At 37.2% G+C, this 126,402-nt stretch overlaps 8 protein-coding genes across 10 annotated transcripts; 4 read left to right on the forward strand and 4 right to left on the reverse strand.

Annotated features, from left to right (window-relative positions):
• Window positions 1-2,409: 2,409 nt before the first annotated feature.
• Window positions 2,410-8,870, forward strand: dennd10 (DENN domain containing 10). The gene is made up of 9 exons (XM_053501965.1): window positions 2,410-2,615; window positions 2,706-2,902; window positions 4,637-4,716; window positions 4,810-4,958; window positions 5,216-5,327; window positions 6,673-6,773; window positions 7,431-7,538; window positions 7,669-7,763; window positions 7,842-8,870. Exons 1-9 carry the CDS (start codon window positions 2,570-2,572, stop codon window positions 8,007-8,009), a joined length of 1,056 nt encoding a protein of 351 aa, XP_053357940.1. The 5' UTR covers window positions 2,410-2,569; the 3' UTR covers window positions 8,010-8,870.
• Window positions 8,871-9,095: 225 nt separating this feature from the next.
• sfxn4 (sideroflexin 4) lies at window positions 9,096-13,664 on the reverse strand. Its single transcript, XM_053501966.1, has 14 exons — window positions 13,517-13,664; window positions 13,358-13,423; window positions 12,228-12,290; window positions 12,107-12,133; window positions 11,474-11,528; window positions 11,301-11,326; window positions 11,145-11,198; window positions 10,995-11,057; window positions 10,757-10,825; window positions 10,562-10,652; window positions 10,310-10,425; window positions 10,137-10,222; window positions 9,507-9,624; window positions 9,096-9,266 (listed from the first exon to the last, which is right to left on the reverse strand). Exons 1-14 carry the CDS (start codon window positions 13,553-13,555, stop codon window positions 9,189-9,191), a joined length of 951 nt encoding a protein of 316 aa, XP_053357941.1. The 5' UTR covers window positions 13,556-13,664; the 3' UTR covers window positions 9,096-9,188.
• Window positions 13,665-13,683: 19 nt separating this feature from the next.
• prdx3 (peroxiredoxin 3) lies at window positions 13,684-19,060 on the forward strand. Its single transcript, XM_053501967.1, has 7 exons — window positions 13,684-13,808; window positions 16,068-16,155; window positions 16,240-16,381; window positions 17,919-18,054; window positions 18,222-18,325; window positions 18,583-18,748; window positions 18,824-19,060. The coding sequence occupies exons 1-7, from the start codon at window positions 13,773-13,775 to the stop codon at window positions 18,872-18,874; spliced, it is 723 nt and encodes a 240-aa protein (XP_053357942.1). The 5' UTR covers window positions 13,684-13,772; the 3' UTR covers window positions 18,875-19,060.
• An 880-nt stretch (window positions 19,061-19,940) lies between these two features.
• Window positions 19,941-44,712, reverse strand: tm9sf3 (transmembrane 9 superfamily member 3). The gene is made up of 15 exons (XM_053502643.1): window positions 44,496-44,712; window positions 34,235-34,430; window positions 31,392-31,514; window positions 31,095-31,255; window positions 30,924-31,001; window positions 30,663-30,794; window positions 26,636-26,802; window positions 26,429-26,523; window positions 26,158-26,288; window positions 23,532-23,671; window positions 23,342-23,410; window positions 23,101-23,247; window positions 21,975-22,058; window positions 21,807-21,883; window positions 19,941-21,706 (listed from the first exon to the last, which is right to left on the reverse strand). Exons 1-15 carry the CDS (start codon window positions 44,589-44,591, stop codon window positions 21,639-21,641), a joined length of 1,764 nt encoding a protein of 587 aa, XP_053358618.1. The 5' UTR covers window positions 44,592-44,712; the 3' UTR covers window positions 19,941-21,638.
• A 1,461-nt stretch (window positions 44,713-46,173) lies between these two features.
• On the reverse strand, window positions 46,174-66,153 carry si:ch211-117n7.7 (Monoacylglycerol lipase ABHD12-like). 3 transcript variants are annotated; one of them, XM_053502212.1, is made up of 14 exons: window positions 66,053-66,153; window positions 56,976-57,065; window positions 53,441-53,562; window positions 53,081-53,180; window positions 52,871-52,990; window positions 50,875-50,905; window positions 50,746-50,791; window positions 49,624-49,753; window positions 49,228-49,265; window positions 48,279-48,361; window positions 48,038-48,123; window positions 47,835-47,913; window positions 47,630-47,754; window positions 46,174-47,204 (listed from the first exon to the last, which is right to left on the reverse strand). In XM_053502212.1, exons 2-14 carry the CDS (start codon window positions 57,062-57,064, stop codon window positions 47,177-47,179), a joined length of 1,077 nt encoding a protein of 358 aa, XP_053358187.1. In that variant the 5' UTR covers window position 57,065; window positions 66,053-66,153; the 3' UTR covers window positions 46,174-47,176. The 3 variants fall into 3 exon arrangements, with proteins under 3 accessions (XP_053358187.1, XP_053358188.1, XP_053358186.1); XM_053502213.1 differs by lacking the exon at window positions 66,053-66,153 and adding an exon at window positions 59,248-59,348; XM_053502211.1 differs by lacking the exon at window positions 66,053-66,153 and having other exon boundaries at window positions 46,175-47,204; window positions 56,976-57,157.
• On the forward strand, window positions 58,950-70,952 carry polr1b (RNA polymerase I subunit B). Its single transcript, XM_053502210.1, has 15 exons — window positions 58,950-59,164; window positions 61,792-61,959; window positions 62,061-62,207; window positions 62,770-62,902; window positions 63,424-63,560; window positions 63,835-64,058; window positions 64,159-64,330; window positions 65,843-66,011; window positions 66,101-66,382; window positions 67,175-67,308; window positions 67,694-67,864; window positions 68,185-68,341; window positions 69,150-69,346; window positions 69,474-69,724; window positions 69,894-70,952. Exons 1-15 carry the CDS (start codon window positions 58,988-58,990, stop codon window positions 70,774-70,776), a joined length of 3,402 nt encoding a protein of 1,133 aa, XP_053358185.1. The 5' UTR covers window positions 58,950-58,987; the 3' UTR covers window positions 70,777-70,952.
• Window positions 70,953-72,086: 1,134 nt separating this feature from the next.
• On the reverse strand, window positions 72,087-75,228 carry nanp (N-acetylneuraminic acid phosphatase). Its single transcript, XM_053502214.1, has 2 exons — window positions 75,087-75,228; window positions 72,087-73,117 (listed from the first exon to the last, which is right to left on the reverse strand). The coding sequence occupies exons 1-2, from the start codon at window positions 75,174-75,176 to the stop codon at window positions 72,479-72,481; spliced, it is 729 nt and encodes a 242-aa protein (XP_053358189.1). The 5' UTR covers window positions 75,177-75,228; the 3' UTR covers window positions 72,087-72,478.
• A 40,018-nt stretch (window positions 75,229-115,246) lies between these two features.
• Window positions 115,247-120,865, forward strand: LOC128528458 (cytochrome P450 1B1). The gene is made up of 4 exons (XM_053501297.1): window positions 115,247-115,356; window positions 116,912-117,004; window positions 117,135-118,130; window positions 119,120-120,865. Exons 3-4 carry the CDS (start codon window positions 117,145-117,147, stop codon window positions 119,643-119,645), a joined length of 1,512 nt encoding a protein of 503 aa, XP_053357272.1. The 5' UTR covers window positions 115,247-115,356; window positions 116,912-117,004; window positions 117,135-117,144; the 3' UTR covers window positions 119,646-120,865.
• The last annotated feature ends 5,537 nt before the right edge of the window (window positions 120,866-126,402 follow it).

Raw genomic sequence — 126,402 nt, forward strand, 5'->3', positions numbered from 1 at the left:
AAATGAAGGTTTACGTTATTAAGGGAGAAAAAAAACCTCCAAATCTACATGGCCCTGTGTGAAAAAGTGATTGCCCCCCCTTGTTAAAAAATTACTTAACTGTGGTTTATCACACCTGAGTTCAATTTCTGTAGTCACCCCCAGGCCTGATTACTGCCACACCTGTTTCAATCAAGAAATCACTTAAATAGGAGCTACCTGACACAGAGAAGTAGACCAAAAGCACCTCAAAAGCTAGACGTCATGCCAAGATTCAAAGAAATTCAGGAACAAATGAGAACAAAAGTAATTGAGATTTATCAGTCTGGTAAAGGTTATAAAGCCATTTTTAAAGCTTCGGGACTCCAGCGAACCACAGTGAGAGCCATTATCCACAAATGGCAAAAACATGGAACAGTGGTGAACCTTCCCAGGAGTGGCCGGCCGACCAAAATTACCCCAAGTGCGCAGAGACAACTCATCCGAGAGGCCACAAAAGACCCCAGGACAACATCTGAAGAACTGCAGGCTTCACTTGCCTCAATTAAGGTCAGTGTTCACGACTCCACCATAAGAAAGAGACTGGGCAAAAACGGCCTCCATGGCAGATTTCCAAGGCGCAAACCACTTTTAAGCAAAAAGAACATTAAGGCTTGTCTCAATTTTGCTAAAAAACATCTCAATGATTGCCAAGACTTTTGGGAAAATACCTTGTGGACCGACGAGACAAAAGTTGAACTTTTTGGAAGGTGCGTGTCCCGTTACATCTGGCGTAAAAGTAACACAGCATTTCAGAAAAAGAACATCATACCAACAGTAAAATATGGTGGTGGTAATGTGATGGTCTGGGATTGTTTTGCTGCTTCAGGACCTGGAAGGCTTGCTGTGATAGATGGAACCATGAATTCTACTGTCTACCAAAAAATCCTGAAGGAGAATGTCCGGCCATCTGTTCGTCAACTCAAGCTGAAGCGATCTTGGGTGCTGCAGCAGGACAATGACCCAAAACACACCAGCAAATCCCCCTCTGAATGGCTGAAGAAAAACAAAATGACGACTTTGGAGTGGCCTAGTCAAAGTCCTGACCTGAATCCTATTGAGATGTTGTGGCATGACCTTAAAAAGGCGATTCATGCTTGAAAACACTCAAATAAAGCTGAATTACAACAATTCTGCAAAGATGAGTGGGCCAAAATTCCTCCAGAGCGCTGTAAAAGACTCGTTGCAAGTTATCGCAAACGCTTGATTGCAGTTATTGCTGCTAAGGGTGGCCCAACCAGTTATTAGGTTCAGGGGGCAATTACTTTTTCACACAGGGCATTTCACACATGAAGGTTTGGATTTTTTTTCTTCCTAAATAATAAAAACCATCATTTAAAAACTGCATTTTGTGTTTACTTGTGTTATCTTTGACTAATAGTTAAATGTGTTTGATGATCAGAAACATAAAACTGTGACAAACATGCAAAAGAATAAGAAATCAGGAAGGGGGCAAATAGTTTTTCACACCACTGTACGTCACACCACCACTGTTTCACATCACGTGCATAAAATGCCGGGTTCTGTGTAAATGCAGTCTTTCCACAAGCTTTAGAGATGCAGCAGTTTCAATTCAGGACCTCTTTACCCAGGGGTCACCTCCACTATTTCCTGGGAAGGTGTTTCTAATCATAATTCATACATTGCTTAGTACATTTACATTTATGGCATTTGGCAGTCACCTTTATCCAGGGCAACTAACATTTTACCTCATTATACATCTAAGCAGTTGAGGGTTAAGGGCCTTGTTCAAGGCGCAACAGTGGTGAGTTAGTGGTGCTGGTGTTTGAAACTGGGACCTTTTGATTAGCAGTCCAACACCTTAACCACTGAACCCTATGTATGTGAAATTAAATATATTGTCCTTATGAATTGAAAGCGTACATAACTTGACTGATTAGGTTGTTGTTGGTCTTTTGGAACAGGTTTTATGCTGGATGCCTTTTCAGACGCAACCCAGCCATTTTTTCCTGGCTTGGGGCCGGCTCCTCATCCTGTAGCTGGGGTTTGGATATTGGGTCGGAATTAAACACATTTCCACATGCATGGCAGGCGAGGAACCTATTACAGAGCCACCAAAGCCTAGCTTGACTGATTAAGTACTCAGGGTAAACGTTAGCAGAGGAGAGAAAGAGCTGGAATCTTGAAGATAATACCTGAGACAGAATGGATGGATTCGTTACACCACCACCACCACCACCGCCAAGCCACTAGGGGGAGCATCGGCGCAACACGAGCCGTTAGGATGATTAAACACAGAAGAAGTTGTTGGTCCGCTCTTCTGCTGGATACCTGTCAAAACTATGCAAGTGCACTAGATAGGGTGTGATAGAATTGCTTATACAGCCTACCTATCTAGTGCACTTTATCTAAAATAGGGATGTATTTGAGATTCCCCTTGTCGTTTCATTCCTCTATGTTGGTACCGACTGTGGGTTTTTATGTTGACTTGATATGCAGTGAATTTTGATTTGACCATGGGTGATTAGTGAGTTAATTAATTAAGTAGTTAATTAAAGTGTGCTTTTTTAATAACTTTTTTTTGGGAGACATGGCAGTGTGTGAGACTCAGCTGATGTTGAGCGTCGGGTTGATCGGTAAGAGCAGTCTATCAAAACACAAGCTTGTTTCAAATGTTTTCGTTACAGCTCTCTCTCTTTCTCTCTCTCTCTGTGTCTCTGTCTCAGAGAGGGACGTGAACGCGGATACGCTGTGGGTCTGGTGTTTCCCAGGGGTCAGCGCCGAGATGCGCGAGCTCCTAATGCGGAAGTGCTGTTTGTCGCGTGACCCCGTGGAGCTGCACGCGTTCGTGTTCGGTCAGTACCGCCGGAGTTGGTATTACGTCACCGCCACCGAGGTGCACGAGCCCACCGCCCTCAGCAAGGTGCACGCACGCACACACACACACACACACGTTAATATATTCGTTCCAAACAACTGCAGTAGAGTGATCAAAGTTTAGATGTAATCCATTTATTATTTTTTATACCTCTAAGATTGGCACGTGTGCATGCAATAAAAATTTGGGACTGTAATAAGTGGGTTTCCTCCGGGTTATCCAGTTTCTTCCCACAGTCCAAAGACGTGCAGATTAGGATTATTGGCGTTCCCAAATTGCCCGTAGTGTGTGTGTGTGTGTGTGTGTGTTTGTGTGTCATGCGATGGATTGGCACCCTGTCCAGGGTGTACCCCACCCCGTGCCCTTACACTAAACCCCCTGCGACACCGTATATAGGATAAAGCAGTATGGATGATGTGAATTGAATCCGTCCTGGAGGTTCTTTAGGCAGAATTTCGTATTGCATACGAAATGCATTTTCTCAAAGGAAATAATATACAGTAAATGAAAATATTCTGCTTCAGCCACCCAAAAATATTTTCAATATTACCAGTTTCCATCACTATAATTTTATTTTTGCATATAAAAAGAATTAAAACATTTAGGAAAGATGTGTGAATGCAGTAAAATATAAAAAAAATAGACATTAAACCTCACTTAACTGTGAGCTTCGATTTTCTCTTGCTGCCATGCTTGATAAATGGTGCTATGTCTTCACTAAATCTTGCACGAAATGTGAAAAGAAATGCCTTTCCACTGACGCAAACAAGTTTCACATGGTCACTGGACAACTTAGCTGGCTTTCGGCTTGATTCGGTTCTTATAGTTCTTATAGCTTGTTTGGCTTTATAGTTCGTAATGCAAAAATTTTTAATTTGAAACATTTAGACAAGAAAATTCTCTCTCTTTCTACATGCACAACCTGTCAAATGTTTGAACACTTTTTCTAATTTCATGGTCGTTTCTAATTTTTCATTCTTTCTACACTGTAAGTCAATGCTAAATTCATCCTAAATATGCAATAATCTAATTTGAACAGTTGATATTGAGGTGTCTGCTACTTGAACTCTGTGAAGGCTTTATAACGGCTCTAATCTGAGGTGCTGTTAATTAGTGAATTTTGAGGCTGTTAATTTTAAATGTACTTTACCTCTGTAGCAGAGGAAAGTTTTGGTCTTGCTTTCCTGGGATGGTCTTTATGCTTGACCAGGTTTTCCATATGAAATTGACAATACTGTTCTTGCAAGACTGACCTTCAACAGCTGATCCTGTATTCAGGGTTGCGGGGGCCTGGAGCCTATCCCAGGAGGCTTAGGGCACAAGGCGGAGGACACCCTGGACAGGGTGAAAATCCATTGCAGGGTAGACACACATAAACACACACTCTTATTCACACACTACATGTCTTTGGACTGCAGGAGGAAACCCACCAAGCACAGGGAGAACATGCACACAGAGACGGAAAGCCAGCGGTAGCTCAGTGGTTAAGTTGTTGGACTGCTGATTTAGACTTTATAATATTAGACATTATAAGTGACTGTGTAGTAACTAGGTTCTAGGGTTTGATTGAGGGGAAATCCAGTAATCAGTATCTCTGTTATTAATAAATAAAGTTTGGCAATGCATTTATGGGTGGATATTAGGGTTCAAAATGCTGCAGTTTGGTTAAAGATGTCAGAAAGAAGCTGTTACATTTTCATTGTGCTGTAAATTATATATACTGATGTACTGGATATTGCAACTTTTTTTTAAAAACGTGGTTTATTTTTTCTGTCATAGGTTACACATTTCTCTATAGTTATTACAGCAAAAGATTTCAACCCTGAAAAGTACGCTGCATTCAGTCGGGTTCTGTGTAGGTAAGGTGTACGTTTTGATTAGATTGTTTTCTAATCCTCTATCTCACATACTCCTTTATCATGAACATTTGTCGAAACATATACATTCATCAGGATGTATATGAAGCATGGAAGTCCAGTGAAGATGATGGAAGGCTACATTGCTGTCCTAACAAAGGGCATCTGTCAAAGCGACGAGAACGGATCCTTCCTCATCAGGGACTATGATGTTAGAAAAGCCTATCTGGCCGGATCCATTAAAGGTAAAATATGAGCACATCTCTCTCAGACCGGAATCTGGGATTTGTTGAATACATAATGTGTACTGTATAATGTTATTATTGTTATTAGCTGCATTGTGTATTCCGTGTCAGCCTTAATGTAGAACAATTATATTTGCAGACCTGTAGATAAATTTGTCACTACACAATGATTTATTTTTATGATCATTGTGATAATGTTAGATTAGTTTTTTTTAAGTCAGAGAAGTGATCTTTTTTTGTTATTTAATTTTATTTAGATGTGGTGTCTCAGTTTGGAATGGAGACCATCATCCTGTACACGGCATTGATGCTGAAGAAAAGGATAGTGGTCTACCATCCTCGAGTCGAGGCTCTGCTAGAGTTCACCAGGTGCTCACTGATGATGACGGTGCTACTTTAAAGACTCACAGTTTAATTGCTTCATCTCGCACATGCACCGTTTCTCACATAGCCCATACTCGAAGTGGATGATGTTTGTGGATATATACACTCAGCAAAAAAAGAAACTCTGACTTTCAACTCTTTTTACTTTCAGTAAACTTAATGTGTAAATATTTGTATGAACACTAAAAAAGTCAACACCATAAGACATAAACTAAAAATGTTTCACAATGTGTCCCTGAATGAAGGGAGGCTCAAAATCAAAAGTACCAGTCAGTATCTGGTGTGGCCACCAGCTGCTTGAAGTACTGCAGTGCATCTCCTCCTCATGGACTGCCTATTGCGTACAGTCTGAGCACTGATGGAGGGATTGTGTGTTCCTGGTGTGACTCGGGCAGTTGTTGTGGCCATCCTGTACCTGTCACGCAGGTGTAATATTCGGATGTACCGATCCAGGTGTTGTTACACGTGGTCTTCCACTGCGAGGATGATCAGCTGTCCTTCCTGTCTCCCTGTAGCGCTGTCTTAGGCGTCTCACAGTGCGGACATGGCAATTTATTGCCCTAGAAACATCAGCAGTCCTCATGCCTCCCTGCTGCATGCCTAATGCACGTTCACGCAGATGAGCAGGGACCCTGGGCATCTTTCTTTGGGTGTTTTTCACAGTCGGTAGACAAGTCTCTTTAGTGTCCTGCGTTTTTAGAACTGTGTTATTTGTAAAGTTATTTGTATTTTTACAACATTATTGTTGAAATACACAGTCCTGTTTTTTTTTGCTGAGTGTGTGTATGTAATATATATATATATATATATATATATATATATATATATATTATTTTTTTTGGAAAAAACTTACAGCAATATCCCATTCTTCATATTACTCGCTGATGTGCAGGTTAAATGGGTGTGTAATAGACAGTGACATGAAATTTGGGTTTTCCATATACAAGTTTAAAAAAAAAAAAGAAATGTCTCATTACAACAGATTCAGGATTCTTTAAAAGTCATGTACTTATTAGAGGATAACTAAAACTAAGTAACTAAAAATATAGCAATGGAGAGCTAACACACAAAGTTAGAGCTGATTAAATGAAATCAATGTGTGCAATTGTTTTTATTTATTTATTGGCCAGACAATATGTATAATGCGGAATACAGAAGATATTTATAGTCAAATCTCTGAGAATCAGTTGTTTTTAATAACATAGAAAATGCAGTATTAGACATGCAGCCTCCCATTATGTCATTTTTGTAATTGTAAAAGGGGGAAAAAAAACAGTGAGATTTCTTCCCTTACTGACGAACAGATTTATGTTTTTGCTTTTACCTCCAGGGTACTTCCAGCTCTGACGTGGCATAGGAAAGACTGGTCTGTTCTTCACCCTTATGTTCATCTGGAGGACAGAGAGTTGGACAACCTCAGATCATGTATAGGTAAGGATGAAGGGACATCATTCACAGAAATCAAAGCTGGTATACTCAAACAACTTGAGCTTGTCAATCATGTGCTCGTCATGTCTACTGTCTTGTCCTGTCCTCACTCAAACAAATCCTTAAATAAATAATAAATTGAATTAAATACAAAGTAGAACTAAATTAAATAAAGCTCCACTGGTCTATTAATGGAGCGGACACAAAAATGTTCAAGTGATGATGTTTTTTTTTTTTTTTGTGTGTGTGTGTGTGTATATTTTTTTTAATGGTGTATATTTGTCGCACTCAAATGATTGAGATCATTAAACAAATGTTAATATTAGAGGAAATACAAAATGAAGTTTTTAAATAATTATTTCATCTTTAAGGGGAATGACTCTACCCATGGTTTCCAGGAGTCTCAAAGCTTTAGAAATGGCTTAGTAAACCTTTTCAGACCGATACATGCTTTTTCACTTTTTGTGAAGCTTTGTAGAACCCATGCTTTATATGATATTGGGAAGCCTCTGATGAGGTTGCGTTCCAATTTTACTTTTCAGCCCAAAAGATGGGACTCTACAATAATACATGTTATAAATTAAGTATGTCAAAGGTGATTTGTATGTAATAGGCTTATTCATCTCTTTGCTTCATTTCCCTTCCTTTCTGCGTGCTCAGGGTACGTTGCAGGCTTTGTGGATCCCGAAGTTATCAACAGATCGGATCTCTTCGATGTTTTCGTGAATCTTCCAGACAACGAGATCACGATTGCTCAACACGCGAAAGGTAAAACGCCACTCATGACATCTACACGCTGTTTTGTTCATCCAGATGTGGAATAATGGGTGTAGATTAGAACATAATGTCCACTTTGCTTCAGCTTTGTTAGAAATTCTAAATAATTAGCTTTTTGCAGAGGCCATGGCTATGGGAAAACTGCACAAGGAGATCGGCCACTTGATCGTTCAGTCGGCGGAGGACACCGATCGCACAGATGCTCAAGTTATCAAGGTAAACTGATCTGGACGCCAAGGAATCTCCAAGGATCCTGCTGTTCAATATTAAAAGTCTTGTCTTTTCTTTAATTAGGATATCTCTGTAAAGACTAAGGAGATCCTTAGTAACTTGGTGTCCCTCGCTGAGGACGCGGACGACGCCAAGCTGACGCTTGACACACTGAAGCGACGTCACCTTCCTCCTGCAACCGAGAACTTCCTCTTCCATTTAGCCGCAGCTGAGCAGCTTCTAAAGATCTAATAAACCAAGTTCCTTTTAAACCCATGTGACCTAGAGTAGCTTTAAAAAAAGAAATCACTATGTGATCACATGATTTTGTACTGTAAATGCATTCATTTACTAAGATGAATTTACAAAAAGAGTTTATTAGAGATTTTATACCGTTCTAGAGACATTCAGTGACCAAGACTATGATAATGTATATTACTTATTAGCTAATCGTGCTTTTTCCAGGAAAGTCCTTTTTAGGAAGCATTTACAATTACAGTACTTATATGGATGGATAATGTACTTTTACATTCGTAAACATTTTTAAGGTGACACTTGGAACTCGTATTTCATGGTAGAACATCATTTAAATAGTTTTACAAAGTTATCTAATGATTCTTATGGCAGAATTAATATAATAATTATTAATATTGAACTACAGAACACTATCTTGCCTGTGATTTAGAGTGTTTTTACAGTGTTTGTCTGTGTTTTAAAAATGTACCAGAACCACATAGGAAAAACACAAATGAGTTTCGTACAGCGTACTCATCAGGGTCCATGCATTTCTTGCCATCTTGACTCGGTCAGTCGTCTTATAATTTGTTTTTGCCTATTTTTAGTTACTTATTCATCATCTGCCTAAAGAGGTGCTTGTGCCAAAAATGTTCCATATGCACTATATTTTTTACATGCACATTTTCTTATATAATGCTGTTGTCCTTTGTCACAATTATATATGCCTGTTTTCTAATGATATGAACAATTCTGCTTTGTGCAAAATTCTCTAACAGATTTCAATGTGAAATTAACAATGATTTAAAAGTAGCAATATGTTAGTGTTTAATCCACTCTGCCTTAAAATCAATTAAATAAAAACATGAATCTGTTCTATTCGCCAAATGCTATTTCCTTTTATTAAATGTATGTGTATACAGTAGGTATGATATTATTGTGAGTATGAGTATAGAAGAAACGTGTGGCTTTAGTAATTACAGTCCATCTGCAGTGCTGAGAAAAGTGCAGGCTTCAGTCCTAGACCATACTCAACCATCATGTTTCAGCTTAATAATTCCACCGTATCCTGTCTTAATCATAAAGTTCCTTACTTTTTAAAAAATTAATAACTAAATATGGAGTGGAGGTGCCTTTCATCTTTTTCAGACCAGTTTTCTAGTAAGAGCTCTTTAAGAAGCTAGGTGAAGGTAAAGGTTAAAGTCCTCTGTGGTAAAACAGCTCCTCATCTTGGGTTACGCTTCGTAGCTCCTTTTCTACATGCTCCTTTTTAATCTAAAAAAACAGAAACCAGGTGAAATTAGTGGCCTTAAGCAGAAAGCCAAACTATTTATTGCTATTATAAAATTCTAAAGTACAATGAAGATATGTATATTAGAATGCAAACGTAACGAGAAGGAAAAGGATTTAAAAGTCTACTTTTAGAGGTGTGCACACCTCTAGTACTGTAGAAGGCAGACTTTGGTATAAAACTATGACATAAATCTACTTTCATGACTGCATGATATGCATTACCGTGCCAAGTTGTGGAAACAGACTGAAGGACACAGGGATCATCAAGCCAAGGACAAGGGCAGTGCTGATGTGTCTAATAGGAGCAAGCAGCATTAGGTTTCTTTGGGCAAACTTTGCTCTGAGAACAAAAAACAAAACAAAACATGAATTCGTTCAGATTCATCCAAAACAGAGAGACATGGCCAAAGGTTTGTGGATACCTGACCAGTGTACTTTTGGAAAATTGGAAGCACACAATAGTCGAGAATGTATTTGCATGCTGTAGCCTAACAATTTCCCTTTAGTGGAACTAATGGACCCAAATATATTCCAGTGGAAAACCCGAGTGGAATGCACAGAGCCCTGATCTCAACCCTTGTACACTCATTAGGATGAATTGTAAACAGGAACTACAAGCCAGGCCTCCTCACCCGACACCAGCATCTGACCGCAGTAATGTGGCCAAAGCTGTAGTGCAAAGCCTTTCCAGGACAGTTCCAGTTATTATGACAGCAAAGGGGACTTAATCTTATACGGTATGGTTAAAAAAAAAGAAAAATACCCATGAGCATGATGGTTAGGTGTCCACAAACCTTTTGGTCCTGAAGTGTTTTTGGTGACATTAAAGCGTACTGATAATTACTTGATTACCTTCTGAGAAGGAGGACTAACAGATTCGGAACAACTGCAGTGGTACCGAAAAGAGCTGCTCGAGATATGGCCGTCTCTTTTACAGCCTGAGACGGAGAAAAGGGTTAAATAACAGCAAAGGATTTTCAGTGAGAAGCTAAAACACAGGTCGTTTTTGACTACGATATTCCTACCTTGAATCCGGCTTCCTTAGAGACGCCAACCGCGTTTCCGTTGGCGTCAAAGACTTTTATTCCATTTTCAGATTCCTCACTTCTCACGACGAAGACGCTAAAGGCAGCCAAGCAAGCTGGAAAGGAAAAAAAACTGATCATTTTACTATAATAACTACAGCAACGTTTAAGCTGAATGTCCACATATTACAACTGAATATTATGTCTTCAACATAACTCTAATTATAATAATAATTATAATGCTTCACCGACCTGACAGAGGAACAGGCAGAACTGACCTACAGAAGACCTGAGCTGAAATACTCCTGACCCCCGAACGCTGGATTATAATTTGAGGAAGGGCCTTAAAAAAAAAAAAAAAAAAAAAAAAAAGCAGGTTTAGAAATTTTAAACAGGTTATTTTGTAAAATGTCTACAAAAAAATGTACTAAATAAAGACAGTCTCACCCCTGCAAATGTTGCATATGCCACTGTTCCAGTAATTAGAAGAGCCTGTTTTAGTGAGAGCTTGTTCTCCTTAATAGAAAAAAAAAAAACTTATTACATTTTGCTCTATATGTTCGGACCGAATGAGACATTTCTATTAGAAAACCTGAAAAAATTTAAAGGATATCATTATTATTATTGATAACAGTTATGTTTAACTGCAGGTGGATGCAGAAAAAAAAAAAACATTCTTAATTACCGGTGTGGCTGATACATTTCTGTTGGCTTGATTGAAACCTGCACAGTAGCTCTGAAGCATGAACTGCAAACACAAGGTTTGAGGACGCTCTCGGTCATAAACAGAGTATTACGTTTCCAAATACAGTAATAAGTATTTAAACAGCTTTACCTGCCAAAACAGGGCCGGTGTCACTCCTTTATGTGGCACAAAACTTGCTATGACCTATTGGACAAAATAGAAACCATGATCTGATCCTTTAATATTATACTTCCATGATCTTGAACAAGTTTGTATTTGTTCCGAGTACCGAGTACCATTACTCACCAAAGGGGCTGATACAGGCAGAAAGGCTGAGAATCGAAGTATTCGAAACAATGAGTTCATCACAGCGATTCAGGGAAGTACAAGAAAGTGTTGAGAATAAAACAAATTGAAAATTCTTCACTTTTGGGCCTTTACAGAGCAAAGTATTGATATCAGCTGGGAGCGATTGTTACCTTGTGATCGAAACGCAGCAGAAATCGGCTCTCCCGTATCAGCATGCACAGACGACTAAACAGGACAACATACAGTTACTTTTTCAAATGCATGAATGGTAATTCTGTCATTATGGATGGCTATTACGTATTCCTTAGCCTACGAAGGACGTTCAAGTCTAACCGGGACTTATGATGAACTTGTGAATGATGGCATAAATTCGATTAAGATTAGCAGAAGACTTCAAGTGCAGTACAGATATGAGACTTGAATAGTGCAATAAGTTTTAAAGGAGGCCCTACATCCGTAAATCACAATCCCGGCCACTGCAGTCATTCCTATAAAAACTTATATAAACACACCCTTATATAGTCTTGACCTGGCCCTGTGGCATTTCCACATATTTGTGACGTCAATGGAATTCCTGGGAGGTAAGTGTTTTGGACGGTAAGCAGACAGTCCGATCATGGCTCCTGTGTACCGAGAAACCTTTCCACCTTTATGGTATCCAAGCACTCTGAAATGCTGGATCAAAAATCTCAGTTTGATTTGAACGCCCCCTCATACATGACTTTTATAACAGAATAACTCTGACAGGCTCAAATACATTATATTATGGATAGGAATAGAATAGGAAAAGGATAGCAGCTTACAAGAGAAAGTCTCCATGCTTTGGGGACCTAGAAAACAAACAAACAAAAAAAAATGGTGAAATAAACAAGAATACGAGTAGAACAATATTCTTTTATTCTCATACTAAAAAGCGATTCATACCTCTTCATTCTTCAGCTGATTCCCTTCCCTTCTGACCAGAGAACGAGCATTTTCAATTTCAACCTAAAAGCAAAAGAACGTTATAATTTTGCGTTCTGTAAACTATATTACACAAAAATGACTTATGTTTAATCAGCCTCTTACTGTACATATAGAAGGAAGTAATGCTTAATATAACATGATGATTTTCAATAATTGGGATATGTCTCATCTAAAACTGAATGCACCTGCATCTTACAAGACAATGACATCTTCTGGATGCAAGGATATATTTTTACATGCTTTTAATATGACAGTCATTTTATCAAGTTCATCTACATTACATTTAAACTGTTTACTTGTATTTTGTGCTATACACTCTTCAGTGTACTTACTCACTCTCCATCTATAACGCTTTGACCTGTATACTGGGTCTCAGGGGGGCGTGGTGCCTATCCCAGACACAAGGCGCATACACCCTGGACAGGCAGGGCAATTGGAATGGTAAATTTGGTGCTAATCAACATGTCTTTGACTGTGGGAGGAAACCGGACTACCCAGAGGAAAGCCACCAAGCACGGGTAGAACATGCAAGCCCCATGCATGCATACAGATCCGGAGGCGGGAATCGAACCCGGATCATCGAGGTGTAGGGCGACAGTCTTCACCAGTGGTAACTACTTACTGGAGTGTATTAATTTTAGCATGCTGTACTGCGTTGTATTGCAAATCATCTCATCCCTCGTGACATGTCTTGGGGAATTGTGTTAATCACTTTTTTGGAGGGTGAAGAATCTATCAGTGTATGTTACTGTGCAGATTATTCGCTTAAGATAATAGCAGCGTCTTAATTACCTACAGTTGCCCAGGGAATCACTTCCTTAATTATCTATAAAAGAGATTTAGAAATCTGCACGCACACTTTCTATACAATCATGAATATTCATCATTTTGTACTCTACCTGCAATTTTCATATTGTCATGCATGAAGGCTGGAATAAAAAAAAAAAATTCTATAGGCTACTTGTCTGATGTTATGTTTAAAAAAATAAATCTCTAAATGAATTCTACAGTTAGGCCTTTTAATTATTACTTAATAATGCAAGAAACAGACTGATAACTGATGACACAGAGAGGATCTGGGTACTCACATCAGAGGACAGGATAGAGCTGGGGTCAAGAACATTCAACCAGATGTGAAGTCTGCTTAGGAAAGACTGCAGAACATTTCATGAAGTATGATGTCATTGATATATTACAAAATAATCATATTAAAATGATAACAAATCCACATCGCACGGGTAAATCACCTGCCCGTTGGTATGCCAGTATTCCAAATTGGGATCCATTGAAGTGATTACAACGTGGTAAATGCATCCAGTATAAAAACCTGAATATTTTGAACCATAAAACAGTGACGGAGGTCACGCAGGCAACGCATGTCTACCTACGTTCGTTTAGAGCGCGCGGAAGACTTCCGGGTAGGTCACGTGACACGACGCAGGCCCGCAAAAACTGCGCAGTCACTGCGCGCGCTTGACGCTCAAAATTACAGCACGTTTGAAGATGGCGGCCACCATTGCAAGACTCCTTCGGACTTCTGTGAGTTTTGAGCGCATTAAAACAAAAACGCCTGTTTGGACAACGTACAATATCGGCACTCGAACCATTAGCAGTTTATATGTATTTCATTATTAAGTTAATATTACTGCAGGTTGAGGAAACCGTTAAGGAAAGCGCAGTTGTAGTTTAACCTTCCTTTCCCTGCAGCAGCAGCAGCGCGCGCGGTGTTTCAGTGGCGCACTCAGTTATTATTACTAACCCCAGGATCACCTGCTGTATTCATTAAGTCATTAGAGACAGGGCTTTGTTAAGCACCATAGTTTTGTTGCGTCATATCCTTACTTTTGGGAAATAATTCAACAAGGCATGCTGATCAAATTTCATTATAATGTTTTTTATTCAGAAGGGGTTGCTATGGAAACTTCTGAACTTATCTAATGTATACAGATTCAGCCTTACTTTAGGAACTGTCATGTCACCCTAGGAGAAAATCCTTTAAAAAACAGAGACTTTACCCTGTGTTAGGTTTTGGGGTAATTGTAACAAGTTTATTTTGTTTTCCCATTTTCTATGATAGCTTGTTATATTTTAAACAAAATGTTTATATCTTGCATGGTTTTCCAAAATCTCCCATAAATCACAATTAGTTTGAGTGAATATGGGCTAGTGATGGGAAGTTTGAATCATTTTAGTGACTCGGTTCTTTGAATCTCGTTCATCAAAATGAACGAAGCTTTTTTTTTTTTACTCATTTAGTTTATTTCGTTCTTTTGATCAGAAATTTTGATCTATTGAAAATGTTTCATTTTCCAGGTTATTGTAAATGTTGCATTTTCAATAGAAAGACCTCCAAAATGTCTACATATACAAATTGGCTATAGTTCCAGTAATGAAAATATTACAGTGCATATTATAATAAACAGAATAAGTAGCTCACCTCTTATATCTTCCAGTCTGAGTCGTTCGTTCTTTTGAATCTATTGCACTGCATAGCGTCTATGGGAGTCACGTGACAAAAGAACGAACGACTCAGAGTAGAAGAGTCATTGAGAAAGAATCACTCAATTCTGTTTCTTTTACATAACCTACGGAGGTTTTGCACATGCACGCCCAGTAGAAATTGAACGAATCACTTTCTGAGGCTACTCGTACTTCTAAGTCACGTTAAAGATATGTTCAAAAAGAACGAATCGTTCATGAACGACCCATCACTAATATGGGCACAGTGGCGTAGTGGTCAGCACTGTCGCCTTGCTCCTCCAGGGTCTGGGTTCGATTTCCGCCTCAGGTCTGTGTGCGTAAATTTTGCATGCTTGATTTTCCCCGTGCTTGGTGGGTTTTCTCTTACTGTCCAAAGACATGCAGATTATGCTAATTGGCATCGTGAACGCACATGTAAATATTGACCCAAGGTCCTACCATGGTTGTAAAAATAAAAACAAATACAATGTACAATGCCAGTCATCATGGGTGATGGATGGAAATATTACCATTATAGATTTATTTCTGTCTTTTAGTCTGATTAAAATTTTCTTCACTTTAAGCCTATAATGTTTTTTAATACATTTAAAAAACATCTCCTTAAAGCAATTAAAAATTTACATGCACAGAGAAATTCTTTAGAGCTAGAGTTGATGAGACCACATATGTCACACACATTATTTCTTAATAAATTGTAATCGAAAAATGTATTTTTTACAATGTGTCATCTGCTTTACTTTCACCTGTTCAAATACAAAGTGTGTTTCATAGGTATCGTATAGATTACCAAACCTGAGGTTTTTATAACTCAACTGTTACACATTGTTAGCCGCTCAACAGTTTTATTCACACACAAATATAATGCTAGAATTTCTTCAGGTACAGAAATAAAATCTTTTAATTCTATATGTTTTGTGCCTGTTCTATTCTTCCTATTTATAATTTGATTCAAAATAGTTAAACTAACTATATATTATTTAAATAACCTTTTTGAATACTTGCATGACAGGATATGAAATTATTCACACAAGATGACGCTGTGCAAAGTCATTGTACCAAACCCCACCCACTTTCTAAAACCAAAGTAACACCCTTGAATGCAAAGGCAGATAAAGCTGATATAATGTTGAGGGTCCTTAGATGACATGTCGAGGTTAAGAATTAACCTTAATCACCAGTCACTTAATACCTTTATGTAATGCATATATTTGAATTGGATTTGAAAAAAAAGGCCGATCTTGGTTTAGTGCCGTGTGACTTTGAACCCTCCAACATGTTTGTTTGGAAGCTCATCCAATCCCTGATCATTAACTACAGGCAACTAGAGCAGCAGTGAGTGCACTGAGGACTGGGACCTCAGGAACTGGGATCGGAGCTGGGGGATCGAGAGCCTGCTTCTCTATCAGTATGTTAATATTTTTGCACACACATTTTAGATGAATTTCAATAAAGTAAGTAAATTTGCTAAATGATGTACTCAAAACTCTAGGTACTGCTAAATGGGCTGCTGCGGTTACCCAGCCTGCTCCACACTTCAAGGGTACAGCTGTCCACAATGGAGAGTTCAAAGACATCAGCCTTGATAACTACAAGGGCAAATACCTGGTCCTGTTTTTCTACCCGCTCGATTTGTAAGTAAATTGATGATGCCAGTAGTCTTGTTGATTTGGTAAAATAGTTTGTTGTTTATTAAAATGTAAAAAAAAGCTGAGAAATATTTTTTCCACAATGATACCTTTTGTACATCGTTTTATTATCTTCTGGGAGACGCCTGTGTCATTTCTAATCAAGAGGAAACTTGCTGGTTGAATAAAAGTAACTTTAAGTCAGAATTTCCGAGGGGTATGAATATTTTTGGCCTTGACTGTGTATGTGTGTATATCCTCTTCTTTGTCTTTCGGGTATTCCCCTTCAGGGGTCGCCCCAGCGAATCATCGTCTCCATTTAACCCTAACCTCTGCATCCTCTTCTCTCACACCAACTAACTTCATGTCCTCTCTCCCTGCATCCATAAATCTCTTCTTTGGTCTTCCTTTAGACCTCCTGCCCGGCAGTTCCAACCTCAGCATCCTTCTACCAATATATAAACCACCCTAATCTGGCCTCTCTGACTTTATCTCCAAAGGATCTAACATGGGTTATCCCTCTGATAAACTTGTTGATCTTCAGCTCTGCTACCTCCAACTCCTCCTGTCTTTTATTCAGTGCCACTGTCTCTAAGCCACAGAGCATCGCTGGTTTCACCACTGTCTTGAACACCATCCTTTTCATTCTTGCTGATGCTCTTTTATTACACAACACACCTGGCACTTTTCTTCACCTCCTTATATATATATATATATATAATGTAGATATGTATGTATATCAGTAAGTGAATATTACGTAATATTCATAAGTTTTATTGGTTTATAGTTAGATTTAACAGTGAAGAATGTTCACGAAACAAGTTTGCAACTTCACCCACATTATAATTCACTCACTCAGTCACTCACTTCCTCACTCATCGTCTATAATGCTTTATCATGTATACAGTGTCGTGGAGGCGGGGTACACCTTGGACGGGGTGCCAATCCATCGCAGGGCACACAAACACTCGCACGCACAGTGACACACTACGGGCAATTTGGGAACGCCAATTAGACTAATCCAAATGTCTTTGCACTGTGGGAGGAAATCGGAGTACCCGGAGGAAACCCACCAAGCACAGGGAGAACATGCAAACTCCATGCAAACAGACACGAGGCGGGACTCGAACCTTGGAGGCACAAGACTAGAGTGCTAATCACCAGGCCATCATGCTGCCTTAATATATAACGTATTACTGTATATTATATTTTTATCATAGCTATAAACGGCCATTCCTTCACCAGTTTCACTTAATCCCATTTTTTTTAAGTTAATAAAAGGTCATTTTATTCAAGGCCCTTTTTTTTTTCAAAAAACATGACGTGAATGCTAAATACGCATCCCCTCGCAGATCAACAATTAGGTGCAGTTTTTATATTTTAAAAACACGGAAAGAGTGTCACACAAGTCCCATGTTTCAGTTATTACTATTAAACTAAAGATGCATTAGGAGGTGTGGTGTAATAAATAATTGCAAACTACACTGCAGAACCGTGCTGTTCTAGAGTCAATTTATTTGTGTTATTCGTTTTTTTTTTGCAGTACTTTTGTCTGCCCTACGGAAATCATCGCATTCAGTGACAAGGCTAATGAATTCCATGATATTAACTGTGAGGTGGTGGGTGTGTCCGTGGACTCCCACTTCACTCACCTGGCCTGGACCAACACATCTCGAAAGGTAGAAATATTCAGCCACTCCAACACTAAAACTTGAGAATAATACCCTTTTCATATAAATACTGTTTTTTTTTTTTTTTTTTGTCAAAGTCAGCTTCAAGAAGGAAATAGCTGAGCCATGTTATAATCCTCTGATTGAAACTTGACCTCTTTGTTGTTTGACTGCAGAATGGAGGGCTGGGAAACATCCACATCCCCTTGCTGGCTGATCTCAACAAGAAGGTCGCCAGGGACTACGGAGTCCTACTGGAGGAACCTGGAATAGCACTGAGGTATTTTATCGTCCTTGTTAAATAAATCCATTATTATTTAGAAAATTGTCATTATAAATTATGTTGGGGTGAGAATTATTTGGCCACTTTTCTTTGTGCTATTTAATATACAGTGCGTCTATACATAATGTCTTTTTACTTTGTACTTGTAAATATGGAAAAAAAAAACCCGTCTGAAGTCATAGGCAGAAATACAAATGTGTAAAAACAAAACTGTAAGAATTCTTTTCCAGTAACTGAATCTTGTCCCCATGTAGAGGGCTGTTTATCATCGACCCCAATGGCGTCATCAAACACATGAGCATTAACGACCTTCCGGTGGGCCGCTCCGTCGAAGAGACGCTGCGCCTCGTTAAGGCTTTCCAGTTTGTGGAGAGCCATGGAGAGGTTTGCCCGGCTAGCTGGACTCCAAAATCACCCACGGTAAATATCTGATCAAAAAAGATTTCAAATGCGAATGTGTTTGTGTTGTTTCTAAATGGTTTCTTTGTATTTTAGATAAAGCCAACTCCAGAGGGGTCCAAGGAATACTTTGAAAAAGTCAACTAAAAGAGTGTAACTAGATACTAGATAAGAGTGTACAGATACTCTTTAGCAGATACTATTTAGCTTGACTTTGAATTGCACTACCTGAATACATCAACAGAAACTGATTTCAGTGATCGGTATAAAACACAAGCTCATTTAGTGTTGTTGCTGTGATTACAAATAAAAAGTGACGCTGCCTGGTGTTGGTGAGTCAGTACAGTTCTTCAAAAAAATGTTTCTTGTGATATTTTATTATACTTTCTAGTAAGGAGACATTAAAGTAACCCATATAGGCCAAGTGATCTCATTCAGCTTCAGCTACCAGTTCTTAGCTTAATTATCCAAGATGCACCGTTCTGCTGTGGGCTAATCACCTCAAGGTTTTGGCATGTTCTGCTTTATAAGGGTTTTTTTAATGCTTCCCATAGCTTTATACAGTGGCATACAAACTTGCGTCTGAGAACTAAAATTATGCAAGAAATCTGCCCCAGCATGTGAATCATTTTCAATATACAGTACGAGCAACCGAGCCCAATGTGTGTATATCTAGTAGCTGATCGAAACTTTTCGCTAGTGGAAGGCCAAAGGAAGCGAGCTTTTGGGTAGCTGGAACAGATTATCTGCATTTATATTATTTCCCATCGGAAAATGCTTTCAAAATATGAAATTTCGCCTGAAGACCTCGCCTCCTAAACCGATGTACCACTGTAGTTTATTTATTTATTTAACTTCCTGTCAGGTTGACCTTACCTGGTCATTCACTTCTAACCTTTCTAACAACCAACTTTAAATAACAGACTGTTTATCTGAAAAGTGAAAATACTTAAACCAGCCAAGTTGGCACCAGTAACCATGCAACAGCCACAGAGATCACATCCATCTCCATTCTGATGTTTGAGTAAACATTAACTGAAAAATTTATTTGGACCGCTTCCAATTTAAATAATAATCAGGTGTTCCTAAAGGAGTAGCATATGTTTATCATGTAAAAGTGAAACACATTATATATAAATAGTTAGATCCCTTGTCTTAAAGAATAGAGGAAAAAGATACATTTATGTAGCCCAAATATAAATAAAGACATCAATTTCAGAATTCAAACCATGCCTATATAACCTCTGTACATAAACATTGTTTATTTTTTCCTTTTTACAACAAGTATAGCATGTTTAAAATGTCTTCTCAGACATCACAAGGTTCATGACATGAGGGGGCCAGAAATCATCTGGCGTTGGAGGGGATTAGAAAAAACGGCGTTGCCACATCTCAGACATCTTTAGTTACATACTGTATACAGCAGAACGAAAAACACGAGCTTTGTCGGAGCGCTCCTGCGGCACTCCTTGCAGTGAGGGGGAAAAAAAACAGCAAAGAAAGTACAATAACGTCACCCTTTACAGTATGCTCGCAGAAACTCTGCATGTGTCCAACATTCACAATGCTGCTTCTGGTAATGGATGGGGAAAGTTAGCATGAGGGAGGTGGCTGTTCAGCACACGGAGAGCCGTTTAAAGCTTTAAATCATAAATATTAAAAAGAAAAAATGTATACGATGGTATTTCCCCTACAAGCAGTAGAAAGGCAATGTAGCAATCCAGATGGGTTTTTTTCCTTCTTTTTTTAACGATCACACAAAGCTTAACTTGAGCTTGTGTCAGGATTCCCAGAGCAAAGAAAAAGCCGAAGATACAAAACAGAACTGGTTTATACAGCAAGATGAATATGTCATGCACTAACAGGCAAGATGTAACAGTGCCACCCACCCCAAAGGTTACAAAATGAAAAGAAAAATGATCAAAACTCAATGTTTAAAAAAAAAAAAAAAAAAAAAACACCCTGTAATAAATCTGTACAACCAAAATACATTTGGAGTCTACTTCTACAGTTACATTATTAAGGTTATATACAGGTTTCCCCCCGTCCGTTTATCATCTTCACACTCAGACTTCATTTAAATCCCAACATTAAAAGTAAGACTAAACACAAAGCCCACTCTAAAACAACCAATTTATTAAAGCATCCGCACTTGTTGCAGACGACTGGATCGTAGATTAAATCTAAGACCTGGATCAGGAACTGGATGATTTATGCCTTGTGTGTGTTTTTTTTTTTTAATATATATCCTGTATGATAATCTTAACTATGTAGTGTAAAGTGAAACGTGTGGTTGTGGTGGTTTGTTAGGTCTGGTGGCAGAAAAGCTAGTAACCCATTTTTTTTTTTTTAATCATTTGAATGCAAAGTTACACTATGCGCTTGGTGATTGGTAACAAAGTGTTTAAAACAATACAACAACATCGCTCAACTTCGACAATACATAACAGACAGTAGGAGTATGGACACAATCAAAACCCTCCAACATTCTCCTACAACAGACAAAAGCTCTCCCATACACTTCGGCCTCTTCACTGAAGAGAGCTAGACTACTCCATCGATAAAGGTCTACGTTCACTCATGCTGGGTGGGACAGAGTTATCAGAGGAGAACCAAAGTTTTTAAACTGCAAACAGAAAAAAATCTACGCATTTGCTCCAGAGGAAAGAAATGAAACAGTTAAATTAAAAAAAATAATAATAATAAAACTCATGTTTATTCAATCTTCCGTTATATGCCCTTGTATACACAATCTTGCAACCTTGAATTTGTTGAGAAAATGGAAAACTAGATTTATACAAGATAAGATCACAATCTCTTCTTGCAAGGGAAAAAAAAAAAAAAAGGAACAAAGACTCGCGTCCGCAACTGCTGGGAAACGTCAGCCGATTGCACAGATGCTGTAGAGTCGCTAGTCGATCTTCACGTTTGTGTAGATCTTTCTCACGAAGGCACTTGTTCCCATGTAACCGACGGCTCCTGAAAGACCGCGTGGAATTAATAATACACACAAGCATGCATAAAAAAAAGAGGCTGAATTAGGTAAGAAATAAAGAAATAAAAGGACAGTAATACACACCACACATTATACCCAGAGCAGTACTGAACACCGCCATGTAGCCGAAATAGAACGATGTCTGAAACAAACCGTACATCCTGCAGAGGAAAAGACGACATCAGCACCACTTGATAATAAGTCCAGTTACACTTGCAGGCACTGAGCCAAGATAAAAATCAAGCCACTCACTTTGTTTTGAAGAAATAGTAGTAAAAGGAATACATGTAAACATAGACTGCCGTGGAAGCAGCGGAAAGAAAACTTGTCCACTGCCTGCAAAAGAAAACTCAGTTAGTTTTCAATTCAATACTTAATTTCGATTTTTTCCTAATTATTTATTTCTTCAGGATGTCTCTGTTAATAAATTTATTTTTAAATTTAGTTTATTCATGCGTCTGTCATGCAAAGGTGCTGAAAAGTGCTTCCTGCTGCCTTTTTAATAGGGAGTGGATGATCCTTAGTTTAAATCCCAGTGGGAGTCCACAGAGCAGAACAGGTTTGTGTTAGGAGGGATGTACAGCAAGTCCCCAACTTACGAACAAGTACAGTAAGTCCCTGACTTACGAACAAGTTCTGTTCCAGGAGCACGTACAAAAGTCAAATTCGTTTGCAAGTCAGACAAAGTGAGTCTTATACACCTTTGACGCAAACGTACATAAAAAGCACAAACAATCCAAACAAACAGGTTGGGTTTTTTTGGTTCCACATTAAACTCCTGCGAGACTGCGCCTCTAAATCGCGAAAGGAATTCCAGTGACAGCGGGTTCAGCTGACCTCTTTTAAAAGATGGGGGAGGACAACCCTACACTATGTTTACTGCGTGCTTGAACAGACACCATTTTGTCTCAGAGCTGTATTCACTGTGACCTTGTTATGGATTTTCCAAAATTAGGACCATCAGGACAGCTTTATATCTTTATAGCTTTTCTTTAATCATGCTCCTGGACTAAATTATTGAAACAGTTGAGGCCATCTCATTTCTCTTGTACCCGCCACACGCACACATACAATATACCGGACTTTGGACATTTTACACATTTACTTTCACACTGACAATATTGTAGATAATTGTAAATATTGATATCTGGTTCAGTGCAGTGTCTATTTTTTTGTACAACACATGTGAGCTACTTCGGCGATTTGTTCATAGATCCGCGTCTGTTCGTATCTGCGGAAATTCGTAACTGGAATGTTCATAAGTCGGAGACTAATTGTAATCTCCCTCAAAGTGAAACTAGCTAATAGTGAGAATCTAGATCTAGAAGTGGAAAATTTATCTCTCAAATATATTAATAAATGTTGATCAATCTCTCACCATCTGTAGTCTTCAGCATTGAGGAGGAAGTAGGTACAGACGATGGTCACGCACACAGTCACAATGCACAAAATTACCAACACCAGCATCATGAATCCGTACACGTAGTAAATCTTATATGCCCAGAATGACGTAAAAATAAAGTACCTTAAAAAAAAGAGAAAGAAAGCAACTGCAATTACCGGAACTGTGCATACCAGCATGGAAAAAAAAGCATGCATGTAGGAGTTGAAATACTTACATCTCGATGAATATAGACCCAAATGGCAGGATGCCACCCAGACACACGATGACCGCAGGTTCCATGAACCTGATAATCAAACCGAAGATACAAAAAAATAAACAAACGAGCCGTGTAATCACAGACTGTAATTAGTTGTATTCTGCCCTCACACAAGTCTGAATTCCAAACGATAAAAAGAAGGGTATACCATTTCTTCTCTGGGATAGGCCTGGGCACGGCATTGACCCTGCAGGGGAAGTTGGGCTGTCCCGAGAGGTTCCGACCCAGGATCGTTCCCACCAGGTTTAGGGGCAGGATGACGAAGAAGCAGATGCAGCACACTGCAACCTGGGAAACACATAGAAACCATGTTTAAACTCTTCTACTTCCACCCCTTTAAACCCAGCAACTCAAAGGCAAAAAAAAAACAGAAAACAGACGACAATAATAAAGAATAAAATAATAAAAAAAGCTGTATAGACTGTAAATTCACTGCGTGATATCTCTATTACAAGTAATCGCTGCGTGAAGGGAAGAAAGCATCTGTCTGTAAAGTTACAACATTAACCTCAGAACTATCAAATGATGCCTGCAAATTAACACAATAAGTAAACTTTAAAACACTTTAATGTGGTGTTAAAGACGAATTATTAAAAAGAGAGAAATGCAACATGGCTTGAAGTGCAACTGTTTCTGTTAAATCTTGCCTACATAATTAACTAAAAAACAACAACAAAAAAAAAATAAAAAACACGATCCAAGCCCCAGATCAAAACTCGATAAAATCGATGTCACATAAAGAGGACATTCTATCCTGTCTCACCTGTGACTAATCTGACTTGGACACGCTGTACAGACGTAAAGATCACATTTTGGCCACTTACATTTACATTTACATTTAGGCATTTGGCAGACGCTCTTATCCAGAGCGACTTACAAAAAGTGCTTTAATGTTTACATAATTGGATACATACTTACACTGGGTTAACTAGGTTAATAACTAAGTGCCATTAGTCCAACACAACTAAGAAGAGGTTGTTTTTTTTTTTTCTTCCCGGGGGAAAAAGTTAGACCACTTTGACCGAATGTTTTATTTGAACCTCTGACTTTTGTATCGACTTATTATTCGTATACGTGAGTCAAAAAATGTCTTTACTCCGGGTTATATTAAAATTTTAAAACTGTTTCTTAGCGCTTTCAGTTCAAGGCTGCCGTCTCCCCAGTCGCTGCTGTGCAGACAGGTGTGAACGAGGTACATCATTTCTTTTGTAACTGCACTGTAAGCAAAAATGGACACCGCACTTGTGACTTGCATGAAAGAAGAGCAGTGTGCAAAAACCATGTGTGCAGTATGGAGAAAGTGTTTAGTCCGAAAGAAGTGTGTATGAACGGATAGAGAAATTTTCACAAAGGTTGCACAAGTGTTAGCCCGTCCACGGCTGCCCACAGTGTTAACGCTCTGCAACAACTTTTTTTTTTTTTTTTTTACATTGAGGTGTTAAAGCATCCTTTCTATAGTCCTGGGCCTGTATTCACAAAGCTTTTTAGGCCTAAAAGTTGCTTCTAGTGACGAAATTCTAAGAAAATTCTTAGAATTATGACATTTTCTTAGTATTTCCCCTTAAATTTAAAATTAAATCTTAGTAAGGATAAAAATGATTCACAAGACATCTTAGCCCTGAAACAGCTCCTAAAGTAAAAATTGTTGGCTACATACCATCCATAAGTGCAACTTAAACAGACGGTCCTGCAATCATGTAAATTGATAAAAACTAAGCCTTTTTGCTCTCATCAATCTAAAATCTATTACAAAAAAATAAAATCAGTTTGGTAAATAAATGTAGAACTTAAATATAGTAACTACTGTGTGGAAATTGGTAGCTTTAAAATTGCTTCATTTTCAACATTTGGCGGTTTTAATTAACTTTAAGATATTTATTTAGTCTATAACAAAAATTTTGCCTGTAGTCATGATTATACAATTTCTTTATATACAAATTTATATACAAACATTATGATTTCACTGTTTATTATCATATATTCTATTCTCACAAAGAGTCCATTTCAAGACCTTGACATTGAGATCAAAGGTTATTTTTTATCAACCAATCACAGTCCTTGAATTGCTGCATCATCCCTAGCAACAGGGTCAACCACACCCCCTCACTAAGATAAAGATTTTTGTACTTTTCTTACTCAGAGTTGTTCTAAGGGGTTTCCTAAATCACTTTTAATCCAAGACTCCCAGCTAGGACTTTTTAGGCTAATACGGGCCCTGATCAGTCCTAAGCCCTCTGAGGACAAAGATTATATTAATGAGGAAATAAGAAAGCTAGATGACAGACAGACAAAGTGTATTGAAAAACGAAGAGATTACGGCAAAAAATTATGCATTTGTCTCTTAGAAAATCACACGGTGCCAAATCAGGTTTTATTTTAACTAAACTATACAGTTAGAGTGTGGATATTTTGACTCACCCTCGTAATTCATAATTATTATTTTTTAAAAGAATTATAAAAAAAAAGAAAAGAAAACAAGCTTGGTAAACCCTCTCTCTTTTTCTTTGGTCCTTCAAGATCAAAAAGTATTCATAAACCCCAAACATTGGGAGACATCAGTTCCCAGTTTCCAGGCTGAAAGATGCACAGAAATGTGGAGTATTCAGAAATACCGCCAAGCCCTCGCATCTGCCTATATTCTAACTTAAAAAAAATATTGTGAACAACCGATTCCCGAAGGTTACACATCCATAAGGCGACTCAATAGGCAAAATATAAATATTGTTAAAGATATTACCATTAAAAACCATGCAGCAAACTGATTAAGGGCTCACCATGGTGCCAAATGGGATGGCTCTGGAGGCGTGGTAGTAGATAGCAATGAAGTTGATAAAGAAAGCTGTTCCGCAAACCATTGCTGGGATAAGGAAAGCGCCAATAAACATCTGCTTTATCCATCTCCTCCCTGCTCAAACACAAATGGAACAACTGCAAAGCTGAGCAAACACTTCCAGATAACGAAAAATGGAGAGTCCATGATGATCTACAGTAATATCTATAGTGATTTATATCCTTATATAACATATACAGTTAGGATGATCTTACCCCCTTGTTTTGCATACAGGCTTCCCCCAAAGTAACCATTTACTGGAGAAGTAGCTGCATACACAAATATGGCTGTGCTCAGCATCGAGCCTCGTCTATAAGTAAGAAAAAGAAAGTAAAAAAAAAAAAAAAAGAAAAACCTTATCAGCAATATCCTTTAACCTGGTTAATCATCTAGGAACAAATAAAACAACCCTCAAGACTTACTCAGTGTACAAATCCTCAAGCATGGCCACAATGATGACGATGAGGGATACTGAGAAGATCTGGCAACCAGAGCCAATGAGGGACGAGAAGATCAGAGGGTGACTGGAGGGTCTGAACACATCGCCATGGACTTGCTTCCAGCCATACTCGTCCCCGAGATCCCTGTCCTGCAAACAGGTAAAAAAAAAACAGCAAGACAGTGAGCTCTCCTTAATTACAACCTGTCCGCCTCATTTCTCATCATTCATTAGATTCCAGATACACAGAACCATTCCAGATCCTAAGTGAGGGTGATTAATCATCAGACTATCTGATCACTGCCTCATAATAGTACGAGTTATCATCAGTGAAGATGGCTCTTATAAATGAATAAATTTCAATTAAGACTTTTGTTTTAAATATAATTTCATTGTATTACATGTCCTAGATTGTTTTATTTGTGATTGAAACTTGGCTTATACATCTTCTACTTCAGGTTTTTTTTTGGGCTCATTAAAGGCAGTTAGAAGTAGAGGAGGAAAAATACTCAACTATGAATATTTATTTAATTTTTTTTTGTTAAAAGACAACAGCAACTACCCAACACTACTTCCTTTTCATTACTGGGAACAAGCGTCTGTAGCTTTGCCCCATAGACAAACGCACATGTGCGCTCGAGAGTTTCAGTACTGTATATTTTGGCACATACCGTATCTAAGATTTAAGGTTCAGTTATTTTAAATAGAACTGTACAGTTGTTTGCCTTGCGTACTTATTTACTGATTCCCCAAATAAAAATGAGGACTTTATATTGTACGAGAAATTTTCAAATTTTATTTGTCACATTATAATATATATTAATAATAGTCTTCAAATAAATAATATAAAATAAGAATGTAGAAATAAATAAAAAGAAAAATAGAGTATGAAAAAATATATATTTAAAAAATTTAACGATAAAAATTAAAAAATATAATTTTTTTAAAAAACTTTTAGCAATTTTCTTTTAATACGAGAGTTTTCTGTCCCTTATTTTTACCCAGTGTTCATCTTTTGCTGTTTTGTGGTGATTTCATTATTCATCTTTGCTGTTCATCCAAGTTACTCGGAGCAAAATTCTAACAAATAAAGGATTCATTTAACCTTTCCCTGCTTCAAACTCCAACCAAAACAGGGTCATACACTTGACTTTGTGATTTCTTTAAGTGTCCAGGTTTGTACTGTGGAAGTTCAGGACACCCGTTTCAGAACATAGATCAGTTGTGTTCAATTCTGCATTACAATCCTCACTGGAAATCACACTCCTTCAGCTATTATTCCTAGTGTATTAATTCCTCTAAGAGCTAGTAACATATTAACTCCTCTAAGAACTAGTTAACATATTTAATTTAATGTTATGCTTGACTCCATAACATTTGAATCGAAGCCAAAAGCTGAACCAAGCTTCGGTTAACGAATTAAACTTCACCATTTAGAAAGGAGTGCAGGAAGGCAGAGGGTAAAGAGAGGAAAGATACAGCAAGCTCTATGGTTCATATAAGGTATTAAAAGATCAAAAGACAAAAGGTCTGAGCATTTACTTATAAAACACCTTAAAGCTGTGGGAAATTTTTGAGATGAACCGAAAAATATCTAGCTCTTGCAGCTTTGATACTTTTAATGCAGCTTTAAACCTGCCAGAGACCCCATTCCTTGAAGAGACCCTTGATACCCGTGAGAAATTTCACAAGCTTTTTGTTTATAAAAGTAAGACCATGAGGTCTGCCCTTCCTCCCCCCCCTTAGTAGAGTCTCATTAGTAGAAATGTTTCATCCTGTCTCAGTTGAGGATAAAAATACATTTTAAAAAAAAATCCCTACATGGACCAGGCAATTACAGTCAGAGCTCAAAATTACACTTTCTATCAAAAGTTTTTAAAAACAATAGTTCCAGCTGTCTTCTCACTTACTACACTTTAATTAAGAACAGAGTCAGCTCTTATGAAACTGACTAATTTGTAATCCTGAAGGTAAGTTGTTGCGTTTCACTGTGTACTGAACTGCATATGGTTAAAATGACAATAAAAGCCTACTTGACGACGACTTGGTTTTTCCTGCTGAACCTCACTGTTGTGTTTAAATACGACAAGTACAGCATCCTTACAGGCCATCTCGACCTCTACTTTAAAATGTACTTTGTAGATTTGTTGATCAGATGGGAAAACATATTTCATCTTCAGCTCCAGTTGCCTCCTACTGATTTACTTAAAGGCTCCATTTTAGGTCCTTTATTGTTTTCTTAACATTTGCTTCCTTTGGGTAAAGTCTTCCAGAAACATGAGACTTTACAGTCTTGTTTTGCAGATGATTTGCAGTTGTAGCTTGTTCTGAAACCTGGGGATATCCATTCTTTAAATACCCTCCTTGATTGCATTAAAGAGATTAAGTCATAAAAAACTGCCTCCGGTTTAACAAGAGGAGTCATTTTTTTGGTTCTGCTGAGAGTACCCAAATTACTGCTGAAAACCCAAAGGCTTTCTTTTCTCTTACTTTCAGCTGCTGCTGTCAAGACGTTGCCACAGTGGACCATCCGATCCGCATGCAACATTGACACAGGATTTTACGTAGGATGCCCTTCCTGACGCAACCCTCCCATTTTAACCAGGCTTTAGACTGGCACTGTATGCAGTGGCTGGGTAGTATGGGGGTGTGGCAACCACCAATAGCGGGGCTCGAACCTGGATCCTCAGATCCCAAAACCAAAAACCAAGCGCATTAGCCGCCTGAGCCACCACTCCCCTCTCTCAAAAAAAAAGATTTTTTTTTTGTCTGTTTTTAAGCATTTAAATAAAAAAGTGTTCTCAATTGCTACCCCTACACTGTGGGATACGCCACCTTTTACAGTAAAATTAAGCCCTGGAGCTTGAACCATTGAGAAAATAGTAAAAAAAAAAAAAAAAAAAAAAAAACTATTCTCTTTTCTCCTTGCTATATACAGTAGTTGGTTCTAACTTATGTTTTTTTGTGCCATGGATTTAATCATTTTGCTTGGGGGACTTTGTATATTGGATAATCTGAATTTGTGTTTTGTGCTGTAATGATGCCGTGCCCTTTTAAACTCAATACTTCAGCACTTCGGTGATCAGTTTCAATGGTGTTGAAGGTTTTCCAAAAATAAATTAAATTAAATTGACCTGATCAGTCAGATAGTGTTGGTCAACTTTCTATCCGCTCCAGCAGTTCCAGCAATGAAGAAAATCACAGGTTCATATTAACGCACTCGTCCTAATGCATTTATTAGTGGTGCTTGTGAAGCATCACTTGTATTATCAGGCAATTTACCGCCCCAAAAAATCCCATAGTCTTAACATTGAGACCAATTTTGACGAATTTTAGAGCAGAGCAAGAACTTTGTAGAAATATAAATATTTACCACAATTGAAGAGGCGTACAATCTGTGTCAGAACATACCCCACAAGAAGGTATAAGCTGTACCCCTGGGGCACAAGAGGTGCCCATATTTGCCTTATTGACATTTTATGCCGAAGGTATTCCCCTTTGAAACAGGAAGTGCTCACAGTTGCATTTCCTGCTATAATAACTTTTATAGAAACTGTGGATCCCATTGTCAGAGAGATAGGGGTGGGCTCATTTTACTTAGACAACCAATCGGTCTCTTAGGGTCATTGTGAAGCTATCAAACTACGCCCTAGCAATCATTTTAGAGCACCTGAGAAAGCCCAAGTTTTGCCACGGCAAGACTCACATTTACTTTAGAGTTGTTCGGTGGTCCAATGTAAGAGAATAGAAAATTGGATCATGGACTTTCCAGAAAAGTGAAGAGAACTAAAAAAAAAACAACTGGATAATCAAATCTTTAGGATTCACACCATAACATCTTAAATTACTCTAGACAATGTCTAGTTTTACTCCCTACTTGTGACACGTTTGCTGTTTGTAATGTTTCCCAAATGCATCACACTAAAATCCATCGATGTGATCTCATCAATCACAACCTTATGCATTACATAGGCATTGTCTACACACATTTGCTATTAATTTGGACTGACCATATCATCCATTTCCTCTTCTTTGCTGTATCTGGCGTAGTCTTTCCTCAGCGTCCTCATCAAGATCATAGACACCAAGCCCACCAGGAAGATCACCATCATGAAGGAGTTAAATATGGAGAACCAGTGAATCTGTCAGAAGGAGCAAACATGAATGAACAAACAGAGGAAAAGACTTCTTCATTACGCACAACTGTATTAGTTATATGAATAACACCTTAAGTAAACGGTACTTATTTGCATAGCTTCGACAGTGCTTACTCTGTGTTGGAAGAAAGACGGATCAAGGTATTTGTCAAAACGGTCTTCAAATTTCACATCAGACTTTTTCCACTTAACCTATAGTCATGAAAAAGACAACAAAATCTTGTTTAATGCTTTAGTGTGTGTATATATATATATTTATATATATAGTTTTGTAAAAGTACTCACCGAATAGGACATGGCGATTCTTGTGTTTGGCACAAGCTTGACTTTGCCCTCGCTGGTTAAATTAACGTCCACGATTCTGTTCCCGTTGAAGCCGATTTCAAGCTTTTTGTAAGTCCAGAGGTAATGGTCCTCCCCGTTCTCGTCTGCCTCGCCAACAATACCTGGGAGCAATAAAGTGATGTTACAAATCAGGTAGAAATCGAGAGACTGAGAGACAAAACTAGGGATAACTAATAAACAGCTCAGAGAGCTTAGTGGTCCTGGCTTTGCCAAGTACAGAATTCCTGGACCACTCACCCCAGATTGGCAGGTCATCGATGTACATTTGGTACCAGTAGTGGTTCTTTATGGCGTAAACAAACGCATCTCTTTTAGCTTTGTCCAGCTCGATTTCACAGTATGTCGTCTGCATGACTTCATCTGTAAAGAGGAAATCCTAGTTAGTGCTTTACAGAAGATAAATAAATAAATAAATAGTAAATAGCAGCACTTCCACCATGAGCTGAATACACTTGGACCTTTTAACGTGTTTGACGCATGGGTGGCACCACAAACACGGACACAAGGCGAGGTCTTAGAAAAAAGGATTTGGGGAGAATAGAAAGAAAAGATAAGAAATGTACTGAAGGTGGTGTGTGCACATGCAGGTCTGGCGGCAGTGCCCAGCTGGCATGCGAGCACAGGTTGGCGAGCGATTGTGCCCGGCAGAGAGGGCCTGCGTGGGGAGGCCGCCTACCTAGTGAGCGAGGAGCGATAACAGATTGAGGCGCACAGACCTAAAAACAGTATTATTAGCATATAGACCTAAATAACCGTATTATCTTCTCATAATGGTAGGACAGTGATAACTGATAAGACTTTATCATAATGTACTAAAGTCATACAGACCTAGATTTGGGGATTAACAAAAAGGAAAAGAACAACTGAATTAAATCTAATAACGGAAGAAAAAAAAACATGTATTTTTGTAATGATTTTAACTGAATGAAGAAAGAGGCGTGGCAAGTTTTCCTAATGGTGGAAGAAATAATGCTTCAACATTTGAAATAGTCATATGACCATTATAGTCATATAAACATGTGGATAAATATCAAAAGTTTTTATTTTATTTAAACATTTGATGACTACTTTTATGAACGTTACATAAAAGTGCCATAGATTGCACAAGATATTGAAGCCGTTGCTTTGAGAGTTCAGTTCAGGTCGACTCGATTGCACTGTGCAACTCCTGCAGATTTTTCAGGTGCACTCAAATGCTACAAGAAAAGCATCGGTTATAGAAACACTTGAACCCACCCAAGTGACTGGCTTATTACAAAAGTACATCAATGAACAGGTGGACGGTCTTACTTAAGACAATACAGACTATTTATCAACTCAAATAAATCTGGTCATACTCTGATCTCTTTCATTACCAAGGTCTTTTAGTCTAAAGACCCTCGGCTCACAGGATGGTTTTTATTTTTGATGTTTTCTTTCTGTATGAACGCTAGACACTTGGGTTGTTTTTAAAAACCGATGAACAGACAACTCATCTGCCACCACCAGCTATGCCACATTTAAAGTTAAACTTTAGAACACAGTTTCTACCCATTCTTTGGCTTGATGTGAATGAAGATCTTTACTGGTATCTTCATAATTGTGCTGCTACATGATTGGTTGATTGGATAACTATGAATGTTAGAATGCTAGGTGTACAGGTGTAACTAGGAAATGAGCAAGCGAGTGAGTGAGTGAATGAGTAAGCGAGAGTAATTATACAACGATCAGCCATGACAATAAATCAACTGACAGAAATAACGTTCATTATCTTATTACTGTGGGTGGCGTCTGAATTATTTAGACAGTGACAATTTTTAGACAATGTCCATCCCAATCAAATGCAAACTAAACAATGGAATTGATTATCTTAATTTATCATTACATAAAAAACAGACCACAACTAGCCATCAAACTGTTTGTCATTTAAACCCAGTAAGTCTTGAGTTTTTCATTTTACATTTTCCAAAAAAATACCCAAAAGTGTCCTTGTCCAAATACTTATGGACCCTCCTGTATATTAGGCAGAACATGAATAGTCAGAGGCAGCACGGTGGTGTAGTGGTTAGCACTGTGGCCTTGCACCTCCAGGGTCCGGGGTCGTTTGCTAGCCAGGATCGATTCCCGTCTCTGTGTGCATGGAGTTTGCATGTTCTCCCTGTGCTTGGTGGGTTTCCTCCGAGTACTCCGGGTTCCTCCCACAGTCCAAAGACATGCAGGTTAGGCTAATTGGCGTTCCCAAATTGCCTGTAGTGTGTGAGTGTATGTATGTATGTATGTAAGCCTCCTGGGATAGGCTCCGGGGGCGGAATACAGGATAAAGCAGTATAGGCGATGAGTGAGAGTGAGTGTGTGTACAGTCAGTTGCTAAAGTTCAGGAAAAATATAAGTCATGGTACCCAAGCAACTCCGACCCCTTTGCCTTTTCTGAATCTCTTTTCATGCCTCACTTTCTACCAAGTTGGTGCAAAAATACTGCAGTTTCATCAGAATTAAGACATCTAAAGGAATCAGGAGCCCAAAGAGCCGAGTTATAATTAAACAGATGATTTACTGATGCAGGAAGACGAGCTGAATGTTCACTAGTCTAAACAAAAATTGGAAACATTGATATGGGCTTGCACGAGGACCGTATAGATGTTATAGATAATCCCCAAGGCTAAGCTAGGAGAACATGAGCAAGGACAGAACATCGTGACCCAACACCACATGCACACCAAGTGTAAGGAAATTTAATTGATCTTAAATTATTTAAATCATGCATCCATTACATATACTTGTAGAAAAATAAAAAAATAATCCAACAACAGCAATTAGGTAGTTCTCCTTCACCACCCAATAATCACCAAATAGGAACAGACTTGGAAGAAGGTGCCATCTGCTTTTCCACCACACAATGAAACACATGGTTATTGCTGCTCTTACAGACAAAGGAACACTATCCCTTCCATTCATAGCGAATGACCAGCTATGCTGTTAAACGCTCCTGGCCATGGGATTCAAACTCATGACCCCAAAACAATAAAGCATCTCAATCTTAGTTTACTGCTTATAATAAAAAATATATATACATTGAGTTGAAACTAAAAGACCTTATTTACCTTTAAACTTGATATCTAGACCACTGAACTCCAGTTCGACTCCCTGTAGAGCTTCTCCAAGCGTCTCATGGTAGTGGCTGATGGTCTTTTTGTTACCCACGCAGAAAGGCAAGGAGAAGTATTTATATGTCTCCTGCCTGTTGTGATACGGCCCGACTGTGTTCATCCATAGAACCACCTCCTCTTTGTCTTCGTACTGCAAAACAAAACAAGAAAGCAATTAGTTTCCCAAGTGGAGAATGTTTCCTATATTCACACTGACATGAGTTTAAGAGCCTTCAACAGATTACAACATTTAAAAGGGAAAACAACATTCTAGGGATCAATTCAGTGATGTATCGCGATTCTTTTATGTGTCGATTAATGCATCACCACACTGACTTGGGGGAAAAAAAATCATTTATACAGCAAGTCCTCGACTTATAAACATTGAGTTATAAATTTCCGCACATACGAACGAACCGAGGACCTATTAACATTTCTAAAAGAGAGTAAAATGCAAAACCAAAACATTAAATTGGTTATTTTATGCTTTACATTGTACAAGACTCACTTTGTTGGACTTACGAACGAATCAGACTTATGAACACACTCCAGGAACGTTCTGGAACTCGTTCGGGAGTAGGGGACATACTGTACATGTTTGCATTTGAGGTGGAAAAACGTTGCTGTTCCTGTATAATCCTGTAGAGGCGAGCGCTAAACTATTTGTAACTCCTAAATTTGTTTAAAAATGTCAGGATATTTGTAAAATCGTGACGCTAACTATTTATACATATCGAATCGTTAGGTAGGTATCGTGCTATCATATCGGGTGTTCCATGATGATTTTTTTTATTCCGACAATAATCACACTGTTAATAACAAATCAATATTTTTTTTATTCCCAATCATCAGTCAAAATCACACACAACTACATTTGCTTATGGTATTAAAGCTAAAACAAATGACAATTTCTACAAATTTAAGGAATTTAAGAAACATTAAGGATACATGACCCTTCTTTTAAACAGGCTTGAGCCAAGCAAGTACAGTCTCTCTCACACACATTGTGAAAAACCTCCTGAAGGTGCCATCTGAAGTACTTTGAAGTATTTTATTCTACACAAGTGAAAACCAGTAACACCCCTTTGACAAACAGCTCAGAAAAAATGTCAAACGTGTGCGTCAGGCTGACACACCTGCAAATGTTAAATGACTTGTCACAATGCGTAACTCTGTAACTTTAACTCTCTTTGCCCAGCCCGTACTCTGGAGTGGATTACTGTACATTCTCCTTGGTTTTTTAACACATTGCACACTATTTTACTGCAAAGAGCAGTGCACGCGGAACTAAGCTTGCGTGTAGACGTTTATATTTACAGCATCTGGCAGACACCTTCACCTGGGGCAACATACAGAAGTGCTTGGTGGTCTCCATCAAAACATCCTCATATTAGGACGGATAGGTCAAGGTATAAAGTATTATCTGAACATACATTATATACGAAAAAATAAATAAATAAATAAATAAATAAAAACCGGTGCTGATCATATATTTTGTGCAGGATATCATATCATATAATGTGAACTACATGACCACATGTACGTAGACACCTTAAACCAGGAGCGTTAATATGTGGCCCAAATCCTGGTAGGCATTCCTCAAGCAAGTGTAGAACATGTTCTCCTGATAGCAACCAAATCTAGATTAATGTACAAGACTGCCAGATAGTGAAGCATGATTAAACATGTTTGCATTGCTTTATACTCCAGTGCTGCTGTGCTTTCCACTTCTCCAGCTGTTACACACAACTGTTCACGCGGACTTTTGGTGTAGCCGCTTGGACCCTGATGCACTTACTTCCACAGATGGTTTGCAACAGTTTGCCGAGTGAAGCAAGAGAGGATAGGCGATTGTTAAGTGCTACGTATTTCCGTACTTTCTGACACTGCGATGTAATTTGCATGCCTCATGGCTTAGCTGTTCTTGCTTAATGTCTGGTCAGATAAGATATTTATCAGCTGCTGTGGTTTTTTCGACTGGTCAGTACGCAAACGGCAAAATTCTATTCAATTTTATTTTATTTCTATAGCACTTTTAATAAAGGTTAATGTCATAAAGCAGCTTTATAAAATTTAAAAATATATGGCAATAAAGTTTGAGGAAATGTTCATAAATTATATTAATACTGATGAGATTAATTTGAATTGAATGAGAAGGCCAAGGGGCGATGGGAGCAAGGAAAACCTCCCTGAGATGACAACAGAAGGAAAAAAAAAACTTGTTTGGAGGCGTCGATCGGAATCAGACGATAATCACTTTAATTTTTACTGATCGGTTGCCTCTCAACTGGCCGATCACATAAACCTATACAGCCACATCGACATGCCACCAACAGTCTGAGTATATTACCAAGTCTCTTTAAAAGAGGTCTAATTTGCAAAATGCAAAGTTAATGCCTGAAGCAAAACCATGGTTCTTCTAAGGGTACGATCGACTTCATCAGCTAAATCTAGTTAAATCAGTCGACCTTCACTCAACCACCTATAGCAGGATCCCTCAAAAAGCTCATGTCGTACTCTGCTGAGATAAAAAAAGACCCCATCACAAAAATAAAAATGAAAAAAGAAATAAAGAGCGGTTCCCAGCTCTGGCTCTGAGGCAGCTCGGGTCTACCGTACCGCTCCGTACACGAGGGCTGACAGTGAGTGACTATTCAGCACGGCTGCACACATGCACACTGGATGATTCAGGAATAGAATAAACTCTCGTAAAATGCTGAATTGTTTTTCTGATATTTATGAAGAAACGCCTGCTCTCGCTGCTTACTAATGAGTAGCCGTGATTGGCTTGCCAAATACGATGTGACTGATGTGTGTGTTCATTTAAAAACGTTCGGTGCAGAGTTTTGACTTGTTATTCACTGACGTAGACGTGTTCCATGTGCTGCATGTTATAAAGAGTGAGTACAGGAGGACAGTTGCATGCAGACAAAGACATGCATTTCAGGTGTGTTAGAGCCTCTCGATGCTAGCTAAGGAATGGCATATTTTTGCCCTTTACTGGGTTTAGTTCCTTTATAATCTACATGAAATAGTAAAAGAGTAGAATACGGTGTCTTCCAATAAATAATTAAGATCTCAGATCTAAAAGAAAACAGTAACACATCAAGGATGTTTCCTTAAAAACATTACACTTTAAATTGTTTGTTTGAATACATAAATTTACACTTTACAGGAACACATTAAATATGCGAGTACGGAAGCATACGAAAAGTTATAGTTCTGTCATCGACTGCCAACTGCTTTGCGCATGATTAAACTGGTCACCCACGATTTGCAATTCCATTAAGAACAAATTATTTTTGTTTTGAAGCACAAACTTTGCCCCAGACAGACAGAGCAAAGTGGAAGGAGAAACTTCATGTACATCCCTGAAGCACTTCTCTATGGTGGCTAGGAATATAATAAAACAAGACAATCGTGAAGGACAGGTTATGGCCTTACAGGCTTTGTGAAAAAAATTTAAACCCGTCACTCCGGTATGTGTGGAAAAGTGCCTTGTGCTTTCACAGTTTACCGGTTCGAAAAAAGGACTTTAGCACTAGAGTTATAAAAATCAATACTACTCATGCACACACACTTCTATTTATGTATAATAAATAATATAATAAAAAAAACTATCCATCTATTTAATTATCTATCTGTCCATCAGCCTGTCCATTCATTGATCGACTTGATCGTAAGAGATCTGAAAATCCGGTCCAATCGCACGAAAAAGCCAATGCAGCACAAAAATCCCCCCCCCCCCAAAAAAAAAAAAAAAAACCCAGCTGGTGAAGAGCTTAAGGCCGTGAACTCGACATCCACAGCACACCCCAGAGGTCTTCTTCTTCTTCTTTGTTGTTGTTTAAAGGCAGTAGGTTACATTACATTACTGCCTGTATAACTGTAGGTCTCATTATCCCGGCCGATTGTCCCGTCCAGCCTTCCTTAAAAACATCTAATGCTCTTTTCCAGTTCTTGTCTTGTTCTGTGCATTGAACTATATCTCTGCTTTATCCAGCACTTAAACACACTCCATCTTCTAGACAATTGGTTGTTTGCGTAACAAACTCAACAGCAACCTCATTTCCCCTCTCGTCTGCTCCAATCACCTTCTCGCGTCAACAGTATACTAATCACCGGCCTGATCATCTACTACAGAAAAGACATTTTACGTGACAAACTAACTTCATACACTCCAGCTCTATACAGAACCCCTACACACTACATGTATAAATAGTGTTCTTATACATAGTGTATAAATAATCGTCTTAAAATCTAGAACTTGCGCATGTATTATACATATGCCATATGATGAAATAATATATATGACATGAGGAGAGTATGACAGACAGGGCAGAAAACAAAAACAAGCATTTAGAAGGAAAAAAAAATTTTTTTAAAGAATGTTTGTTGACTTCATTTAGATTAGACCAACAAATCAAATTCAAATTTTATTTGTCACATACACAAACATACACAGTACGAAATGTAGTGAAATGTATAATACGACTGCTATTGACCCTAAAAGAGTATTAAAGTTTACAAATAAGAAATAAATATAAATAAAAGAATACGATAGAAATTAAATAAAAAAATTAAATTAAACTAGTAAAAAAAAGAACTAAAAATAAAAATAGAAATGTGCTAGAAAAAAATGGAACTAAAAATAAAAATAGAAAATTGGACAATTGGACAAAAGGCTTCTTCAGTGTTGCAGTTCTACATAAAATGAAATAAAGGCTACTGTTTAAAGAATAGCAGTCAAACCAGATCTACTCCAACACAACATGCCACGCTGCAAGATTAAAAAAAAAAAAAAAAAAAAAACTTGTTGCATCACACCTACAAACACTACTGAGAGCACACAACCAATACTGACCCAACTTGATCGTAGGGCTAGTCCTGGTTTACGGACAGAACTATGCAATAGTCGGGAAATCGACTGCCTTCACAAATTTACCAAATGAAAAGAGTCAACAAATGACCAGGTACGAGAATGTTGCAGTTTCTAATCTCATTAAATTTATGTGGAGAAAGCTACATCTTCCGTTTTAACACTCAGGCCTGTATTACAAATTCAGTCTGATACAAACTACTCAGGTGACGATGTGGACTGTCGGTTGTGTATTAAGCCATAAAACCTGTGAAGCTTTTTAGAAAGTAATTCTACATCAACATATTCAGCAGCTACACTGTAAGTAATGAAGGTCCACAAGGTTATGTTAGTGCATAAACTTTGCATGGTATTACAGCCAGTGCAGCTTCCTGGACATGGTTCAGTGATGCCTGTGCCTGAATCCTGTGCTTGTAGCTTTAATTTCAAAAGACTGCACTCATCAACTGTTTAACATTATTGTTTAGCTCTACTGCTCTATACATACTGATTAGACATAACATTAACACCATTAAAAGACCATCCGGTCTGATCCCACAGAAAAGCCACACCATTTGTAGAACAAATAAAAAAAAGGCAATCCTTGCTATGATAAAAAAGGCACCAGAACACCCAGTGCACCACAGCCCACTGCGCACAGGGCCCGGCAGGCAAAGAGCCCAAGGCGCCTGACCTACCCACCGAATTCCAGATATTCCCACAACCCACAGCACCCAAACTATTAGGTGCCAACGTCCCTGTGCCAGACACCACAGCACACCCCCAGAGATCTTGTGGAGCCATGTCCACAGTGCTGCCCCCAATAGCAAAAGAGAATCATATTGTATACCAGTTTTAAAAAAACATTCTTTTCTGTCATTCCAAAAAGTTGACATTAAAACTTATAATATATTAGCGTCAATAATCCCCAACCTTTTTTCGTACAATCTAACAGGAGCAATGCCCAGGACTTACGGCTTTTCCCCCTCAAGTGGCGTCCTTTCCAAGTTTCTGCCAAGAACTGATCTTGGCGTATACCCACGCTGCGCTAAACCATATCCTGTGGGCTTTCCTTCACAAATTAACTAGTATAATACTTTCTGCTATGAATAGCATTTTGCAGCAGTTTCTTTCATCTTTTTTTTTTTGAAAGAACATCAATTATTTTGTCACCTCTAATATCCTGTCTGCTTCACTGGGTAGATTTTGGTTCGCTTTGACATGCATTAGACTTCCATCACCATGTCAATTATAAGCAGGCTTTGAAAGCACTATTAAAAAATATTACAGTTACCACTACAAGACTGGTTGCATTTCCTCAACATCAAATCTTTGTGTTTATTGAAACGCAGCAAAAGATTTAAACTGCTGAGTCACATCATGGACAGTTTAAGCAACACAATGCAAATTAATTGTTATAGCAATTTTAACAACAGTCAATGGATGGAAAAAAAGCAGCTTTAGAGAATTATTAAAAATAAAAAAAAAAGAGATACGTTTTTATTTTATTATGATCAAGCCAGAGCCGATTTAAGAAGAAATCTTGAGAGGAGCTAAACCCAAAAGGGAATCAGTTCTTATCTGGGGGAAACCGGATAGGGTGATTAGAAATAATTCCCTTCTATAAGTTTGTGCTCCCTAATAAAAATCAATTTCTATAAAAACATTTGTTCACTTTGAATTCCCGGGTCACAAAACTTGACAAAAAAAAAATAGTCAAAAACTGTTTTTTCATAGTTACAATTACTATAAATAATCCTAAACAGAAAGCTGGTGTGAAAATCGCCATTTTATCCTAACGCTAAAGTTTCATTGAAGTTACCACCATCAAGAAAACTTCAATCAGCATGCACAGGTATTATAAACCTGGGTCACCAAAGATGTAGTACACAAGATGCAATCCTGCTGATAACGTATAGAGCTATAACAAATTGTTCTTTCCTTTATTACACATTAGATTTTTTTACATTTTTAAACATACATTGTACTTGCTAAGGCTTGTTTTTAACGCAGTGTAGGTCATTAAAAAGACATCATACGGACACGATTAATTAAAATAATTATTAAGTCTTGCAATTTGCGTGTTCCTTCAGGTTAAACATTTTTTTAAAGCCCTGGTCTGTCTAGCACAACGCTCATGCCATTAAAAAACATATTGAATTCTTTCACGCACTGGAATTTAGTTCATGCTTTGACAGAGTGTTCAAGTTTTTTAGCTTTTCACATCCCAGCCATGACAACAGAGGGCAACTAACACGCACACAAAGGCGTCAACACGTGAGCTAAGAGAGCGTGTGCCAGCAAAAGACAAAAAAATAAATAAATTAAAAAAATTATTAAAAATTCCTAAAAAAAGGAAACAGCTTGCAGGATATTTCTGATATCTTCACATCCAGCCAGGCCAATAAGTCAATATAAATGAACTCTAATCCTCTTTAAAAAAAAATATATGCAAGGTCAAAGTGACATTAAAACAGATGAGCTAAAAGGATAACTGAATGTGGCTGGTCGTCTATCCAAGACTTGCATCAATCCTGCATTGATCCCTGTTTTGGCAGAATCTTGGTCAAAAAAATAAATAAATAAATAAAAAAGAATAAAAATCTAGCCACTTTTTGCACATGTACAAACACTACTTGACACTACAGTCACACGTTTGCACAAAAGGTCTTATTATATAATGCATCCTGAAACAGGACTGGAGCTCTGGGGACTTTACATTCCTTTGTGTAGAGTTTCACATACTTTTTCCTGTTGTTCCTTCATACCTCCCAAAAAAATTCTGATAGATGAACCGCTGACATTAAAACTGCTCACAGGTATAAGGATGATAGGTGCCCGCTCACTGAACAAGGGTTATTAATAAATAAAAATACATGAAATGTAAGGAATTGAGGGTGGAAATAATGTTTAAAGAAGATTTAATAGAAAGATGTTTCTATTGTGGAAGTGCAAAAAAACAGGTGTATGTTGAACAGGGTAGACTAGAGTAAAGTGGTATCTTGAAGTGTCAAAACTTACTCGATTTTAATTTGTAGGTATAATTTGCAGCCATTTACTGTATGATTATGAACTAAAAGGTGATTGCTTTCACAATTTGGCCAGGTTGGTTTGTAAATTAAGGAATTTTATTCACTTTTATACTTTTGAGCGGATCATTCCTGTGCCAAAGTTGATTTGCATTCTGACACAAGCAACACAGCATATAAGCATGGTGTTTTTTACTCCAAGAACAAGTTAGTGTTTCAGCTGCTCCCATCGCAGGATCGCTACAGCAGACCATTCGATCCGCACACAACTTGGCACAGGTTTCACGACGGATACCCTTCCTGATGCAACCCTCCCATTTTATCTGGGCTTGGGACAGACACTGCATCCAGCGGCTGGGGTTTGGGAGATGGGTGAGGATTGAGCTCAATGCCCCTTTTACTCCAAGAGCAAACTGATGGATAATTATTAGACTATGAATCAAATCAGCGGAGACAGTTATGAGCGTGTAACAAAAGACTCTGTTGCATCAGCGTCGGGATACAACACACTTACTGTTCAGAGTACTGGGGAAATAGGACCATGAGATAGGGGATCCGTGTAAAGATGCTTAAACTGTTTACATCAAGCCAGAAATCAATGCACGAACCAACACTTCTAGTTTGGAAGCACCTTTTAATTACATAGACTTTCCTGGTTTTATTTTTCTACACTATATGCAGCAATCTCCTTTTAACTGTTGATATTAAGATGTGTCTTTGACTTATGATACTTGTTAGTAACCCAGTGTAAGAATCTATCCAATGACAGAATCTTCAAATCACTTTTCCAAGTCGCTCTGAATAAGAGCATCTGCCAAATGCCTAAATGTAATGTAAAGCGTCTGCTACGTATGTTCTGTAAAGCCTTTATAACAGCTCTAACTTTGGATTTCTGAGGCTGGTAACTCTAAATGAACAACTTCTCTGCAGCAGAGGTAAGTTTTGTTCTTGCTGGGATGCGGTTTCATCGTGGTGCTCGATGGGTTTTGCAAATGCACCTGATAATACCGTCCTTGCGAGAACTATTCCAGAACAACTGACCTTCATGTTTAAAATAAAAACTGACTGTTGGCATTGTTGTTAATTACCTTATGCTGTATGTGTTAGTTCGGAGTTTTAAAGGGAAAAAAACAATATTGTTATGGATGTAGAAAATAAATCACTAAACAAAAATAAAACTGAAATCAGGTGTGTCCACCTACTGTATTTATATTGGGGATTTTTGAGTATCTGCTCATGCACAGCTTTCTTAAGGTCATGTACAGCTCTCTTAAGGTTACAAGACAGCATGTAAAGTGGGTCGAGGTCTGGATTTTTGACTAGGCTTTCCAAAACTTTGGCTCTTTTCTTTTTCAGCCATTCTGATGTGGATTTACTGGTGTGCTACTTATCATTGTCCTGTTGCATGACCCAATTTCGTCCAAGCTTTAGCTGTTGAATAGATGGCCTTACATTTGCCTCAAGAATACTCTAGTACTGTACGCTTCATGTAAACCACCTTTAATTGCATCTTTCAGCACTGACTTGAGACTATCACTGTTGTACAGACAGTACCCAGGGTTGACTAGTCACCTCATAAAAACCTACAGGTGTATAACTCACACACACACACACACACACACACACACACACACAGAGCAGGTGTACATGTCATAAGGAAGCAGTAGTTGGCTTTAAGTTGATGTCCTGTATGTCAGGCCTGCATCAGCCGGATGTGTCTGTGTACACAGTCGTACACGTTAAGGTTAGCAGCGTGCTAACCTAAATACGATTTGTTCACCTTGGTGATTGCAGTAAGTAATCCCCACACATCCGCGCGCGCGCACGCACGCACACACACTATGAGTGTATTCATTTTACTTCAATTGACGTTGCGTGCGCGCGTTCACAGTTAAGATATATACGTATATATATATATAGAACTGTCTCACGTACGTTTACTAAACTGGACGTAATCCCAAATCTCTCCTTCCTGCCTGTACAAGTGGCCTTACATTAACATTAGTGCACGGCATGGCTGCTACACCCTATGTAGTGCCTAATTTCTTCACAAGGATCCATTGAAGACTCGGCCTCCAGACCACGTAGCTCCGGTTGCGCTAGCAACCCAGTTTAGCTTTAGCATTAGCATTGGTAAAAGAATGAACTACTAATAAGAAAAATCTATCTGAACCGTGTTGACGTGACACTCGCGGCTTTTTGTAGATTTATCCTCAAAAACACGGATTAATTAATCAGCGTGTCTGTATTAAATCTCGATCAGTCACCCTGTCGGTGTTAAAGGCACACCGCATAAGGCTTCTCGGCCCGAAAACATCTCGCGTCTTACCGTGTGTTCGTGCTCATCCGCCCGGGCCGGTAGCAGAATACTTATAACAGGCAGTAACACCAACGCTGCACACTTCCACCTGGACGACCTCATCATTTTGTTTAAAAAAGGAAAGTTCTCCGATGGTTTCGGGATATTAGCCTTTTTAAGCTATCCCACCTTCCTTCTTCCTGGTTCTATGACAGTGGTCGTCTCAGGATACTCTCTCTGTACGGCTGTGTCGTAAAGTGTTTTTTTTTTTAGGAGTCACCGCACTTGTTCCTAATTGGCTGAAAACTCTCACATGGATATTCTTGACCAATGGCATGCCGTGGCGCTTAGCCTGCGGTGAGCTATGAAACACGACGTAGCGGCGTTCCGCCACCTTCAGCCACGTCATCTGAGAGCACGCGCGCGCGCACACACGCGCACTAAAGGAAGAAGGAACTGCACATTTATACAAAAATAGTTCATGTTTTTAACAGATGTTTTATTTATTTTTTAACACTAAGGCTCTATTCCTCTTTAAAAAAACAACAAAAAAATCAAGATGGTGGCCATTATCTCGTCTTCCTCTTTTATACTGCTTATCTTGTACAGGGTTGGAATGTGGCCTGGAGCCTATCCCACCTAGACAGGGTGCCAATTAAAAACAGTGCGCGCACACACACACACACACACACCGGGCAATTTGGGAGCACTAATTAACCTAATCCGCATGTCTTTGGACTGTGGAAGGAAACCGGACCACCTGGAGGAAACCCACCAAGCTCAGGGAAAACATGCAAACTCCACACACACAGACCTGAGGTGGGAATTAAACCCTCCATCCTGGAGGTGTAGGGCAAAAACTTACCACTACCACTACGTGATGGACTTTAGCAAATCTAAAAGGCCTCATGCATCTTATCCCCCCCGCCTATGATTATTATTTTTGTTCCTAACCTTATGAGACTCACTGTCTTCATATCAGGACATGAAATTTTCTCTCAAATACCTTGTCTATATATATGTCATTGCACAAGCCTCATGTGGATGGTTAGGCATAATGCCTCAGTTAACAAGTGCATCACATCCCAGGTACTAGTTGCAGTGTCAGTCCCAAGCCTGGATAAAATGGGAGGGTTGCATCAAGAAGGTGTAAAACAGCGTAAAAACTGTGCAAAGTTGTTGGGTGGATTAGATGGTCTGATGTGGCGACCCCTCGACAGGAGCAGCCGAAACACTAACAGCAACTGAGAAGAAATTGCGATGTACACACCAGTAGTTGTGTGTCTATTACGATTCCATCCATCCTATTAGGAACCTCTGTAGTCCAACTAGGGACCATGGAGGCAAATGGTGACTATTGTATTTATTTCCATTTTCACAAATGTGGTAGGATCTCCTAATCAACAGTCACACGCTCATTCACACACTACCGGTGATTTGGAAACACTAGTGGTCTAATACTATTGTAAGACCAATTTATGCAGTAGGAATGTATTTTTATAGGGGTGTATCAAAAGTTCCAGCTCTGTACTATAATTATATGCATATAATTTATTTAATGAGCTTGTTAACATAGAATCTAATAAACATTGTCAAACTGGCAATAATTTGCTGAACACATAATGCAAGCCTAAAACATGAAAAAATCTGAGGCTCATATGAATATTTATCTTCAATACAAATATCTGTACAGTTCTGTCAACCACACTACTATTAACAAAGAACAGAAGACACAGTCATGCACTTTAATATTTATTCTTTGCGCACATCATCATTGTAATTTTTTAGTTAATCTTTAAGTTTATTAATAAATGTTTTTTAGCCTTTATAAACCCTTTGTGTCACACACACATCATCATTATAAAAATAAAGTTTTGATATTTAAGAGTATTCAAGTATACTCATTTAAACATAATTACATCTGATTGCTTTAATTTAAATGCACTGATTTCACAGATGTATTACAGTACTGCAGTCTCAGATGTATAACAGTTATATACTGTATAATATATGTATATACAGTATAGTATAGGTCAGTGGTTAAGGCATTGGACTACAGTTTGGAAGGTCCCAGGTTGAAATCCCTGACTACCAAGTCACCACTGTTGGGCCCTTGAGCAAGGCCCTTAACCCTCAACTGCTCAGATGTATAACGAGATAAAAAAAAAAAAGTAAGTCGCTCTGGATGAGGGTGTCTGCCAAATGCCTAAATGTAAAGAGAAAAGTTTATAAGATACCTAGAAGGATTGGCAGGGTCAGGGGTAGCTTAATGATTAAAACATTGGACTACAGGTCGGAAGGTCTTTTAAGGCCCTTAACCCTGAACTGCTCAGATGTATAATCACATAAAATGTAAGTCATTCTGGATAAGGGCATCTGCCAAATGCCTACATGTAAATACTGTATATGTACAGTATAATATGCATTATATATTTGCAGTGCATGGTATGCATAATGTATGTGGGTTATCTTCAGGATTCATAAATTATGCTTGTGAGTATAAGGGAGAGAAAGAGTGACTGAGAGCAAAAGAGAGCGACCAGAGAGAAAAAAAAAAACAGAGAGAGAATATCAAAATGACTTGTAAATTAAGTGAACTTCAAGCACTTACATTACACAGGGACAATGGGATTTTTAAAGTTAACACATGAAAGTAAAACATATACATGAAGACAAACTTCAAACAAAGTCCCAACTTTGAAGCCTTCAGATTACTCTGCAACTATCTCCACAAACTCCCTATAAACAAAATATATGCATTAATTATCATTGTACCACATCACTCCGGAATCAGATTGACCAAAAGAAATGGATTCATCTTACAGTATATAATAAAGCAAGTCACAGGTTTAAATGAATGCAGTGGATTAAATTACTGCATTAGATTAGTGAAAGAAGAAGAAAGTAAAGAGGCTGAAAAGAAAAAGAATTTTCTAACTGAACTTGTTTTAAGGACAGCAGTAAATAGAATTATGAAAAATATTAAGTGTAGTTTATTAATGATAATGATGGTGATAATAATAATTATAATAATAATAATACTGTTGGAAAACAGGTGTTTTGTGGAAAAAGTATAAAAGTAATTAACTTCCTAGTCTTAATTAATAATTTAATTAGTGCATTATAACAAAATAAATACACAAAATAAAAGTAAATGTGTTTACCTTAAAGATTTTGGCAAGGCAGGATCCCTGTAAAGTCCATTATGAAGATATCCCTTGGATCCATCAAATGCCACCAGTCTGACTTTTTCCTCTGACTTCTGCACACTTTTAGCTATACCGTAAAGCTAATCAAGGAAATATGGGACTTATTACTCTCTAGACTCATAGACCCATAATTAACATATTGTAGATATTTGTGTTGTACCTCCTCAGCCATCCGGAAGGGAGCCAGGTGATCATCTTTAGAATGAAGAATCATAAGAGGCATCCTCATTTTATTCACGCTAGAGCAAAAATAATATATCCTCTTTCAGCTTAGTAATGATTCTGGTATACAGTTTGAAGTCTGCTCCATTTTGGTTATCTTTTCTTTTTGTTTCATATGTTTAAATATGACTATACACTTACTTTTCAGCAGTGATTAATTCAAATTTATTTGCTTTAATGGAGTCTAAGTTAAAGTAGTACTGGATGTATGGAAATCTCCAGTAATACTGAGGAAGAAAAGAAGCAATGGACATGCTGTTTAATAAGATATATCCAGAAGCATAAACATTTCATAAAATGCATTTTTGAATTATTTCAGGACGCTTTATATTCCATACATTTTCAAATCACAGCGACATCAAAGACCCAGAACTTTACCTACCCAGATGAAAGGATGGGGGAAGTCTTCTGGCATATTCATTTTTGTAAAAGCACTTTCAAGTATCACAGCATCAGGTGGCTTTCCTGAAAAAAGCAATCATGTGATACATTTTAGACTATTGTATAATAAGAGAATAATGCCCAGAAGTAATATTATTAAACTATAACATTACTTTTAATATACCATGCCTTGCAAAAGTATTCATACCCCTTGAACTTTTCCACATTTTTGTCACGTTACAACCACAAATGTAAATGTATTTTATTGGGATTTTATGTGATAGACCAAAACAAAGTGCAACATCATTGTGAAGTGGAAGGAAAATGATTAATGGTTTTCAAAATGTTTTACAAATGAATATCTGAAAAGTGTGGCGTGCATTTGTCTTCAGCCCCCCTAAGTCAATGCTTTGTAGAATCACGTTTCACTGCAATTATAGCTGCAAGTCTTTGGGGGTATGTCTCTATCAGCTTTACACAGGTTTGAAATATTTGCCTGTTCTTCTGTGCAAAATAGCTCAAGCCCAGTCAGATTGGAATGAGATCGTCTGTGAACAGCAATTTTCAAGTCTTGCACAGATTCTCAATTGGATTTCAGTCTGGACTTTGACTGGGCCATTTTAACACGTAAATATGCATTGATCGAAACCATTTCATTGTAGCCCTGACTGTATTTCAGCAACGAGAGACATACAGTATAATTTGCAATATATAATTTAAAATATATGCATATATGTTTATCTTTTTTTTATATACAGTATGTATGTTTCTTTGTTTTTTATTAGCTTTAGTTAATTTCATTAGGTTACCTTGTGGCCATAAGTACTGCCTACCTTGGATTGGTAACTACATAAAAAACAAACTTTAAGGATAAACGCTGGAACTGAGATTGTTAGGAACTGATATTTTTTTACTCCTAGATTTGCCAAGATTAGTGTAACAATTCTTACCCAGCTCTTGTAGTTTCACTGCAGTGATGCCCGACACTCTGTAAATACAAACATGTGGCTCTAAATAAAATACATTATTTTGCTTTAACATAGAGTATTACTTTCCTCCAGACAGTTTGGTTTTCTTCAACAGTCCAATGACATGCAGGGATAATTAGTGAATAGTGAATGTGAGTGTGTCTATATAGTATGTCTTTAGCCTGGTTAAAGAAGGAGAGTTAAATGGAAGGGGGACAGATACCTCCCTTTGTAAAAAGCAAAAGATGAAGGAAGATAAAGAGCTATTAACACCAACAAGAATAATACCCATAGATAAGTAATATAATAATAATAAGTATATGAAAAAATGTGATTTTTAAAAAAAGCATGTGATTTGTCAAAGGTGGTATCACTCACAGTGTGCCAAGGGAGTGACCCCAAATGATGACCAGACTGTCCTTGCTGCGTGCCCGTACCCAGTTGTATAGATAGATTGCATCGGTGGTCAGGCCAGGCATGGTTGGCTCTCCAGTCGAATCCCCAAATCCTAGTGGAATTTTACAAATAAAAAAACAAAACCTAAACAACAAACACTGAAGACCAGAATTAAGATGTACATAGTTTTGATTTGCCTCAGTGTACATACAAACTGTATACACATCAGTGTAGGCACAGTGCATCCAAAAAGTATTCGCAGCGCTTTACTTTTTTTACATTTTGTTATATTATAGCCTTATTTCAAGATGGATTAAATTCATTATATTCCTCAGAATTCTACAAACTAAACCTCATAATAACAATGTAAAAGACGTTTGTTGGAAAGCTTAGTAAAAACTAAAAAAATGACAGTCCCACAGTTAACAGTGCATGTCAGAGCACAAACCAAGCCATTAAGTCCAATTAATTGTTTGTATACCTCCAAGACAGGATTGTATTGAGGCACAGATCTGGGGAAGGGTACAGAAACATTTCTGCAGCATAGAAGGTCCAGATAACCAGGACTCTTCCTAGAGCTGGCCAAACTGAACAATCAGGGTAAAATGGGGAAAAAGTGAAGTGCTGTGAATACTTTCTGGATGCACTGTATATTATACTTTGGAAAAAAGAGAATTGTATTTTAACTTAAGATTTAAATATTAAAACCATGCTGAAACATTTCAAGTCATTTTTGTAACAGGCCACAAAATGAAAAATGTAAATGTGAGCAGTAGGGGTAGCAGGGATATTTTTTGCAATTAAATTTCTTGCGCCAAAAGAACGGAAATATCCAGTTAAATAAGCTTAAAAAAGAAACGGTACTGCACCTGTCTAGATACAGATAGGTTTTATTTAAAATGTGCATAATGTGCAAATACAAAACTACCCTTTTCAGCTATATGAAATGGCCTAACAATGGCTTGTCTTCTTTTACTGTACATTCATGATTGTGTAAAAAAGGACTATGTTAAATATGCAATTTAAATTTTACATTGTGTTTCTTTTATACCATATTGATACATACAGTAAGATAGGAGCAATGAGATGCTAACTGTAACCCACCTCTGTAATCCATAACCACAGCATGATAGCCAAGAGCACTCAACACCTGCAACAATATGAGACATTACGTTGAGTCAGTCATTGTCCTCTGGGTTTAATTTTTAATGTGGAGATAAGGTAAATACCTACTTTGGCAACACCTATACGATGTGGAGCTGCTCTGTTTATATAAAAGTACAGACAAATTTGTGCAGTCAACAATACAAAACATGCAACATTAAAAAAACATTTAAAATTAACAGGTAACACTACACAAACTGGATGCATTAGAATACAAACATCATGTTGGTTTATTTTATATATATACAGTGGTGTGAAAAACTATTTGCTCCCTTCCTGATTTCTTATTCTTTTGCATGTTTGTCACACTTAAATGTTTCTGCTCATCAAAAACCATTAACTATTAGTCATGTAAACATAATTGAACACAAAATGCAGTTTTTAAATGAAGGTTTACATTATTAAGGGAGAAAAAAAACTCCAAATCTGCATGGCCCTGTGTAAAAAAGTGATTGCCCCCCTTGTTAAAAAATAACTTAACTGTGGTTTATTACACCTGAGTTCAATTTCTGTAGTCACCCCCAGGCCTGATTACTTCCACATCTGTTTCAATCAAGAAATCACCTAAATAGGAGCTACCTGACACAGGGAAGTAGACCAAAAGCACCTCAAAAGCTAGACATCATGCCAAGATCCAAAGAAATTCAGGAACAAATGAGAACAAAAGTAATTGAGTCTGGTAAAGGTTATAAAGCCATTTCTAAAGCTTTGGGACTCCAGCGAACCACAGTGAGAGCCATTATCCACAAATGGCAAAAACATGGAACAGTGGTGAACCTTCCCAGGAGTGGCCGGCCGACCAAAATTACCCCGAGAGCGCAGAGACAACTCATCCGAGAGGCCACAAAAGACCCCAGGACAACATCTAAAGAACTGCAGGCCTCACTTGCCTTAATTAAGGTCAGTGTTCACGACTCCATCATAAGAAAGAGACTGGGCAAAAACCACTTTTAAGCAAAAAGAACATTATGGCTCGTCTCAATTTTGCTAAAAAACATCTCAATGATTGCCAAGACTTTTGGGAAAATACCTTGTGGACCGACGAGACAAAAGTTGAACTTTTTGGAAGGTGCGTGTCCCGTTACATCTGGCGTAAAAAAGTATCACAGCATTTCAGAAAAAGAACATCATACCAACAGTAAAATATGGTGGTGGTAATGTGATGGTGTGGGGTTGTTTTGCTGCTTCAGGACCTGGAAGGCTTGCTGTGATAGATGGAACCATGAATTCTACTGTCTACCAAAAAATCCTGAAGGAGAATGTCCGGCCATCTGTTCAAGCTGAAGCGATCTTGGGTGCTGCAGCAGGACAATGCCCCAAAACACACCAGCAAATCCACCTCTGAATGGCTGAAGAAAAACAAAATGAAGACTTTGGAGTGGCCTAGTCAAAGTCCTGACCTGAATCCTATTGAGATGTTGTGGCATGACCTTAAAAAGGCGGTTCATGCTAGAAAACCCTCAAATAAAGCTGAATTACAACAATTCTGCAAAGATGAGTGGGCCAAAATTCCTCCAGAGCGCTGTAAAAGACTCGTTGCAAGTTATCGCAAACGCTTGATTGCAGTTATTGCTGCTAAGGGTGGACCAACCAGTTATTAGGTTCAGGGGGCAATTACTTTTTCACACAGGGTCATGTAGGTTTGGATTTTTTTTCTCCCTAAATAATAAAAACCATCATTTAAAAACTGCATTTTGTGTTTACTTGTGTTATCTTTGACTAATAGTTAAATGTGTTTGATGATCAGAAACATTTTGTGTGACAAACATGCAAAAGGAAGGGGGCAAATAGTTTTTCACACCACTGTATATATATATATATATATATATATATATATATATTTTTTTTTTTTTTTTTTTCATGTTTGTTTCTTGCCCCTAACTGCACTAAAACACTCACTGGTCAGTAGGCAAAAAAAGAAAAACACTTAATGTGCCTTTTATGATTTTTTTTTTTTTTTTGGAGTACAAGTAAAGTACTTGGAGTACAAGTAAAGTATGCATTTGTTAAGCTTTATGCGGATATTATTTCTTAGACAAATTTTCAAGTTCCCATATGTTCCCACCTGTTACCCGCATTGCCGTGGAGGTAGATGAAAACAGGGGAACCATCTCCCAAAGACTGCTCATACCATTCCAAACTTTTACCTTGAGCCTCCTTCCACTTTTGCGCAGGAACTGTGTGCCTAATGAGGTATCAGTGCCAGTGAGAACAAATAGCAGGTATGCAAAACTCTTTTGCATGTTCACAAAAATACTGTATATTTCATAAGTACCATACTCCCAGTGTCACTCCCGCTTCTGAGGTCAGGTACATATTAATGGTGTGATTGAGGCCCAGATCAGAAGGATGTCTCAGGTCAACAAAGTAAGTTACTGAAGATAGATAAACAATGGATTTAATAGACTGGACAACTGATTTAATAATAATAATAATAATAATAATAATATATTTATGGAGGCACAATCCAGAAAAAACATTATTTAATTAAGGGGCATAGATAAAGATAGATAAACAATGGATTTAATATACTGGACAACTGATTTAATAATAATAATAATAATAATAATAATAATATATTTATGGAGGCACAATCCAGAAAAAACTATATTTAATTAAGGGGCAACATACGTACCAGCATGTGTGTAAACCATGTACTGTAAAACACTGGGAAAGAGTCGCAGAACAAACGGTGAGGCCACATACAGAGTGCAGAGGAAAATCAGTCCCCTTTTCACCCACACCCAACATGATGACCTGTAAAGGACAAAAGAAATAAACAGAGAAGCACATGGGAATAACCCTAGGTTTAAATAAAACACTCTGGGTGATACATTAGTAGAGACAACTTTCATATACAGTACTCTGCAAAAGTCTTGAGCAACCCCTCCTTTCTTCATTATTATTATTATTCTTTCTCCTGAAGACAGGGTCGCGGGGGGCTTGAAGCATATCCCAGGAGACCTTAGGGCACGAGACAGGGCACACCCTGGACAGGATCCCAATCCATTGCAGGGCACACACATACACACACCTACACACTTATTCACACTCTATGGGCAATTTGGGAACGCCAATTAGCCTAATCAGCATGTCTTTGGACTGTGGGAGGAAACCGGATTACCCAGAGGAAACCCACCAAGCACGGGGAGAACATGCAAACTCCATGCACACATAAATGAGAATCGAACCCGGATCCCTGGAGGTGCAAGGCGACAGTGCTAACTACTAAGCCACTTTGCCACCCAAATAAAATAAAATTAAATTAAGTTTTGTCGATCAAATTAAAGAAATAGGAACATATGTTTTACTGTGACAATTTTAATGTTTTACTAAGTGCCTAAAGATACAAAGTTGGTTGCTTAACAATCTCAGCAGCAGCCTCATTTCTCCTCTTCTCTGTTCCAATCACTCAGCATTCAGCATCACCAGTACACTAATCACCGGCTAGATGTCAGTTAGTTAGTATGTCATAAGTCAGTATTTAAACGATTGTGTTTCAGGTCATCACATTTACATTTATGGCATTTGGCAGATGATTTACACAAGTGCTTTAAACTTTTCAGCAGTAAACACATCCTGATACTGGTTCAGCAGGTCAAAGTCTAAGAATGCCATCAGTCTAAAACCTTTTATTTTATAAAAAAAATTTTTTAAGTTAAGTATTTCAAGAAGGTGCTGTTTGAAGACTCAACTTAGTTCAACCAACTTAGTCTCAGGACAGAGAATGATTTTAATGCATGGCTTCTTTAAGAGATGGAAATACCAGTGCAAGAGGGTGTGCTGGTGAGTTTTTGAACTTGTAGGCATCATTAGTGTTTTTAATCTAAGTAGGAGTGGTGGCTCAGGTGGGTAAGGTTTTAGGGTGTTGATATGGGAATCTGAGGAGGCAGGTTCGAGCCCTGCTGTCAGTGGTTACCACATGCCATACTACCTAGCCACTAAAAAACAGTGCCGGCCCTAAGCCTGCTTAAAATGGGAAGAGAACAGAAAATGACAAAAGGTTGTATGTTCTTTTATCATTCTTGCTGTTAGTAAATTCCTATATTTTTAGTGTAGCATTACAACATTTGTACTGTATGATTGATGGAGAAAAACACTTCTGTAAATCACTTTGAATTAAGATTGCCATATACTGTGAACAGCATAATTACACAAAGGACTTATTTACAGTATGTCTAGCTAGAAGACCTATGCATCAGGCATTTTCTCCTGGAAGCCAAGGGAGGGCAGGATTCCCCAGTTTTTTTTTCTGACTCTATCATTCATTTTTAATAAAAATAAGAAACCTTGTTTAACAGGTTTTTACTGGTACACTCCAAAATATGCTGGGGTGTTTCTGTAAACACATTCTTGGCTTGTTTATGCTCCGTTAAAATTCTGGGTTATTTTGGATACTTTAAACACCCTGTTGTGTTGCTCATGCTGGGTCAAATGAGATGTAGTAAGTCATTCACAAATGAACACCTGGTTGGGTTATTTTGTCCCAACAACAGGTTTATTCTTTATCCAAATTGTTTCTCAAACAGTAGCCTGCATAATGTTCGAAAGATTACTGCTATTGTGTCAAAAAGTGTAGTTTTAAGAGTTGTTTAGGCGAGAAAGCATGTGTGTACAGCTTAAAACCTCCATCAATTATTAAGAATAGGGTCTATTCAAAAGAATTGTCCCAACGTTTTTGCAAAGATTGCTCCAGGCAATCCCCAGGCGTTAAGCTATACTATATTTCAAATTGTCACTTAGGATTATATGGTTCTTTGTGAGATTTTTACATTATGTGAAGTTGTGTACATTTTGGGGCTTTTTGAAAGCAAAATGGTTCTATCTACTAAATCAAATGGAATGTGTCAACCCACCAAGAGTGTCAATAATACCCATTGGTCGGGTCAAATACATTAACCCCGCATTTTAACATTTATCCCAGGTAGAGTGTAAATTTTACTCACTGTGTTAAATGGCAAAACCTGGCACTTTGGTCACACCAATCCAGCGCATGTTCTGTCCAATAGTGACCCAGCGGCTGGGTTAAGGTTGAGTTGTTTGTTAACCCAGAGTTAGTTTTAGAGTGTAATAAAGTTCTATTTACACTGAGTATTTCGCAGGGAGGCAACAGAGTGGCTTACATTACAGTATTTGGGAGACACCCTCATCCAGAGTAACTTAGAGTTTTATCTCTTTACATCTGAAGGTTAAGGACTTTGATCAAGGGCCCAACTTGACGGTGGTGGGGTTTGAACCTGGGACCTCCAGGGTGGGTGTGGGTTCGATTCCCACCTTTGGTCTGTGTGCATGAAGTTTGCATGTTTTCCCAATGCTTGGTGTCCAAAAACATGCAGATTATGGTGTTTATGGTGTTCAAAAGCGTGTGAGCCGGGGTATATGTGCCCTGCAATGGATTGGCTCCCTGTCGAGTGTGTACCTTGCACCCAAGTCTCCTGGGATATGCTTCGATATCAGACACTGTTCAATATCAACATTAGCAAACATTAGAATGTGCAGTTATGGAGGGTAGAGATTTGACATTTTTACTGAAAACAAATTGTAAAAAATAAAATAAAATAAACTACCAATAGAGTAGTTTACTATATTGGTTACACACAGAATATAAGAAATATGAAATTAATCTGCTTGTCAAGTTCATATAAGGGGGTTTATAAATCATGTTCATTCATCAAGCTTACCGAATATTTCGAAACGAATGTAAATGACATGGCTACTAATTAAGTTTGTAATACAATGCATATTTTGTTATTTATTATTGAACCCTTGCAAGGTTGCACATTAAGTGTCTGGATATGCATTTGGGAGAGGATTTAAATGAAATGTTGAGAATTGTGTGTTTGTGTATAATGCACTTGTGTGTAAAGCTCACACTGGGTGCAATAGAAGCTCATCTAGTTACTTTATATGCCATTGGCTGTTAAAGGGGCGACGTTTGATGTACAACACACACACACACGCACAATGATTTAAAAAAGACATAGAGGTCATCTCACTTGATTTCATCAAAAACTTTTGGCACCCCACACCATTGCTTGTGCATGTTATTATTATTTATCAATTATGATGCCACTGCACATAGATTAGTTATATTATATGGCTTTGAGTGTGTGTGTGTGTGTGTGTGTGTGTGTGTTATAGAGGGAAAGTCTTTGACATTTGTCACTGACCTGGCTTGCACCCGAACATTTTCCCTTTTCGTTGAATTCTCATTAGTCCGTTTGGATGATGGAGCAGTTTCATCAACTCTTCTTCTCATCCTGAAACAGTGAAGAAAACCTTCAGTAGGTCAAGAAAGTAACAGAGTAGTGTTTCCTCTACTGTTTCCTCTACTGGACAGCAAATCTACAAGATCTGTGGCTATAAATCCGCCCTTTTTGGGACTTTGTACAATTGGCTCCATCTGAAACCGCCCACTGCTGCAGATAACGTAAAGGCAATGTTGTCTCTGCACTTCTGAAACTTTGGTCCACTTATACACCCCTGTCTTTTGTAAAAATTTACATGTGCATATTTCCAGGTTCTTTTAACATGCATCTGCGAAGATTGTCCAGCAGCATTAACTCACTGACCTCGCAGATGAGTTAGGGGCCATCTGTAAATGATTACTGTACAGAAATACGATTCAGCTCATAGGACATGACATACATGATGTATATATAACCAGTAACCAGTAACAGTATGATCAGTAACAGTTTAAGCCATGATTCCACAGGAAAAAAATTAATTAGCACGAATTCACACACACATACTCACAAAATATACAGTATATATACCTCAGTATTGCCACAGGCTGATTGCCTCTATGCCATGCCACAACTAATGCAGAAATTTGTTCTAAAAGAACACCAATCAGGGATTGGGTGCATAAATTTACATAATTTTCCAGAATTTCTGTATTGTAAATCCTATTTTTGATTGAGCTTATGAAAATATTCTTATAGTTTTGTCATACTGGATTATGCGGTTTGACTACGCGAGGACAGATGCGCGGAAAGATGGAAACCTAATCACAGCGTCAAAACTCATGGGGAATCATGATAACCGTACTTACGATGCGAAATGGTGTGTAAAAAAATTATAAATGACAACTTGTTCCAAATCCTCAGTTCATCTCTCAAAAGTAAATAGTTGTCAGTGAACATGTCAGTGCCATTAGAACATGTCAGTGCCATCATTTTTACAAATGCTTAGCCATGTCATTAAAATGTCTGCGTATTTTCTGATCCTGTATTAGTATTTTCTGTATAGAACTGATTTCAACAGTACAAAGTTGCATATTACTGTATGTGGGAGATTAATTAGAACAGACTGGACAGGATTGCAATTAAAACATTTTATATTCAGATCAAGCCCCGATTTCGAACACACTTTTATTGTTACACTGTAGTATGTATTAGACAATTTGGCGTTTACTTATGCATTTACTCTGGTACATGTATTACTGCATTTTTCTCATAGCCTGTTCTCGATTGTATATGTGATGTTTGTGATTACTCTTTGCTTCATATACACCAATCAGCCACAGCACTAACACCACCTCAATGGAAATCATCAGGAATATTCCTGTGACTGAGGTGCATTGTTAGTGCATGTGTGTGTCTCATATCTAAATCATGTTTACCATCTAATACATGCTTATCATCAATAACAATACCAGTATAAATAATAAACTATTTGGAAGGCTATTCCATAACTTTAGGGCTTTGTAAGGAAAAAGCTCTGCCTCCTGCTGTAGTTTTCATAATACGAGGTACTGACAAGCAGCCTGCATCCTTTGATCGAAGTAGGCGTGGTGGCTCGTAAGACAGGTTTTACATCATCTCATAATTATGACATAATTATAATTAGTTATCATTCTGAGATAATAAGTCATCGTTCTGAGATAATACGTCATCATTATAAGCTAATACGTCATCGTTCTGAGATAAACAGATAATTTCCTCTTTTTTTGTGAATGCAGTGCGTTTCTGTACGCTATAACTACAATATCTCTGTAAAAGTATGATTTCTAGTACTTTTTGTTCGACGTATGTCGATTTATTTTATGTTTTTTTTTGCAAAAAAATAAATATGTATATTCGGACTTTTAATTTGGTTGCGAGCGGATGTTGTATTTGGGATTTCCGGGTTTCCGGGTTTCCGAAGTCCCCCCTAACACATGTGAGCAGGGCGTGCGAGAATGGATTACTCTTGGAAGTGGAGTGGTTTGCCCACCGCTCCGAGTCTAAAACACCTCACGGAGGCAGGGTTCGGGCTCCCTAAAGAGAAACAACACGGAGCCGTACAGGATCTGGTGAAAGCGCACATCGAGTCGTTCGATCAGGCGGTTACTGATGGACTGTGTCGAGTGGTTCAGGTCAGTGCTCTAACAGCGCCGCGGCTCACGTGGTCTTCGGCACTACTAGTAACAGTATACTGTTGTAAGATTGTACTGCCTACCTCCTGCATCAAATTTGAAATGCTGGCCTCCCAGGAACTCCTTTAATGCCCCAAACATGTAGAAAGGCCTCGGCATGTGGTAAAAACTCCTGTAAGATGACGGTGGTGTTTCTGTCACTATAAGGTCGTGCATAATCCTGTAAAAAAAAAAAAAACCCCCCCCCCCCCCCCCCCAAATATATAACACATGATATAACAGATATATTAAATAGTTTTACCATTCAGTAGCATTTCAGTTGATAAGATGGAAATCATATCACAATCATGTTGAGTTCTGGATGCTGATTGGTCAGAAAGTGTTGGGTAAAGCACCTCTAACTGTAGTGATCTCACTCTCTCGTAGTCAATACTGCATTATCCTGTATACAGGGTCACGGAGGCCTGGAACATATACCAGGAGACTTTGGTCACGAGGTGGGGTACACCCTGGATGGGGAGCCAGTCCATCGCAGAGACACACACACGCGCATGCATGCTTATTCACACACTATGGTAGCTCCAATCAGCCTAATCTGCATGTCTTTGGACTGTGGGAGGAAACCGGAGAACCCGGAGTAAACCCACCAAGCACGGGGAGAACATTCAAACTCCAGGCACACAGCACCGTGCCACAGTAGTGATCTAAATTAAATAATTAGTTCTAATAAGTGGTTATTTCTGTAGAAAGCTTTTGTACAGAGTATATATAGCGCAAGCTCCAAATAAGCACTTTTTAAAATGTTTGCAGTGGTGAAGAAATTATACATTTAACATACAGTGAAACCTCGATTTGCTAGTAACGCGTTTTGCGAGTGTTCCGCAAGAAGAGCAAAGATTTTTAATACATTTTGACTTGGAAAACAAACAAGTCTTGGTTTACGAGTACCGAGTATCACGTATCATGCATGCGCTTCTTGTTTTGATAAAACAGTGTTTCCATTGTGTGTGTGTAAAAAGAAAGTAGGAAGGGTAACTGTGTAAGACGAGAATGGGGAGAGGGGAAGGAGCTTCTTACTTTAGCCTCTGTCACACACGCACAGCGCCTGCGTGCACAAACGGAAACACTTATCTGATGGGATTTATTTTTCCTTTTTTTTTTTTTAAGGTAAAGTGCAGGTTAATTTGTTTTATATTGTGTTTATTATTTTTATGTATTTATTTATTTATTTTTTTAAATTCCCATTATTTCTAATGGGAAACTTCAATTTGGTTTATGAGTGTTTTGGAATACAAGGCTGCTTCTGGAACGAATCATGCTCGTAATCTAAGGTTCGACTATATGTATATTTACAACTATGGAAGGACTCTCCAGTGCCGGCACTTCTGTACCAAGGGAGGTAAAATTTCCACAAACATTACATTTTCCACTGTGGAAAATTCTTCAGGACTGCGCTTCTTGTTTTGATGCCGAGTGTCATGTGATCACAACTGAGCCAACGTTTTTTCTCTCTCTCGCGCTGTGGAATTGTGGGTAATCGTCTCCCCTGCTGGCTCTTAGTGCTCGGCTCTAATCAACATCCGTGCACGTGTGTACTGTTTACTATAACAATGTGACCACATGTGTGTGCATAAACATATTTTATTTGGTGTCGGTATGCGTGTGTGTACAGTGCGTGTGATAAATAAAGCAAAAGCAAGTCTCATTAGAGAGGTTAAAAATAAATTTTCTCTCTCTGCTCAAGGCTTAGCCTGCTCCTTGTGTCTTTGTGCACGCGTCATTAGACACCATGCCACAGACACTTTTTTTTCCTCTGCTCTACACATAAACATTGCTCTGTCGCAATTCTTTTCAAAGGTAAAGTGCAGGTTCATTTGTTTTATTTTTACTTTACAGCAGTGATTCCGTTAGTGTGTCGCTCAATCGAGTGTCAGAGAGATTTCTTGTTTGTTTTTCAGATAAAACAGTGTTTCCATTGTGTGTGTGTAAAAAGAAAGTAGGAAGGGTAACTGTGTAAGACGAGAATGGGGAGAGGGGGAGGAGCTTCTTACTTTAGCCTCTGTCACACACGCACAGCGCCTGCGTGCACAAACGGAAACACTTATCTGATGGGATTTATTTTTCCTTTTTTTTTTAAGGTAAAGTGCAGGTTAATTTGTTTTATATTGTGTTTATTATTTTTATGTATTTATTTATTTATTTTTTTAAATTCCCATTATTTCTAATGGGAAACTTCAATTTGGTTTATGAGTGTTTTGGAATACAAGGCTGCTTCTGGAACGACTTATGCTCGTAATCTAAGGTTCGACTATATGTATATTTACAACTATGGAAGGACTCTCCAGTGCCGGCACTTCTGTACCAAGGGAGGTAAAATTTCCACAAACATTACATTTTCCACTGTGGAAAATTCTTCAGGACTGAGGATTTCATGTGTTGTACTTTCTCTGTAACTTAAAGTAAGTGGGCAGAAAGTGTCTGTTTAGGGAATGTTTTATATAAAAGCTGCTATAATATTGGTATGTAATGCTATTATGCCACCTCATTGTTGCTTGTTTTCCTAAAATGCATGCCCTAATGTGTTCTGTTCATTTCATTCTTTGTATTATCCATTTGTCTATTCTCAGGCTGTTCCTCCTTTGGAGTTCATGTTCAAGGGGGACAAAATCAGCCTGTCATTTGTGGAAGCTGCTATCCACAATCCCACCGTGGCCAAAGGAGGAATCTGCAAGGATCTCCGTGTGTTTCCTGCTGAGTGTAGAGGAAGGAGGTGCACATATAGAGGAAAGCTAGTGGTAGGGTCAGCGTTTAACAATAAACCCAAATGTTTCAGAATGCTTATGTTGCATTGTGTCGCTCACCTGAGCTCTCCTTTATGTTTTGTGTTTGTGTGCAGGCGGATGTCAGTTGGTCTGTCAATGGGATCCCTAAAGGAATTATTAAGCAGTCATTGGGACAGGTGCCCATCATGGTGAAGTCCAAATTGTGTAATCTACATGGCCTCTCACCTAAAGAGCTAATCGAGCATCATGAAGAAGCAGAGGTAAAATTTTTATTTGGGAAATCTGCACACATTATAAGCACGGGTAGTCCCCGACTTACGAACAAACGAGTTATGAATGGACTGTGGTTCTACTGTAGGGAGGTGGGAGAAATAAGTCGGCCCCATCGTTTCAATGAACCAGTCCAGGAGCACGATGATAGAAAATGGCTGTCCTGTAAAGCTGACCTGATGGCGAATAATCGCCATATTTTCGGGAAAATCCTCAACGAAACAGAGTTTACAGTCCAATACAGTGGAAAATAGTTCTGAGCTTTTCATTGTGAGCTTCATTTCCTTAGGCTTAATTACGGTTTTTGGCCAAATGATAGCAGTGTTTGGAAAGGGGACAATTGGATTGGTATGCTTTACATTGTATATTAATTTCAAAGGCGTATAAGGCTCACTTTGTCAGACTTGAGTACAAATCGGACTAACGAACGTGCTCCGGAACAGAACACGTTCGTAAGTCGGGGACTATCTGTAGTGTAATTCTTAGAGAAAACTATATTTCTAATGTGCATGCATGATGCTTCATTTATCTTTCTCTACTTCTGATCTGTAGGAAATGGGAGGCTACTTCGTAGTGAACGGCATCGAGAAGGTGATCCGCATGCTTATCATGCCAAGGAGGAACTACCCCATCGCCTTGTCGAGACCAAAATTTAAAAGTAGAGGTCAAGGCTACACTCAGTATGGTAAGTATTAATCTTGTACCAGTGAAGATCAGGCTGCAAATTTACATACTAATTGCACAACTGTGATTTACACCATTTGGTGTGGTTTCACAGATGCTCCAGATTAATGGAGTCATTTAGAGTATATGAAATTGATGTAAAAAAACATTTTATTGAAATTATATATATATATATATATATATATATATATATATATATATATATTCTTTAATAACCAATTATTTGCCTTTCCATATAACTCTGACTGACCTCTTTCATATCTCTGAGCAGCTTTTTGGGTCTTCAAAGTTGTATTTGCCCTTCCAATGTCGCTATTAAAAATACAACTCTCTTCTGAAGCTGTTTTGAAATTTCATATTGATGTTGTATACAGTGACATTTTAACGTATATCATTAAAAAAAAAAATTAGTGTAAAACAGAAGTACTTTTTCCATGGGTGATGGAGACGTTTTAAGCGGCTGCACTGTACTGACCTCATAGATAGTGATGCCGTAAGTAATTCTTTGCTTTGTGTTTCCAGCTATTTCAATGCACTGTGTGAGAGACGAACATACCTCCATAAACATGAACCTTCACTACCTGGACAACGGAACGGTCATGCTCAACTTCATTTATAACAAAGAGCTGTTTTTCCTTCCTCTGGGTTTTGCCCTTAAGGTAATGCTGATATTTTTACTGCTTAAGTAACACAGGCTACATGTTCACACTACCAGGTTGTTACAACACAGATCTAAATTTTGGTAATTTGCAGTCATGTACAATATGTGCAAAACATAGAAATAAAGTGGGACTCTTTTTAAGACTTTTGCACAGTGCTTATATAAAATAAACCAATCCTATTATGAGAGTGTCTTAATGGTTCTGAGATTGGATTTCTCCCTTTATCTTTGCATACATTTGTGGTTCAGTACATTTTATTAATTGCTCACAGGCCCTAGTGGACTTCTCAGACTACCAGATCTATCAGGAGTTGATAAAGGGCAGAGAGGAGAACTCCTTCTTTAAGAGCTGTGTGTCAGAGATGCTGCGCTTGGTGATGGAGGAGGGCTGCACTACCAGAGCGAAGGTGCTCGACTATCTGGGAGAACGCTTTCGGGTCAAGCTCATGTTGCCAGAGTGGTACACGCATGAGCAGTGTGCTAAATTTCTCCTGGAGTAAGTCCTTATTAATACCCTTTAACCTAAATTGTTACAGGGTACTCATTGATTCCTGGCTATACCTTTAGAAATAATCTTTTTTTTTTTCATTCCACAGCGAGTGTCTGTGCATTCACCTTAAGTCTGACACTGAGAAGTTCTACATGCTTTGTCTGATGACACGAAAGCTGTTCGCCTTTGCTAAGCAGGAGTGTATGGAGGAGAATCCAGACAGTCTGATGTGTCAGGAGGTCCTCACTCCTGGACAGCTTTATCTCATGTTCCTGAAGGTGAGCTTGCTGCTCAGCTGGGGTGTTTAGCACGTGTTATGGTGTGATTCTTGTGTTATTACATTTATCATGTGAAATTAATACTCAAGTAGTTTATGAAAAACCTGCTAAGGTATTTAAACCTTTAAGCCATTTATTAATTAATAAGGAGATGCACAGATCTGGAACTAAGCTGTCTATAGCGATCAGCCATAACATCAACACAATCCACAGGTGAACTGAACAACAAGGTAATACAAAATGGTGATAGGATCGTGGGCACCCAAGGCTCACCTTTGTCCACTTTGACCAAAAACCAGACCAGCAGTCACCAGAAAACCCTGTGCACCACAACCCACTTCTCACGGGGCCCTGCAGGCACAAAGCCAAAAGGCGCCCATCTGGCCTCCAATCCCAATCTGATTGAACTTCCATGGAATGTGGCAGACAAATGAGTTTGATCAACGGAGGCCCCAACTTGCTACCCACAGCACCCAAATTATTTGTTGCCAATGTTCTGGCGCCAGACACCACAGCACACCCCCCAGAGCTAATGGGGAACTACACCCTGAGGGGCCAGAGCTGCCCTCCTGGCACAAGGGAAACCCAAAACCTAGGTGGTTTTAAAGCTATGGCTGATTAGAAATTTTACAAAGGCAAAAAAATCTTTTTTTTATTTGCAGATCTCAGTGTTTAGGTTTATTGTTCTCAATGTACAGCATATTGTCAACCAGATGTGCTCGCTACTTCGTTCATATGGAATTTAATTGCATACTCCTAGGCATGTATTAAAAGATCTACAGCACCATCTGTTGAATTTTGAGATAAATTATTTTTTTTATTAAAAAAAAAAATGATATAAGGGTGTTTTCCATTTAAAATTCAAGTAATTATATTTTCTCTTTCTGTGGGCCGATTGCAAATAATCAAAGCCTATATGTTACTTTAAACTCAACCAAATACAAATATGAAAACGTCATTAAAATTCGTTCAGGGGCAAAAAAAACCCATCTTGTTGTGTTCTATTACTCCTCTTATGTCATCCCAAATTATTTTGTCGCAAATGTCTTCAATGTAAAGATATGTAAAGCCTGTTTTAGTCCTTTCAAGTCCTTGAAGCAGCTTTACTTTATAAAGCATGACTACAGATGTTTATGCTTTTCAAAATGCCAGGACTTATTGTAGTTTATGTAGTAAATATAAATATGCATTTTTCTTCAGGCATTTTACTGCTACTGATGTTTTACTGCAGTGAACTGGATTCAGGACTCAGGCATGTCCTTAAGCTAGGCAGCTCATCCTGGTATATATATATTAGATGAACCTCTTGAGATCCAGATGTGATTTTCTGTGACATTTCTCCCTGCATTGTCTATTGTCTATATGTATCGTCGTACGATCCTTAACAGGACCCACCATCTTTTTTGTTCTTCCTTGATAGGATGTTGCTAAAGTTAGGATGTCTATCAATTATGTTCTAAGATTTCACCTATTATAACTAGTACACCCTTGTTGTAATGTATATTTTCGTAGGAGAAAATGGCTGGCTGGCTGGTGTCTGTGAAACTGTCCTTAGATAAGAGAAGCCACAGAGTAGGGGGATTGACCTCGGATAACCTGGCTAAAATTTTCAACAATGGCACTGACGTCACCAAAGCCTTCGAGTACATGCTGGCTACAGGAAACCTTGTCTCCAAATCAGGTATTGTTGTGTAATACTCATATATCAAAGCTTGTACTTACTTTTGTATTTGTTAAGATGCTGACTTGACACATCTTTTTGTCCCTCAGGTCTGGGTATGCTGCAGGCCAGTGGTCTGTGCGTGGTAGCTGACAAGCTCAACTTCATTCGCTATTTGTCCCACTTCCGGTGCGTGCACAGAGGAGCGGCTTTTGCCAAGATGAGGACCACAGCAGTGAGAAAGCTGTTACCCGAGTCCTGGGGCTTCTTGTGTCCTGTGCACACTCCCGATGGAGCGCCGTGCGGCCTGATGAATCACCTCACAGCCCACTGTGAGATTGTGGCTCCTGTTTACCCCACTACGACACTCCCTGCCCTGCTCTGCTCACTAGGTAATCCACAGTGAAGATATTTGCAAAAAAATAATTTGTGTGGACGTAAGATGAGTTATAGAACACATCACAATGGTTTTCGGAATTTTTGTCTGTTTGTTTGTGCACGAATCACGTAAAAACTACTGAGCGGATTTTAATGGGGTTTTCCCCAGGTGTATTTGGCCGAGCTTGAGGTAACATATGGGCTTTGTTTCATCGCAGTCTGCACACGGGAAGAGAAGATATGTTACTTTGAAATTTAAATGGATAACAACCTTATAAAAATAAAACATTTATATTTAAAAAATTATTAGTTCATCTCAAAATTCAACAGATGGCGCTGTACATTTTTTAATACACGCTTATGAGTGTGCAATTGAAATGTACATAAAAAACACAATCTCACACCTTCATTCAGCGCACTTCGCGGTAACACGTAAAATTTTTTTTGTTCATTCCAAAGTTCGACAGATGTACATCATTTTATCAACACTTAACATCTTTTAAAACACGCTTATAATTGTGCGATTAAATTCCACGCGAACGAAGTCGCAGGCACATCTAGGATTCAAATATTATTTAACTAAAGCGGTGGTGTAGTGGTTAGCACTTTCGCCTTGCACCTCCAGGGTCCGGGTTCGATTCCTGGTCAGGTTCGATTCCCGTCTCTGTGTGCATGGAGTTTGCATGTTCTCCCCATGCTTGGTGCGTTTCCTCCAGGTACTCTGTGTTCCTGACACAAGGCAAAAACATGTACAGTAGGTTAGGCTAATTGGTGTTCCAAAATTAAACTGCTTCTCTCTTTGGCAGGTGTTACTCCAGTGGATGGAACTCCCAGTCAGCCGTACTCCTCCTGCTACCCGGTCATACTGGACGGGAACATGGTTGGGTGGGTGGAGAAAGATCTAGCGCCCTCTCTGGTCGAATCTCTTCGCAAGTTCAAAGTTAGTAATGGTTTTAAAAATAAAAATAAAAGTTTATGGTTATATCTTTCAATCATTGCCATCATACAATCACCTTAACTAAATGATCATTATTATTATTATTATTATTATATAAATTGTTTTGTTGTTTGGACCTATTATTTATGGAAACTGGTTGAGATCATGTACAGTATACATATTTATAGGATTACCATTTATTAATTAATTTCTTGGTGCTTCTGTGGATGTTTGTTCTGACACATTAAGAAATTAAGCTGAAGGTCTAAGTCAGTCACTGTAATATTCAGTTCACTTTAATATTGTGGTTATTTTAAATGGAAATTTGTTCACGATTTTTTGCTGTGATTTTATTATCCAACGCAGCGTTTTCCGTCTCCTCTTACAGGTGCTGAAAGAGAAAAAGATTCCTCCCTGGACAGAAATCGTGCTAGTTCCTCAAACGGGTAAAGCAAGCTTGTACCCGAGCCTGTATCTGTTCACCACACCATGCCGCATGGTGCGACCCGTCCGCAACCTCGCCCTGGGCAAAGAGGAGCTCATCGGCACCTTTGAACAGGTCCGACACCATTCGGTCATATTGATATGATTTATAACTAATCATCAGTTTTATGTAGTGATAAGCTATACTGCTACTATATGGGGGAGAACATGCACACAGAGGAAGGAATTCGAACCCGGATCCTGGAGGTGCGAGACGAAGATGCCGCCCAGCAGAATTAGAGCTCTCACTTGTCAGAGCTTCTGTTATATATATATATCAATGCCATCTGATAAATCCGAACTGAGAATTTAATGGTGCTGTGGTATAACTAATATGAATTTTACAACATGGAATGGAAGCATGAGTCAAGTCAGGGTTCATACTTTGTGTTTCAGCTTTACCTTAACGTGGGGATATTTGAGGATGAGATCGAGCATGGTGTCACCACCCATCAGGAGCTCTTTCCCCACAGCATGCTCAGTGTCGTGGCCAGCTTTATCCCTTTCTCAGACCATAACCAGAGTCCTAGGAACATGTATCAGTGCCAGATGGGTAAGCTTTCACACCCAGAGATGAATTTCCTTTTTTTTTTTTTTTTTTATAAATATCTGTTTCTGTTATTATGACAAGGAAAAACACGTCTAAATAGAGAACTGTGCAAAAGTCTTGAGCCATCCCACATTTTATTATATTTTGCATCCAGAGAGCCAGACTTTCTTATGTTTTAATGTACGCTTGAGGAATATTTCTCCATGCTTCCTGAAGGACCCATTTGGTGTCTCTTTTTCAGTCCAGTCTCAGAATCTGAGCAGTTTCAAAGTAATGTTTATAAGCCACATAGTGACCTATGAATCATTTAAGCATAAACTTAACCTCCAACTTAAGGCATGAACCAGTTGCAGATGATGAGAGATGGTTATACTGGTGATGCTGAGTGGTTGGAACAGATGAGAGGGGAAATGAGGTTGCTGCTGAGGTTGTTACATAAATCTTGAGGCACTTTGAAACCTGTTAGAGTAAAAAGATGTGTTCCTATTACTATTACTATTATTAATCTACATCATTTAATTTAATTTATTTTAATATGGAGAAATGAGTGATCCCCCGTCCAGGGTGTACCCCACCTCGTGGCCTAGGTCTCCCGGGATAGGCTCCAGGTCCTTCGCAAACCCAGAATACAGGATAAAGCGGTATAGATGATCAGAGACGATGATGAAATGAGTGGTGGCTCAAGATTTTTTTTTTTTATAGTAGTGTTTATGGTGTACTGTAGCGTTCCAACCAAAATGTTTATATTGGTTAATATTTGGTGTCTAAAAATCTTATAATTTTAGACATTTTCCTCTCACCTTGCACACAGGTAAACAGACCATGGGTTTCCCTCTGCACTCTTATCAGGATCGCTCAGATAACAAGCTTTACCGCCTACAGACCCCTCAGAGCCCTCTGGTCCGTCCACTCATGTACGACCACTACAACATAGACAATTACCCCATTGGCACAAACGCTATCGTGGCCGTGATCTCCTATACAGGCTACGACATGGAAGATGCAATGGTCAGTATTGATGATAATTTCCCAGCGTTTTTTGTAGTCGGAGGCATATGAACTAGGTTAACATTTTAAACGTTATATATGTCACCGTTATGTGAAATGCTTCATTCCATTCTCTTCTCTTGTGCAGATTGTGAACAAGTCATCATGGGAGCGTGGTTTTGCCCATGGCTCTGTCTATAAGACTGAGATAGTGGACCTCTCGGAGAAGGTCAAAGGTGAAGACGGTGTGGTGTTTGGAATTAAACCGGGTGACCCTAAAGCAGCTGGCAGGCTGGATGCAGACGGATTCCCCCCCATAGGAACCAGGCTGAATTATGGCGACCCTTTTTACAGCTACATCAACCTCAATACAGGCCAGAGCCATGTTATCTTTTACAAGTATGTCATCACAAATTTAAATCGTTTTACATCGTCAGTCATCATGCAATCATTCTGTCTCATTGAAAAGTTTTGAGAAATTTAAGACGCAAGAACAGTTGCACTAAAATGTACAGTTCATAAAAAAAAGATGTAACCCCTGCTGTTATTTATGCCTTTTTTCTTTTAGGAGTCAGGAGAGTTGTGTGGTGGACAACATCAAAGCATGCAGCAACGATGTGGGTACGGGCCGCTTCAAGCGCGTGTGCATTACTATGCGGGTCCCACGCAACCCTACCATCGGAGACAAGTTCGCCAGCAGGCATGGTCAAAAGGGTATCCTGAGTCGCCTTTGGCCGGCTGAGGACATGCCTTTCAGTGAGAGTGGCATGACCCCTGACATCCTGTTCAACCCACACGGCTTTCCGTCGCGTATGACCATCGGCATGCTGATCGAGAGCATGGCGGGGAAATCGGCAGCGATGCACGGCCTATGCCACGACGCAACGCCGTTCACCTTCTCCGAGCACAACTCGGCCCTCGATCACTTCGGTACTTTGCTGAAGGCGGCAGGTTACAACTATTACGGCACAGAGCGCCTTTACTCGGGCCTGAGCGGACAGGAGCTGGAGGCTGACATCTTCGTAGGTGTGGTTTATTACCAGCGCCTGCGCCACATGGTCTCTGACAAGTTCCAGGTAAGGACGACTGGAGCGAGGGACAAAGTGACCAATCAGCCAATTGGAGGTAGGAACGTGCAAGGTGGTATCCGCTTCGGAGAGATGGAGCGTGACGCCCTGCTGGCTCATGGATCATCCTTTCTGCTGCATGATCGGCTGTTTAACTGCTCTGATCGGTCCGTGGCTCAGGTGTGTATGCGGTGTGGCAGTTTGCTGTCTCCACTGCTGGAGAAGCCGCCCCCACACTGGTCGGCCACACGTCATCGGAACACTGTCTGCTCGCTGTGCAAGAAGAGTGACGCCATCGACACGGTGGCCGTCCCCTACGTGTTCCGGTACTTCGTGGCTGAACTGGCAGCAATGAACATTAAAATTAAACTAGACGTGAAGTAGATTAACTGTCTGTATTTAAACATGCGGAAAGAGAATTTATGCTCACTGAACATATTTTCAGACTGTTGCTCATGTAAAGACAATGTATTTGTCAATGTTGGTATAAATACTATTTTTATGAGACAATGTTAATGTTTTTTTTCTTTTGCTATTTGAAATGAAGATTCAGAACTCTATATTTCTAGAGTGTCTATAAGATGATTAATTTTTCTTTTTGTACAAAAAAACATGCAAATATAAAATAGGATTTTCTACCATCAGGCTATTAGTTGTATCTGGCAGCGGAGTTACGGGAAGATTGGTTTCTTCAGATTACTAATAAAAAAAAAAAAACCTGCAACACTTTGCTGGTTACTTTAAAACCTGTTAAATAAGAGGTCAAAAAATATAAATTTGTGATACTTAAATTATCACAAATTGCAATAAACGCAATAAACAATATGCAACAATGTAATTTACCTAAGGGAAAAACATCGGCTGTCACATCTACTCACAGTAACTACCTTATTCAAAAATGACTTAAGCAGAAAAAATTATTAAGGAGAAAGTAAGTTGTGGAGATGGGAAGAATTTCGATTTTCTTATGTATTTTTTCTGTATTCTTTGGGAATCACTGACTCCAAAATGTTTTTTTTTTTTTTTTTAAAGAAATTTTTAATGTAGACATGTTTGAGTTCGAGGTGGTAAAATGTTGCAGTTCCTTTAAATGTTTTGCACTTTAAATGAGCCATTTATTGGCAGGCAGCACAGCATCAGTAATGCAGCAAATTACTTACTAAATTTGTTTAGGATTGTAAAAAAAAAAAAGTCTTTACAATTATTGGATCAGGATATTTACAAAATACTAAAAGAATCACTATGCAAATTAAATCAGCACCCAGGTATCGTGATATGGTATCGGGTGCTTCCTGGTGATTCCCATCCCTAATACGTTGTAACATCTAATCACCTGCTGATTTAGTACTTATGAGTAAAATACCCCTGGTAGTTTTGAGCATCTCCATAAGGCCTTAAAAATGTATTGGACTTATGATACAATATCTATGATATCGATTCCCCCTAATCTCGATTTCATTATTACAATAATAGTATTATCTAAAAAACAACAACAATCATGCACCAAGCATCTCATTTGAAATCAGTAAGTTATAGAATCGACAAGAATGTGCACAAAATTATGTAAATTTTAAAAAATGTTCATACCGCAGAAGGCTGTGATTAGGCTGAGGTAATATAAACAGTCAAATGTGTAGTTTGTCAATTTAATGTTTATTTTTTAATTAATTTTAATTGGTAAATATTGGCAAACATCCAATGATTTGCTGTTAGCCTAGATAAATACATTTAAATGAAAATATGGTACATTTAATAGTTACACGTCACAGTTTAAATTGCAAATGCAATATGATATATATATGTATATTTTTTATCAACTTGTATAACCCTACAATGTCCATGGACATAAACGATTGTATGTGATGGTCATGTACTGAAGTCCTAGCAAGGATGTAATCCTGCCTCGTGCCCAGTGTTGCTGGGATAGATTGTGAATTCCCTGCACCTCTACAACATTGGAATAGTGTTTATTTTAAATCAGTACACATTATAAAATTATGATTTGCACAAAAATTTGTAAAAAATCTGTTAATTTTTCTAAATATTAAGCCGGAAACATCGCTACTGCTTAGCCAGCTTAGAAATATCATTTCAGCTGAGCTAAAACATTTGGCAAGTCTAGCACAGAGGGAATGGTGTAATCAGGAGTCACACCATTGTCCGGGAGAGTGCCTCTGCTCTTATTAATCCACACTGTAGCTCGAACCCCTGCATTAATTCCACCCTGGATATCTGTGTCCAGCGAATCTCCTACCATGATGCAGTCCTGTGGTTTTACTCCCAACAGCCCGAAGCAGTGCGAGAAAATAGAGACTGCAGGCTTCTGCTCAGCATATTCTCCTCCTACAACCACAGCGCTGAAGAGTCCCTCACACCTCAACGCCTCCAGCTTCTCCCGCTGCGTCTGGGCATCACCGTTAGTCAGCAGCAGCAGTTTGTACGAATGCTTAAGCTTTTGCAGCAAGGCTAAAACTTCAGGAGATAATGCTAGAGCCTGGAGACGTGTGGTTTTCCAAGTGTAGTAACAGTCTGAGGCCAGAGCGCGGCCAGGATCCACACTTTTATTCACTTCCTGCAGGGCTTCGAGCCAGTGGTTTATCCGAACGTCATCTATCGTTATGCCTGCAGATGGGTCGAACTTTTCCTCGTAAAGTTTACGGGCAAACCGCTTACAAATATCACTGGGGTCTGTGTCCTTCAGTTTACTTCTCAACAGCTCACAGACCTGTCAGGTTTACAAGACATGTTTCAATAAGTTATATTATTCCTAAATACTGGACTTTTTTTTATTTTTATTAATGCTTACTACTACTATATAACAGTATAGTATGATGCTACATACTGGGTAACAGATCAAGATATAGCCATGAAGAATTCTATGGTTCCTAGTCTAAGAATAGTGGACAGCAAAACTCCAAAAATAAAATAATTCAGTTGTTTCGATTTTCTCCAGCTGAAATATTTAGCATTTAATGCTTTTGATGGCTTAGGAGGAACTTTCATTGGGAAAGAAAAAACTTTTTTTTTTTTAATAAATTACGATAATTTGAGCAGGTTGGCACAGTGATTAAATGTTAATTTCAGTCACATGCTCACACCTCTCATCCATGTACGCTTTTAAACTGTCTCCCACCCATCTGTTTTTAGGATCTGCTTCAACCTAGTTAGGGTTGCAGACCTGGTGCTTATCCCAGGAACACTTTGGACAAAGTAGGAGCATTCACCACCCGATCCAGTACAATGCAACATGCACACCCATACACTTATTAACATCCATGAGCAATTTAGCCTATCCATTCCACCTACCTGCATGGATTTCTATAATAGAGGTAATTATAATAATATTACTTATAATAATAATGCGCACAAGTGGACTGCTGACTATACACTGCCCCTAGACATGAATACATATGTGCATTGTGCCTGGTAATGTACTGGTGTTCGTGTAATGTTTTATAATACAATGCAAACCTTTCCATTCAGGCAAATATGCATATACATACAAACAGCTTGTGTCTGTTGGAACCCTTTTGTTTAACTGAAATATGCAAGTGTATTACAGTTCATATTGTCTGGCTGTCTCTGAGTCTCTCTAGGTCATAGAGAGACTCATATAATAGGTTATTTTGATGTATGGGACTGGTTCTTTTATGTAACACAGGGCACCTGGCCAAAAATGTAAATATACTCTCTCTGCTGATAATAATCAGATCTTTATTTGTAGAAGATGTTTGTTTGTACGTCTCTCCCAGATAGGGCTCAGCTGGTAAATGTAATGAGGTGCGGCGGACACAACAAGCAGTAATTCTTCTTTTTAAAATTCATCTTAAAAATGACAAATGTTCCATCCAGGCTGTAATCCTGCCTAATGTGTTAATGTGTCCTGCCAGAACAGACTATGGATTCCCTACAACCCTGCGACCAGAATAAATCAAGGTTTTTTTTAACAGAAAAAAAAATGTTATTAAGGAGAAGGTAAGATTGTAGAGATAAGGAAAAATTCGATATGGTTCTGTATCATGATTCTTTGGAAATCACTGATACCATAAATACATTTTTAGTTTAGATGTTTGCATTTAAGGTGGTAAAATGTTTCAGTTCCTCAATAATACTTAAAACCGCCTTATGATCCACTTTAAACTAGAGACGCATTGGCAGGCTGCACAGTATCCTGTGTGGTAGGAGCAAATTACTTGCTAAATTTGTTTAGAATTGTAAAAATAAAAAACTTTACAATTAATTAATCAAGATATTAACAAAATCATGAATTATTATTATTATTATTATTATTATTATAAATAACATGCATGTAATACAGCTGTAAAAACACTACAGCAGGGGAATTCAACTAAAATAAATGTTAAAGCACAAAATAAGAATTCCCAGAAAACCATACAAGAGTAAATTGTACATTTTTAAAACAAAAACTGTCAATTTTTAAAAAGGAAAAGTGTCAGTTAGCTGTTACAGAACTACAACTTCCATAATCCTTTTCTTCCCTAACCTGAAAACACACTGTCATTCATGTTTAATATATATATATATATATATATGCTAAGTTAATTGAAAAGAATATAAACTTAGCAGTGGGTTAAAGCGCAGCACATAAAACAGGTTTTTCTTCTTTCTATTTACTTTGTGTCACTGTGTGTAATGTTCTCTCAGTCACTCATTTCAGCCTCTTTAAGTCCCACCTTGTCCGTGGCGAGCTGTCCTGCTCCTGCTGTGTCCACCAGCGTGTTGTCCAGGTCAAACAGTATCGCTGAGACTCCGTCTTTATCCATATCGAGGTTTGAATCACCAAAGCCGGACCCGGATTAAAGCGTTTAAACAACCAGGAAGTGGAACTACAACCGCTCGTGCGAAATACAGGAAGTGGATTTAGCTAAGCATCATGGGAGTTGAAGTTTTACTGCATACCACGCTACCCGCTTTAAAGTCCTTAAAGCTCAGGGCATTTAAGGTTCTATTTAATTTATAATTTTTAAATAAACATCTTTAGGGATCAGGATTGTGCAGTATAGAGTGACATATAAATCCAACATGATGAACTGAATTTTAGGTCATTTTAACAAACATGACTAAGCTGCTTTGTGACAATGTCACTTGTTAAAAGCACTATACAAATAAAATTGAATTGAGTTGAATTAAATTGAGAAATAGGTCACATTGCACTTTATGCTGTCTCAGCTAGTCAGATAATTAGGTCTCTAAGTTAGCTAGTTAGTTTTTTGTTAATTTATGTTGTACATTTATGTTGCATGTACCACCTTGGTCCTGGAGAAACATTGATTCGTTTCACTGTGTACTAACTATATGGTTGAAGTGACAATATAGCAAGCATGACTCGACTTGTAGTTGTAAGATTAATATTTTAATATATAAGCACATACATTTTTTAAAATCGTAATTGACATATGCTGTGTTGCTAGCAAAGATCTGTGCCACTTGGGTTTTAAGGGTTTTAAATGAGTCAATAATACCTGTAAAGTAAAGTGAACAAACCTACATCCTGCTTTTATTTGTTCAACCCCTTCTTATTCTGTGTACTGAGTTTATTGTCCTGTGTAACACTGCAACTCGCCAAATGTCTTCCGTTTTTGTTATTTGCACTAACACATTGTATATACAGTACAGTACTCTGATCACCTATAACATTATGTCCACCCACCTAATATTGAGTTGGTCCTCCCGTTTCGTCACAGTAATGACCTGTGTGTTCTGATGCCTTTCTAGTAGAACCTACAGGGGTACATTTCACCACCTCAAACTTATCTCAAACATATTGGGTGACAATAGTAATGGAAATTAATGGGTGACCCTTTCATAATCCAGCATCAGCATACACTTTGTGACAGAGATTTTCCTTTAATGGGGGCATTCTTTCCCAATTTTCCTAAAAACCAAAGTACACCCACATTCAGGAGTGGTCGAGTTACCAGTATAACTGTATAAACAGGTCACCTTCAAATTAAAATTTTATTTGTCACATACACAGTCATACAAATTACGATATGCAGTGAAATGTCTAGACGACTGCCGGTGACCTTAAAATAAAAGACTATTAATAGAAAATTAATATATTAAAGAAAACGGGTCTGTTTTCTTACAAAATATCAAAAACCTGTTTTCTTACAAAATATAAAATTTTCTCAATTTCCTAAATGCTCTTGTACAGTACAGTATATTTCAATTTGTACAGTATATTTCTATTTTTTATGTACAGCATATTTCTATTTTTATTTTTAGTTCAATTTTTCCTAGTTTAATTTATTTTTTTCAATTTAATTTTTCTATCTTGTTTCTTTTATTCATATTTATTTTTTTTATTTCTTAATTAAAATTTCTTAATTAAAAAATTATTTTATTTATTAATTCTCTTTTAGGGTCACTGGCAGTCGTATAAGCATTTCACTACATTTCGTACTGTGTATGACTTCTGTATGTGACAAATAAAATTTGAATTTGAATTTGAAAAATAGAAAGTAAATTTAACTAAGAAGGTATAAAAAAAAATCTGTGCAATACAAAATATACAATATAAGAAAAATATAAGAAAAATATAAGAAAAATAAGAAAAACCCAGCTGTACAATATATAAAATATAAAATATATGGAATTGTGCGGGAATGAAGTTGAATATTAATTTAAATATCCGGGGTGGTGGGGTGTTTAAAGTGACTTATGTGCATCAGGGAAACAGAATAAAATAGAGTAAGTAGCTAATGTCCATGAATGTGCTTGTGTGCAGTGAACACTAGTGTCAATGAATGTCCGAAATGTCCAGAGTGAGTGCAAGAAACATATGTGTGGATGGTGGGAAGAAGCTCCTTCTCAGTCTCTCTGTGTTGGTCTTCAGGGAGCGGAAACGCTTTCCTGACCTCAACAGAGAGAGCAGTCCATTGCTGAGGTGGCCGAGGTCCTTCATACATGGTGCTGTTTCCGAACATACATCTGAAATTTTTGCATTATAAGCAAGACATTCTGTGTTTCTGATACACAGCAGTTGTAGGTGCTCACACAGGTGCTCAGAAAAAAATGGTTAAGTGGTTAAATCATTGTAAGCACTGTGGCCTCACACCTTCAGAGTCAAGGGTGCAATTCCCAGTTCGAATCTGTGTGTAGTTTGAATGAATGAATGAAAATCACCTGTCATTTGCACAATCAATCTCTTGAAATGCACAGGAAATCATCTGCTTATCGGCTATAATCCATAGTCATCCCATTAAAGAGGTGACAAGAAAACACTCACTTACCTTCTATACCGCTTTATCCTGTATTCAGGTACGCCAAAAATTTTTAGACACCCGACCACAAAACCCACATTGGGCTTGTTGAACATCCTATTTCAAAAGCATTGCATTAATATGCATTTGGGCCTCTCTGCTTCCAGAATAGCCTCTAGTCTTCTTGGAAGGCTTTTCACTAGATTTTGTAGCATAGCTGTGGGGATTTGCCCTTTCAGCCACAAGAGCGTTAGTGAGGTCAGTGGAGTCTTCCTGTCATGCATAGCATTTCAATTTTTTTTCCAAAGGTGTTTAGTGGTGTTAAGGTCAGGACATGTACAGGCCACTCAAGTGTTTCTAGTTCTAAGTGCTTTGTGTTCAGGAAAACACTCGAACAAGCTTGGAATTAACACCTGAGTTTCAGTAAAGAGAAATCATAATGCATACAAAGCAAACATCCTGTTTCAGGGCAACTTCATGACAAAGGTTTCTCTTTTGTAATGGCCAGTGTGAATTAAATGGTCTATTAAAATTATATTCATGGTCAGGTGTTCAGATACTTCTGGCCATATATAGTGTTAATTTTTAAAAATGTTTCTTGCTGTATTCCGCCCTTATAGATCAAAATCTGCCTTTCTGATTTATATTTCTAAATTTTATTTCTCTTTTGTAATGGCCAATGTGAATTAAATGGTCTATTGCAATTATATTCACTTAAGAAATGTAGTGGCAGTTAGAGTTGCATTACAACTTTCTGATCACTAAGGGGCGTCAAGTGATAAAATATAGAGCTATAAAACAGTGGGAAGATAAACTCAATATTTCAGTGTTTAAACATATTATTACCAGTGATGTTATGTTAATGAATACCCAGCTTGCTTTCAGTCTCTATATGGTAAGCAGTATTTGGTTGCCATCTTTGGAATAAGTGCACTTTATGGTTAGTGCTTAAAATCCTGGCTTTCAATAGAAGCATTTATAAGTAGAGCTGAAATCTAAGTCATTAAGTGTGCTGTGAGTAAGTGTGCTGCTGATTCTAAGTTTAGACAAAAAGTTTGCATGTAATATTTTGTACATTTAGTCTATTTTTTTCTAAAAGCAACATTTCCACTAATGCAATACATTATAACATTAATATTGAGCCACCAAAACAGTAATGTGTCACAGTAAACCTGTGTGTTCTGACACCTTTCTATTCACAACCAGCATTAACCTTTTTAGCAAGTAGAGCTACAGCAGCTCTTATATTGGATCAGGCTACACAGGCCAGCACCCCCCCCAGCCCCCCACCGCACCCAAGTGCATCAGTAAGCCTTGGCCACCCATGATCCTGTCGCCAGTTTATCCTTACTTGGATCACTTTTGGTATGTCCTGACTACTACAGTCTGGAACATCCCACAAAACCTGCAGTTTTGGAGTTGCTCTGACTCAGTTCTCTAGCCATCACAATTGCGCTTTTGTCAAAGTCACTCAAATCCTTATGATTGCCCTTTTTTTTTGTTTTTTTTTGCTTTCAACACATCTTCAGAAAAAAAAGGTTCACTTGCTGCCTAATACGATGCACCATTGGAATGAGATATTGAAAATGTAGTTACTGTGAGAAGAGCCAAATTGTGACGGCTGGACAACTGGGTTAGAGCAATTTCAAAATTGCAGGTCTTTTACAAAAAAATATTTTTCTGTATGCTCTGCAGGAAGATGCTACTTATTCTTCTTTTCATCTTGGTGGGTGGCCAGAGCTGCAGGCATACATGTTATCTCATCATGTTTCTCACAGATATCACAACTAACAACTGGCACGTGATGTCCTAATGCACCAGACACATAAGAAACCCTAAACATTGGAGGAAACCCAAATAACACAACTGAACATCACATGCTGGGATTGTGCAACTTCAACTAGTAAAACTAAAATTTCATGTTATATATATATATATATATATATATATATATATATATATATATATAAAACATGAAATTTTAGTATATATATTCAGCGAGAAAAAAGAAACGTCCCTTTTTCAGGACTGTGTATTTCAACAATAATGTTGTAAAAATCCAAATAACTTTACAGATCTTCATTGTAAAGGGTTTAAACAATGTTTTCCATGCATGTTCAATTAACCATAATCAATTAATTAACATGCACCTGTGGAATGGTCGTTAAGACCTCAACAGCTTACAGAAAGTAGGCATTTAAGGTCACAGTTCTAAAAACGCAGGACACTAAAGAGACTTGTCTACCGACTGTGAAAAACACCCAAAGAAAGATGCCCAGGGCCCCTGCTCATCTGCGTGAACGTGCATTAGGCATGCTGCAGGGAGGCATGAGGACTGCTGATGTGGCTAGGGCAATAAATCGCCATGTCCGCACTGTGAGACGCCTAAGACAGCGCTACAGGGAGACAGGAAGGACAGCTGATCATCCTCGCAGTGGAAGACCACGTGTAACAACACCTGCACAGGATCGGTACATCCGAATATCACACCTGCGTGACAGGTACAGGATGGCCACAACAACTGCCCGAGTCACACCAGGAACACACAATCCCTCCATCAGTGCTCAGACTGTCCGCAATAGGCAGTCCATGAGGAGGAGATGCACTGCAGTACTTCAAGCAGCTGGTGGCCACACCAGATACTGACTGGTACTTTTGATTTTGAGCCTCCCTTCATTCAGGGACACATTATGAAACATTTTTAGTTTATGTCTTATCGTGTTGACTCTTTTAGTGGTCATACAAATATTTACACATTAAGTTTACTGAAAGTAAAAAGAGTTGAAAGTCAGAGGACGTTTCTTTTTTTGCTGAGTGTATATATACGTATATACAGTATACTGTATATATGCCTCTAATCTGAGGTGCTGTTAATAGGTAATTTTTTTAGGCTGATAACTCTAAATGAACTTCTCGTCTGCGGCAGAGGTAGGTTTTGGTCTCGCCCTCCTGGGATGGCCTTCATGAGAGCCAGTTTCATTATGGTGCTTGACGGATTTTGCAAATGCACTTGACAATACTGTTCTTGCAAGAACTATTACAGAAAGGCTGACCTCTGTGTCTTAAAATAACAACTTACTATTTTAGTTGTTGTTATGTAATTACCTAATTCCATATGTGTTTTTTTTTATAGTTTTTTGAAATCCCTAGTATTGTTGTAGAATGTAAAAAATAAATTACTAAAGGAAAACAAAGAATTTTGCAAGTGACCCCAAACTTTGAACGGTAGTATATATATATATATATATATATATATATATATATATATATATATGTAAAACATGAAGTTTTAGGGAATGCATAAATTGTCGACATATAAACTCTATTACAAATCAAATCAAATCAATTTTATTTGTATAGCGCTTTCAACAATTGCCATTGTCTTAAAGCAGCTTTACACAATCAAAAGAATTATTTAAGTTTGTATGGAATTTGAATGTGTATGATGGTCAGATTGTCCCTGGTGAGCAAGCCGCGGGCGACAGTGGCAAGGAAAAACTCCCTTAGATGGTAATAGAAAGAAACCTTAAGAGGAACCGGACTCAACAGGGAACCCATCGTCATTTGGGTGAAACAGAGAGCAGTAAATTATCTTCATTTATACAGTGTGTAGGGTGGGAGGCAGTTCAGCTATAATAGCTGATGTTAATTGATGTTAATATGGAGTCCAGGTAGTTATTGAAGACCCAGGTAGACTTGTAAGAAGTTCCAGTCATGAACTATCGAACTGTCAAGTCCCCAGAGAAACAGTTGCCAACACCAGTCAAGGCCAGAACCATTTTCTAGGTAGAGAGAATCATCCCCAGACACCAGACGCATCCCAGAGAGACACACGGGGCATCCAGGTGACGAGATCTCCAACCAGAAGCGTGGCACCAGAATGGGTCAGACAGGTCCGGAGGGCAGAGGGAGTCTGGATCACTGGCAGCTCAGGAACGACATGTGTAGCTCGACAGAGAGAGAGAGAAAGAGTAAAAGGGGGAGACAGGAAGAGAAGGGGGGGGTTGAGACGAAGAGGAGAGATGGCAGTTAGGTATGGTCACAGTCACACAATGTATAATGTGAATGTATATTAACTGTAGAGTGCAAGCAGAGACTCCGGCAGGACTAACTATGACAGCATAACTAAAAGAGAGAGCCAGAAGGAAACACAGACATGAGGGCTCCCTGAAATGTAAAGCAAACAATCACCTCACCGTTAACAACCCTGAGTAATCAATGAGAGTGAGGAAGACAGCATCCAAACATACCAGTTCACCATAATACTCTACGTCCATGAGTCCCCCAGATCTGCTTCTTTACCTATGGCAAATCTATTTATAAAAATGCTTGGCTAAATAAATAGGTTTTTAGCCTGGACTTAAACACTGAGACTGTGTCTGAGTCCCGAACACTATTTGGAAGACTTTTCCATAATTTTGGGGCTTTGTAAGAAAAAGCTCTGCCCCCAGCTGTATTTTTCATAATACGCGGTACTGACAAGCAGCCTGCATCCTTTGATCGAAGTTGGCGTGGCGGATCGTAAGACACTAGCAGTTCGCTCAGGTACTGCGACGCGAGACCATTTAATGCTTTATATGTCAAGAGTAGTATTTTAAAATCAATGGGAAATTTCACAGGGAGCCAATGAAGTGAAGATAAGATAGGGGTGATGTGCTCATATCTTCTGGTTCTAGTGAGGACTCTCGCTGCTGCATTCTGGACTAGCTGAAGCTTATTTATGCATCTAGCTGAACAACCAGACAGTAGGGCATTACAATAGTCCAACCTAGAGGTGATAAAAGCATGAACTAGTTTTTCTGCATCATTTAGCGACAATATATTTTTTATCTTGGCAATATTTCTGAGGTGACTCTAACCCTTAGAGTCCACTAGACTAGACTGAGGTCCAAGTCTAACCCTTATTATTACGGCGACCTGTGTGTACATACAAACCATTCTATGATTACCCTAAGACGCACTGCATATTAATTATTATATGATTTAGTAGTAACACCTATATTTTGTAAAAATGGCTTGTGCTTTTGTAAAAGGAGGTTAATCACATAGAGAAATCAGTCTATTAGAAGCATGCAGAGCTGGCTGCGTCGTTTATGTTCCATTTCCAGCTGACTACTGTCTGTCTGATTTGTTGTTCTATGCATGTTGGGGCCTGTGGTTGATACATTGCATAACTTGAGCATGAATGATAAGACATGATTTTCAATGAGTGCCAATAGCAGGCTTTGAAAGTCATTTGAGGTGAAGAATGGAATGATATTTGGTCACAGTTGTTTTCCATTATTGTTAATGTCTGCGCTCAGCTCAGTGACTTGTTTGTCAGATGCTTCAGGCGATAACCGAGTGTTTTAAACTTGAGATCCTCGATGAAGTATGAATTGGTCTTGTGGTCATAACCTCCATCAACAGGAAGAGAATATCATGTGAATAAATCTAATGAACAAGAAGCGCTCCTCATTCGTAACGTCTGCTATAGTCAGTGATATTAGTGGAGGTTATTTAAAATGTAAGCGGTCTATAAGCAGTCGTGTTCTCTTTAAAACCAGGCATCCAAACACATTTGAGCATGCATGAATGTTTGGGGTACAAAGCCTGAATGCCATCCAAAGTGACTTTTAAGCTCTTATGAACAGCAGCCCAAAGACTTATTCACAGACCTAACACTGCTTTCTATAAGCATAGGGCAGCTTTTCATTTATTCTACTCACTCATCATCTATACTAGTATATTTTGTATACAGGGCGATGAGAAGTGTATTCCAGGAGACTTAGGGCACAAGGTGGGGTACACACTATTCAGACACACTACAGGCAATTTGGGAACGGCAGTTAGCCTAATCCTCATGTCTTCGGACTGTGGGAGAAAACCAGAGAACCCTGAGGAGAACATGCAAACTTCACACACACAGACCCGAGGAAGGAATCAAACCCGGACCCTGTAGGTCCAAAAAAATTTTAATGAAATGCTTGTAATGGAACTACAGAATTTGTCTTTTATATATTCTGGTAAAGTGCAGATGGACATAACTTATCCTTGTGAAGTGATTAAGAGTAACTGAGTATATAGTGGGAAAATAAGCATAAAATAGGTCTAGAAAATTTGGGTTGGAGGCATTAGAAGATTTTGTTCATGGTACTGTACCAATAACCTCACATTTCTCTTCTCTGTTAGTGCATTATTGCCATACCTCATAGCACTGGACCCAGTTTATAAAACATGACTATGTCAGTGATTTGTCATGGCAGTCCATGAGTTTGCTGCTCATGGACTGCCATGTTCAAGTTCAAGTAGCTGCTAATGACACTCACTCAATGGATTTTTGTGGTGACTGTAAAACAATATGCCAACAACATTCTAATTAAAGTTGCAGAGTTTTCTAGAATCCTACAAGAAAGACATTAACAAACGTCATCAGACGGCTTTAAGGAAATTCATATCAGGGAAGTGGTCAGTGAGCTCATGAGCATTACCAATAAACTCATGACCATCTAACTAACAACCACAATAGTGATGAATAGCAGGAGAAATTTCATCACTGATTCTGCGACGGTCTCCTTGCACCTCATGGATCCAAGTTTTTTTTTTATTTATATTCAAATTTTACAGAAAAAACACAACAAAACACAACAAAAGAGAACACAAAACCAAACCCCCCCCATCCCCCCCAACACCAGACAAACACAAGGATGCCATAACAATCAGATGTCCATAAAATTTTTTAAATTAAATAATAATAAGTAATCTTCACACACACTTCCTTTACGGTACAATATTATCTGCGTTCATGCCGTCAGCAAAGGTTAAGGAAGGCTGCCAAATACTATAAAATGTGCCAGTAGACCCTCTAACTGTATATCTAATTTTCTCCAGTTTAAGACAGTACATCACTTCCCTTATCCAGTGGTTAAATGTTGGTGGATCAGTGTCTTTCCATTTAGTCAAGATTAATCTCCTAGCCAAAAGGGAACAGAAGGCCAATATTTAAATTTTCCTTTGGTTAAAACTGGTATTTTCTGAAGACGCACCAAACAATGCAATAAGTGGAGTTGGCTCTACTATCTCTCCAAATATTCCAGAAAAAGTCTCAAAAATATTGGTCCAGAACATGTAGAGTCTTGGACAAGTCCAGAACATATGCAGCAGAGTTGCAGGAGCCTGTCTGCATCTGTCATATGTGGTGTTCATATCAGCTTTAACCTTAGAACGTCTGACGTTTGACCAATGTAGACAATGCACAATCTTAAATTGTATTACAGCATGTCTAAGGCAAATGGATGATAAGAAAATTCCCTGTATTATTTTGTGCCAGATTTCCTCTGAAATTGGTTCATCTAAATCTGTCTCCCATTTATTTCTGACTAAGTCTAAGGGTGTTGAATCATACATATTGAGTATTTTATAAATAGTGCGTATAGTTTGTTTTTGAACTGATTTACATTCAAATATTGAATCTAATAAAGAAAGTGGAGGGCATGATGGGAAATTATTAGTACCTATAAAAATGTGATTTGGGAATGTCGTATTTCTGTAGCAACTGTTCGAAGGATGCAAAATTTCCATCAATATAGAGTTCAGACAATGAGACCCAACCCTTTCTAGCTTAAACTTTAAAGGCATCATCCATCATAGATGGAACAAACATGTAATTTTTAGCAACTGGGGCAGCCTGCGGTAACTCTCTAAGGGAAAACGATAGTCTGAATTGATTCCAGATTTTAAGTGAATGTATAACAACTGGATTAGAGGTCAAACTAGAGATTGGTTGAATTAAGGGGTTTTTAGAACACAATAATGATATTAGAAAAGTGGGCCTAACTAAGGCCTCCTCCAGAATTGTCCAAACAGGGGGATTAATGTCATTATTTAACCAGAACAAAAGCGCTCTTATATTGGCTGCCCAGTAATAATAGATGAAATTTGGAAGTTCCATTCCTCCTTTTGCACGAGGTCTCTGCAGTATACTTCTCTAATTCTTGGTGTTTTTTTTTGTTCCAAATAAAGGTTAAATCTGATTATTTAATTTGGATAAAAAAGATTTTGTTAAGAATAACGGAAGGCACTGAAAAATATACAAAAACTTGGGCAATACACTCATTTTTATTGTATTAATTCTTCCACCCAATGAAAGATGGAGGTGGTCCCAACGCTCAAGATCTTGTTTTAGATTGGATAAGAGAAGTGGATAATTGGCACCGAACAAGTCTTTATTATCATGCGTAACCCAAATCCCAAGGTATTCAAATTTTTTAGGGCTAATTTTAAAGGGAATTGAGCTTAAAGATGACAGACTGATTCCATCACGAACAGGCATTAGTTCACTTTTCTGGATATTAACTTTAAAACCAGATATTTTGCCAAACTCTGTAAGTAGAGTCACTAACTTAGGTAAGTTTGTCAGGGGTTGTGACAAGTATAATAACATGTCGTCTGCATAAAGCGAAACCTTATGTTCTAATAGACAATTAGTTTTTATTGAATTTTTGTGTTTTATATTTTCTTGTTAGGATACATTTATAAATGTATTAAATTTCTTGTCTGTTCAATGCCGCACAGTTATGACACTTCAAATACCTTACTGTCACTTTTTTAAAAATTTCATTTTATTTTCATTTCTTTCCTTTTGGGGCTGTTCATTAAATTTTACATTATGTTAATATGTATGTATGCTTGCTACAGTATATATGCTTTCTCACAAACAGATTTACCAACTTTACCACAATGGTAAACCCCCAAATTATTATTATTATTATTATTATTATTATATTTTTCTCATTTATTTAATTACTACATCTAATAGGATAAATACTGAAAATTATGGAATCTGTTTGGACAAATCAAAGATTTTGTAACTACAATGAGATCACTTCCAGAAATGAGAATGCAATGTTTTTTTTTTGTAAATACTGTATCACAGGCTGGATTAACCAAATTCAATTTCCCACAAATACAATGTGTTCACTTACCACAATATGGCATTACAGAAAACACTCAAGTTTACGGACATTTAGGTGATTTCCGCACACATTCAAACACATCCGCATACATGGAAGATTTTCGTGCCTCACAGTGACATCATTTTAAATGTCATGCTATTACAGTACTCATAGCTAGTCATCCACCAAAGAGTCACATAGCAGGTCATATTGTGGAAAGGAATTTTTCTGTGTCCACAGTGAGACAGAAAACCTTTCTCATGTTCTAATTTTTTACCATGACCTCAGGTTGCATGAGACTTTGAGAGAGATTATAATGTGCTGTGTTTTGTTACCAGGCTTCAGTTAGATTGTGGGTTTTGAAAGCATGCATTATTGTGGTGCTAGAAGACACGCTATCCAGTTCACACAAAATCTTATGTCATTAGCTGTCTACATGTCTAAGGGAACATATACAGTATGAAACTTCATGCTCAATACAAAATTTATGTAATATAGTTTTTCCTATAATATTTTGGACAAAAACAAAATGAATGTTGTTTAATAAAAAACAAGCCTACATTTATTGATATGGTAAAGTTTTCTGAGATATTTATGGAAGGAGGCTCCAGGGGCAGCTTTTTGTAAATTCAGTAATAAATAGTATTCAGACATTTTTTTTTCAATAACATGGCAAGCTGCATTTGTTTGCTTGTTGCATTTGTTTGAGAAAAAAAAAAAGAGAATTGTAAGGAAATTACTATCAATTATATGCTATAATGTAACTAATAGACAGGAACAAACTTGTTTGAAATACATTAAATATTTAAATACAATGGCTTAAAGTGTTGTCAATCATTAAGAAAAAAAAAATGCAATCACTCGGTAAACCTTTGTGATATAACAAGAGTCAGCGCTTATAATTTTTTTCTGCAATATATGTATAGTATAGTAAGAGCAAACATGAGTGTTCATGGAAAAAAAGAGGGAAAAAAGGGAAAATGAAGAGATTATTCATGGGATTCTGTGTTTCATAAAGAAACGATGACAGGAAGATCAAAGGGGAAAAAATCAAGAATTGGTGTTGATGCTATAAGCACTGGGATTCTTTTTCCCATCAGTTCATTCCAATAGCTACTGTGTCCCACATTCTCCTGGCCAAGAGAGCACAACAGTGATAACCTTTCTGATGACAAATGGCTTTTCAGAAATCTATCCATTTCTGAGTGATGACATACAACATGAAATACAGCCTCGTCATACTTAATCACAGAAGCTGAACAAAGAAGCCATTGATCTGGTGTGCATTATGGCCAGTTTTCATTCTAAGAAATAACAATTTGTTTTAGCTGAGAGAGGAAGTGACTCAAGAAGCTATTTGTGGTTTGTTTATTTTAAGGTTACTGTCAATTATTTGTTGGGTAATGTAACATTTTTACATCTGCAAATTTTTCCTACACTTTCCTAAGTAGTGATGCAAAACACAACTCTCTGACGCCCAATGATACATGGGAACTAGACGCTCAAAACCTCCTAAGACTAGTACATAGTAAAACCAGCATTTGCTGCAATACAAGCTTTAAGGCTTAAGAACGTATAGAAGATTAGAACACTTAGCTATTTGATTTTAACCAATTCTGCATAGCCTTGGTCTTGTGTTTAAAACCATTATTCTGTTGACAAGCAAAGTTTCTCCAAAGTTTTATTTTCTTAAGGAGTGTAATATTCCCATATTTTCAATTTTGTAAAGTAAACTTTTCCTTAACTGAAAAGTTCCCCACAGCATAATGGTGCCACTACCATATTTAATTGCAATATTGTTACTACATTATGTACTGATGTAAAGCCTGCATTAGGTTTTCACCCCACATAGAGCTGTGCCCAAATATGGCATCGCAATAGTGGTCCTGTTATTAAACTGTCAGATTCATTTAATCAGACTAATGATGATTTTTAAAAGAAATCAAAACAAGTCTTGTAAAATATAGCAACAGAAATGCAAAGAAGAAGAGATTGCATTGTATAAAATGTATTCAGCATGATGTACCATTTTGCTTTGTTCATAATGTGCAATGACATAATCATTTATATGTTCTGTAAAGGCTTGTGATTGTGTTGTTTATACAGTGAAAGTCAACCTAACTTATAATTATTCCACATGTTCTGGAAATGGAACTGGTATTTCAAGTACAAGATTACTTTTTTTCCAAGCACAATGCAGACCAGTATTACGCAAAAAAACCTTCAGGGCAAAATGGTACGCATCCAAAGAGCAATAGGAAAAAATGATGTCACGGAAGAGTAATGCTTCTTCACATTAGTTATAGTAGCACATTGTTGAAATTAACATGCTGAAGATTTTTTAGATTTCTCGATTTCTCATCTACAGTACATGACTCTGCTGCGATAAAACTCTAGTTTACAACAACCTAGTAGCAATAAGCATAAGCCAACTTAAAGGTTAAAAGCATAAGATGTGTCAAAGGGAAACAAAATGCATTTGCTTATAAATAAATATGTTAATTCAATGTAATTAGATTTATAATTAAACACAGAATAGATTTACACATGTTAAGGATGTCTCCAAGAGTTATTTCTAAACAACTACAGATTTCAGGATTAGTTCAAACTAAAAAAATTGTCAGATTTAGCTATTTTGCCAAATTCCGAAAGAAGACCTAAATGTTAACCTCACCTGAAAGAAAATAGATTTCAATGGTCAGGAACAACCCAGGAACCACCAAGCCACAGGCCTGCCATGAACTGGAAGCTACAGAATACCAGTGTCAAAATAAACAGCCAAATAGGGTTTATACTGCCATGGACTCAGAGGTTGATGTTCAAGAAAGAAGGTCCTGCTCCAAAACACCTTCAGGCTTGATTAAAGGCTGCAACTGTCCAAATGGACAAAGAAATCTGCTGGAGAAAAGTTTTAAGCAAAGATATGTTTAAAGGTGTAAGGGTAAGGCACCAACCTCAAGATATTGTACAACCTGTTAGGCATGGCAGTGGTAGCATCATGACTACGAGCTGTCTTGCACAAAGTGGATGAATTAATAACGAGAGGGGTTAGAGACAAACTTAAGTGTTCCAACACAACCATGACCCGAAACACCGTTAATCTTTTGGACCCTCGACCCTATTAAAAATTGGTGAACTGTGCTTAAATTTGGGTCCTTGCCATTAAACCAATGAATTAAATTGTAGACTACTGGTTTTGTTAAGAAGAGTGATACTTAAAAAAAAAGCCTAATACTTTATTAAAGACCTTACATATCCTTTCCCTTATATATAGTACATCTTTACTTTTACAACTGAAAAGAGGATGCATGCACTAATCCATTTGGCAAAATGCCAAAAACAAAACAAAAAAAGAATACAACCATAATACATAATTCCAAGTCATAATTCTTATAATAATATTATTATATAATAATAAATCTTTCTATGTGACAGTTCCTGCCCGATTTAATGACTCTCTTTAATCTAGACACAAAAGAGCTATACATGCTGTCATGGCTAGCTTTTGTGTAAATTAAAAAGTCTCAGTTGTAAACTATACTACATTCTATGAAAACAAAGGATCTCCCAAAAGGGCTCTCATTCACAAGACAAGAAAATCACCTATGTTCGATTGCAGTGTATGGACTACAGCATTGCCTTCACTACCTTCATACCAGCCAAACTCACCAGAACGTTCATGAAATTTAACCCATCATCTTTGCAGATAGAGTTTAAGTTTTCTGACAAGCAGACACCAAGTGGTGAAAATGATGTTTAAGGGATGCATTCTCAGCCCCTTCCAGTACTCCTTGTTCACTTATCACCATGTTGCCGAGCACAGCTCAATTATTGTTTTTAAGTTTGCTGACATCAGCATCCGTTATCCACATGCACCATACATAGCATTATCGCACACAGAGATTAGACAGCTTACAGAGATGATGTTAAAGCTTATGATGAAATGTCTCATCTTCAGCAAAACTAAGAAGATGATCATGAACAGCAAAAGGCTGAAGAAGGGTGCCCTTGAACCCTTACACATCAGCTGGACTGCTGTGATAAGAGCTTAAAGCTCCTCTGTGCACACTTGTTGCAAGGCTATTACCACATTGCTGATCTATGCAATCATATTTTAATAATACACCACATATACTGCTGCATCTAATTTAATTGTATTTCGATTTTGTTTTTTCTTTATTTTAGTTAAATACTACTTTGTACTCCTACTTCATCAGCATTTTATGCTAGCTGCTCATACATTCTATTTTGCGTGAAGCTACTATGTACTTTACTACCTTTTGCATGCATAAGCACATATTGTGACTGCGAAAACAGTTCAGGTTTGTGTTTACTTCTTTATTTCTACACATACAGTACATACGTACTAATATATTCTGCATATAGCACTTTCTTTGTATATAGCATATTTGCAAATAACCTCCTTCCTTTTTTCCTCCTTCTCTATATCTTCAGGTGTATGCTTTTTAAGAGTACCTGAACTTTACAACAGCCATTTCAATGTACAGTTGTGACTGACATTTTGTGCACATGACAAATAAACCTGACACAAGTCTATACTACATATTTCTCTCTACCTTTCTGTATACCAGCATTGTTTTTTCTCCAAATACCATGACATATTAAGAATAGGAAACATCTGACAACATAGCATACTTCCTAAGCAATAGAGCTCTCTTTGCATTTTATTCGATTCAATAACAGCGGAGCAACAAAGCAAAACAGAGCAAAGACAAATACATAATCACAGAGCCTCCTACAAACAGAGCAATGCAATCATCACCAGACGATGAGGGTAAAAGACTTCCCAAAACAAATAAAACGCGTCCAGAATACCATCAAGCTCTTTTGTGCCTCATTCTGATTATATAATATGGAGCCACTAAGGTCTCTGCCTGAACACTTACAAAGCAGTTTGTTTTGATTTTGTTGCACAATAGATTTTCTAAAGAACTGAGGTGATGAAATGTGAAATGTTGATGGGAGAGGTCAAAGGAGAATAGTCAAACTGGTTTGAACTATTGAGAAATAATATCCACTTTTTACAACCATCTTACCAAAAGCATCTCATAATTCATAGCAAGTTGGATCATAGGGGGATGGGCGACAACATTAGGTTCTACACCTCTTAGCCCAGAGCAGGAGTCTGAGTCTAAACAAACAAACAAACAAACAAACAAACTAACTAACTAACTAACTAACTAACTAACTAACTAACTAAAGTCTGTCTGGAAAACCACTGGCCATGTTGTTTTGCATCAATATGTGGAAAAAAATAAATCTAGAATCTAGAGATTGTTGAGCATCAAAATCCCAGATGACCAGCACATTAGAAAGTTATCCAACCAGCCTGTCTAAACCAACAACCATGCCATGGACAAAGTCATCAAGATCTTGTTTTCCCATTTCTAATGTTTGATATGAACATTATCTGAAGCTCTTGACCTGTATCTAAATGCTTTTGTATATTGTGCTGCTGCCACTTGCTGAATATATAGTTGCAATTATATTTTTGCAATATGTTTGGATTTAAATCTGATGTGGATATGGCGTAAATAATTTCTGAATTTTTACTTTCTTTTTTTAGTTAAATATGATCCTTAAAATGATGTCCCTGGAACAAGGGGAAAAAAAAACAGCATGAGGAATACTAACATCATAGAATTCCAGCTACATACATGCTACGGGATTTTTATTATTTTTTAATTCTGCTCATGGAGTTATGTTGTTTCTATCTACCTGTAATATTGTATTTTCTAACAAATTATTTATTTCCAAAAAAAAAAAAAAAAAAATTGTAGCCTTAATTTAACATAGATAGATGAATACTGAACATCCATTAGACAAAGCTACAAGGTTTTGCTAAGGAATCTATACCTTTATGTACATACATTATATGAGATTGCACTTGCACATTATGTATTTATAAAAAAAAAAAAAAGGGAGTCAGGGAAGACTCATGTAGGTTATGTAATGAAATAAATCAGAAAAAAAATAATTAAAATAATTACTTACACACTTTTATGTAATTTACTTTACTTTTGCAATCAGGAGACATGTGTAAATTTTAAGTGAACATGTGCACTGCATATATATTAAATAATAAAAACAAGTATGTCAAAACACTTATTAACCCTCCCTTTAGACTACCATATGACTGGTTTTACACTATGCAAAGTAAAGATTTAAACAAACTGTTCAAAATAAAGGAAAGTAAACATATAAGGGCTGAAATGTAAGATTTTTTTTTATTTCTTTAACAAACACACAAAGCCAGTCAACACTATCTTTTCAATTGACCTCTGATGCTGTGTTGTAGTGCAGGGGAACACACACGGAGGTAAAAACTATCTGCTATCTATTGCATGATCCCTCTGAGAGCTTGCCCAATTCCACTCACTTTAATTACACTTAATCGAATGATGTGTCATCAATGAAATAATTGCAGTAATTATTTATTAATTAGTTATTACATGTATAATCTACTGACGATAACATGAGTGCTTCTCTGTTGTGTTACTCATTTCTTAAGCTATTTACTAAGCTTAGTGTGGAAATGTGTTTAAATCAGGATTTTTTTAAAAGTAACAAAGATTAACAAATACTAAAAAATAAGTGAATATGGAATACTTATGGGATTCTGTACAGTTTTTCATTTTAAGATAAAACATATTTAATAGGTTGTTAATATGAATAAACTATGTTTTGGTGCACTGTTTTAGAATAATAATGGCTGACTGACTGCTTGAGGTGTCACTACCCTAAATATGTATTTTCACCATCAACTGCATGTACTGTAATAATAATAATAATAGTAATAATAATAATAATAATAATAATAATAATATTTACTGAATAGTAACCAAGGATTTTAAAAAGATAAAGCAACTGTTTTAAAAATGTCATGCCAGTATGTATGTATATGGCATGTATCGTTTAAACACTGAGCAACACAAAAGTTAAAAAACAACAGGTCCTTGAAGTTGATATGATACAGTTAAACCTTTTTTTCTAGCATTTGACAAATTAACAACTGTCTCTTCATTTTAAAGGATAAATGTCATTGTCATAATATGACAATGACATTTATCTTTTATGAATTTATCCTTAATTTTCATAATTTATGACATTATGAAAATTAATATATATATTAATTTTTTTTTAATTAAGCCCACAGAGTTGCTGTATTAACTCTCTACATAATTGGCAACTTCAGATTAATAATGATAGATTAATGTGTTCTTAATCATTAATTTAAACCAAATGTAACTTTAAACCAGACCACACAATGTTGGGCTTAATCACAGTATGTTTCTTTGCTATTCTATCTTACAAGTTGCACTTGGGTTAATATCACTATAAAGTGCTTTTGGTGTTCTCATCAGAATTACTGAGTTATGCAATAATGCATTTCTGAGGTTTTATTATGAATGACCAAACATTGAGATATATCAGTAGAATTATGTCTTATGGTAAGGGTTCGCCTTGTTTATACAGTTTTATTTGATTAGGTGTTTGTTATTTTATGTTCCACATTCTGCTCTGTGCATGAGAACATTTCGTAAGTGCCAAAAGTAAGAGTCACTTTGGTGTAACTTCCACTTTGAGAAACTGAAATCAGTGATGTAATCAGTGACATCACAACCATCATATTGATCATCATGATGGTTTCTACAACCATCTCACAATTGTTCATACTGTACCTACCTACCTGAACTGCACTTCACAATATTTGCACAATATTTATTTGAGTTGCTATTTCCCTAAATAATATTTCCCTTAAATCATTGCTGCTACTTTAGAAATGTCAACGTTTACTGTTTCTCTTCCCACTACCTCAACTCATACCTCATCACTAAAAAAAAAAAAAAGTACTGTAACGTGTAACACTGTCACGTTACATTGTTCTGTAGCGCTTTGTTTGCACATTTGCACGTGGACTTTGTTGTATGTTGTCTATTGTTGTCTCTTTTTTGTATAGAAATAGATCGTTTTAACTTAAAAATGTAAATCTGTCATATCTTTATGTTGTGTTGTTAATTTATGTTGTTGCATGTATGTAACACCTTGGTCCTGGAGGAACATTGTTTCGTTTCACTGTGTACTGAATGACTGTATATGGTTGAAATGACAATAAAAGCCTACTTGACTTGACTTGACTTGTCTGTTTTTCAATGGAGGGTAAAACAACTCCTGTAAGTGCATAAAGTATTTACACTAATAATTTGTAAATTTTATCATATTTTCCTTCACCACAGTAAAATAATAAATATATCAGTAAAATACAGTACATGTGCTAAACAGCACACAGTAACCTTTAACTAACTGCTTATTGCTAACTCAAGGTCCAACATGACACTTTGCAAAAAAAAAAAAAGGAATGGTTCACCCTGTTATTCATCTTTCCATGACAAAATGTATATGTACATAGTTTTTACAACATTTTGGGTGTATTTTATTTTTTGGATTTATATTGGACCTGGATATGAGATTTTTTTTTCTCATTAACCATAATATATTATTGAGAAGAGGATGCTATATTATACTGAAAATATACATTTTATAATCATTATAGAAAGAAAATGCATTTACTCTATGTGAATTCGTTCATGACGGGGTCTACATATTTTGTGTTTTGTTCGTATATTGTCCACTTGCAGTTCATTTATAAAAAGTGCTGGAGGTTGATCAACATGCAAATACTACTCAATAAAGTTAATATGAATTATAATTAAAAAATCTCAGCTTTTTCTTTTGAAAGTAATGACATCTCAAAGGCACTTTATGGTAATATTGACCCACCTAAGCCAGACTCCTCTTTTAATGAAACGTCTTGAGAATGACCGATATCACTCTGTGTACATTTCCAAAGGTTTTCCTATGTACTGTATACTGTCTGGGTGATTCGCTTGTCTTTTCTCAGGTTAGTCTCTGTTGCACAAGGTGTTGGTTTTCACATTTGTGTCAGTGTTTTCTCCCTCTTTTGTGAACCTTACCACTTTCTGAAATGGGCAATTAAAAAGAATGAAGTGTTGCTGCACAGAAAGAAATGACAGACAGTTTTTAAAAAATGCAACCTAAATAATAAATAATTTGATGAAAATAATAATAATAATAATAATAATAATAAGATTGAGCTATAAGGTTGTGCTTATAGCTTAATTGTTTAAAAAGGCCTGGGCCTACTGACCGAACCTTCAAAATGGTATTAATCCTCTTAATCTATCTAGCAAGGCATGTTAGCTTCATGTTCCGGGTAAAACCTCATGGGGAAAGAAATTAAACCAAGCTCTTTCCCTCCTCCTTTTGTCCTTCTTCACACAGAAACACGTTCCCCCCTCCCTTCATGGGTCTTTCGTGCGAAGACAGTCAAACAGGGAGCAGCTGGGGTGGAGCCTGTGGTGTGCTGCAACAATAAATGTACAATGGCTTATCTCACTAAACCTACATGTCCGCTGACAGAAACCACAACAAAGCTGCAAAGCATCGTGGTACGAGCAACTTAACAGCTTTTGTCATGTGACTATGGGAACATTAGGTCATCTTCTGAATTCATGAGTCCATTTTAAAATCCAGTTTTATGCATCATCATTTTATTCATTTATACAGTAATGAATAAAATTCATCAGGAATAGCAGGGACCTGTGCATGCATTAATGTTTGCAAGGCTTGCACAAGCTTTACAACAAACACATGATAAAAGTAGAAACCAGAGGTTAATATTTTCTATTAAAGTGCTTTCAAAAAGTCCATCTGAATCAAAATTTCATCATATGATATTGTATCAGGGCATTTATATGCAATATAAGAAAAAAAAAAGCATTTCCCAAGACTTTTTAAAGGAATGCCATTTTGTAAGTATTGTCTGTTATAGTATGAATAGTTATGGTAGTTAATCGTTACCAAAATATATATAAAAAACAATCATATAAATATCAAAATCTATTAGTATATTTTTCTAGTAAAAAAAAAAAAGAAAAAAAAAAAATTGGATTATCGCCTGGAAGAGACTCCTGTTAGTCCAGGCCATGTTTAGATTATTAGAAGCAGGCTCAGACATAAAAAGTACAACATAGTAGAGAAACCAACATACCCCGCAGGCACTCACACGCACAGGTGTACGTAGATGGATTGCAATGATGTATCAGGTCTATAGACTGTGTAAAGCTAAATTTTTATTTATAATAATAAATATATTTTTATAATAAAATGTATAAAAATTATTGTGCTTTGGTAAATGTAGTATTAAAGGTTGGCTGCACATGAACACCTGATGATGCACTTGCAGCATGTAAGGTGTTTGGGGGTTAAACAGGGACAGTGTGGGAGGTGTCTGTGTATGCGTGCGAGAAGCAAAAGATTATAGAGAACTCATGTGTTTTTTCCTTTCCACCTGGCCAATCCAGTTTGGCATGCTTCACTGACACTGATATGTCTTCCACCTTACCAGGTTACACAACTCAGTGTAAACTACAAAGAATGCGACAGGTCTACTAATTCACATGTTCTCGTCTTTTCTTTTTTCCTGCTTAAGATACACACACACGCACGCACGCACGCACACACACACACACAAAGAAAGACACTTGTTCTCCCTCCCTCTTTCACACACATGTACGAACGTCTTTTATCAATGGAAACTAAAGAAAACTTTCTGTCATTCATAAAACTCCTGTGAAAGTACAGATGTGCAAACCCATGTGCTCAGTAGAGACCCTGATGGTATGAAACTAAGGTTGAGCTCTAGGTAATTAATTAAGCTAGTGACTAGGTGTTGCATCTTTTGTAAGGACAATGTTTAAGGAAAGTAACAAGGAAGACAATAAAAAATTTCAGGCGAAATCAACAGTTCTATCAGGTTTATTGGTAACATATTACAGTATGGTAAGTCACCGACGTAGCTCAAGCGTATTGTACTTAAAATATACACTGCAGTACAACAAATACCAATATTGACAATTATATACAATATTCTCATTGTGAAAGTGAATGTATAAAATGTCAAAAGGCTGGTATATTGTTCTGTGTGTGTGTGTGGTGGTGCAAGACAAATGAGTCGACCTCACCGCTTTTAATGAGTCAATCCATAAGCACGATGATAAAAAATGTCTATCCTGTATGGCTGAACTGATAATAAATAATCCCAATTAAAAAAAAAAAAAACCTCAACGAGTCAGAGTTCACAGTTTGAAACAACTATAAGACAAATGGTGCCTGTCCTCTCCCACTCCGACGTCTTCCCGGGTTCCTCTTAAACAAGGTCAGCTGACCCTGCTGTTATATCGAGACTCCCCAAGCAATTTAAAGGCGCAGTCTTGCGGAACCAAAACACCAAACCTGTGTGTATGTTTTTTTAGGGGTTTTTTTTATTTTTTTTTTTTCAGAGGTGTATAATACTCACTTTGTCAGACTTACGAACAAATCCAACTTACGAATGTACTCCAGGAATGAAACTTGTTTGTAAGTTTGGAAATTACTGTATGTTGCATAAAACATTGTCTCTTGGTTTCTTTTTTGGCCTCTTTCACTGGTCACTTCATTGGTGGGAAATCTCCGCTAGGCAAAGTCTGAGTGCCATATTGTCCCTTTCATATAAAATATTATATCAAACATTGTCTGATATTTTTCCAGAACTTTGTACTGGACAAGCTTTGGTTTCCTCCTCCCTTCAGTAACTTATAAAAAAATTTAAAGCACTATGCACTGGAATTACTCTTAGCTTTGAATGCAAACCTAACTTTTATGGTTTCTGCCACAATGAAAAACGTTAATGGAGTGTCATGGCTTGAAACAAAATTTTAATTTTTTTCTAATTTCTTCTAAAGAAAAGAAGCTCACTTTTGTTATACATTAATTAACCTAGTAGTTACCAGTAGTTACTTACATTAGCTGAATGTTTAACACATAACTGCAGTGAATGCAAATCAACAGGCTGAAAGTGGACACTGTGACTTCAATGCAGTTCTATACAGTATAATCCACATAGCTATAACACACACTTAATTTGGACTTGGATTGTAGGATTGTACACTACCTGGCCAAAATATGGGGGTAAAAACTGTCCAGCGTTAATTAAGTGGAAGGATAGTGCCGAACCGCCATTCTCCCCACTGAGAATGTGTGTGTCGGAATAAAATCATGACACAGTGTTCTGAGATAACTTTAACACTTGAAACACTTGCATTACAATAATTGTTGGAAAAAAAAACACTTGCACAATGTGACATGTACCTACCGGATTGGCACCAAACAGCTGGATGGCTGTAAGAAAACCACGAGATAGTGGCGATAGTCTGACATATTCACTCTAGAGGTGTAACACAATGCCATTACCTATGTCAGTATCTGACTATCATCACTCATCATCACTTCTATATTATATATTATATATAATTTCTATTATAAAAACATTGAAAAAAATTGAAAAAAAAACAGAGGTAAAAATACCAGAAATGTCAATATGAATATGAAGTTGATAATTAATCTCAGATAGTGATCTCTGGAAAACTGTTTTCTAAACCAGTTCTTATACTGTAGTTATGTTCATTGCTGCTAATGCTATTTCTTGAAACAAAAACAAAAACAAACACCTACACTCAGGTCTCACTTGCCTGCCATGCAGAAGACCTGGGTTTAATGTTTCTGACAAGGTTGCATCAAAATGTGTTTTTTTTAGACAGTCATGTGTAAAAGTTAAGATTATTTTTTTTTTTTGTGTGTGTGTGTGTGTGTGTGTGTGGGGGGGGGGGGGAGGGTAGTAAAAACATGACAAAAAAATCATTTGATCGTAACAATGATGAACAGCAACATAAAACCATGCCATTATTTATGTAACAGAAACAAAACAGTATGGCTGTTTTCAAGCTCTTTATTTAATATACATTAAAAGGAGTTTTAGGGTCTTTCTAATAAGTAGTTTTGTTGCAGGTGTATAAAATGAAAACAAATATTGATTACATTATTCAATTTTCAAAGTAAGTAAATTGAAAATGTATCTTAATTTATATCTAAGGGGTATGAAATGGTAAGCAGGAACTTGTGAGATAAGGTAAATCAGGGTTGCTCTCCCTCTATGTTGGTGGGCCACTAAAAGGCAGCTGTGTTTCTCTGTCCTTCTATTAAGAAATCACAGGGCACATATGATAGGAAAAACAAATGTGGGTACTCTCTACTTATGTATTTTTTCTGTCTAATCTTGATAACAAAGGAAATTATATTAGTACTACATTATTATTATTAGAATATCTTACCATGACAGTGCTGGAAACGGCATGTATTCTGACTTAAACAAATGGGTTGAGTAATTACTGTAGATAGCAATAGGCTGAGTAAAATGGAATAACATGCTCAGTCACTGACCCATAGAGCACTTTTTTTCTATAAAATTAAAGCAGAAGTTGGTCTCTAATTACAACGACACAATGTAACACAATTATTTTTTTTATTCTTTGGTCTAAAAGTGTTATTTCCTAATTGTATCTGCGTGGAAAAGTAAAAAAAAAAAAAAACCTATTAGTTCTGCTTAAACTTTGTTTTTGTGACCTGAACAGTGATTTTTTAAAACCTCTTTAAAACTGTTTTAAAATTCGAGTTAAATTCAGTGGTTAGCTGCTAATGTGTAATTTTGAAAGAGTTTTTAGGGGTTTCCAGAATTTTCTTGAACTTTCTGGAACATTTGACATTGAATACATTTTATATTCAAGAAGTTTCTGGAATTCTCGAGAACTTTTTCACATTCCAGAAGCTTCCAGAACATGTCCAAAATTTACGAATTTGGATAGATACAATAACAAGTGCTTGTGTTTTGGCTGTAAGCATCCGCCAAATGGATTTTTCTATGTCTGCGGTGAATTTATCAACACAAAAGAAAAAAATACTTTGTAGCAACGTCTGCTAAAATGTCTGAGGCCTACAAGGCATATTTTAGCGTTAATGTTGGGGATCAAGATAAAGTGTAAGCCCTTCATTTCACGTGTGAACTCTGGAAGGTATGTGAAAAGTTCAATTTCTTTCAATTTCTAATAGAACTTTAAATGTTATACAGTTATACACTATATGTATATACTGTACATATATACTGTATGCATAATTATATACATATATACTTAATTTATTATTATTATTATTATTATTATTATTATTTAATATAAATTTTATATTTGTTGCTCTTTTGCAGTTTTTGCAGGTTGGTACAGAGGGAAAAAAAGATACATGAAATTTGCAATTCCACACATTTGGCGGGAACCAACTGACTACTCAAGACCCTTGAAAACGTTGACATGGGAAGAATGCACCTGCTATCATATATCTAAACATTCTATCATCAATCCCCCCAGTGTCACACAACATCACAGAAAGTTCACACTCTCCAGTTTTCATATAAATACTTTGTGAATTTCACAAATATAGTTGTCTTGATCACAAAAGCAATTTTTAAAGGAAATATTACCCATTTTACAACCCTTAGGTGTCAGCTAATAGGAAATAACAATTACTATTCTCCTTGTAAACCATGAGAACATTCTCCACTGATGATAAGAGACAAACTGTGGTCACTTTATTCATAAAAATATAGTGTCTGATTATATTATTATATTAGTGTCTAATATTTTCATGTAGTTTATGTTAATGAATTATCTATTATATATTATGAATGCATGTATTATTTCTTCGGCTTAATAAAAGATATGTTGAGTTGACATTTGAAAAAAGAAATATTACATCAATGTCAAAGAAATGGAAAGGAAAATAAAAACTGCATGATTCCCAACAAACCTTTTATTAAAGCATGGTGGTAAAGACATATAAAATTTGCTAATTTGACTGTTGTTGACAACAGTTGATCAGCAGCTTAGTAAATTTAGAATGTTATAGAAGCATCATGACAGTTTACAACCAATTACACAATTGAACAAAAGCTGAGGGCCTACTGTTGAAAAAAAAACTTAAGACCTTAAATCCATCTATCTAGGAACTTCTGTTGTCTAATTAATCTGTTATTTGCCAAGATCAGTGAGGGTGTTGGATGTTTGTGAATTACAAACTGTGCTGGACACTGACTTACAGTTTATTAAGAATATCTTAAGGTTTTTTTAACTAAAGCTGGTATTTATATTTCTGGTGAGTGATACAAAACTGCACATTCATGATTATGTCAGTAGAGACATTTTAACAGTCATGTAAACAGAATCAGTGGTAATTCTGGTTAAATAAATATGGTAAAACTGGTTTGCTTTGTGAAGCCATGAATATAAATGACTGTATTTATTTTGGTGCAGCATTTTTACTCTCAAAGGTTCTGTGGACAGATTATATTTTGGTAAAAATATGTTATAATTACCCTTTGTGAAAAAAAAAAATCAATTATATTTTAGAAATGTTGTACAACATTCAGTTTAAAGTACGTTTAATGTCAAATACCCAGAAGGCCTCTGTAAAAGAACCATGTCAGACAGGGCCCATGTATACCCATAACAGGGCCTGCAGGCACTTTGGGTAGTAAAAAATAGATGGGAAGAGGCAGAGACAGAGTTAGAACAATAATGTTAATAAGTAATAATATAACCTAATATAATATCTATAACAATATACTAATAATACATACTAACATTTGTATTTTAGATTATTATATTCCTATAATTAACTTTAATCAAGTAAAAAAACTGTAGAAAACTTGACACGTCACCAAGGAGCATGACCGAAGGATGACCTGATGACACAAAGAGCAAGAAACAAGGAACTGTAGTGCAGACAAAGTGTAATGGAAAAGTAGGATAATCTTCAGTTCCGTTTTTTTGCTAGATACAGAGCATAGATGGCCAGACTTCCCTTTTTAAGAGCTAAGAACTCTCAAAGAACAAACAAGAGGATCATAATCATTAATAAAATCATTTACTGATTATCATCAAAATCCTCCTCAAAGAGTTGGGTGCCCATGATCTGGATAAGAAATCTGTGCTGCCAATGGGCTAAGATGCCTTCAAATTAACTTAATCAATTCAAAATTAAGCAATAATTTGCTTAAAACAAGAATTTATACTTTGGTACCATATATTAAGTAAAATACAACAGCAACAATCAAACAAAAAGTAAACCTAAGATAATGTAATACTAACCTAATAGTGATATTAAAACTAACCCTTATTACTACAACGAACTTTATTACTTTATAGTACACCATTCAACCATAAAGGGGAAAAGTCTAGAATTGAAAGTGAGCACACCACTAGGCTGAACAAATTAACATATATCTGTTGAATATTAAATTAACATTGAATCAAACAAAGAAACAAGAAGGAGCAATGAGGTACGTGTTAGGTTTATACTGTAAATCATGTAAAATTAGGGAAGAAGGATATTTGAGAACATTGAGGTTAGAGCTTTGTGGGGTGTCTTTCTGACTGGTGCAGAGCTGTCTATCTATGTTTTTGTCTTTAATTATTTTTTTTGCCTGTTTTCTAACATCTGTCCATAATAACCTCTATGTGAGAAGCTGTGACATCCTGGCTCTGTTGTGGCAACACAGAGAGCATCATGGTTGAGCGGTTCAGGGTCCTCACATCATACAGTCCATTTGGCCTTTATGTGTGTGAGGCAGTTCTGTGAGGCTTTTAAAGGCAGTGAAGCTGAACCCTCATTAGTGGTAGGCAGTGAAGTGAATAACAGAAAGCTGTGGAAAGGAAAAAAAAAGACTTCCAAATAATAGTTTTATCCACAGTGTGTTTGTATGTACCTTTAGGTCATTAGCTGATGTCATTTAATTGCCACATAACAGTTTCAACAGAGTTCCCACCACATTGTCTGAATATGGAAATGCTTTTACCTTCACTATTTTTTTTTACTGTTAATATCTTACTATGCAATTTCACTAAGTCTTTAAGTGATCTCCATTCATGATTTTTTTTCTGAACACATTTCCTCCTACAAGTTAATGCTTCAGCACTGTCCTTCCAGGTTTTTAAAAGTGTGGTGTGATAAAGTTTTTAACCAAGTCCTTGATGTAGCCTTCTAACTTGACACCAGCGTATTTATTGTGTGTGTGTGTGTGTGTGTGTGCGTGTGTGTGTGTGTGTGTGTGTAAAAAGCTGTCACAAAAGTATCTTATCTCACATAATGGCACATTTGTAATAGATCATATCTAAACTTAGAAGTGGAATAATAATGGAAAGTTTCCTTGTTGGCTAGACACGCAATATCCATGACACGCTACATCCAGTTTCATTAGATATTGATAGATGACTGTTGGTGACATTTTCTCATTTTCCTTTTCAAAATCCCCTGCATCTCCTCCTAAGTATATAGTCTTCCCTTCCGCCCTTCTTCCTGTGTGCTGTTTATTTTGGAACCAGACTTCCCATTGCCCTCCAAAAGTCCGCTAGTTATTATTGTGGTGAAAGGAGACATGGGTGGAGAGGAAATAGCTTGTTTTCACTGGGAATGCTGGAAATCCTGGGAATATGTCTGTGGAGGAGATCGTACGTGCCTGCACGTGTGTTGGCAGGATTATTCTGTGATAGCCTACACCTGATGTCATCTATATATAAAGTGGGGTTGGAAAAGTCTGGTAATTTCTGAGATGTCTAGGGAATATGCTTCTATATTGCATTATTGTCTAATTTAACACAACATTTGTTTTTACAAATTATTTTATTGACAATAACCAAAGTGAAAAGTAGAACCTTTATAGTATTTACATAAATTTCACTGTTTTTTAATATATGGCATAATCCTCCTTGGCTTCAGGGGTAGGGGTTGCTCAAACAAGAAAGGCTCTGGGACAGTGATCGAAATGTCACAGACAAGGTGGCTCTGTTGAGCCCTTGAGCAAGGACCTTTACTCTATCTGCTCCAGGGATGGGTGTATCTTGTAAGGGGCAATTGTAAGGGGGGCTGTATCCTGTCTGAACCCAGTTTATTAACAGGGATATGTAAATAAAATAATAATAAATTCACGGTGATGTAAATTTAAGGTGAGAAATAATTAAATCTTAATATCTGACTTCTATCTAACTTAATAATTGTTTTTTTTTATCTAATCACATATTTCAATAGAGATAAGGCATGAGATTCAAATTTTATATAAAAATGTGTTGTTTCATACCAATCAGTTAACAATATATTTATATATTTTTTTATTTGCTTACATTTAAATATTGCAGAATCATAAATATAAACATATATTTGACTGCTTTAAGTAATGTTGTTTAAATTGTGGAGTAATTGTATTCAGCAGCAATGCCGGAAAAATATCTGAAATAGACTCTGATGTAATTACTTATGATTACTTGCTAATTCTGTAGCAAGCTCTGTGTCTAAGCTCAGTTCCATCCCCAGTTTCAGGAATGTATGAAGGGCAAAACAGCAACAATGAAAAGCCAAGAGGAAATGATACCAATTCTTCCATGAAACAATACACCCCGAACATATTGTGTCTTAGAAATGATGAGCTGCAGGGGACTTTCACCACGGACGTGTCAGTGTGAGGGGATTTCTCCTGAACCTTCACCTGCAATTTTTCTAAAATGTCATGCGATATCCTTTAAATTGATACCAGAATATGAATAAACAAAAGCAAACATAAAATGCAAAAAACAAAAATAGAAGGGCACAAAATAATGTTATACATATTAGTCTTATTGCCATCAAAAGCAGGCAAAGTATTTTTTATCCATTTTTGTTTTGCATTGATTTGATGCTGTATAAACTCAGAAAGCAGGTAATTTAAATTTTTTTGTCACAACTGATTAAAAAAAAAACAACAGCAACTGCACAGCAAATGTATACAACGACTTGTCCTTCAGCACAACAACTTTTTCCTAAATGTTCATTTATTAACAAGTTATTATGCTCTTAAAAAGTTATCGATTAATCATTTTTTATAACGTTATAAAAATCATTGACATATTAGGTATTAAAGCAATAAACCCATAGGTACAATAGTGACTGGGAACACCGCTATCAGTTTTTCACTGTTTAGATATGTTCAACATGGTACTACACATCAAAGTGAAATGTGTACTTTTGGTTTGCTTTGTTATGGTCCAGTTCCAATTTAGGGATCTCCTGCATCAGATATCACAACATGACCAAAAATAAAAAATAAAAAAATGTCACACTCTAAGATTTAATTCAGAGACCTTTAATTAAGCACACAATGTAGTGGCCAGTTAATGTGTCATAATGATTTCTCATACTACCAGAACCAGTCTTTTGAGTCCTGGAATTTGAGTCCTGGAAATCAAAAAGGGACATGGAATATGTCTGTGCCATCAGGAAAGAAAAAAAAAATCTATTGATGGGATAACCTGTCATGACCTAGGTCATTGAGTACATTCATTAGTCAGCTGACTTTATTTTATTGCCTCATAACGTGGCTAAGCCTAGACCTGACCAGATGAAACAACCCCAGACCATAACACTTCCCCCAGAGGCTTGTACAGTGGCCACTATGCATGATGGTGCATCGCTTCATTTTTCCAGTGCTCCAAAGTTCAATCTCTATGCTCTCCAGCAAACTGAAGCATTTTTCTGATTAGTCTCACTAACACGTGGTTTTCTTATGGCTACACAGTTGTTTAGTCGTAATCCTTTAAGTATCATTACATTTTATGGTAGTAGAAATGCTCTCACTTTCACTATTAAACATTGCTATGGTTTTATGGTTAATTTTTTTAGCATGCAATTTAAGTAGCGCATTTCAAATCTCCTTAGTTGTTTTTTTCAATGCTTCTTGCAGCCCAATAATTTGACCCATCAGCATGTCTAAATTTACTCTTGTAACTATAGACGATTACATACCATAAGTTTGAATACACCATTAGGTACTACTTATTTTGCTAAAGTAAGGGTGTTGCTAAGCGCCCTACGTGAATATTTCTTAAAGGTCTTCATGAGAAATTAATTTGTTATTAATCTTATTTTTTTTTTCTAACAATACCAATAATATAGTAATATAGGCTTTCAAAGTCTAATGGATGTGTCTAGGATATATATATATTATATAACTTACAGAAAATTATCTACTTACCCTGTATTTGATCCCAAGAATTTTTCTTTTTTCCCGCAATATATTTAGGAATGACATTACAAAGCCATCATCTAATTATTTAGGTTAAAAATGAATATTTGTGTGAGTTATCATTACACACATAGCTGACTATCACGACAAATTCTTGTATGTGCTACTGCCAACACACACTGCTTTTCTGTATTGTTTTTCATCACAACACCTTCTAGATAAGGGTGATACATTTCTAGATAACAAGAAAAGGTTTAGTAGGTGCCAGTAGGTTATTATTATTTTGTAAATTCAATGCCATAAAAATTAATTATTTTTCTGTTTGGCCCATGGGCTTTGAATTTGACACGTGTGCCTCAGGTAGTGTAAGAAATGAAAGCTTGTTATGTTAGCGCACTGCACAAATTTTCTTCCTGCTCTGAACTTCCCAGTTGTGCTGGCCTTGCGTGACTAGTTCCTATGGAGGCTGCTTCCACTCAAGCATGGCTGTCAATCATCATTAGCTGCTTGTAAAAACACTGCAGCTGGGTTACAGATTGGGAGAGCAGCATTTCCCTTTGAGCTCCAGCTGACCTCTGATCTCTAGCAGGGGGGCTGGGTAAACACAGGGAGGCTAAGAAGATGAGCTCCACTAACGCCGTCTAAAGAAGCTTGTTCAAGGATGAATGAGAAGCACATTATCTGTGCCTGATGAGGCATTTGCAGGCCGAGGTTTAGTAGAGATTAATTCTCAAGAGATGTGGAAGTTTGGAATGGGCCATTTTAAATGGTTTTAAATTTCTGTTCCTATCTTGAGTGTAAAAGAAAGTGAGTGTTCTGTGTTTCTTGGACAAAATATAATTTGAAAGAACACAGACATTATCTTAATAAAAAGAATAATATTCTACATTTAAGTTTTAGATTAAACACAAACTAAACATTTTCTTCAAAGAAATTATTTTAACTCATATTAATGCGTTATTTAGGCTGAATTGCAAATTTAACAAGCTAGTTGCTGGCATGTTATATTTTATCAATTGGTTTTCTGTTTTATCTTTTTATTTATGAGAAACCAAAGGTTATAGGTTCATTTTTTAGATTTTCTCTATTATGACACAATAATAGAAATACAATATATGTATTTAAAATTGTAATTAAAAATGTATGTTAATGTGATTTTATGTAATTTTACTTTATGTTTTTTTGAATTATGAATAGAGATTTTCCCCTGCTAACATTACCCCACTTCTCTGAACTGCATCATTAAGCTTTCTTGTTAAACTGTGTATCCAGTGGCCACAGACGACAATGGCTGTGAGGCTCTGAAATGGAAAAAGAGTTCATGTAATGGCAAATAGAGGCTACAGCTTCCCAAACTAAAAGCGCACTCATGCGATTGATCACGTACCACCATATGATTATGCTTCCATTCTTTCCAAAGCCTGCCTCTTGCTACAAAGGTTCCCCTCCATCCACAATCACAAAAAAAAAAAAAAAAAATCAAAATTCCAGGGAAAATGCCATCTTAGGGTCAGAAAAAGGGAGACGCCTTCACGGGCTACTGACTACGCTTTGGCAAGGGCCTCTGCAACAGTTGGCTAGACAAAGAAAAAGGGGAATGGCCTGATAGAGAGACATACAAGTCCACAAGGCCATTGAGATACAGTAGTTAAAAAAGGTTTTTCCTTTTAAAAGTTAAAAAAGGTTTGTTATTTTTGGTTTGTTATGTTTTTTTTATTTTATGAAAAAACATAACAACCCAAGAATGATAATGAATAGAAACAAAATACATTACATTTCCTGTTAAACTGTATTAATTTATGTGGCAATTTAAAAACAATTATTACTGATTATACAAAGAGAAAGACTGTTAACATCAAGTGTAATAATTGTGCTTTTTTTGCTTAAAATAGTTCCTAAAATAATTGCTTTTATTAGATAAATTCAATTTTTTATATAAAGTAACATTGTAGAGGTTTTCAGGAAAAGTCACTATTTATTTTAAGGGATTTGGGTATGTTTCTGTATTTGTAACACCATCTTGTAAAACAATATACCTATTAATATTTTAAATGTAAAGGTTAACACAGCTACATAGAGCCTGAATGAGATTGTGTTTAAGCTTTAACAATAATAACATAGCCTTGACCAGACAGACAGAAATCCGGCATCAAGTGCATCAGAAAAACCAACCTGTGCAGAATGAGTTTATTATGTCAAGCCAAAAGATTATCTCATATGGTATTGCATCGGTGCCTACCTATATTAATGTCTGATTATTTTAATCATGTTAAGGAGAGTAACATAGTCTTTCCCAAATAAATGACAAAAATGTCATGTAATTTCTTTTCACCTGGTTATTATATTGCAGTTAAACTGTTGGTGTCACCATATGCTGCTTTTCTATTTGGCTTAATTAACCTTTTACTTCATTACATTTACAACACATTTGAATATGGTAAGTGAATATATAAAATATTTGAGTTAATAAATATAGTGTTTATTCTTTGTTAAAAAAGATGAGGAAAATCTCATTAGGGGTCATTCAAAATATCTCAAAGGAAAATTTGATTTGCTAATATTAGGCTCATTTACGTTTTTTTTTAAAAAGGTAATTAATTGACAGTTTTTGTGGAAATGCATTACTTTGGTGATTTTATCAATGAACAGTTTGAACTAGTGGAAGTATTTTTAACATTTATTAAAAAGAATACGTAATAATAGTCTTTTTAAAAATAGTTTGTTCTGAACATAGAGTTTTTGTCCACCAAAACGATTGCAGAATTTCCCATATATTGCCTTTCCGAACACTGAAATAGAGATTACCTGTAAAGGAAGACAGGTCTGAGGCCTGCTGAGCGTGTGTCCTGTCAGTCGCACGCAAAGCAGTGACAGAATGTCACAAGAATTTGATAAATCGCTTGTGCGTGACTAGTGCACTCAGCTCAAATGCCCTAAGGCTGTGTTCTCCAAGTGTCTATTTCCACAAGTCCACGGAAATGTCATAGGAATGAAGATTAACCAATTGTTAGTACATTCCCCTTGTCCAAATACTGTACCATCTTTCATGGTTAGAGGATAAAGTGCAATGTGTAGTATTAAAAAATCTGAAAAATCCTAGCATTAAGCCATGGGAAGAACAAAACAAAACAAAAAACCTATCTTAAAATGTTTGAATAACACAGAATTCCACACATTGTTCAACACTGAAACAGAAGGCAATACGTAATAATATAATAATAATAATAATAATAATAATAATAATAATAATAATAATATAGCCTAATAATAATATTATTATTACTATAATAAGAATAACAACAACAACAACAACAATAATAATAATAATAATAATCACCTTGCTATTTTAATTGTTATATTATTTGATACGGTAATGAATACTTTAAGCAAGTCTGAAGCTTTGGTCGCTATAGTCTAAACACCTGAGTATATTTAGCATTAAGAAAAAAAATTTAGGTTTAGGTGGGTCTTGTAAAAGTATGCAAGAATAACTAAGATTTTCTGACCTATTTTTAATGGATTTAAAAACAGACTCAATCACATGCAGACCATTGTATCAGTGTGTAACCATACCTACGTGATGTTTGCCCCAAACACCTCCCCTCCTCTGCCACACACACACACACACACACACACACACACACACACACACACACACACACACACACACACACACACAAACACACCTCAGACCTCAGACCTCAGACCTCAGATTGTTACTGTATAACTCCCTTCCATTTCACTCTCTGCATTCAGACATGCACAAATATCTTACTATTTCTGCTAAGGATCTGTTTTATTAAACAAGCTTGCACATGACAAGTCTCCAGGGAAAAAAAAACAGCAAGGTAAAAATTATCGTACTTATATGGTATCACTAATGTAGGAAAAAGAATAACACACCATAATTTGTTCTCTCTCTCTCTCTCTCTCTCTCTCTCTCTATATATATATATATATATATATATATATATATATACATATAGTAATGTATAAAATATAATAGGAGTAGTTCATTTGATTGATTACTTTTTACATACATATATATATTTTTTTTGATTTAAGGAATTTGCAGTTGATGCAGCATATGAACTAAAGGTTGAGGGTCTTGCTCAAGGACCCAAAAATAGTTTGGAAATGTTGAGGTTGGAACATATGGGTTTTAGCACTCTGACTTAAAGCCATTTTCATCTTGCTCAACCAGCTTGTATAGATTCATGTTGATTTTTTAGTGTGATAGTGAAATAAATCCAGTGGTAGAAGTAATTTAAACAACACAAAGAAGTTGAGATAGATGTGATAGCTCTGTGTTATAGAACAGAAGGCTGTGTGTTCCAATCTAAGCACTGGAACATGGAAGGTAACAAGCATTACTTATGCTATTTTATGTAATGTAGACTATACCTCAGTATTTTAAAAAATATATATTTTACAGCATTTTCTTGTACATTTTTACAGTCCTTTATTGGACAGCAAATTACTGACATTTACAGACATTTTTACTGTGAAATGGCAATACTACACATTGATCAATAATAATAATAATAATAATTATTATTATTATTATTATTATTATTATTATGATAATAATAATAATAATAATAATAATAATAATAATAATAATAATAATAATAATAATAATAATAAAGTAGTAGATAATCAAAGCAAATGGTTTTCAATGGATTCTCAATGAGCTGAAGGCTGATTTTAACTTTGCCAGGAGACATTTGTAGTAATTGAGTAGTCAGTTTTGAATAAACTATACACTTTCTTGTTAGAAAGACCAGGGAGACAATTTGTAACTTTTGTTGTAAAATTGATCACATAATTTGCATACACATGATGCATAATTATGGGTATTTGATTAAATACAGGCTAAACGTCTTGACACTGGACTAATCAACAAATCATGTCTACTGGAGAAGTTGATCTAGATATTTGTCGCTAAATTATTATAAATTAATTGCAAACTCTATGTAAACCATTAGTAGGTTTTGCACAGTTTTAAATAAATGAATTTATGCCAATAAAAACATGTCACATGCTACATGAATAAAATTCGTTCTCCAGAGCTCTCCTGGGTTTTTACACTGTAAAAGTCCTAATTTTACAGAAAATAACTTTTACAGTACTTTTCCTTTTTTAAAAACTACAAACAAATCTTTGTAAAATTGCAGACATTATCTGTTATTAAGTCGACTGTTTTTTTTAAGTATTATTTTAATACTATATTTTTTTCACATTTTTAATATTATATCATATGTTTACTGTTTTTTCTGTTTTTTTAAATTACAGTATGTACAACTTTATGTAAAATTACAATAAAAGATTGTAATTTAATATGAAACTCATTAGAAAAAGGTTAATGTACATACTAAAAATGTAATGTTTTTCTTTGTAATTTTGAGGTAAATCATATTAGTTTTATAATACTTTGTGGTGAAAATAAGTTGTTTACACTGAAGCACGTGCTTGTTCTGTTGGTTTAAATGGCATAGCATTTTTATGAATGCTGGTTGTGAACTTGATACTAAACTTACGATTATGTTCTTCTTCTTTGTCTTTTGGCTGTTCCCTTTCAGGGGTCACCACAGCAAATCATCTGCCTCCATCTAACCCTATCCTCTGCATCCTTTTCTCTCACACCAACTAACTTCATGTCCTCTCTCACTGCATCCATAAATCTCCTCTTTGGTCATCCCCTAGACCTCCTGCCTGGCAGTTCCATCCTCAGCATCCTACTACCGATATATTCACCATCTCTCCTCTGAACATGTCCAAACCACCTTAATCTGGCCTCTCTGACTTTATCTCCAAAACATCTAACATGGGTTGTCCCTCTGTTGAACTTATTCTTGAATTACGATTATGTTCTCTCATACTAAAAAAAGGGCCCCAGTTGAAAAGTTCTTGAGTTTCCCTTTAACACACAGTATCTAGTATTGAATATGATTTCAAGTATTTTGTAAATCTGTTTCTCGGGGTACAGAGATAAAGATTAACTTTTTCTTTTAAATTTAAGATCCTAATGTGTTCTTTTCTTCTCTCTTCCAATCCACCATAATGCTCCAAGGATCCAGTTGTTTACTGCCTGTTTGGGAGAGGGTCTTTCTTGGATACACAGGACTGTCCATTTTGCTATTTTGGTATGTATTAGATTTTACTTACTCGCACTAACGCATTTGGATTCTAAACTAAAAGGTAAAGTTTTTTGTACACATACATTATACAAGAACTATAGAGTAAAAAAAGAAACACATTGTACTTTATTTGTAATAAAGTTTTCAATCCAACTTTAATTGGACCATTTAATTGGAATCTTGTTTGAAATTGTTTATTTCTTTATAGTCATAGGATATTTCACAGCAATGTTTAGGTTTGTGAGAGAGAATTTTTCACTGTTATAGCACAATAGTCAAAATATTTCATTTGTTTTTCATTTTAGGATTTTATTATAATGCTATAAAACTAAACTTCTTTTTTTATTATATTTTGCATCATACTTGTACTATACTGTCACTGTTCTACAGGCTATTTTACAAATATTATAATCTTAAGTTTGTGCTAACACTTTATAGAACATGTGCGTTTATAGGAATTTATAAAAAGAATTGTGAAATAACAGTTTTTGTGTGTTATTGCTTTATTTAAAGGTGTTTGATTTTCAATTTAGGATAAATCTGTGAAACAACAGTTTTTTTTTTGCTAAATGTCTAATGCTTTTGCTTTATTAAAGGTGTTTGATTGTAATATTTTTTGAAAAAACTGTTAAATAAAAACATTTTGCTGCTACACATCTAGTGCTGTTTTAATGAAGGTATTGAATCGTATAAATTTGTGAAAAATCTGTAAAATAATGGTGTTTTACTGCTAAAATCTAGTGCTGTTGCTTAATTAAAGGTCATTAATCGTATAAATTTAGCAAAAATCTGTAAAAATAACTGTATTTCACTGCTGAACCTCTAGTGCTGTTAGTTTAATTAAGGTGTGTAACCGTATACACTTAGGAATTCTCTGTAAAAGATTAAATAACAATTTCTGTAAATTTAATATTTTTGCACATAATATGAACTAAAGTATTTTACCTTAATTATACGGTTTTTGTTTGGCAGCCGTTGCTACAGTACCAGTCATTTGACCGTTTTTACGCTTTTTTGCAATTTTTTTTTTTTTTTACAGTGTATGATTATAGCGGTACATTATCAGGGAGACTGGGGAAAGTCCACACGTCTGGGAACCTTACGTTATTTCACTCTGTTTTCAGGTCAAATTGTCGTTTTGTAAACTGCTGCTTATACATGAATTTTAACGTAAAACCATTTTGAGGTTCGTGCGTGTGAATGTTTTACAGTAAATGAGGCCCTGAATAATCTACTGTAGTTTCCTTCCGAAAAACAGCGGTAAACGCATTAAAACACCTCTAATACACTGTTCGGCTGACTCAGAAGCGTATCCAGGTATCTCAATTATTGCTTACTGTACTTAATATTATAGCTAAGGAAATAGAAGTCAGTACAATAATTAGTTTTCTTAATGCTGATATTACGGTTAACAGGTTTGGTGTGATCGATTTAAATATAAATCGGAGATCTTTCTAGTTAGGCTAGTGCTGTAGATCAGGTTCAATTGAATCGATTTTAGTTTTTATTTATATATAAATATGTTATATTTATATATATATATATATATATATATATATATATATATATATATATATATATATATATATATCGCAGTGAATAATTATAAATATGAGAGTATTACAGAGATGCTGTAGGTACACACACACACACACACACACACACAAATTCTTTCTTCTTCTGTTTTCTTCTTGTTTTTCTGCAAACCTAGCTTTACTGTGAAACAAAATTCATTCCTTAAATAATAAAAGGATAAATTAAAGCTGTACAAGTAGTTGGACATACATATACATATTGTATGTATTTGGATTCTGTGTTTTAGAATTTTGCATTTAAAAAATAGTCTTTTTTCCATAAAAAAATGGAAGGAACCAAACAAATTATTTAATACATACTAATGGTTAAAATAAAGTTTTGTGTGTGTGTTATAAAGGACTCCTCAACAACATTCATACAGTATACAGTGATTTAATAGTAATCAACAGTACGTTAACTCTTTCAAGCCTTATGTCTTTCAGCTTTTTCTACTCTTTCAAGTCTCAAGATTATTCAGAACTGTGATTCTAGGATATTGACAAAAAATGTGTTTTTGTGTTTTTTACTGTAGCTGGGTACTGTGACGTTAAAGGCTCCACAGTTTTTAACAAATACATTACACAAAGTCAAATAACGCATGCTTTATTAAAAATAACGCTATAACTTTGTTCATAGCTGGGGATGATTACTTGGAAAATAATACATAGTGGCATTTAAAAAAAAATTAAGAAAGAATATAGCTTGGTTTTTGGAAAGACAAAACCTGTTTTGTAGTACAGAAGTTGTGTCTCCAGAAGACGCACTACTTTCTGTGCTAAAAGGCAACTTGTGTTCAGCGCATGCGCTGTCCGTGGTACTGAAGAACAGCCGCGGAGCTGTTGTGGAGTTTAACGCACATTACTCCGTTAAACAGTAACCCGTGTTAATACATTACTCAGTTATCATAGCTAAAGTTTGGTAGAAGTATGTGGTGGAGTGTGATTTCCTTGTTACAAGGTCCCACTTTATTTTGGTTACGTTACTGAGACTCCTGAATAGGCTATTTGTGCCCTTAGGACAGTAAGAATATTTATAGAAAAGATTAAAAGCCATTCTCACGAGCGTCTGACCAGGTAAATGCAGCACAATAACATCATTTACCAAATAAACAGCAGATATATGAGGGTTTTTTGCTTTGATTAGACTGTTTTTACATGTCAAATGAAGGTAATATGTGGTTATAAATTAAACATGTCATACATAGCCTATTATAAGTGTATTTCTATGTAAATAAAAAGTCATCTGTATAAGAGCTCTAACGATGAGTCCTGCTGAATGATAAACTATCAGTAAATGTACTGTCAGTAATAAATGCATAGTGTCCTCCCAGTGGCAAACTAAAGAAATATCGCTGTGTCTTTGTATGATTTTATGATCAAACGCATCGCTTTACGATTTGCGAATATTTTTCTTTCCATTTTGCCTCTCTTCAATATATTGCTGTTTTTGAACTCTTAATAATCTTGTTTAAAATCAATCAGATTGGAATGTCTTTAATGTGAACTTATAAAATAATGTAATTTAAGTCTATTTTGACCTTCTAAGCTTTTGTATTTATTATTATTATTATTATTATACACATTTCGTGTTATTAATGCAATAGTAGAAAACTCACACAGTCCGCTTTTACAACGTATGCCATATTTTATTGTTTGCGTTTTCATAATTTTCGTTTTCACCAAGTTGAGCTGCCCTTCCGCAGAAATACATATACCTCATATAGTTATTTGTGTTATTCGTGTGCATCCGTCTCTATCTCTAGAAATAGGCAGGGTTAGCTCAGTGGTGAAGGCACTGGACTGCTGATCGAAATGTCCCAGGTTCAAACCCCATTGTTGGGCCCCTGAACACGGCCCTTCACTCTCAACTGCTCACATGTATAAAAAGATAAGAAAAATGTAAGTTGCTCCGGATAAGGGCGTCTGACAAATGTCGTAAATGTAAATAATTGGTAAGTAATGATAAATGTGGGTTCCTTTGTTGACTGTCAGTACAACATAGTCTATTTCAACTAGTTCTCCTCAAACAGCATTAGTGTCTAAAAGCGTCAAAGTGTTTTTAACGAGCCTTTAGATCTGCGTTACTGAGAAACGCCGCATTCATACTGAGAACACACTGCGAACTCAACCTGCGTTGCCAGATTGTTCACTTTTACTACCCTGAGTTAACGTCAGCCTACAGACATCGTAGTGAAACACGGCATTAGACAGGTAGAAAGAAAACCGTGGACTGCTGTTTCCTTTTACACCGTGATTGGGTCAGGGAGTGTAAATCATCCAAACTGGCAACTGGCGAGTTTGACTAATCTTTCTGTGTGTGCGTGTGGATTTGTGGACGGAGTGAATGAAGCAGAGGGGAGGAGGAGGAGATGAAACCGTATGTTGTACAAAACATATAAGCAATTCACTCAGCTCTCTGCAGCATTACTGGAGCTACGAGCTGTGCATCTGATAGCACTATATAATAGCCTTATATAATAACCTGTAGACATAGACTTAATCTCATGCAGGACTTATTTAATCCCTACAGGAAGATTTTGGATATTTGCCTTTTTATCTTTACAAAAAGCATTGCATTATAAGTGAAAAGTGAACGTCTGAGACATAATAACTGTTTTCTACGCCGCAGGACGTCCACAGACGTAATATTTAGGCAAGCAAACTTTTCGTGCTGAAATAAGAGGGAAATATTCTCATGCGGCTTTAAAATTGGACAAGGAAGGTTTGTACATCTTAAACTCATTTTGTGTAGCATTTAATGCATAACAAATATATATTTATTATATAAATGCGAAATAAAAAAAGACTGTAAAATATTAGAAGCAAACTGGTTTATTTTTTTTTATTGTTAGAGAGCCGAGGATGGAGTTACCAGGAATTATCACAGAGTTCCTCCAGCTGTCAAAGCAGAATATTTTGCTGTTTTGCCTTGAAGTCTTGATCGTCGTGCACTTGCTGGGCAGTTTGGTGCGCACCTGGAGCGCGCGGACTTTACCGGGCCCGTTTCCATGGCCACTCATCGGTAACGCAGCGCAAATGGGCAACTACCCGCACATCTATTTCACGCGCATCTCGCGGTGCTACGGAGACGTGTTTCAGATCAAGCTTGGCAACCGGCCCGTAGTGGTTCTTAACGGCGATGCGATCCGACAGGCGCTCGTCCAGAAGGGTGTGGATTTCGCAGGTAGACCTGATTTCGCCTCGTTCCGGTACATCTCGAGCGGTCGCAGCATGGCTTTCGGTAACTACAGCGAATGGTGGAAGGTGCACCGACGGGTGGCACATTCCATAGTGCGCAAGTTCACTACAGGTAACCCGGACACCAAGAGCACCATCGAGAACCACGTCGTGAGTGAAGTCAAGGAGCTGATCTCGCATTTTTTGCGCGAAACGCGCACACATGGCTACTTTCAGCCCCACAAGTATCTCGTGGTGTCCATGGCGAACATCATGAGTGCCCTGTGCTTCGGTAAACGCTATTCATACGACGACACCGAGTTTCAGCAAGTGGTGGGACGTAACGATAAGTTCACGCAGACGGTGGGCGCCGGCAGCATCGTGGACGTCATGCCTTGGCTCCAGTATTTCCCCAACCCCATCAAATCACTGTTCGATCAGTTCAAGGAACTGAACGCAGAGTTCTATGAATTCGTCCTGGGTAAGGTTATGGAGCACCGGAAGACCATGGAGTCGAGCATCGTCCGGGACATGACGGACGCACTCATCACGTCGATGGACCGCGGCTTACTGGATGAGAAGTACGTGCCCCCGACCATCACGGACATCTTCGGTGCGAGCCAAGACACCACGTCCACAGCGATGCAGTGGATCGTTCTGTTGCTCGTGAGGTAACTGTCCTGCTGCATTTTGGCTGGAGTATAGAGCTTTTCTTTATATAGAGAGAGTTTGGTCTATTTGGTCTAACAACCGAGATGTAAATTAATCTAATAAGAAAAAAAAGGGGGGAGGGGGGGTACTAAAAGAAAAGCGAACACAGAAAAAAAACTAAGTTTTTTTTAAATGTGGATAGATTAAAAAGTTAACTAAAAAAGATTTTACCAAAAAAGTAAAAAAACAAAACAAAACGGTGTTTAAACCCAGTTTCACAAATGGGTTAAGATTTTGCAGCATTGCGCAGAGTGACCAATAAATAAATGCCGATGAAGTAATCTGGAAGTGTAACTTTTGACAAGCAGAATCTTATGTTCGGTTTTTTTCACCCACGTTTTGACTGCGCGTGTCAGTGCGCGCCGAACGCGTTGGGTAATCGGCGGCAGGCCTGTCAGCTAGTAGTCACGTAACCAGAGCAGGAGGCTACAGAACTTCTACCTGGAAACACTGAAATAAGACCCAGCAAAACATATCAAGAAGGAACAACACACACTATAATCGCATTCACTACACGTTCTTATAGAGGGACAACAAAATGGCTTTAATAAATTACCTCCAACATATACTGTATGTCACTGAACAATGCAGGGTCTTAATAAAGCAGATATAAGCTGATAAAATGTCAGTCGGACTAGGTCCAGTAACCACTACAATAGGACCACCAGCGTGAGACAATGAAACAATATGTTTGTGCACTATTAGTAAATTTAGCTAGTGGATCATGGAGAAATATCATTTTTATTAGGGTTTTAGGCAAAAGGCATGCTATAGAGTACTTACTCAGATGATTTATTTCTTGTGTGCCCTAAGTAATACTACTTATTTCTGCATTTTATAACCAGTAAACCCTTTTCCCCTGTTGTATGTTCTGTAGTGGTATACAAGTTCTACCAACAACCGAACATGTAATGCCTACTAACATAGCCTGGTTCACCTCTTTCTCTAGGTATCCAGATATCCAGAAACGAATTCAGGAGGAAGTGGACAAAGTAGTGGACAGAAGTCATCTACCTTCCTTTGAGGACCTACCACGTCTCCCATATGTGATGGCTTTCATCTATGAGATGATGCGGTTCAGCAGTTTTATCCCTGTAACAATCCCCCACAGCACTACCACAAACACCTCCATTAATGGATACCACATTCCCAAAGACACTGTGGTTTTTATTAACCAGTGGTCCCTGAACCATGACCCCAAAAAATGGGATCAGCCTCAGATCTTCAACCCTCTCCGCTTTCTAGATGAGGATGGGGAACTAAATAAAGATGTGACTGGCAATGTTATGATCTTTTCCATGGGAAAGAGGCGGTGTATTGGAGAAGAACTCTCCAAAATGCAGCTCTTCCTCTTTACAACACTCCTGGCACATCAGTGTCACTTTACAGTGAAGGAACGACCGACTTTGGACTTCATGTATGGGCTAACCCTGAAGCCCAACCCATTTAAAGTAGCAGTATCTCTGCGTGACTGAACTGGCTTGAGAAAGTGGGCTGACCTCATCTTTCTGTGCAGGGTGCAAATGAAGACTGTGAATAAACTATAAACAGTGGCTCAACTAAAAATTACATATAATAACCATTATGCAAGAAAAATGGTTAAAAACTGTATAGAGTAAATGAACATTTTATCCTGTGGCATAGGTTTAATTTTAGTTTTTGGGAGAACCAATCAATCAATTTTGATTGATCGGTTCCCAATCAATCTGGAACCGAGAACCGATAAATTTTTACCGATCAATACAGCTTCACAATATTCTCACCTACAAGCAGCGAACATGCCCCATCCCCATGTAAACCTAGACGTATGGTTTTAACAAGGTTAAATATTTTATTTAATGAAAAATGAAGATGGCTTAAATTACAATGAACAATGAAGCAGACCTGTTTTTCCAGGTAAAACCTACTGTATGTGTATAAGAACATGCTAATATATTTATAAAATTATCTACACTCAGGCAAACCATTTTTATGTAACTTTTAAGCTCAATGACTATAACTTTCGGGTAGTGTAAACATAAATGTGCTTACACATTGCATCGATGCACAATCTCAGCCGTCCTCACTTCAGTAACCTCATATCTAAACAGCTGAAGAGACTGGAGCATACACATTTATTTATGATTGTATTGCTATATATTCCATTTATTTTTATTTTTTTATTTTTTTTACATTGTTTTCAGGGTTTAATAGATAGCAGCTATAACATTTCATAGCAAATATTTTGCTTTAATATTAATATTTTGCTATACACAGTTGAATATTACTGTTTGCAGGGCATTACTAATGTGTGTGAGCTTCATAATCTACCCACTAACAAAATTACATAAACATTTCCTATATAAAAATAACTGCTGTAGCAAATAATAGCATAATAATATCTTTATATAATTTCTGTATTGTTAAATGTACTAGAAATAACCCAGTAGTACACACATTGTAGAGAAACCGAATAAGCATATAAAAACATGTATGTAAATGAAGCATTGCATTCTCTAAATTAGTTAACTGTAAAAAGAAAAGTGTCATTGATGTTATGTATGTTGCACCACTAAACAAGGAGAGTACAATGCACAATGGTGCTTCACAATTACCACTTACCAATCTTCTATTTGTTTTACAAAGTGTACAGATGATTAAACTGCTTACAGAACATACAATAAACAACTCATACTCTAATGGGTGACAAAATTAATCCTTTTACAGTAGGTGATTTCATCAGCTTTGCTGACAAATTTGCATTGAACTATACAAGGCATGGACACATTTCCATTTAGGTATTTAGCATGTTTATTCCAAACAATTTAGAATTAAGTATGCAGTCCATGCAAGTAAAGATTAAGCACCATGCTCAGTAGTAGGGAGGCCAAATAGTGGATCTTTTTCACGCTTAAGATACAAAATATTTAATCTTTCATTACCAGGTCTGAACGACCACCAACACAAGCACGTCAGTTATCTAATTCCAACCATATACCAATTATGCAGTTTTGCTAATTTGTGTCAGTTCCTTACCAGGAGAAATCATCTTGGGATTCAAGGCAATAGGCGTGGTCTGCTCTGGACAGGATGCCAATCCACTGCAGGGCACAAGCACACTCCAGCTCACACTCACTCTCACACTACGGGCACATCGGAAATGCCGATTTGCCTAATCTGCATGTCGTTGGATTGTGGGAGGAAACCTGAGCACCCGGAGGAACCACACCAAGCACATTATTATTATTATTATTATTATTATTATTATTATTATTATTATTATTAATAATAATAATAAATAATAATTTTGAATTTTAGACTTTGTTTTGTCAGTGTTAAACATGCCAAGCTAATTATTCAAACAGGGGCTCATCAGCATCCACCGTGAGCATGACAAATTCACTACCTGGGAAAAAAAAAGTTGCACACACTAAGATATTATGCTTCCAGAACTGCTCTTTTACAATTTGAGTCCTGAAATATGCCTGTGCGTCAGGGAAAAAAAACCCGTCATTGATGTGATAAACTGGTCATTCAGTACATTAAGGCTGTCAGTCGACTACATTTTATTGCCACATAACGTTGCTGGGTCTGGACCGGACCAAATGAAGCAACCCAGATCATAACACTGCCTTCAGAGGCTTTGGGCGCTATGTATGATGGGTGCATCACTTCATGCCCCTCCCTTTAACCCTGATGCACCTATCATTCTGGGATACTTCAGTGGTTAACAGACATGTGGTCAAACAGATTCTGAAATGGCCATTTCAGTCCTAAACCCATTAAAACACATGAGGTCAGTTAAAAAGGGAAGGTTATACAATAAGATACCTAGCAGGATTTGGAGTTACTCCAAAGTTTTTACTTTATAGTTTAGATTCTTTACTTCATATTCAGTTTTTTTTTGTGTTGTCCTAATGTTAATTGGGCTGTAATGGCAATATTTATAAGTAGCAGTTACATCCAGTGTGTTGGGAAGAAAGGGGAAGCATTTAGGACAAACTTTTCCCTGCCGTGCAGCTTATCTCGTCTCCCAGAACATCCTGTTCTTGATCAGCCACAGACTTCCAGTCAGGCAGCCAGTCCACAGTGTGTGACAACTGCAGATAGAGCAGGCTGATTACTGATACATCAACACCACCATGTCTCGCCCGCTCTGCTGAGCTAAAAAAAAAAAAAAAGGATAAATGTAAAAGCTTGACTCAGACAGTATAGACAGGAGATTTGGAAAGATTTTGAAGACAGTCGTAGATGAAGATATTACAGATAAAAAAAAAAAAAGGTTGCACTGACAACTGAAACAACAAGGTAAAAAAAAAACAATGCACATAGCAAACACTAATCCTCAACCGTGTCATTGCCTTTCACAGAGACAAAATGTTTAGTCAGAAACAATTAATAATCAACAAGAGAGGAGAATTTACTATCTCTATTTAAGAAGACATTAATACACAGGTACGATCTGGTAGAATAGCATTAAAATGTAACTTCTGTATTAATTCCCATGATGCAGTGCAAAGCAGGCTCCTGACTTTCTCCTAACTCTCATCATGGCATAAATGTTGAAACTAGTGAAGACACCATTTCATGTGACTTATGTAATTACTATAAAATTCCTATAATATGCCTGCTTAGGACAAAAATAGACAACGCAAATGCATGTATCTAAGAGAAAGAGCATTTATAATACTTTCATATACACATCATATACAAATCCAGGGCACATAGTTAGGCATACAACAAATGACAACGTGTTTTGCTAATAGCATTAAAGAATAAATCAAAACACATGGTACATTGTCATTCACTTTTCCTATCAATATTATTATACTGCTTTGTTTGCCTCACTATGGAAAATACTGTACACTCACCATTATAAGAAGAATATCTGTCCTCCTATTAATTTATATAACTCTATCCTCTCCTATCTATCCTTTTAGCCAACCATGTGGCAGAAAAGAACCCAAGACTCAGGTGATAAATTGGCCCTAAGAACAGTGAGGGCTAAACTGTCCTGGGCCATCAAGTACGCAATTTAAATCAATTCAATTATCATTGTCACGAAGCAGTTTTACAGAATTAAAAGAAAATGATGGAATGTGTAAGAAATGTGTACGAATCAAAATGATCAGATTGACAGTGGCAAGGTAAAACTCCCTGAGATTGGCAAGAGGAAGAAGAAACCTTGAGCGGAACAAGACTCACCAGAGAAAACATCCTTAATTGTGTGAAATGGAAAGTAGGAATTGTTTTGCAGTCATACTGTGTGTTAGGAGGCTGGAAGTTTAATATAACAGATGTTGCCTTCAAGTTAATATATATAAGTCCAGTTCATTAATGGAATCTCAGGTAGACTGTATAAAATTCCAGTCCTGAACTATCGAGAGACGGCAGTCACAAGTCCTCAGAGAACAGCTGTCTGTATCAGTCGAGGGCAGAACCGTCTTCATGGTAAAGTGGAACCGTCCCAGTCAGCACACGCATCCCAAGCAGACCATACAGGGTCTCCATTCGACAAGAGTTTTCACCATAAAACTCAGTCCCCCAGATCTGCTCCCTTACCTAAGGAAAATCTATTTACAAAAATGCTTGGCTAAATAAATAGGTTTTTAAAACTGAGACTCTGTCTGAGTCCTGAACATTAATTGGAAGGGTATTCCATAACTTTGGGGTTTATTAAGAAAAAGATCAGCCCCATAAGATAGGGGTGATGTGCTTGTATCTTCTGGTTCTAGTGAGGACTCTTGCTGCTGCATTCTGGACTAACCGAAGCCAATTAGAACAACAGACCATATGACATTACAATAGTCCATCCTAGACTTGATTAAAGCATTCATATAGTGACAATATATTCCTTATCTTGGCAATATTTCTAAGATGAAAGAATGCTATCCTGGTAATATTATCTTTCAAACATTGCTCAACTTTATTAAGCAAGCTTTTCTCCTCTGACCATCACTAAGTGGAGGACAACCCTTCATTTTTGGTAAACCTGTGTCCACTTTATCTTGAGAGTCCTATTCTTGGCTGACGGAAGTGGAGCCTGGTGTAGTTTTCTGCTGTTGTACAGTATCTGCCTCAGGCTTTCCTATATTTACAATTAGTTGTCAGATGCCCTTAATCAGAGTGACATTTTATACAACTCAGCAGTTGTAGATTTAGGGTTCAAAGGCTTAAGCGGCAGTTTGGCAGTGGTAGGATTTGAACTCATAACCTTCCAAACAGTAGTTCAACCACTGAGCTACTTCTGCATTAGTCTGGTCATTCTTCTCTGACTAACAGTCCCACGCACTGACCCATCATTCTTCTCTGACTAACAGTCCCATGCTCTGACCCTCCCAGAAAATGGCCAACCAATGCATTCTTTCCACACCATTCTGCATAATCTTTTGTGAAATTAGGCTAAGTGTTGAATGTCTTATCCCATGTATCCCATGATGTTAAACAAGAGCCAAATTGTAATAGGCTCATTGATGTGTGTATGGAGCGAAGGTTAGCCCTCCTGCTCTGACACAAGAGTTACAGCTATAATAAAATAGTATCAGAACATACAATGTAGGTATATGGGGCTGCAAAGCCACAGACCAGTCAGAGTGACCATTGTTCTGCCAGCAACAATTGACCATGGAGTCAAGAAAAGCCGAGGGTATGTGTTTGGTATAAAACATCAGCTGGTGCCAATATCAAATTACTGTATACCCTTTCTACCTTCCTGTGGAATTTACATCAGCCATAGTTAGAGCATTTTATATTTCACCTCAGGCAGACACAGCCTTATATGAACTCTATGACACACTTATTCAACACCAGATTCAGCACTGGGATGCTTCTCTCACTGTGGTGGAGGAATTAAACAGTGCCAACCTCTGATGCGCAGCATCAAGTTTTCACCAGCACATTACCTGCCCAACCAGGGATGAAAGGATGTTGAACCACTGGTACACTGCCTTCAAAAAGGCAAAGACCATGAACCAACTCCTTGTTTGGGAAATTGGACCATGCCGCTATAAACCTCATGAATAAATACAAAGGCTGAAACATGAAACTTCTGTACAAAGGAAGGTCGTGTGCTGGTTGTGTTGTAAGATGCCCTGGATTACACAGACTGGGACATGTTCTGATGCAGCTCTGATGACATCAATGTGTTTATGGAAGCTGTTATAGGATTCATCAGGAAACTGGCAAATGATACTGTCTAAAAAAAAAACAAACAAAAAAAAAAACATCAGAATATTTCCCAACCAGAAGTCTAGGGTGGAAAAAAAAACATAACCAGTGCTTTGAAATCTTACACCATTTCCTATGATGCAAGGCTTACTAATGGAAACATGGAAGAAAATAAAACTGCATCATAAAGTGTGCACAGTGTGGTGAAGAAGGTGAAGAAATCCTATGGGAACAAACTAAAATCACTGTGGGTCTAGGAGCCTGGCATCAGCTAAGAACTTAGATGCTTAGAGCCTCTGCTGACCATCTAGCACCAGTGTTCCCCAAGACCTTTCTCTGGCACCATCAGTAACCTCCATGAGCAACAGTCATTTCTCATTTCTTCCTCAAAGGACCCCAACCTGCCTGTCTTAATGACTATCGCCCTGTAGTCATGACCTCAGTTGTGTTGGCCCTAAAGGTTAGTCAGAGGCTTCATCACCACTTCATTACTACTTCCTGACCAGCTGGACCTATTACTGTTTGAATACCGTCCACACATCCCTAAGCCATCTGGACACCAGAAAAGAGAATTACAGTATGGTAACATGCTGTTTGGTGAAAGTTCAGCATTTAACACTAAAATTCCCACATTACTCACCACCAAGCTGGAAGACCTGGGATCTCCAACTTTGTGAGTTGCAAATCACAAGCAGCTTGAGTGAACAGACATGTCTCATCCTCCCTCCCCTTCAACACTGGAGCCCCCCCAGGATGGCGTCCTGAAACCACTTCTGCGTTGGCTGATGACACTGTTGTGGCCAGCCTAAACACTGATAACAATGAGAAAACCCCCCACATGTAGCAGATTAAAAGCCTGCAGAACTGGTACCAGGAGGACAACCTCTCCCTGAACATCTTCAAGTCAAAGGAGTTGATAGTGGATTTGAGCATGAAGCAAAAGAGAAGCTACCAGCTGCTTATGACCAGTAGAATGCCACTGGTGGGAGTATACATTTTTCAGGACCTCTGTGTTCGGATCATGCAGAACCTCACGGCCCTGTCACATCAACACCATTGTGAAGAAGGCCCATCAATTTTTTTTAA

This window comes from Clarias gariepinus, chromosome 8 (genome assembly GCF_024256425.1).
Source record: "Clarias gariepinus isolate MV-2021 ecotype Netherlands chromosome 8, CGAR_prim_01v2, whole genome shotgun sequence".
Classification (NCBI taxonomy): domain Eukaryota; kingdom Metazoa; phylum Chordata; class Actinopteri; order Siluriformes; family Clariidae; genus Clarias; species Clarias gariepinus.

Bases quoted from the DNA above. Each gene is read 5' to 3' on its own strand.
- sfxn4 (XM_053501966.1), bottom strand. From the start codon at position 13,555: ATGGATCCCAATTTGGAATACTGGCATACCAACGGGCAG. The intron at 11,529-12,106 runs GTAAGCTGCTAT...TGTCCTGTTTAG, and splicing joins AAGCATGGAGACTTTCTCTT to TCGTCTGTGCATGCTGATAC. The intron at 9,267-9,506 runs GTAATGCATATC...CTGTTTTTTTAG, and splicing joins TGTTTCCACAACTTGGCACG to ATTAAAAAGGAGCATGTAGA.
- dennd10 (XM_053501965.1), top strand. From the start codon at position 2,570: ATGGCAGTGTGTGAGACTCAGCTGATGTTGAGCGTCGGGTTGATCG. The intron at 2,903-4,636 runs GTGCACGCACGC...TTTCTGTCATAG, and splicing joins AGCCCACCGCCCTCAGCAAG to GTTACACATTTCTCTATAGT. The intron at 4,717-4,809 runs GTAAGGTGTACG...TACATTCATCAG, and splicing joins TTCAGTCGGGTTCTGTGTAG to GATGTATATGAAGCATGGAA.
- tm9sf3 (XM_053502643.1), bottom strand. From the start codon at position 44,591: ATGATGAGGTCGTCCAGGTGGAAGTGTGCAGCGTTGGTGTTACTGCCT. The intron at 34,431-44,495 runs GTAAGACGCGAG...TTTGTTTTGCAG, and splicing joins CGGATGAGCACGAACACACG to TACGAAGACAAAGAGGAGGT. The intron at 31,002-31,094 runs GTGAGTACTTTT...TCATGACTATAG, and splicing joins GAATCGCCATGTCCTATTCG to GTTAAGTGGAAAAAGTCTGA.
- si:ch211-117n7.7 (XM_053502212.1), bottom strand. From the start codon at position 57,064: ATGAGAAGAAGAGTTGATGAAACTGCTCCATCATCCAAACGGACTAAT. The intron at 49,754-50,745 runs GTGGGTTACAGT...AAATTCCACTAG, and splicing joins TGTGGTTATGGATTACAGAG to GATTTGGGGATTCGACTGGA. The intron at 47,205-47,629 runs GTAAACACATTT...TTTTGTTTATAG, and splicing joins GCCTTGCCAAAATCTTTAAG to GGAGTTTGTGGAGATAGTTG.
- polr1b (XM_053502210.1), top strand. From the start codon at position 58,988: ATGGATTACTCTTGGAAGTGGAGTGGTTTGCCCACCGCTCCGAGTCTA. The intron at 64,059-64,158 runs GTAAGTCCTTAT...TTCATTCCACAG, and splicing joins TGTGCTAAATTTCTCCTGGA to CGAGTGTCTGTGCATTCACC. The intron at 67,309-67,693 runs GTTAGTAATGGT...CTCCTCTTACAG, and splicing joins AATCTCTTCGCAAGTTCAAA to GTGCTGAAAGAGAAAAAGAT.
- prdx3 (XM_053501967.1), top strand. From the start codon at position 13,773: ATGGCGGCCACCATTGCAAGACTCCTTCGGACTTCT. The intron at 18,326-18,582 runs GTATTTTATCGT...GTCCCCATGTAG, and splicing joins GAACCTGGAATAGCACTGAG to AGGGCTGTTTATCATCGACC. The intron at 18,749-18,823 runs GTAAATATCTGA...TTTGTATTTTAG, and splicing joins GGACTCCAAAATCACCCACG to ATAAAGCCAACTCCAGAGGG.
- LOC128528458 (XM_053501297.1), top strand. From the start codon at position 117,145: ATGGAGTTACCAGGAATTATCACAGAGTTCCTCCAGCTGTCAAAGCAG. The intron at 118,131-119,119 runs GTAACTGTCCTG...CTCTTTCTCTAG, and splicing joins ATCGTTCTGTTGCTCGTGAG to GTATCCAGATATCCAGAAAC.
- nanp (XM_053502214.1), bottom strand. From the start codon at position 75,176: ATGGATAAAGACGGAGTCTCAGCGATACTGTTTGACCTGGACAACACG. The intron at 73,118-75,086 runs GTGGGACTTAAA...TAAACCTGACAG, and splicing joins GACAGCTCGCCACGGACAAG to GTCTGTGAGCTGTTGAGAAG.